The following is a 144,179-nucleotide window of genomic DNA, read 5'->3' as shown; positions in this document are numbered from 1 at the left end:
GGGAGGATCAATCAGAGGCACTCAGCAGTAGCAGCAGGATGCCAGTCATAAACAGATGCAGGGGGAGCAGGAAAGACGGCGCCCCTTCAGCCACAGTGCCTCTCTTCTGCCTTCTGACCATCTTTCCTTCCCCTGATGGCCTGGCCAAACTGTACTCATTCTTCAAGGCCCAGCTTCATCCTACATCTGCAGTGAAGCCCTCCTGGACACCTGCAGCCCAAGCTGGTCCCTCATCGCATTGACCCTTAATGTTGTGTAGCGGGTTCCTGTGCTTCCTCTCTCTCTTTTTCTTTCTCTCCTCTCTTTCTTTCTTTAACTGGCCAAGGAGGAGACTGGATGGAGAAAGGAAGGTTATGATCATGGCAGCTCTACCAATCCACCCCTTGGAGGCAGATGGTGTTGCATGGGGATTGTATGACTACACAGCAATCTTCCAGCCATGAGAGGGGCAATAGTCCCTCCTTCAGCTCCAAAGAAAAGCAATATGGACATGTCAGGGATCTTCAAATGCCTTCTTACCGTGGTTTACAAGAGGTTCAGTAGGACAGGCTATTAGATCGTATCTGGTAAGAGGAATTACACATAAGACAAAGGTAGCAGGGTGAGGGGATTAAGAGCATGGACTCTGGAGCCGAATTGCCAGGGATCAAATCCCAGCTCTACCATTTACTAGCTAAGTGACCTTCAGCAAGGTATTTAACCCCTCTATGCCTCTGTTTGTTAATCTGGAAAACCAGGGTGATAATAATAACATCTATCCCATAAGGTTGCTATGAGCTTTAAATGTACTGATATTCATAAAGCACTTACAACAGTGCCTCATACAAAATGGCACCACACAAGTGTTTGCTACTATTTTTTGTGTCTCTATCCTCTCTTGTAATGTTTTCTTTTCTATTAAAATAGTACTTTCCTTCAGACTGCTTATCTTAGAGTATTGCATATCATGCTTTGGGTCTAACAGGCCTCCTTAATGTATATCAATTATTTTTGCAAAAATGATCTGCAGAAATGCCTTTCAGCCTGGCCTAATGCAAGAGTCTGGCAGACCTGAGTTCAAATGACAGTGCTATTTGCTAGCATTTCTAAGTCTCAATTTCTTTATCTCTAAAAGGGAGCTAATAATATTTTCTTCATATTATTGTTATAAAAATTAGAAATAATTCTGGATAATAATCAATTAGCGTATAGTAGACATTCAATTAATGATGGCAATTTTCATCATCATTGTCATTATCATGAATTGTGTTTCTCTCATGTTCCATAGAGTACTTAGCATACTGCCAGAACTTGTTTTTAAAAGGTAGTTATTACTTATATCCTTGAGGTTTTTAATTTTTCTACAAAAGAATTCTCTTATACAAGCTAACATGGGCTCCGTAAACATATTATCACGTAATTCTAATGCTTCCTACCAATTAACAATGATATGCTAAAGAAATGTAAAAATAATTCTCTAAACCACTTTATTGAGGTATGATTGATATATAAAAAGCTGTATATATTTTAACACATACAAGTCTATGAGTTTGGTAACAGGTATACACCCGTGAAACCATCACTACAATCTATGTCATAAATATATCCACCACCTCCCAAAGTTTCCTCCTGCCTTCTCTAAAAACAATTTTTTGCATCCTGTTTATATTTGAAACAAATCCCCAGGTTTTATTATAATACACGCACTGAAACATGATTGTAGAACTATTTTCAAAAAAGAAAGTCTTGGCTTCAGTACTATCCTAAAAATGGTTATCATATTATAGTCCATGGTAGGCATCACTATTTTTAAGGAGAAACCAAGTCCCAAAGGAATACAGTGGGAGCTTGCTCAGGATCTACATTGCCTACAGAAAACAGTGTGGAGAAATAGCAATTACTCAAAATCTTTTTGAAGCTACAAGGGATTTGTTCCTTTGAAATCACTTTCAGCAATTAAAAAAAATTTTAGAAAAAAAATAATGAAGGGCTTTAGCCTTATTCAGAAGACTCAACAGCATCACGGCATGATAGCGCTATAAGGAATCATCCTAAAGATCATTTTAGGACCGTTGCCCCACTTTACGGATTAGGAACTCAGGCCCAGAGAGGTGATGAAAGTGGCTCAGGACCAGTCATTCTTCACTTCTCTCGCCACTGGTCCACTCTGGGCCAGAGTTCTTACATTTGTACTAAACTCAAGAGCTACTGCATTTCTTCTTTGACTGAAAATTTAGATAAATGTGCGAACTGATAAACATGCACCCAAAGGGAGAGGATTTATGCCTCTCTGTGGGTGTGAGATTAGCAAAAAAATAAATAAACAAATAAGGCAGCATGGTTGAGACATACTCTTTCAACATAATTTTGTTTCACCAATGACTTTGACTATTCCATCCATTGTTTTCAAATTATGATCTAAAAACTATCTACTCAAAAACACATTTTTTGGTGAGGCCTGAAAGGCTTTGATTACTCAAACATACAAACTCACCAGAAGGCACACCCAGAGTATTCACATCAGGTCAGGTGAATTACGAGAAGAACGCCCAGAGAAGAGTTGTATTAGTCACCCTGATATATATGGTTATAATGTATGTCTATGGAAAGCCCCATTGTTCACAGCAACTCAAATAGAGCAAAACCTTCACAGATGCTGAGGTAAAAACTCTGTTCTCAAGCAGACCTATACTGTCCCTCTTGATGCTACTGAGAACTCTGCCTGTCAGAGGAAACCAGACAGCACTCCATGTGGGAAGCTCAAAAATGACTTTGAACAGGTGCTTCCGCAGTCTCTTTTCAATTCCATTTTCTTGGACTTCGTAAAGGGCTATCAGATACCAGGATTAGAGATACAATGCAAATACAAAACCATTTTTCTTTCCCCCATTGTCCTGATGTAACTTTCTTCACTGGAATTCCATCTGTATATGAAAGCGAACTTTACCTCAAGTTACGTAAAAATTATTTGGGGAGGGGAGTTGTCGAGGCTGAAGTTCTTTTATAGGATGGAGAGAGTGACTCAGTAAATTCTTGTTATATTCCTGCTCACACAGCCTCCTAGGTCTTCCAGGCATAGAGAAAGAAAATGCAGATCAGCACCCCCAAGGCACTCCAGCTTCCCCAGTGTATTTTCCTCTGGATTATTTTCTAAGTATATAAATGTAGGTTATTTTGAAATCTTAATTCCTTACTTCTTTTTCTCCTATTAATTAACTTTGTTGTTATTTCAATGCTCTTTAGCACCTCTACTAGAGAACACAGGAAAGAAAAGGAAACTCATCTATAATTAGACAATACTGAGAAAATATTTGATTCAGTCGATACTGGAGGAGAAAGAACTGTAGAACAAAGTGTCTTTAGAGATATCACTTTATAGTAGTTAAGATGCCTCCAGATGCGATTTTGGCTGCAAGAAGGAGAAAACCCGACTTTGTTTAAGAGCTAAATTTGACTTTGTTTAAGAACTAAAGATGTGATTACTTCATATAATAATAAGTCCACGGGTAAGAAGTTCAAAGGTTGGTGAAACGGCTCAGTAGTATGACTAAGGGCCCAGCCTCTTACTGTCTCTAGGCCACACCATCCTCAGAGTGTTGGCTTTTCATCCTCACACTTGTTTAGACGTGGAGGCAAGATGGTCATCACAATTCCAGCTGCTTTCAAGGCAGGAAGCAGTAGGCAGGGAACAGGCTTTCTTCCCCCGTTGCCACCACTTTATCTAGGACAATAATCCTTCCCAAAATCCCTTCTGCAGACTGTCCCTTGGGTCACATGAGCCAGGCCTAGCTGCAAAGGGAGGCTGAGTAAAGTCATATTTCATTTCCAGTCTCTATTCTGTACTGAGAAGTAGGCAGGGAAGAGGGGATTGAAATGACTACAGGATTAGCCAATCAATAGTATCTGCCACTGGTGAAAACTGTCTTCCGTGTCAAATAAGAAAATTGAGGCCAAGAGAATTTAAGGAAGTTACATTTAACGTTTGTCAAGCAACCAGGGTATGCTGGACCCACAACTAGTTGGTGACAAAGCCAAAGCTAACAGCTGGGTCTACCTAACTTCCAGCTCGATGCATGCATTTTAGATCATACTGCAGCCTGTTCAATTGCAGAAGAGAGGAGGGTACACACTGGGGAGAAAAGCAAGCAAGATTTCTGCATTCGATAGATGAAATTACTAGAAAAAAGGGGGAGTATTATTTGATTCTTCTTGAATAGCACAGACACAAACATCTTTCTACTAGATATTAGCACTGGTAAAAAGATGCATCAGGGAGGAAATTTTGAAACTACTGGCTAGTAGTAATATGTAGGCATCTATGATCTAGTGGTCTAATGGTTAAGATTCAGCATTCTCACTACCACTGCCCAGGTTCATTTCCCAGTCAGGGAACCACACCACTCAACTCTCCGTTGTCATACTATGGTGGCTGTGTGTTGCTGAAAGCTATGCCACCAGTATTTCAAATACCAGCAGGGTCACCCATGGTGGACAGGTTTTAGCAGAACTTCCAGACTAAGACGAACTAGGAAGAAGGACCTGGCCACCCACTTCCGAAAACATTGGCCATGAAAACGCTGTGAATAACAGTGGAGCATTGTCTGATAGAGCACCAGGAGGTGACAGAATGACGCAAAAAGATCAGAAAGGGCTCCTCTCTGCTGTACACAGGGTCGCTAGGAGTCAGAATTGACTTGATGGCACTAGCAAATGATCCCTGCACATTAATGACCACTGTCAATGCTGACGCACCCTTGAGATTTGGAGGAATTAGATGTAAATTTCTTCTATATTAGGTACCCACAAGGAATTGAGAATCTACCATGCAAAAGACTAAAAATAGAAATATGAAAAAATTGCACTGTTTTGGAAACTTTTATCATCCCTGAGTTCATGAATGAAGAAACTGAAGCTAAGCAAATTTCAATGACTTGTTAAGTCTCAAGGAGCCTCAATGACAAAGCACAGATCAGTGATCAGTGAAATATTTGTGTGATCTTAGGGAGTAGATCTTAAGCCATACATTTAAGTAGAATAAATATTTTATTTTTCTGAGGTATGTCAGCTCTGTCTAAATTCCCAGACAACTTAGGCAAAGGCAGGGACGTCAACCTCAGTCACCTTTGAAATTCATCCCAAAGTTGACACTATTTCCTGAATGACCTAGATAACCATAGCTATGATCCTATTCCTTATGGTCCTACAAATAACTTTACATAGAGACTTCTAATGACAACCATAAATTGCTTAACTTATAACTTATATATGGAAATGAGAGTTTCAAAATTATACTCGGGTATGAATATTAAGAACCTCACATTACCAACACAAGCTCTGTTCTAAATAAATGCATCAAAGGCACTGACACTGGCCCCTTGGACTATGAGTATCCTTAGATACTCCAGTAGAAGAGTGGGAACGGAATCACCAGGCTGGCTCAGGGGCCGGGAGGTGAAGAGGACCAAGTCTAGGCCAGACCAGGCTGGGGCAGGCGCAAATGGGGGATCACTCCCTCTGCTCAGATCCCAGGAGTTCCCAAGATATCTTGTGTGACTAAAAGCAACCTCATTAGCAAAGGCATTGAGGAATGGCCTTCTACTCTGTAGAAGGTTTGTTCTTACCTTGGGCAGGGCTCAGAGGGAAGGGGGATTTCACTGTTTTCACCCTGTTCCCTGACTAAGGCATGGCTCTGCTCTAAACAAGCCCAGTCCTTTGGAGAAAGACAGAGGCCTCATTGTTAAATTCAGGGGAAATCCACATTAGATTTAGTATGGTGGCTCATGTAACGAATTATGACACCACGTAATTCTTGCATGTGAAGAAGCTGCAGGAAAATATGAATTTTTAACCATGTTCTTGTCCTATTGTATACAAATGTTTTTTGTTTCCTAATTCAGTTTATTTTTGTGACCGCTCTAGAGAGATACTTAATGCTAGAGACAGAAGAGGCTCTAGGGATGATCTGCTTAGACCCCATCCTTTGACAGAACAGAAAAAGATACCCTAACAGTGATAAAAAAAAAAAAAAAAAAAAAAAGCAGCCAAGCCAGAATTATAACCCAGGGCCCCTAACTCTCAGTCCAACCTTCTTTGATTCTCTGATGTAAGAGATAAATTGCTTCCTTCTCTTCTGTGGCTGTATCTTGGACCACCTACAGTGAGGGAATGGGTCCCTTCCCAGACTCCAGAATGTATCTTACTGTGAACAAACAGTTTTATATATAGCAATTGGTAAAGGTGAAATCATACTATACTTCAAGTGCATTGAGGTATTTTGTGGGCTTACCAGGAAACTTAATTATTACTTACTATTGCTATGGAAAAAATATATTTAGGGTTCCAAATAACCAACTTGCACATGCAATTTTGGAATAAAGACAGTTCATAAATAGCCTGAGACTGTGACCCCAGTCGTATAGTTCTTGGAAATTTTTGCATTGTCTCCGTGATCACAGATACCCCATGACTATGAGATGACTGCGGTGGTTGGTACGGAGTTCCCCAAGCATTTTCACTGGGGTCTCTCCCACCTAGGCCCTTCCAAGTATCAGAATGGCTGCATCTCCAACAGCTGAGGCAAGAGGTCCTTCCTGAAGATGGATCTGCGGCACGTCTCCATGTCTATCACAGAGATTCACTGAGATACACACTGCTGGTGTGGTGAACACAGAGATACATCACCCAGGTCCCCTCTCAAAGAGGGACTCACCACCTAGCTGCGAGGAGTGTGACCAATGACAGTCGGCCTCCTTCTGTCAGCTCCTTCAGGGCCAGCCTCAGCCAGAGAAAGCCACTTTACCCAGGACTGTGCCTTCCTGGCATAGTCTGCATCTAGTGACTGAGTGAGGCTGTGGGATAAGGGCCAGAGGCTTTAGTTCAACATGGGAAATGCACACAGGCAATACTCTCTCCAGAGCCCCCCAGGGGGTTGGCCAAGATTCTTTTGGGCTTGCATTGTGGTTCAACATTTTCTTCTGCCCAATTCTGTTACCTCCCTTTCCTTTGACAGGTGTTTGTTTGTTTGTCTTATAAAAGACTTTATTTTTTAGAATAGTTTTTGATGTACAGAAAAATGGAGAAGACAATACAAAGAGCTCCCATATACCTCACACCCAGTTTCCCCATTACTAACATCTTATATTAGTATAATACTTTTGTTACAATTAATGAACCAATATTGATACATTACTATTAACTAAAGTCCATGGTTTATTTAGATTTCCTCATTTTTTACCTAATATCCTTGTTCTGTTTCAGGATCACATCCAGGATACCATATTATATTTAGATGTTATGACTCTTTAGGCTTCTCTCCTTTTACAGGTTTTGGTCTGAATAAACATCTCACATGCCAAATTCGATTTTATCATCTGTTTCCAGAGAACCTAGTCTGTGATAGCTAGTTGCCCATCCAACAGCGATTCTCCCTTCTTGCCAAAAGCATTCCAATTTCTTATGGGCAGCAATGGGCCCAGCCTCAGGACATGAATCACAGTGGGTCTAATCCAATAGGAAATCCAAATCTAGTTTGCTGGTGACTGACCCGGGGTGGGCATGTGACCCAGTCTTGACCAATGAAACACAGGGAGACATCTGCCAAGGGCTTTCTGGGAAGACTCTTTTCCCTGCTAAAAGAAAAATTATCATAAGAGTTCAAGGAGAAAGGGTCCTTTTTTGCCCACTTCCCTCCCTATCTGCTGAAGGCACTGTCCTGTGAAGCCCGGAACTGCAGTGACCTCAGGCAACAAGGCAGCGCAGGAGGGCAAAGGCTCCTGGATCTTTCACGGCATCATGAAGCTGCAGAACCAACCCTGGAACTGGAATTCTTGTAACGTAAATAATAAATGCCCTTAAGTTTAAGACACTGCCAGTTGAGTTTTCTCTTCCTTGCAGCTGAGAGCATTTCTAACATGCACTCCCTCAGGCCGGCACAAGAAAAGGGTTTATTCAAAGGATCCACGTGGCTCACAGGGAGAGAGAATCTCATAACACTTTTATAATAGTTCCAGGCCTCACAGACCCTGAACTGAACAGTTCTAAATCCAAGGCAGGACCCCTCACTTACAATTTTAGTGGTCTTCACTCCAGTGTTTGACTCCATGTATCTTTTCTCTGCCTCACATCTTCTGCTTCCTCACAAATACAGGCCACTTAAGGCATCTGAAGTCTCACTTAATTTGATGACCTTTCAGCTTCAGCTCCTTCTAGAAATTCTGAGTATATCTCTGTTGAAATCCTTCAAGGAGAGAATATAATTGACCCAGCACATCTTTTTCTGCCAGGCCATACCACAGGGCACTGGCCAGTCTACAGATTGTTTTTGGCACAAGTATCCTGTCTTGGTCCAATCAATTATACTCGGAAGAACAAGGTCACATGGTACAAAACCAAGGCACACAGAGCTGCCCGTTCATCAGGACTGTGCCTGGGACAGTGAGTGGGTCAGGCTCAGTGACACATAGTGTCTAGAACAGCAGCAGGTGGGAGCAGAAAGGTGGAGATATCAATGCCCTGCACTCTTTCCCCTCCTCTCTGTTCCTCTCCCACCAAATTAGTCCGGTTCTAAGACTTTTTGTCTGTTTATTACTGGAAACATTCCTGTCTCACACAAATAAAAGACAAGACATCTCCAAACGAACTTTGGTTACTGTTGCTAGAGAGAGAAAGGAAAGAAAGAAGGAACGAAGGAAGGAAAGGAAGAAAGAATGAACAGAGCCAGAGGCTACTGTCTTTGACAGGCACAGACAGGTGTTGATGACAAAGACTTGGCACATTAGCAAGAGAGGGAGACAGAAAGCAAAGCCATGGAGGAGTGAGGTCCAAGCCAGCTCCCAACTCAGCCCAGAACCAATGGGAAACAGAGATGGTTTCATGGAAGACAGAAGTTTTAATGGGTGACATAAACTACACTAATCCAACAGGCTCCTGTGGTACTATCCCGCCCCATGGAAAGCATTCCATGGACTCAGCCATACCCTGGGTCATAACATTCTTCCCACAGAAGTGTCATCTCCTTTCCCTGACTTTGGCATTATGATACATTTTTACTGTGCATCTCATCAGAAAGGCCTAGGTTAATTTTATTTCCAAAACGGCAAAAGTACCTAATTTACCCCTGGGAATAAGACAAGCAATAGGAAAATTAGCCCAATGTATCTAAAAGCAGCAAGCGAAACTATGAAGATGGATTTTACTCCATGACTACCAGAGTTTTCTTGCAAGCATTTGCTTTGCAGAAACCTTGGCTTTCATTCCTCTTTTGATTTCTTTAAGCTGGTCTTTGAACACCACACAGTAGGTAGTTGGCCCTTTTGATGTTTGGCACTGGCATAAAAAGGATGAGTTATTTAATTTTCTGCAAAGGCGACCAAGCCTGTTCTGTATGTAAAAAGGCAAGCCGTTCAGGCATATGTGACTATGCAGGAGTGAAAGCTTTTCTTCTTTGAAGGTTCAAAGGTAACATGACAACTGAATTCCAATGAATTGTGCATCAGACCCTGAAATGTAAAAACTAAGGTAGGCAACTTGAAGTGCAAGGTTAAAGCAATTATCAGGAAAATTACAAGGAACTGAAGGACTGCTCATGGTGAAAAAACATTTTTTTTCTTTTTCCTCTCCAATTACCTAGGTCGGCTGTCTTCTTACCAAATAGAACGTTGGCAATCCAAAGGAAAATGCAAAAGGAACTTCAGTGGACTATGTCCAGAAAAGCAAGATGAATTAGAAATCCGGCTTGATTATGCAGATAGGTTAGAAAACAGGCTAGTAGAAAAGGTTCGTTTAGCCTGAATGGTCCAGATTGGTCACTTGTACGGAATTGAGTCGATGTGTTGTGATAGGAGTTTTTAATTTGTGTATAAACAAGGCCCAGGGGGTATGCAAACAGCACTCAACAGATTAATTGAATGCCTATATGAGCTAGACTGTGTGCTAAAGTGCCAGGGATACAGAAACAAAAAAGATAAACATTTACCAAAACTATTCCATGAAAAAAATCTAAAAAGGATAAAATGGAAGTAAATTAAAATAGATGTCCATAGAGTTTATGGGTTTGGAGGATGATTAAACACTTTGAGTTTCATGAACTTTCCAAAGCCTCCAGCTTACTTGAATCCAATCCAATCTCCTTAACATGGAACTGAAGACCTGCTACAATTTGGCTTCAAATACTTTTCTATTCTTATCCCCTATCAAGCCTCTCCAGCCCCACAACATACACTTTAGGGTCAACTCAACTGTTTTCAAATGTGCCATAACTCTATGGTTTCAGTCAAGCCATTCTCTCAGGCTGGAATATTCTCTTCTCCTGCATGCTTCATATCCCCCATTCTTCCTGCCACCATTCCTTCTGCCCTACCACATCTGACTGTTGAAACCCACTCTCTTTAGCCTAACTAAATGCTAAAGCCTCCATGAAGAACATCACTGATTCCTCTTGGTCACAATTGCCATGCACTCTTCTGAGCTCCTATTACATTTTGTTTGCGCCTCTTGTTTGGTGGACATTGTTTATACTTGGCATTATAGTCAACATGTCTACATCCTCTACTAGATTATTTTTCTGAAGGGAGTCAGGTCTTACTCATTTCCATAGTCCTGATAGATTTACACAGAGTAGGTACTCAACACATGTTCATTAATGTGTTGAACCAAGTTGAAGAAGGACAAGTAAGATGCATGAATGTGTTCTCATTACATAAACATAGCCAATATCTAAAGTTTGGATAGCCTATGAAAATTCACTTATGCTTTTTTTATTATCTTTTGTTTCCTATATCAGCACATTGCTTTTTCCATGGGTTTCCCCTTCAGACTTCTGCAATTCTTGATATTTCTCATTTTTAAAACTTATTTTTGTTCTGAACCACTCTTCCTTTGTATCTCTATCTGTACCAGGAAGTTAGGCCATTTCAGGAAAGCATGGACCAGTACATGCTGACAGAACTTCCTTATCATCAGAACATGCTCCTGCCCAGACACGTCAAGGAAATGTATATTCTGGAGGAACATTCACAACACTGTCAGCTGGAGGAAGTTTCTTTTTTCCAGAGCATGTCAGTCAGTACATGAGGAGAGGCATGTGGACAGACCAACTTCAAATAAGGAGCTTCTCATTTGCAACCAAAATTAATTAGATGCCTGGGCTAACTTTAGCTGATTCTTCCAAAGACTAAAAGAAGAAAACAAAGTCTAGGGAGAGGATTGTTTTATGTCAAGAACTATAAGAATTGAGGACAGACAGAAGAGTAAGGAAAAAGGGCAGCAGGGAAGGTGTCCCTTACATGAATCGAGTTCCTTCTGGCTTCGTGGACTTTTGAGGTTTCGAGGAAAAGAGTGGTCAACATTATTAATGACAGTTCAGAGACAGAGTCACTCACTCAATCAGTCATTTAGTGAATATTTGATGAGTGTCTGCTATGTGACAGGGCTGTTCAGAGGACTGAGCAGGGCAGACATGGTCTCTGCCTTCAAGGAGATTTCAGCCTAGTGAGGAGGGCAGATCTTAAATGAACAACTGCACAATTAATCGTGGGAAGTGTTACTATGGAAAAGTGTATGGTGTTATGAGAATTGTATAATGGGGGTGTGTAATCTAGTCTGGGTGGTCAAGGAAGGCCATTCTGTGGAAACGACATTTAAGGGCCCAGAAAGATAAGTGGATGTCTGCCACGTAACAAAGTGAAGAGAATTTATTTCAGGCAGAGAGAAGGTGAACATAGACACATTCAGGCCTAGAAGTCAAAATAAGAAGGTAGACTTGAGGGACAAGGAAAATGGGGTGTGGATTTATACAAGGGTGGGGACCCATCCCTGACTGCCCCCACTAGCAAGGCCTCCCTATTATGTGTTCTTACAGCACCCTGTCTCTATCCTCCAGAGTTCATAATTGTGTGTTCACACAAGAAAGAGAGATTAATATCAGTCTCCATTACCAAACTGTAAGATCCATGAGGATAAGAACCATTTTATGTTTTATTCACTATTGTAAGCCAAGCACCAGCCACAAACCTAGAGCATCATAAGCACTGAATAAATAGTTGCAAAATTAATGAATGAATGACCAAGTGAATAAATAATTGGTATAGGATTAAAAACACTGCACAGTGTTGGGTTCCAAATCTGGTTTCACCATTAACTCTCTATTGATCTGGGATATTTCATTTAACCTCTTTGGGACCCGTTTTTCTCCATGATCAAAATTAAAATGTTGAACGAGATTATCTCTAAACTCTTTTCCAGTTCAAAATTCAAATGTGTTCTATTCCCACATATTTTTGTTCCGTTTCTTGTTTTCGGGTTTCCCCTGAATAGTGTATTTTCCCCATTGCTTATTATTTGCCTGCAGGTGCTGCCATATAAACTTAGAATTTGCAAGTTTATCAGACCCTGGGGAGTGGAAGCAAATCCTGAAGAGCTGGGCTATCCTCCACCCAAAATCAGGTGGGTTATCAAAAAGACTCATATCAAGCTGATCACTTTACCAAGAGGTTCCCAGCCAAGCAGCCTTCGATTTGCTTTTACTACATACACACTAAGATAAAGCTAGCTAAAAAAAAAAAATTCAAAACTCTTTTCATTTATATTTTTGGCTCTTCCAGTAAAACAGATTATCTCAAACTAATTAACCATCAGAGGGGTACAATTACCCCTTGTACATCTTGCAGTGAAGCACATACTCACACACACACATACATACACAGGAAGGATTTCCAGCAAGATGCATTTTTTCCTGAAAAATTCTTAGAATTAACCTGATGCTATTTCAACGGTTTATTAACATGTGGTCTTTAAAATGCCTGTCTTAAAAACAAACGTGTACAACATATTATTTATTTTTGTATTTGAAAAATATCCCAGTTAATAACATAAAGTATTCCTAATGGCAAGAGTTAAAATAGCTGATGTTTTCACTCTACTGATCATAACAGAAGGAGAAAAAGGAAGTGCCTAGTTGTCATAATATCAAAAATGTAGATTTACACTATTTTAAATACCTAATCAACTCTATCACTCTTTACGTAAATAAAGTTTTCTGCAGCAGGTAACAAAATTATTTTAAAAATTGGTTTGGAGTCCTCTGAAACATTGTTCCTATTTCTCTGAGTGTTTCTACCCATGAAACTCAAGACATAAATCTGTGGCCGGCCTGGTGGCATAGTGGTTAAGTTTGCATGCTCCACTTTTGTGGCCCAGGGTTTGCTGGTTCAGATCCTGGGCACAGACCTACCCACCACTCATCAAGCCATGCTGTGGTGGCATCCCACACAGAAGAACTAGAAGGACTTACAACTAGGATATGCAACTATGCACTGAGGTTTGGGGAGAAAAAAGAAGAAAGGAGGAAGATTGGCAACAGATGTTAGCTCAGGGCCAATCTTCCTTATAAAAAAAAAAAGGATGTAAATCTACTGCAGTTCACACAAAGGACACATAACATCTAATTGTCCACCTGAAGGGGTACAGCCAAAGTCAGGAGCCTGTCAGGAAAGCAGAGGAGAGTATATCAGATCTGATCTTCAAGTCTGCCCCTTACTTTTTCTGCCTCAAGCACTTGTTCTTTATACAAGTAAAACCCACCTTATTTACCTCAGGATGATCATATTATGAATGGAGAAAGTAATGGCTTTTTTGCTATTTGCAAAGACTGAAGACAAGCCTTGGCTGGATATTCAAATAATACAATAAAGGAGAGTGATCAGGTGGGACTCTTACCAATTTTGTGAGAAGTGGTAATGAGCCAAAGCTTAATAACAATGTGCCAAAAAGGATGATGTCTTAGCAAAAATTAATGGCATCCATCCTAGTAGAATTCCTCTGTTTAGTCTAGAGGCAGATTTGTGAAAGCTTGAGCAATTTTCTTCTTGCCAAAAAAACTGGCTTTGCTATCCAATTGTTTTCTCACAAAAAAGGACTTTTATTTTTTATCAAGATAGTTTATTTATATTGATATTTCATATGTTACATACTTCATATATTACATATTTCTCTTTTAATCTTAATTACAGACATATCTTTGTAAAACAGTTTTATTGAGATATAAATCACAAACCATACAATTCACCCACTTAAAATGCACAATTCAATGGCTTTTAGCATATTCCGAGTCTTGCATCAATTACCACAATCAATTTTAGAACACATTTATTACCCCAAAATGAAACCCCCACCCTTTAGCCATCACCCCACAATCTTCCTAACCCCTCGAGCTCTGCGCAACCACCAATCTACTTTCTGTCACTATAGATTTGTCTATTCTGGACATTTCATATAAATGGGATCATACAATCTGCGGTCTTTTGTGACCAGCTTCTTTCACTCAGTATATGTTTTTAAGGATCATCCACATTAGAGCAGGAATCACTACTTTATTTCTTCTTATTGAAGAAAAACATTCCATTGTTGGGATAGACCACATTTTATTTATCCACTTATCTGTTGATAGGCATTTGGGTTGTTTCCATTTTGGTGATATTATGAATAATGTTGCTATGAACATTCATATAGAAGTTTTGGGGAGGACATATGTTTCATTTCTCTTAGATCTGTTTACAGCTAGGAGGGGAATTAGTAGATCATATGGTTACTCTATGTTTAACCATTCGAGAAACTGCCAGACTTTTCACCAAAGCAGCTGCACCATTTTACATTCCCACCAGAAGTGTATGAGAGTTTCAATTTCTCTACATCCTTGCCAATACTTGTTATTATCAGTCTTCTTGATTACAGCCATCACAGTGGGTATGAAGTGGTATCTCATTGTGGTTTTGATTTGCATTTCCCTAATGACTAATTATGTTGAACATCTTTTCATGCACTTATTGGCCATTTGTATATCTTCTTTGGAGAAATATCTATTTAGATCCTTTGCCCACTTTTTAATTAGGTTGTCTTTTTATTATTGAATTGTAATAGATATACAGTTTTTTAATGTAACCTCAATACATAAAAATCACAAACAATTCAATAAATATATATTTATCACCTGCTATGTGTAGTTTAGGGTAGTGTCACGTGCAGAAAGCAAGAAAAAGGTACATCAAGAAGCTTACAATTACTAAGGGGAAGAGTGAGACAAATCCACTACTAGAGGAAAACCATACCAGGTTAGAAAATCAGAAAGGCCTTCATGGGAAAGTTGGTGTTTGTAATGGGTCTTTTAAAAGAGGGAGAATTTCTATAGACAGAGAGACAAGGGAGGGCATTTCAGGCAGAGAGAATAGCATGAGAAGGGGCACAGGGGCACTGGTATTCAAAGCTCGATAGGAGAGCAGCAAGCAGTTGTTTGGCTAGAGAATGGAATGAGTAAAAGGCTAGATGATGAGGCTGGAAGAGGTTAGTTGGGAATATATTTTGGAGGCTTAAATACCAAGTTGAGAAGTCTGTGTTCAAATTTCTAAATCAATGGTTCTCAACTGGGAGCAATTTTGGCCCTTAGGGGATATTTGGCAATGTCTGGAGACATTTTTGGGTGTCACAACTAATGGCAATGTTATTAGCAGATAGAGGCCAGGGATGGTGGTAAATATCGTCCAATGCACTCCAGCTTCCTACAACAAAGAATTACTGGCCCCACTATAATTACCCCAACTTATTGCTTTGAGGATTTTCAAGCTGCAGCACACAGAGAATGACCCAAAGCAGAGCCCAGTGACTCCCCCATCCCCACTGAGTTGAAGAGATGGAGCTGAAACTCTAGGGAGATCAAGACAGCTATATTTCATAATATAAAATGTAGAGAGGAGAGAACTGAACAGAGAGAGCATTCTAGAGATGTGCAGAGGGGCCCCCTTGAGAATTCAGCTGAGTACTGATAAGCAGATGCATGTAAGAAAGCTACCCAAGCTCAAGCCAGGGGAAAAAGCCACCTGAAAGGATTAGAGGGAACAATGCCTAGTGTTCATATAGCGTAGAGATTAGTGCCTGTTACCACCAGCTAGACTGGAAAACCTCATGATTCACACTATTCCTACCCAACAAGGTAAAATCACAATGTCTGGCACCCAGTCAAAAGTTACATGTAAAGAAGCAGAAAAATGCAACCCATGATGAGGAGAAAAAAATCAATCAATTGAAACACAGATGTTGGAATTAGCAGACAACAACATTAAAATAAATATTTTAACTGTTTTCCATATTGCATAAAGTTAAGTAGAGTAACGGAAGATATACATTAAAAGAATAAATAAAGCTTCTAGAGATGAAAACTACAATGTTTCAAATAAAAATGTGTGAAGTGAAAATATACCGGATGGGATTAACAACTGAGTAGACATGACAGAACAAAAGATTAGTCAACTTGAAGACAGCAATAGAAACTACCCAAGATGAAATGCAAAGATAAAAAGAATCCAAAAAGAAAGAAAAGGGAACAAATGAGCTGTGGGACAACTTCAAGGGGCATAATATACATGTAATTGGAATCCCTGAAATGATTTACAGGGATAGAAAAAAAATATTTGAAGAGCTAACAGACAAAATTTTTCTAAATCTGATGAAAAACTTTAAAACCACAGATCCAAGACTCTCAACAAACCCCAAGCACAAGAAACAAACAAAACTATACCAAGTTGTGGTTAGTTGGTATAGTTTTGGTTAGTTGGTATAGATACATGATAATCAAATTGCTCAAAACCAGCGATGAAGAGACAAATCATAAAAGCAGCCAGAGGAAAAAAAAAGACCCATTAGATACAGAGGAGCAAAGATAAGAATGGCAGCAGATTTTTCATTAGAAACAATGCAAGTGAGAAGACAGTGGAGAAACATCTTTAATGAAATGAAACAAAAGACTATCAGCCTAGCATTCTATACCCTGGGAAAATATCTCTCTGAACAAAGGCAAAATAAATTTTTTTTCAAACATAAAAAAGCTGAAAGAATTCATTACCAATTGCCCATGAGGTGTAAAGCGTTATCTGAAAGCGGACTTAGATTAGTTTCAAATGTATATTGCAAACTCAGGGCAACTGCTAAAAAAATTCTTTAAAGAAGTATAATTGATGTGCTTAGAGAGGAGAAGAAATGGAATCATATTAAATGCTGAATTAAAACCAGAGAAGGCAGAAAAAGGGAAAGATAAAGGGGATGGAAAAAGATATACCATACTAATGCTAATCAAAAGAAAACTGGAGTAATTATATTAATTTCAGATAAAGCAGACTGCAGAACAAGGACCAGTTTCAGGAATAAAGAAAGGCACGACACAATAATAAAGGGGTCAATTCTCCAAGGAGATATAAGACTCCTTAATATGTACACATTGAACAGCAGAGCATCACAATACACAAGGCGAAAACTCACAGAACTGCAAGAAGAAATAGACAAATATTATAGTCGGAGACTTCAACACCCGTCTTTCAGTAACTGATAGATAGATCCAGCAGGCAGAAAATCAGTAAGAATATAGTTGAACTAAACAGTACCATCAATCTACTGGATCTAATTAACATTTATAGCAGAATACACATTCTTCTTAAGGTCACATGGAATATTCACAAAGACAGACCATATTCTAGGCCATAACACACACCTAAACAAATTTAAAAGAATAGAAATCATGGGGCTGGCCCCGTGGCCGAGTGGTTAAGTTCGCACGCTCCGCTGCAGGCGGCCCAGTGTTTCGTTGGTTCGAATCCTGGGTGCGGACATGGCACTGCTCATCAGACCACGCTGAGGCAGCGTCCCACATACCACAACTAGAAGAACCCACAACGAAGAATATACAACTATGTACCGGGGGGCTTTGGGGAGAAAAAGGAAATAATAAAATCTTTAAAAAAAAAAAAAAGAATAGAAATCATATAAAGTACGTTCTCAGACCACAATTAAACTAGAAACTAGGAATTAAACTAGAAATTAATAAGAGATAGCTGGAAAATTCTAAAATATTTGGAGATTAAAGAAGATACTTCTAAAAAGACTCATCATTCCAAGCATTTGTGATGTGTAGAACTGGAACTCTCACACGCTACTGAGGGGAATGTAAAATAGTACAGGCACACACATTTAATGATGTTTTTGTCAACAACAGACCATATATATGACAGTAGTCCCCTAAGATTAGTACCACATAGCCTAGGTACGTAGTAGGCTATACCATCTATTTGTGTAAGTACACTCTATGATGTTCACACAATGAGGAAATCTCCTAATGACGAATTTCTCAGAATGTATTCCCGTTGTTAAGCAATGCATGACTGCACAACCACCTTGGAAAATAGTTTCGGTTTCTTAAAAAGCTATATAGACCTACTCCATGATCTAGACATTCCACTCCTAAATATTTACCCAAGTGAAATGAAAGCATATATCTATATAAAGACTTATACATGAATATTCATAGCAGCTTTATTTGTAATTGCCACAAACTAGAAACAATCTGAATATCCTTCAATATGTGTATGGATAAACCATTATAGCATAGCCATACAATGAAACACTCCTCCACAATAAAGAGGAACGAACTACTGATAATGCTATACTCTGGGTGAATTGCAAAGTTAATTCCTGAGTCAAAGAAGCCAGACAAAACAAGAGTACATATTGTATGGTTAGTTTACATAAAATTCTAGACAATGCAAACTAATCTATAGTGACAGAAAGCAAATCAGTAGTTGCCTGGGGATCCTGGCAAAGGTGGAGGGTATTGTTTACATGAGGAAACTTTTGGGAGTAATGAATACGGAATATGTTCATTACCTTGATTGTGGCAGAGATTACATGGATGTATACGTATGTCAAAATTTATCAAATTGTATACTCAAATATGTGTAGTTTATTGTATTAAACAAAGAAAGCTGTTTTTCAGATGTATATAATGCAAAGATTCAGGGAAAATGGAATTTATATAATATAAATATTTCTTTTGCCCTGAACCAGATTAAGGCATTTTCCAATCTAAGGGTCTTTTACTGGTTAGCTCAGTTGGCTACCACAGAGTGATAAACTAAGTTTGTGCAGCCCATGTCATTTTGTTTTGTTCCATGAATTGTTCTTTTGGCAAATATGTGCTTGGTTATGAGGGTAACAAGGTGAGAGTACACAGAGAGAAAAGCCTCAGAATAAAGGATGGTAGGTCAGGAACACTATCTTCTTATGTGAAAGACAGCACACCATATTTCTACAAGAAGGTATTTATATCTACAGTTTTACCAAGCATCTCCTTGCAAATGTCAGCTCCTAGAACAGAACACACATTATTTATGAGCGCATCATAGAGCATCTGGGACTTAGACTATTTGATGAGAATGAGGATGTTCCAGCCAATCTTGATTTTGCTCTAAAAATCTACTTAATTTTGCAGCTGCTTAAAACAAGTGTGGCCTTCTAGGGCTCTAAAAAAGGCAAATGAGCAAATATAACCCATTCTCTTAGACACTGTCTGAATAACATGGGGTTGACTTTGTGTGACTAGGTTTTTAGATTCTGGGCACGTGGACCTTTATTTATTTTCATGGCAAACTTAAGCACCTTTGCGGTTTTCCCTGGCGATCTATTGATGACCTCTTCAGTTACGGGATTCTTAACCAAAGGGCAGTTTACCCAGTGTTTAACTTGCTTTAGCCCATCATCTCTAGATATCATTAACTTAATCATACTTTAAGCCTATTCTACTACATTGAGAAGAAAGAGAGGAAGATTAATACATTTTTTAAATGCTTAGTAAGTTAGGTGAAGATATTAAATGAAGCAATGCTTCTAAAAGTTTTTGTTTTTACAGATAACATGAATAGCTTTTCTCCAATGAACCTGCTTCTTCAGTCACTCTTCCATGAGTTGGTTTTTCTTTCTGGGACCTTCAAAATGAGTGTCCATTGAGAGGTACAATTAGAGCACTGTAGAGCATATGTGTAAGACAGTAAACACTCTTCACTCTGAACATGAATCTAACGTACTGTCGGACCTCTCATATGGACCTTAGCAGAATGTACTCAACATCATTATTTTCTTTCTATGTAGAGATCCTTTCTCCCCGACAAAGGTGTGAGTTAACTGAAGACAAAGATTGTATCTGCCTCTTTGAGTCTCAATATTGAATATATCTAACTTTTAATCATGTTACTTTAAAAAAATCTTCTTCAAAGTCTAAATATAAAAGGGCAGTAGAATTTGAGCAGATTACATCTGAAATCAACATGTATGGAGCGCTACCCTTGATACCTGGTACTGCGCTAGACCTGAGTGAAGTACAAGGATACGTCAAGTCATCACAGAAGTCGAATGAGATCAGACTGAAGAGGACCCCCTGTTCAAGGCCAAGGGGCTTGGACAGGATAAAGAACCATTAAAGGTCTTTAAGCAGAAGGAGGACAAGACGGAAGACAGTTTTTACGAAGATTGGTCTGAAGGAATTACACAAGATGAATAAATTCAGGGCAAACTAAAGGCAAAAAGACTAACCAATAGGGTAGTTATGGACTGAAGTTGTTCAGCTGTGGGAATAAGACTGAAAGGAGTGAAAGCAGTCCCGGGAGAAAGGAAGACAACCACGGGCAGAAGGCTTGATAATGGAACCACAACATCGATTAGATGACTCCTAAGAATTTGTCTCTATTATTTTTATTCTTTGCTTATATATCTCCCTTCTTCCAAAATAGAATTTCAGGGAGTTTACAAAACTTCATACAGGATAACATAAGATTTAAAATAAGCTGATCACAAAATTGGAACAAAGGAATAGCTATGGTTAGAAAATAAGATAAAGCCAAGAGTATGGTTGTCATACAAAATGCATGCTGTGAGGAGAACATGATCTGATACTTGAATCATTGTGTAAATAGGATAAACAACAAACCAATTTCTCAGGATAAGTCCAATAGTCCCTGATACCAAGAACAGAGAGAAATTTCTCTCCATGGTCTGCAGACAAAAGATATTGTACTCTCTGGTGAACAATAACTGTCCTCAACAATATTCTTAGAGTAAATACATCCAGTAATGTAGGCAGTTGGCATAACACCAGGAAAAAAAGTAAAAATTAGTGAGACTAATGGAAATGAGAGGCTCCAAAACAACAGGATCCATTTTTGGCTGGTCCAACTTAATTTGGGGATAGATTTTTTTTTAAATCTCTGGACATTATGGTCCTCAAAATGTGATCTATATACTGTCAATATAAACTAGGGTCGTTCATTAAAATATGTAAATTCCTGGGCCTCCCCCAAGATGTAATGAATCAGAATCTTTGGGGAAGGGGCCTCAGGAATTTAGTTTTATAAAAAGCTTCTCAAGTAATTCTGATGCACACTGATGTTTGAGAAACTTTTACTACAGCCAAGTTTTTCAGGCTATGGGTAGACTCATTATGGGGTATTAAACGAATTCAGTGAGTCAAGATGAGAATTTTTATTTATATACTTATTTTTGCTGAAGAAGGTTAGCCCTGAGCTAGCATCTGTTGCCACTATTCTTCTATTTCACTTGAGGACAATTAGCCCTGAGCTAACATCTATGCCAATCTTTCTTCACTTTATATGTGGGCTGCTGCCACGGCATGGCTGATGAGTGGTATAGGTCCATGACCAGGATCTGAACCCACGAACCCAGGCCACTGAAGTCAAGCGTGCTGAACTTAACCACTACATCACAGGGCCAGCCCCAAGATGAGCATTTTTAAAGATGAAATACAAAACAGAGTATTTCAGAATATATCAGAGTGCCCCAAGTTGTAAGGATATGGAATTAGAGTAAGCATTCTTTAGGGTAAATTTTGTGAATACATGAGTATTATTATATGAAATAGATATAATTTAACATAATAAATTTAAAGATATGTTTGTATGTGTATATATATATATATATATAAAACCTAGTGACTATGATATATATATATGACATCACAATACATAAGCATTTATCTTATGGTCACTGTGTATTTTTTCCCATGAAAACCACTAGCTAGAAAAAGTCTTCAGACATCCTTCCCTTTGGCTGGTTTTCTCCACTCAGTTTTCCTTAAGCTCTGAGCCGCAGTGAGTCTGAACGCATACCCATGAGAAGAACCCTGTAGCCAGCGGCATCTGTCCTAAACTGTCAGCCCAGCGGGGACAGGAGTGAGTTACATTTGTGAGCAGGGGAGAAGTTAGACAAGAACCAGAAATTAAATAGAAGGCCAGACACCTCAAGGAACTCCCTGAAGACCTCCCCAAGAGTGCCCTCAAGACATAATTTGGGGTCTACCTAACACAGATGTGGAGTGAGCAGGGCTGGGTTTATCTCTGCAGCTGAACTGTTCTTTTTCTATCTGACCACTTTCCCTTTCTCTTCCAAAGTACGCCCTCTCCCCTCGACTCGGGAAAGATCTGATCTTTGTGAATCTAGGGCCTTTGAGTTGAGGCATCTGTTCCCTGCCTTCTCCACCTAAGAAATACCCATATTTCAAGACCAAGCTGAAGTTCCACCTTCTTGGTGGAAAGTTTTGAAAACACAGATAAGTACAAAGAAAAAATTTTAACAAAAGCCAAATGAAAATCAGGGTTCCCTTCTCTGAATTTCTACATTTATTTATTCATTATCATGATTTATCTTTTATGACTTCATGCATTCACTCTAAACAAATGTCTATTAAGCACCTATTATGTGTCAGGTTCTGCGATTGTAAGAAATTTATATGGCTTTGAACTCTCCACAGTGCTCAGGCAAATGACTTGTATATATTCAGTACTCAACATACACTGTTGACTAACTGGCTATTAAGATGAATTTTTGCTTCCTACTTAGGTTTTTCTTTTTCCTTTTTCATTTTTTTAATAAAAAACTAAATAATAATAGATGCACAGAAAGAACATGAAAGTTTGCAGCAAACTGAATGGCAGGTAACTTTACTCATTTTCTCACACTTTTACAATACAGGGCTGCTCTTGTGTAGATATGGCCTTCTTAAATCATATTTAACCAAATTAAAACGACTTATCAGGAATGTATCTGAATACATTCCAAGCATCACTTATCCTAAAAAAGCAAGTCAATTGAATGCACAATTAATTCTTTCATTTGTTTCAATATGATCCATCTGAGATACTTAAATGAATACCTATAAACTCACATCTCCCTAGGAATATCTCAAACCAAAAGCTAAGAATGACTTGGTCCTTTCTCAGTTAAACAAGCTTTAGGAGTGAAAATATTGCCTGTACGCATTTTTAAGCAATCAAAATATCTCCATAGATAAAAAAACTTTTACTGAATTTCTGTGGTTGAATAGTTTGAAACTGTTAGGAAGCTGGATCCATTAACACTCCTACAATAATACTTTTGAAATACATAATAATATATACTAACTTCAGAAAATTTTGAAAACATAGATAAGCACAAAGAAAACACTTACAACAACTCATCTGTATCCCCACCACCTATGAATAAGCACTTGGAATGTATCCTCCTAGGTCTGACTTAAGAAGTCTTTCGTTTATTAATTATTTATGTAAAATCTTTGGATTTACTAGCCCTAGGGCTGGGACTTTGTCATCCAGCCTTAGACATAGTAGTAGAATCAGATAGAAGAAAATAATGTGGAACACGCAGTCTTTTCAGAGAAAATTCATTATGCATCTTTCTTAATGCAGCTATTAAAATGAGGGAGGAAAACTTAACAAAAGGTAATTTTATCACCAGGACAAGATATGCTATTATTGCCTTAATAACCAAATTACTCCGAGATATTACTTTCACTCAAGAATGTTATATGCTTAATAAGAAGTGCCAGGACGGGATGTGCTTGGCATTTTCACACTCGTTTATTGCAGTACCTCAGAGCAATACAGAATGTTCAATTGAAGTATAATTTCCCAGCTAAGTTACAGCTCTGCAAAGAGTTAGGAAACTCAAACCCTAGATTTTGTCCCAGAGATTTTGAAGTTTAATGTTATTATGACTATCTCACATGCCAAGGTAAGCCCAACAGTGTTAAATTACACTCATGAGAATAGAGTGAAACTACAATCACTAACTTACAACAAAAAAACCCCACAGATCTAAACTGCTGCTTTAAAAGAGACGTAACTAATGTCAGTATTGGAAAGATGAAGCAACTTGATCCCTACATACTAACGTCAATATGTCAATGCACATTCGACCGTAATGACAATATAAAAAACGGAAGAAGGTCAGAATATCTAAGCGTGATGTCAAAGTCTACACCACATTAAATTTGCTCAAAGACCAAAGACATTGTAACTACCAATCTTAACTGCATTCTGCTAAGTTTAATCACAATTGAACCCATAATTTATTTCTGGGATCTCTAAGACATCCCTGGCTAGTACTCTGGAATTTTTTACCTAACACTTCAGGGATTGAAATATTTTAAGATTCTAAGCCTATAATAGCATATTCATAGATAATTATATGCTGTGGGATGTATAATACGATTCCCTGATCTTTTGATAACACTGGGACCCGTTGAATGAGAGCCTGAGTGAAAGCAGTAATTCAAAATTTCCTTCCTTTGTGATTTTTTGGTCTAAATCTCACCATTACTTTTTCATTGTTTAGACCTTATTGTATTAAAAGGCAGGGCAGGCCCGATAAGAGCAAAGGAAAGGCTTAACACAGTTTGGAGAAGGGAGCATGGATTTCCTCCAGATTCAGCACAGAGACCCACCCTAGGGGCTGGGAACCATGGGAATTTCCTACTGAAGGATGTACCAGTCTACAGCTTAATTTTCCCCATAAGATTAATGGGACCTGGAATACGGAACATTCTCCGAGTCTGGGTAAAATCAAGAAACACAAGCGAGAAGTTTAAGTGAATTTCTCTTTTTTATGAATACCAGTATATTGTCAAGGAGACCCACATATTACACAAAGGGAGAAAAAATGTTTCTCCTGCAACTCCTATGAACTGTGAAGAATTGAAATTATATGCTTGAGGACAGAAACAGCACAAAGCCGCAGAAGAAAAAGAACTTGAAAGCTACTTCTAAAACCAATGAATGTCACATATTATGCTCACAGGATATCCTATCCAAAAGGATTTGCTTCTTTCAACCATCCTGCAACTCACAGCTGTGACTGTCACATTCTTGAGATGAAGCTGTGCTCCATGTCCACTTAAGCCTGATATGCTATGAAAGCTGCCAACCACAAATATGCAGCCACTGGAGCATCCTGCCCTCCCATCACTACCATAGACACTTTGGATACTGCTTGATTTATGAAAGTGATAAGTGATTCTACCAGAGCAGTGGTTCTCAACAGGGGCTGGTTTTACCTCTCAGGGGACATTTGGCAATGTCTGGAAACATTTTTGATGGTCTCAACTCGGAGGGCGGGAGTGGGTGTTGCTACTGGCAGTCCATGGGTAGAGGCCAGAGATGCTGCTAAACATCCTACAGCACACAGAATAGCCCTTCCACAGGAAAGAATCGTCTTGCCCAAAATGTCAATAGAGCCTATGCTGAGATACTCTGAACTTGAATTTTATTTTTTGCACAACTGCTCCATGGAAATGGGCATGGATGTGTAAGGGTGAAATGGGAATGTATTTATTTGTTCCTTTATTTCTCCACCCCTCAAAACCCTCTTCTCTACCTTTATATAACTGGGCACCATTCTGCTTTCACCTAAATCTATGGCTTCTTACTGAAAGACACCAAGGGTCACTTTTAGCACAAAACAAATGTTTCTCTCTTCCAGGAGCCGAATGGTCAGTGCTAACTTTTCAAGTGTCTTCAACTATTTTGATGAATTGAGGTTCTTCTCTAGCTCATGAAGGAAAACAATGCAGATAATGGTCTCTGCAGCTGTTGGTAAGTTTGCATGTTGAGTATTTTTTGTCTAGATTAGCTGCCCTGGCTACATTCATTCATGCACTTGGCCCAGCAAAATGCCTCATTCCTAAAATAGGGTAGTCAAAGAAACCAGATGAACCTGGAAGGAAACATGAAACCATGGGAAAGAAGATAAGGCTGACCACCCAATCATCTCATTTTCAGAAGAATCAAAGTCTTGCAATGCCAAGGCCACCTGCTAAAGTCCAGAAAAAGAAACATTGGAAGAAGACAGAAATGCTGATGAGGATGCAATGATAGGCCAAACTAGAAATAGAGGTTGGGAGGCCAGGGGAGACCATATTTCTATTCCCATAACTACCTCATAACCATCCCCCCAAATAGAGGTATTGCCTGCCTTCTGTTAAAAGCACCAAAGGATAACCCACATCTTCCTTGTTATACATCACAGAGCTCACAGCCTTATTCTAATCAAAAGGAAGACAGCTCTGCTTCCAGGAATGTCTGAGTCTGTAAGCAGAGTGGCCTAAGTGACCTAATAAGCCCTTATCTGCTATTGCCCTTTGACATAGAACACATTTTTATTCCACATGTCTGTGTTACAGAGAATACAATGTGAGGGAAAAGGCCAAGCCTGTTATATATACCCTTATTGTAGGAATGGACTTGAACTTATAATTCAGCAGAGTGACATAAAGGAGGATCCCTTGCTCAAAATAAGTTTTCCACTGTCTACCACAAGGCCTGAAAGTCCACCATTAGCCAGTCATTCCTCTTTGCTGCTTACACTCCAGCTACATGAGAGTGTGGTTTTTCACACTTCAGGATTCTGTTTCCTGTCCCCATTCCCTTTATCATGCTATTCCTCACCCTCAGCCCTACCTTTGTTTTCCCTTTCTTTAAGATTAGGCTCAGGTGTCATTTTTAGAGAACTTCCCTTTTGACCCTACCCTCACCCCTTTTCTGTGCTTCCATAATAACCAGTTCATATCAGCATCACTGTACTTAAGACATTTTCACATCTATTCACATTTCCATTGGATCTCAAATGTTTAGTGAGAAAAATATTCACTTGAGGAATTTGCTAAAAATGCAGAGTCCCTTCCCTGTACAGAGATTTTGAGTCAGTGAGTGTGGAGTAGGCCCAGGAGATTGCGTTTGTAAATAAACCTTCCCTGGTGATCCTGACACTGGTGTCCACCAACAACACTGGAGAACTCGGCCTTGTCTGCACCCAGAGTCCCTTGACACTGGAGGCTAGGAGCCATCTTTAATTCATCTTCATATCTCCAGCCCCAATCCAGGGCCAATCCATAGCACAGGGAAAGTCCAGGCTTGAAAAGAATTGTTGAATAAATGAGTCCTGAAACATCCCTGGTTGAAAAAACAAAGTCTTAATGTGTTGTAGGTGAGAGTGTGAGTTCAGGAAAGGAAATTAGAAGACAGGGGCGATGGAAAATGCCTGAAATCTCATTTCCAGTTGCTTCACACTTTGCCGAGAAACACTATTACAGGTCTTTCCTTCACTTTCAGCATTAGGTGCATTACTGAGCTCTCCTCTACCCACCATGCATGGTGTTACACCAGTCAGCTACCCGTGGACTTTGATATCATCTTCACACTGCATCCCTACCCTTCTAGGATCGCAGTCAGGAAGAGGGCATGCTTTACGTTAAACGCTCTCCTGTACTTTTTCATCACCCAGTCTTAACTGGTAGTGCCCAGCCGAAGACAGAATGTTTTAGAACTCAATTTGAAAGAAAGTCAGGAGAGGGTCTTGTAATATCACAACACTTTTAGCAAATGTAAAGAATATTCTGTACTTGTACAACTAGTAAAATCAGGAAAGGAAAACATATCCTGGTTTGTAAAGCAAAGCCTCGTGTGTGCTCTATTTGGTATAGATGTTAGCCAGATTAGGAAAGAAAAAAGGAGCGTGTGTGCACATAAGTGGGTGTGCAGTTAAAAACGAGCTAGCCAAGAATTTTCTAGTTTCCTATTAGAGCAAAATGGTTTTGATTCTTTGTCCCGGTGTCTCCCATCCTGGTTCAGTGGGAGTTCAAAATACTACTTGTCCAACCCTCAGGGTCAAAGAGTTCCGCGTTATTGGAATGCTATTTTCTTTTCAGGCTGTTTGATGTTAGTGGCTTGATTACCAATATAGTGATGTAGCAAAGAGTTTCATTTCAGGAGGTCTTAGTACCACATGTCAAGAAAAACATGCTTTATGTCTCCAATACACACACACAGACACACACGTGCTACAAACACTGATTTTTCCCTCTCCCCATAACAAACCCCTTTCCAAACATTCCATCTAAAAAGCTTTCCATTTAAATATTTTTTAACAAACTTTTTACTTTGGAATAACCTTAGATTTACAAAGAAGTTGCAAAGAAAGCACAGAGAGTTCTCCTATACACTTAATCAATTTCTCCCTGTTTACATCTTACATAACCTTGGTCCGTTGTCTAAACCAGGGGATGACAAACTACAGCAGCCTACAGACCAAATCTGGCCTCCTGCCTGTTTTTGTAGGGCCTACAATCAAAGAAGGAGTTTTATATGTTTAAATGGTTGAAAAAAATCCAAAGAAGAATAATATTTCATGACACATAAAAAGCATATGAAATTCAAAATTCAGTGTCCATAAACAAAATTTGATAGGAACACAGTCACGCCCATTCCTTTACGTATTGTCTGCCGACCTTTACCACTATTATGGTAGAGCTGAATAGTTGCAACAGAGACCATAGAGTCCACAAAGCCCAAAGTCTTTACTTTTCGGTCTTTAACTGAAAAATTTGCTGACTCCCAGTCCAAAGTAAGAAATTAACATTGTTACATTACTATTTGCTAAGCTACAGACTGTATATCACTAGTTTTTCCACTAATGTTTCACGATGCAATCCAAGATACCACATTGCACTTAGCAAACAGTTTTGTATGGCGAGCATCTGTCTATTTCTCCACCAGGTGCATGATCCAACTTTGGAAAATATTCCTGCCTAACAAATGAATTTCAGCTGGTCACTTGAACAGGATTTGTTTTTGTTGTTTGTATGGGGCTGTTTACATGTTTTACACAATAGCCAGACAGTTTAATACAACATCTGGCCTAGGAATGCCGTGAACTTGAAGATGGAGGAAGAGCTATATTTGTTCAAGCAGTCCACGCGCTGGGCCAAGGCAGGGTACCAACTCAGGCCCTTCAGAAAAGGGGACTCCCGATGTCTCCCATCATACGATGTGAGGCCTTCCCATGGTCCCACGCAATCCCTGCCCCAGCTCCCTGTCCTTTGTTTCCTCTTCCCCTAGCCTGGCCTGTGAACAGCGCGGCTCTCCCTTTCACCCGGCTGCGCGGCTTTCAATGGGCTCGGCAGGCACAGGCGGGCAGCGTCCGGTTGCCGGGCAACGTCCCGAAAGGCAGCACACGTTGCCGCCAGGGCCGAGACACATCCGCACCAGCCCGTCTGCGCCGCGAGCCTACGGCCTGATTTCTCCCCCTCCATTGTTGTAGCTAACACAAAAGGCTACAACTCCAGTGTGGTCACGGGGCCTGCGCTGAATTACGCGCCGGGCCATTCTTTGGGCCAGAGCCTTTGTGGGTTGGGATGCATCCCCTCTCCGTGCCAGAACTCCGGGCTGTCACACGCAGGCTGAAGCGCTTCGCAAGCGTGGGCGAGTTGTCTCCCTCCCTCCCTTCGTTACATCCACCCACCTACCGCCTTTGTTCCTTTCAGCTGGCGGCCAGGCCCTGGTTTGCCTTTTGGCTGGTATGAGATCACCCCGGCGGCGGTCTTGGGCATTCCTCCCCACTCGTTTCCTTCTCTCTCAAGTTGAGCGCCGCATATAAAATCCCAGGCCTATTCGGTCATCTTTTCTTATCTCCTTCTCAACCATCCCCCGCTCTCCCCATCCCTCTCTCTCAAGTTTCTAAGGCTGCTGTTGCCATGGAACTCAAACAATTTAAGAGATGAAGGGAGCTTTTCTATGGTGTCTGCCAAACTCCCCAAACTTCAGAGGCTGAAGTCAGCGCAGAGTCCTTGGGATTTCCCAGGGCCCCCATGTCCTCCAGTCTGAAGAGTATTACGTTTAATTCACCACCCTCTATTCCCTGACCCAGTGTTCAACATCATATTGGGATTCGGGGAAATTCGGTGGTGAATTGGGAAGAGAAATGTTAAACGTTAAGTCATGCTTAGGAGCAGTTACATGTAAAGCTGAAAGGGGTCTCCCTCCAAAGGAAAACATCCTAAGACAAGAGTCTGTTTTTCTTCAACAGTGTTAAATGGACAGTGTAACAATGACTTGCTGAGGGAGACGTGCATGAAGGTAACACTAAGCTGCCTGGCTTTTTTTTTTACTATTATCAATGTGAAATGCCTGTTGTTCAGCTAGAGTTCCCAAGTGTGGGCTCCACCCACAGCGCCATCCGCAGGCCAGGGGTGGAGGCGCAGGCACTTGCCTTAGATCTCAGCGCAGTGCCAGTGTGGGAATCCAGGTGTAGCTTGCACCTGCAGCCTCCTGCCATCTCTGTATTTCTCTCGTTATTTATGCTCCCTTTCCCATAACATTCTGTTAAAACCCAGGCACAATGTAATAAGGTAGGCCATGAGAGGGATTCCAACTATAGTTATAACTTATTTTTAATACAGAACTCATATTATGGAGGTGGAAGGGAGAAAGCAAAAGTCTATATGCCTTTAATCTATTTTAACTTTTTCACTTGGTCAATGTCAAACTCCAGTTACCATAAGTAAATCAAGCAGGGGGTGATGTGTGAATATTTGTCAAGACTATGTAGCACAAACACTGACCCATCAGAACAGATGCCCTAGCAATAAGCATATACCCTGGCCAGTAGCCTGCATGGGTGGGAACCAGCTGATCACTACTGCTGACACCCACTGGGATCACAGCTCCATGCTAGGCAATTGAGTAAAGAGTGGGGGGAGTTCTAAAATGCAAAACATTGTCTTTTCCTCACAGTATTTATTATTTCCTTTTAAAAAAAATGAAACTAGCATATATGAAATGATGCCAGGTGATAGAAGACAATAAAATTAACTATTCCTAGCTTGGAATTTTTCTCAGTAATAATAATAGCTAAACTTTACAAAACCTTATGAAATTATTGGTACAATTATTGTCCTCATTTTACATATATGGAAAGTTAATCATTAGGGACTTCTTCCAGCTTTTATATATGTAGGAGAGACAGAAAAAGAAGAGGGAGGCACTTATTAGTTGCCGGCAGCATTTCATGTATGGTTCCAGGCAGGATAGGTCATGCATACAGATGACCACACTTTAGAAACCTGGATTTAGTAGCTATGTCTAGGGACAAACAGGAGAGAGAAAATGCTTCAGTCAAGGGCACTCAGTAGCAGAAGTTTGGAAGAATCAAGGTCAAAGATTGCAGGAAGGAAACTAGGGTGTTAGTAGTAAAGTAGCTTCAGTTACCTAGCAAACACAGGATAAGTACATTTTGAAGGAAAAGAGAATAGGGATGTCAGGGGTGTGGGGGAGCTCTGGGAGGAAGGGCCCCAAGCCTCAACCATAGGCTAGAGGTCACAGTTGTGTAACAGGGCCTTCAAGACAAAGTAGATGAAGAAAAGAAAGAAGTGATGTAAGAGGGCGCTTGGGAAAGAACCTTAGCCACTGATTTACGTGAGGGAGATGAGACGAAGGAGTGAAAAGTGGTGGAGGTTTCAAATTTGGAGAAGTTTGTTATAATCGATAGCTCTCGAGTGGGCTCCAAGAGTTAACTCAGTAATCGATAGTGCCTAACGCACCCCAAAGTGGTTTACTGACAGAAAATCTGAACCAATAAATAAATATTAAATTACTCTACATTATGTAAAACAGTGCTAGGCTTTAGTAGAAGCTAATTGAATATTTATTGATTGACGGCTTAAATAAATTGAGGAACCAAGATATGTGCAAATCTCAAACTTCTCTTGAATGTGTTTTTGAGTTTCTGTGCCTGTGACTATCTGAAGGCCCCCAAGGCATGGAGGTGCAATGGAAAGGACCAGAAGACAGGCTCTGCCTCTAGCTTGGATGTAACACCTTAAAAAGGTCATTTAGCTCCTCTGTACTTGGCTGTCCTTGCCTGTTAAATGCTGAGATTGAACTAAATAAAGTATAAAAATACAAAATTTACCAATGTATATCCACCCAAAGCATTTGAAGAAAAATAAACGAAGCATTTTGCACTAAGCAGAGCTTGACCGTTTTCTCCAAAGGTAATAGAAATGCATCTCACTGAATGTTAAAGGAGATAATCATGGTATTTCTAGGCTCTTTTCCTATAAGAATCCTGGCAATTTTCACACGGTTAGAGGGACTTTCCCATCACTTTTGATTCCCATGATTTCACACTCATGGAAATTTCCTCAGACCAGCAGTTTCTTTGGCAACTTCATGCTCGCGATCATCTTAGTATCAATAGGAGTTACGCAGACGTGTCAGCAGGAGAATAAGCCTCTTCTGGGCAATGGGAAAAAGGAACTGTCTCCCTTTATTATCAAAAATAAATACAGAAGATGCAAAAGATTTTTACTGCACTTGTCACATATGGTGGAGTAAGTTGAAGATGAAACTAAAATCTCCTCCATAAAATAAAAGTGCTTTGTGTGTGTTTCAAAGGCATTTTATGTTGCATAACATGGAATTAGCTGCAGCCCCAGCCCTTTGAGCTTTGCGCATATATATATGTATGTATGTATAGTCTAAAATGAAAGTATATTGAATTCTTTCGTATACCTACCCCCCCAGGAAAACAAAACACCATTTAAAAAAAAAGAAAAAGAAAAAAAGCTGAAAGGAAACATTGTTTGGGGAGAGCTTTTCTGTAAACAATGAAGTGCCTTAAACACTAAGCAGTTCCAGCAAGTTGTACCAGTGGTCAGACTCACTATGCTTTGGCTTAGTATTTGCTGTACTTCTAAAATCTGGACTTAGCTTTGATTTATTACTGTTTGTTTAGTCCCATTCCCTTCACAATGTGGTTTGTGCATGGGCGGCAACAGCATTACCTGGGAGTTGGGCAGAAATGCCAGGTCTCAAGCCCCACCCAGACCTACTGCACCAGAATCCACATTTCAGTCATACCCCTGGGTGATTCTTATGCACGTCGTCATTAGAGGAGTGCTGCTCTAGTCTACAGCGCCCATCCAGCCCAGATGATATTTAAAAGTGGTTTGCTTATTTTGAAATGGCAGTTTTCTTTTTGGGGAATTAAGTTGTTGAAATTATTGGCTACGTTTGTCAAAAATGGGACTAGCCCCTCCCTAGGGACCGAGAATAATAAAATACAGCCTGCTATCATTAACATAAGAAAATGCCAGCAGAGACCTACTATCAGTGAGGCTTGCAACTGAGGTAATTTGGGGGCTCCTCTATACACACTCTCTTGACACAGCCTTCCTGTGACCAAACACGCACTTTTGAAAGATGACTGAGGTTAAGAGTGCAATCCGGCCACAGAAAGGAGAAAAGCTTGCTGACCCATGCTGGCCTCTGACCTTGACCTCATTAGCTAACCAAATGAGCTAACCAGCCATGGACATCAGGGAGCTTTATGTGTTGATTAAGCCAAAGCATAAGAAGAACCAGCAAAAGATCAGTTATACAAATGTCTCTACCTTGATCACTCGTATTTGTTAACATACTACGAGAAGCACACATACAAATTCTCTTCCATCTTGCAGTGTCTTTTCCCCATTGTATTGCAGATCAGGGACCTGAAGACAACAAAAGATCCATCTCTTTCCTAATTCTCTCCTCTTTGCCGTCAAAGCGCTTACGACAAATTGTAATCATAAGTTTATTTTTGTGTTTATTCTTTTATGATAGCTTCCACCACTAAACTCCTCAAGGGCAGACATCTTCTCCCTTTGGTTCACCCAACACTTGATCCCTGGCACCGAGTAGGAGTTCAAGAAACATTTGCCAAGTGACTAAGTGAATGAATAGCAAACGTGGATCGGCCCTTTGAGCTTTGCACATATATATATATATATATATATGTATGTATGTATGTATGTATAGTCTAAAATGAAAGTATATTGAATTCTTTCGTATACCTACCCCCATACCTATGATCCATATCTCTAAAACCAAACCTACCTAAACTACCTTGTAACATTCAATAAACATTGAATATTCTATTATGCTATGGACTGGATATACAAATTTGCCCTGCCTTTTAGAAACATATTCTGGTAGAAAAGATAGATTTATAATAACATGAATGGCTAACATTTTAGTCAGTGTTCCAAGCATGTGACACTATTAAGTTTTTCATTCCAACTCTAGGAGGTAGATATTATGATTATCTCCATTCCACAGATGTGGAAACTGAGGCTCAGATAAGTTAAGTAACTTGCCCGAGGTCACATATCTAGTACAGGGTGGACCTGTATGGGAACAGAGGCGGTCTATCTCCAGAAGCCATACTCTTAATAAGGCACTTTGGTAACCTGCCTTCTAATAAGCCGTGAGAAGTGATCAGAAAGGTATGCACAGGATCTAAGGAAGCAGAGGAGGGACAACAGGTTCCGAACCCAGCCTGTGCTCTTCCAACAAATAACCTAAAGCCAGCACTTGCTGCGAGTGAAGAATTCTGTGGGAAGGTGCATGTGGCAGATGCAGCGTGCAGCTCAATGCTCCCCAGGAGCTGGAGGCAGCCCAGAGTCAGTCTCATCTTCCCTCAGCTTGCTCCTTTCAGCCTTGGTGGCAACAGAGATCCCAGGCCAATAGAAACATGTATTAACCGACACTGGGAGCTCCACGCAGGAACCGAGCAGTGGCTTCAACAGTTTAATAGATTCAGAGGAAGTTTGAACAGGATATCAATGACATCCAGATTCAGAATTTAGGACACAACAGGATGATCACTTACGCAGGCACAATGCATGTAACTGTTTTCCCTCTTGGTCATCTCTCTACCTTTATTCTCCCTTTCTACCCGCTCTGGAGAGGGACCTATCTCCTCCAGTCTTAACATACATTAGGGTCTTTCAAGTGGAATCACTTCCTTAATTCCTGATAGGTTATGAGTATGACCTCAGGTTCCGCTTCATGTGTTTCAAGCTGAGATACCATCAGAACTCACATTTCCCTTCCAGAGCTCCACAAATTACTCTGGGGTGTAGATTACATAAAAATATAACTCTCAGTTCCTCGAAGTAGTTTAACAGAATTTAAGAGAATGGGGAAATTATGCACTTTGGCGCAATTTTTAAATAACTTGGTTAGACCAGTTCAGTTCTAAAAGGGAAGATGCCATTTAATCCAAGTCTTCTCTGAGGCAGCTATCTACAATTAGTTCCTTGGTCAATGGACCGACAAAGCAGGGACCTTTTTCTAAGGGACAAGTCATAAGAAGTAAAATAAAAGAAGCCTTCCACTACATTAAAGGTTACTTGGTGTAGTCTTTGCACACTTTGCCTCTTTCTACTTCTGCCTCCCTTTTTGGATAGCTGTACCTCTCAGTAAGTGTTCTTTTGTCTCTCTTTTCTTATTCCTTTTATACTTAGAACATACCTCAGAGTTTTATTCAAAAGGAAATCTCTTCTTACAGCGATTTCACTTACTCTTTGGGGTTTGGTTGCACTTCCGTCTTCCCTCGTTTTTTTTACAGGCCCCTCCCAAATTCTTCTCTTTCTCTACTTCTCCCTGTTTGCATGCTTTTCCTACCACCACCATTTATCTTGTTTCTCCCACTCTTAAATACCTGGATGGTGCAAAATCAACAGTACAAAGTGAGGGTATTTTTCTGTGTGCCGTTACATCTATCTATATTCTTTCCTCTCTGTGGATATGTTATCACAGAACTTGGTAGTCCCTTGGAAAACACAACCAATGGCTTGCAAAGCAGTATTAGCAGTCTCCATTGTCCCTATTGTTTTCAAAATATAACCACATCAATTTGCAGCCACATCAAATAGAACCGATGGCCAATGTGAAGTCCACCTGGTGGCCAATGTAGTCTCCTTACTATGCAGCACCTTTCTCTGCGGTGGCCTGGATGAAGGGGGCCAATCAAGTTAGGAGATGCTGAGTGGGAGTGGGTGGGGTCGCGGGGGGGTAAATGTTCTTATTAGAAACCATTCTGTTTCTCTCATTTGCTCTGCATGGCCGGTCAGCAAAACCTGAGAGCTGTATGCTTGACACGAATAACTAACCACTTACCTGTGATTTTCCAGCCATGGCTACTTTCCGTGTACTTGAAATATTTTTCTATTCCTGATTTCAGACAAGCATAACTTTCAGCGTGTTACTGCCTAAGGCACAACAATTGAATATATAAACTCAATGAAATTTGGTAGAAATATAAATGTAGTCATACAATGTTTCATTCTTTACCTTATGCAGCATGGTATGCTTCATGTACTTTTACTATCTGGGTAATGTCTTCCTAAATTTAACTTTTAACTAATGCTTGCTAATAAGAATAATCCTAAACTACCTGAAGTTTTCATTGCCTTTCTAACCAACAGTGTTGTCATGGTTTAACTCTTCAATCCACGGAAGGCATAAACAAGAATATCCAGCAATTTTAGTTTCAGTGTGAAGTACCAATTTCATTTACATCCAGAGAAAGTATGAATGAAATAATAAGTTGAGTTATTAATAATAAGTTAATAAAGTTGAGTGGTTGGACTGAGGTGGTGTAGCACTGACTAATACATCAAATTTTCTGCTAAAGGTATTTCTAAATTTTATTAATATAAAATATAATTGATAATTTCTTATGTGCTGTAACAATAGAAATCAAGTTGGAAGCTCGTTTCTTCCATAGGTCTTCTGCAGCTTCTGCACTGTCACTCTTCAAAACAAGGCCTCTTTCAACAAAATGCCCACATCCGACAAGCGATGTTGAAATGCTGAGTGATTTGTAATTCCTAATAATAAGTTTCATTTTGTTAATCCCTTCCTGCCCTTTAGCATCCTTCAAAGCTTTAACGATCCATATAATTAAATTACAACTCAGAATGAGAACTTTGCAGAAATATAATATATAAGACTAGAAATATAAATTTTGTTTAAAATCAATGCAAAAGCAATGTAATTTAAAGACAAAGGGCTAGGTGTGATTGAAAGAGAGGGAGCCTGGGCTTGAAGCAAGATGTGTTTCTGATAAAGAAGTGAGTTGAAGATACGTGAGAAGACAGAGAACCACACCCCAGAGGCCAAGGTCGAGATTAATTCACTTTCTAACCAAGACAGATGAGAATCATTGCACAGGAGCCCACGGAGATGAGGGCCATGCATCAAGCCCTGATGTCTATGGATCTCAAATGCTACGAATGGCAGCTGAAAACTCATCAATTCCGTTTCGAAGAGGGCAGTCTTAATGAACAGGGAGCAAAGCTCACGCAATCACATAGTTCAGACTTGGGGGACTTTCTGCCCAAAGGGTAAATGGTATCAGATTCCTGCTACAAAGGGAACTACAAGGGAAAAGAAAAAATAAAACTGGTTTTCATCATCATAAAACATGTTGCTATTTTGTCATCTGGAAAGAAAGAACAGCACGACTGCTCTGCTGACACATTTGGATGAGGTCCCACTGTCCTCAGAGAAAAGGGAATGTCCGATTGAAAAGTGTGGCAAGTTTCCATCTGGATTCACCACTTTCATATTTTAGAAAAGGTGAAAAAGGTGAAGGTATGAAGTGAGTGTGAGCACACATGCATGCACCCAGCCTCACAGCTAAATATATTGTGAAGATTCTTATTTCTGGACAAAGCAAATTAGCCATGCTGTTCCAGGGGGTCAGAGGACAAAGGAAGAGCTCATCCTTCCCTCCACCCCCACCCCCTCCTGCAGGCAGGGAGACAATGTCTTCCAGCTATTATAGTGCAGGAGGCACTTCAGAGGATGATTAGCCTAGTCAGGTCCATTCTAGCATGCTATTTTAGTAGAGCACATCTGTTAGAATTTCTAGACTAAGGCTTCAATGTCTGCTCCCCAGACACTTAATTTAAGACACCTACCAGAGATCAGAATCTCTTGATATTATGTGTTATCCACAGATCAAAATATTTGGCCACATATTTTGGCCTGCTCCAGCTCCGTCTAGCAGTTCCCACAATAGCTCAGCTCTAACCCATCATCTGCAATGCCAGGAACTCAGAATTTCTTGGAATTGTAAAGGAATAGCAAAAATTCAGATTAGACAGAGAGTGCCCTTTAGATTTCTCTTTCTACCCCTTAAAGACTTTTATCGTATCTTTTGTACAACCTTTTCATTACTTTTTGAAAATTACAACAGTTCATAGCTCTACAGCATTTTCAAAATACGAAGGAGGAGCTTTTCCTAGACACCTTTGACAAAGGTGGAGAATCCATACAGAGGGGTAAGTAACAATACCCAAAGCACCACCTCAATTTTGTTTGGTTTATGCTCCCTTTGACTATTTAAGCCTTGTGAGGTTATCTCTCTTAGACTTGAAGCCTAATCTGAATTGTTCTGTTTTGCCTTGATAATGACAGTACTAATCACCCAAACCGTCTTCCAAGATGAGTTATATATTGGACTAAGAATTACTGAAAGCCAGGACGCTGGAATTCCAGTCCTGTCTGTTGCCCAACCCTCTGGCGTCCCAACCTTTTCCATGCCCCCTAGATATTCTTCCCTCCCCTCAGTAGGGAGACATTCAAAAAGAAGTGCTGGGAAACAACAGAGGAGAGAGAGAGACAGAGAGAGAGGAAAACCCAGCTGCATGTGCCTGAAGGAGCTGGGAAAAGAAGAAAAATCTTTCTGTGAAGCAGAATGCGAGTAAAGAGCTTGCACTGTGTTTGGAATGCCAAATTAATGGGGTCCCAGGGAGAAGGATTTTTAAAATGGCATTCTTGTATTTATGCAATCACCATGTGATTCTTAAAGTTAGTAGGGGAAAGCCAAGTGGAAGGCAAATATGCCATATATTCCACATACTCCATTTAAATATTCCCACTGTAACTTGTTTGTCCTACATTTTATACACAGGAATTTAGGACAATATAACTCCTTCCTTTAAAAACAAGCATTTTTCCCTTCTGGCCACCACACCATAATACAATTGTAACCCTGGCGTGCGGGATGGGCCCCATGGAGCCTGCAGCCTCCCCTTCCTCACAGCTCTGGGAGCTTCCTCCGTGCACTCTTCGTGCTCTAAGAGTTTGCTTTGACTTTGCCTGTTTATAGCACTGGGGGAGGAAGAAACAAAGCAATTGTGAAGCTTGTTAAGAGGCAGTTCATATGATATTAAAGGTGACCTTGCCACTTCCAGTTCTATTTATTCCACTTCCTTCCAAACCGGGGCAAATCCTTCCTTTCAGGGCAAGAGCACCGCTCTGTGGATGCAGTCTGTGGGAACGGAGAAAAGTTCAAGCCCTCAGCGGTTATTCATTACCGAAGTCTGGAAATACAGTATTTCCCATTTGCTCACATCTTAGGTCTGTAAATCACTGCGACTTGGCAGAGCGAGCGGACCTTTGTTTTGTGAAAAGCAGTTTTGTTGTTGTTTAGTGATAAAAATAGTCCACTTCAGTGAGGCTTAAATTTGCCACACTAGGGAGCTTTAAAAGAAAAAAGTAATGGTCCCCCTCAAAATTATGCATATATATATATATATATATATATATACACACACACACACACACACACATGAATTCATACATACATATATAGTAGAATCCATACTATGTGAATTCTCCATATATATAAGAATTTATTTTGTGAATCTGGCCATAGCACAAGCTGCAAATACTACTCACCCACATACCCAACTCTATCAGAAAGGGAACCACAGTTCACAGTTTGCTGTCAGCTGGCTGCAGTGGTGTTTTGTGTTGTAGGGTCTTGCATCCTTCAGGAAGTAAAGGCATTTCCTGAAGGCCCACAAAAGCCAGCAGGTGTATTGCTAAGTATAATAGGACATGTAGGTATGGGTTGTACCAGGTGGAGACAGAAAATGCCTTAGCAAGCTTAGCAAGTCAACTTAAGCTTGACTATTTTGAACGGCAGTTCTGCTTATTAACTTCCTCACTGATAGCATCAAGGTATTTTCACCATCAACATCAATGACATTTGTGAGTCTGTTGAATCTGGGAATGTATATATAAATCAATGAGCATCATTAAAACTCTTCCAAATTAGTTTTTTTCCCCCACTGAAAACATTTCACTTTTATTTTGCTCCTCAATTATCTGGATAATCCTCATCTTTTCATTTTGTTGACAAATGTGCTGTCTTTGAGACCTGCTGATTTAAACAGATGTTATTGGGATGGTAAAAGAACTGATAACTGACAGAAGTGTTTATTTTCCTTTGCAAAGATCTTCATCAGTTCGCCCCTCTTGCTTAAAATTCTAGTCTACCCTTCTTCCACTAAATGGGGAAGAGGGTGTCTGAGGACAGAGGGGAGACTGCAGGTTGTTCATCATCCTGGTCTTCCCTCTCAGACCATTCCTTCTCAATCCAGGCCTTCGCTATTCTCATCACCATGGCTCAGATCGAAGGTTTCAGACCCCCTGCCACACAAAAGAGAGGCACCAAAGAGCATCTTTAGCACTTATCAAGTTCATCCCACATCTGTGGACAATATTAGAATTTGGCTCCAAATGTACTTCTGCTTTCATTTATTTGCTCATTCATTCATTCAACAACCATACCCAGTATGTTTTACAACTATGAGGGAAATGAAGGGAAGGGAGTTGACCCTGGGTAGAAGGGACTGACTGACCTGAAACACTCAGGAAGATTTTTTTCCAGACCACGGTTCATAGGTTTCTAGGAGAGGGGACCACCACAGCTCCCTTCCTAGCATAATACCTTTAATATTTATTACCCTATGGTTGGACGTTTATTTCTTTACTGATTCTTCCTAATAACAAACAAAACACTGAGGAATATTTTTATACACGAGTATTTGCATATTTCTGTACTATTTCCTTAGAATATATTCCTAGAAGAACTGATGAGCTGTAGGCTACGGATTTTCCTCCAGCTATGGTGAACCAAGGAGCACTCCACAGGTGGAAGGAGGAAGCCTGTTCCTCCCACCCTCCCCAACACTTGGTATCATTTAAAATATTTACCAATTTGGTAGGCCAAAAACAGTTATTGCATTGCTGTTCGAATTTTCATTTCTCTGATTACTAATAAGGCCAAACATTTTTATCAAATATTAGTGGCCATATGTCCAACATATAAAATCCTTTAAATTTGATTTTATTGGTAAGAAGTGAACTAAAAAGAATGCATCAGATTCATTTTCATTTTGCTTCCTGAAATGAGATTGTAAAACTATTGATCTCGAAACTACATCGCTAGGAAAATAAGGGAGGGTGGCCTGATTTTCCCATGGGTTGCACCTACCCTCATCTTCGGTCTTCATTTGACTGGGAACAGCTGGCCTTTGAAAATTGGTCATGCAGTAATGCATCCCAGCAGAACCCCAGTTCTATGCCTTATCTCAGGCTCTTTGAACCTTGACCTCCCTTTCTTCCAGCTCTTTGAAGCCTCATTAAAATTTATTCTTCTCTAAAGGCATGTATCATATTTTGTTTCAAATAGTACTTATCTTTCCCTTGTACTAGGTTATAAGTTTCCTTGAGAGCAGGTTACTTTGTCATAGTCATCTTAGCTCCCGCAATGCCTAAAATGCGCCTCCAGTATTTTTGAATGGAAATAAATGTAACCGTTTAAAAAGTATTTCCTCTTCTTGAAAATAATTCTCTTTTGTTGTCATTAGGATCTCTTATTCTTGGAAAAACTGCCTCACACAAAAACAAAATCTCAAAAAAGATAACCAAATTAAATAGTGCAATGAATTAAATAATGCCTTTAATATGTAAGTAACACATGAAGAGGATATTTTCTCCCTTTTAAGAAACTCTCCCCTTTGTGAGTCCGCTGTCATTGAATCATTAAATCATTTGGTATTCCAGTGGATGCAAATAAGTACCTATTGTTTAAGGTACTTATCTTTTGATTTACAAATAAATTCAGGGGTTTGTTTTACATATTTAAGGAATGTTCATTTAAAACCCCAGATTGAAGTTATTTCTAAACACAATTCATGTCTTATTTCTCCACTGGAAAGATTCACCTCTGTTGACCACAGGGTTTCCAAAACGGAACGTTAATAGCATACTTAGCAAAGGAATAGTTGCCAGCTGACTAGCTATTGATTTAATGTTCCATCACTTCCATGGTTCAATCATGCCTACCATGGTGAATCAGTTGGAGCATCCTCAATGAACCAATAAATGAGCAATTTCCCCCACCAAAGGGATAGGTTTCCTGTGTGGCAAGAGCATACATAACTCATCACAAACGATGTGAGGCTCCAGCTCAGCACTGATTTACCCTGGATCATCTAGCCTTCTGATTCAGTAATGGTTTATCCTTCTAATTGGCACTCACCACACACCAGCTTTTTGTTTAAATGTTTGGGTATGTAATCTATCTCTGCTTGAGGTCAGGGACCATTTCTTAGACACTTCATCATTTTCTATGGCATATATTGGGTGGTCAATAAATATCTGTCAAATGAGAATCATATGTTAACACAGAATAGGGTGAGAGTTTGCCATATGCCTGTAGTTCTCAACCCTAGATGTCTAGAATCACCCAGGGATCTTTTTCAAAAACACCCAGGCCCTTGGGGCCAGCCCTGTGGCTGAGCGGTTAAGTTTGTGCACTCCGCCGTGGCAGCCCAGGGTTTCACTGGTTGGTATCCTGGGCGAGGACCTAGCGCTGCTCATCAAGCCATGCTGACACGGTGTCCCACATAGCAGAACTAGAAGGACCTACAGTTAGAATATACAATTCTGTACTGGGGGGCTTTGGGGAAAAGAAAAAAAAACAAGAAGATTGGCAACAGATGTTAGCTCAGGGCCACTCTTCAAAAAAAATATGCTGTATTTAAGAAAAAAATGCTTTATTAAAAAAAAATACCCAGGTCCCATCCCAGAGCTGTGGATTTATTTGGTTCTAAGATGGGGTCTGATCATCCTACGCAGACCCCATGTCTTAACGATTTCACAGGTAATTCTAATGGACAGCTAGGGCTGATGGACACTGTCATCAGCCATTGTGATACAAGAAGACAGGCAGGCAGATCTGCAAGTGGTCTAATAAGTACTACCATTTTGCTTTCTCTCAGAGCAGTGGTTCTCAGAGCATGTTCTCTGGATCAGCAACATCAGCATCATCCAGCAACTTGTTAGAAATGCAAATTTTCGGCCCCTCCGCAGACTTGGAGAATCAGATGAGTGAGGTCCAGCCCTCCAGGTAAATCTGATGCCTGTTAAAATTTGGAAACCACCACAGCAGAGAAATATGTTGAACTAAAAATGCCATGAATGTCTTACAGAAAGTGATTCCAAGTATATTCAACTCCAAACATATTTCAGGTTATGGTTCATGAAATAACTCTCTGGTCCATAGTCTTTCTTAGTATTATCCTTTTGACACCTAAAAGAAAGTAAATTTCAGCGTATATAAAAAATATTCTGTTAAGACCAGACAGTGCGGACGACTGTAGTCGGGATTCCCCACACAGATATACGTGGCCTGGAGGAGAGAAGCAACGACATCTTATAGACTCCTGTCCCATTGCTCTATGCTTTGTGGTGACCTTTAATGCTTGGGCAAGAGATCAGTTTCCCAACTTCAGTTTCCACTCATTGTAAAATCAAAGGCGGCAGGAACTTCAAACCACTGGCCCAACTTTCTAACCTGGTTTGCAGAGCTACTTAAGAAGGCAGGGTCAGAAGTAGGTGTTCCTTTGCTCCCAGACATGGGATTGTCGATGCAGAATGAGAACCCCTCAACCTGTCATCCAAAACGTGCTCCCTCAATGCTCCACAATGATCTGACTCAGCCTTAGAGGGTGAGGGGCAAGAGGAGTAGTGGCAGTTGGTGGTGGCAAGGGGGAAATGACAAAAGGAAACTTGGGGGTTGGTGGCAACAGCAGAAGTGGTGACTGGCAGCACATGATGTGGTGAGGGGTGATGCTGTGACTGTCACACCCCACCGTGATAGGCGTTTCATTTGCCACACCTTTATCCGGGATCCATGGAAGGGACAGGCAGATTCGGGTTGCCGGTTTAAAAGTGATTAAAGGCCTAACAGAAAGTAAGGTTGGTACTGCAGACCTGTGAGCAAACTTCCCCAAGTGCAAACCCTGTACTGCTCGCGTTGAAATCACCGGGGGCACTTGCTAAAGCTGCAGCTTCCTGGACCCCACCCCAAACCTACTGAATCAGCATTTCTGAGGGTGGCAGGTCCAGAAATCTGCACATTAAACAAGTCCCTCAGATAACTCTGATACACATGGTCCTTAGGATCCTACTTTCACAAAGTTGCCCAAATATAATTTTGTTGATTTGAAATTTGAAGTTACATCACATTCAACATTGTGCAAGGAACTGCAGGGGATAGAGAAAGAAGTCTCAAGATATAGCCCCTTACAAAGAGGAATTAGCCACAATAGTAGTAGTAATAGTAGTAGCAGTAGCAAGGTAGTGATAGATAGACAAATACACATTACACTGTAACAAGGGAGCATGCGGCAGAAAAAGCGGCAAGGAGGGCCTGTGAGCACTCAAATGAGAAAGATTAAAACTTAGGGTTCAGGAAAGGCGTTGAGAAGAAGATGGCATTTCAGGGTTTTTAATATTTCTTTTTCCTAAAACAGGAATTCATATATCACAGTAGTTTGTGTTACTTGTAGACATCTGAGCTCGTTCTTGGAGGAATGGGGAGGATTTCAACAGGGGAAAGAGCGGGATTGCCGGTGGAGAGAACAGCGTAAGCAGCGTCATGTACTGACCAACATTTCTGCCTTCTCCTTCTGTGGAATTTACTCTTAGTAAGAATCCTTGAGGGCCTTGGAGTTAAGAAGCTGGTTCCCTTTCAGGCTGGCTGTTGCTAATTTACATTTATTGTGCCCCGTGATTTTTTTGGTAACTTTTTCTGGTTCCATGATATGTATAAAATTATCAAATAATTAGATGAATAATGATAAAACACAATGCTGCTTTAAGGGAAAGAGTACAAATGTCTGCAGTTCACCATGAAATGCATTCAAATAATAAGGCAGCATGATAGAGGGATGGATGGATACGTGATAAGCTTAATAAAATGCTAACAGTAGAATGTAGGTAACGGGTATACGGGTGTTCCCTGTAAAAATTCTTTCAACTTTGCTGTGTATTTGAAATCTTTCATAATAAAATTGGGGGCAGTGGGGAGTGAGTGTTATGTTCACACAACCTCGAGCAAGTTTCTACTTGTCTGGGTTTCACTTTGCTCAGCTATCAAGGGGGTTGAACTAGTTAATCTCCAAGTTTCCAAATTCCCTCATCCCTCTTCCTTTCTGACAGGGAACACAAGGGTTACTACCACAGCGAGGCGGCGGCTAACCTACTCAACTTCGCTCGGCTGATCAAGGTAGTCAGTCTTCCTCCTAGCAGGGCAGGCATGACCTAACGCGGACTCAGACAGAGTGACACTGCCGTCTGTGGTTCCAGAGCAGGTGCCGCTCGAGTCAGACCTTGAAATTTGTTTTGAAACCAACCACCTGTTACTGTGATTGTGTGGCTGTTTTCCTGGCTTATGGGATTTGACCTCAGCTGTTGTTCTCAGGCGAGAGTTTGTTTCCTCTAGGAATCACTCAGTCCACTTGCCCTAAACTTAGCGTTTGTGTGCTGGGATCTTCCGGAGACTGATTCGACCACGCAACACGAGCAGACTGCCAAAAGTCCTCAAGTCACCCACAGACTTCACTAACAGATTTGCAAGGGGGAAAAGAAGAATCCTCTTTCAAAGCTTTTATTACAGATAATCATCTCTTTGAATTTTGCTTCAGAGAGAAAAGATCAGATTTAGATTTGCTCTTGACTCATTTTTTCCCTGCTAACAGCAGTGTGCTGAGTCAGCACTTCACTGGCATTCATGGCTTTGCTGAAAATTCTTGTGCCTGTCAAATTTTACTGCGAGTTAAAACTTGTCAGACAAAGACACAATTTTTCCTGATAGTTTGAAGGGAATGACACAATTTTGGAACTAGAATGAACCTCAGTGATTTACTAGACCAATCCTTTATTTTAGAACTGAGGCACGTGAAGCTCAGTGACATTATTATAAAGAGACTTGCTTAAGGTTATAAACCTCATTAAGGATGCAGCTAGAAATGGACCTATATTGTGGTGTCCTTGTATAAATGGAAAATAATAAAAAGAAGCTCAAAGAGCTGTGCTTATAAATATTAGGTTATTTTCTTTAAAAAAAAAAAAGTCAAGGTGTTCTAGTTTCCTATTGCTAACAAACCACCAAAACATTCAGTGGCTTCAAAAAACAACTTCTGATTATCTGTGATGGTTCTGTGAGGGGGAATAATACTTGGCTCCTGTAGGTAGTTCTCCCTTGGGGTGTTTCAAGCAGTTGCAATCAGATGGTGGCTGAGGCTGGACATCTTAAGACTTCTTTATTCACACGTCTGGTCCCTGAGCTGGAATGGCTGGAAAAGCTGGGGGCTGGTCAGATGTTTCTTTCTGACCATGTGGTCAGGTTGGGCTTCTCACAACACGGTGGTTCCAAAGGAGTCAGGTTTCTTACATGGCAGCTGGCTTTGCCCATAACAAGTGTTTCAGGTGGACATTGGGAAGCTTCTTATGACTCTGCTTCTGCTACATTATATTGGCTACACAGGACCAGCCTCGATACATGGGAGGGGGACTATAAAGGGCATGAATGCCAGGAGGCAGGGCTCACTGGGGACCATGTGTGGAGATGACCTACTACACATGATAATACCACTACTCTTTAGAGACGAAATGTTTTCATATTTTGCAAACAAAGAGAGAGAAGTCATCCTAAAACCTATGGCTTATGCTAGGGTAACACTGGGGGCCACATGCGAGGGATGGAAGAACATGGAGTTTGGAGTTAGAAAAGCCAAAATCAACTCATTTACTAACTGTGAGACCTCAAGCATGTAATGTAATCGCATCGAGACCACGGTTCGACATGTATATAATTAGAATAACATTTACTTCTAAGTATTATCTGTAAAAATTAGATAAATAACAGGTGTTAAGCTCTTTACACATGATCGTTGCTCAATACATTTTAGCTCCTCTTATTGTCAGCCATCTCTGGAATCCATAAATCTAGCCAGGTGTTCCCTGAACACGTGTATGAGTGTGTCTGATGGACCAGGTTCTGTGCCAGGAGGTGGTGATTCAAACATTAAGAAGACATGTTCCCTTCCTTCAGGGAGCTCATGCTCTGATGAGGGAGAAGAGAGTATAAACACGCATGCAACCTAGTGAGCGAGGCACTATAATGAAGGCAGAGTACATGCTGGTTTGGGAGCACGAAGGAGGGGACAGTCCAGTCTAGAGAGGACTCCTCAGGGAAGGCTTCCCAGAGAAGACAACACTGAGCAGTATCACGAAACACAGGTAGGAGTTGGCCATACATAGGAGGTAGGGAAGGGAAAATCAGTAGAGCAGAAGTAGCATGTGCAAAGGCAGAGAAGCACAAAACATCACTAAGACGTGAAAGCAGGGGCCGGCCCGGTGGCGCAGCGGTTAAGTGCACACGTTCTGCTTTGGCACCCTGGGGTTCACCGGTTCAGATCCCGGGTGCAGACATGGCACCACTTGGCAAACCATGATGTGGTAGGCATCCCATGTGTAAAGCAGAGGAAGATGGGCACGGATGTGAGCTCAGGGTCAGTATTCCTCAGCAAAAAGAGAAGGATTGGCAGCAGATGTTAGCTCAGGGTTAATCTTCCTCAAAAAAAAAAAAGAAGAAGTGAAAGCAGTTTGGTAGTACTGAAGGAAGGAACAGTGGGAAATGAAGTCAGCTAGAAGCATAGATAATGGGGGCCACTTTGGAAGGCACTGTGGTGGCCTAAGTAAGAGATGATGAAGGCCTGAGGTAGAGCTGAGGTGAAGACGAAGAGGAGGAGAGGGATTAGAGAGCGATCTACGAGTAAAATGAAAGGACTGGTTGACTATCTGGAGGGGGAAAGGAAGGAATCCAGAGACAAGGCCTAGCTCTCTGGCTAGGACAATGCAGTAGATGGTATAGTCATTAGCTGATAGAGTGTATGGAAGAGGAAGAATGAGTGGGGTGGTAATGAATTTGGTTTTGGATGCGCCAAGCTCGAGATGTCTGCAGGACATTCAGAAGAGAACTGTTCCAACAGCAGTTGAATTTATGAGTCTGGAGTTTTTGGGAGCTGGTTGGGGAGGACAGAGAGATTTGGGAGTTACATGACAATTTGGAGAAGTCTTTTTAAAAGTTCATCTTTTCCAGGCTAGCCAGGTAAATAAATGATGTCTGAGGTTGTAATGATCGCTTCAACAGCCATAGCTCCTGGCTTGAGAAACTTTTTTCTTTTTTTAAATTTTCTTCTTAATTGGAAGATGTAAGCAAAGGAAAGTAAGCATAGCAGCTGGTAAAGGACCGCAGGAGTACACCAAACAGGTCAAATACCTTACAATCCCGACAGCAGAAAAAAATTTTTTTTAATTCCTGTATCACAAACTAACAAGATCTGCCAAACATTAGCTGATGGTCTGCTTAGCTAATTCCATAATAGTCACAGCTAAATGATATACCAAAAACAGCCCCTTGTCATGCAATTTGATTCTCCCTAGTTCCTAAGTGTAGCAAATAGAGTTAGGGTCTAATAAAAGTGACAGAATTATTGAGACTTTGGTTTAACTGTTTTCACTAAAGATCAGTATCATCTGTACTTATGCTTCTCAAGACCCTGTAAGAGCAGCGCCTTAGGAACAAGGGGCTATGACTTCTAATTCCCATTCCTCTATTCTCTAGCATAATTGGTTCTCAAACTTTGGGGAGCTTCAGAATCTCCTAGGAAGCTTTTTCTTTTTTAAATCCAGACTTCAGAGGCCCCCCAGCCCCAGTGATTCTCATTCAGCAGGTCTGGGGTAGAGTCCGGGTATTGGCAAGTTTAACAAGTATCCCAGGTGATTCTGATAAAACTATGACTCTAGGCAAAACAAATCATTTTCTTGGGCTCAGTTTCTTCATCTATAAAATAGGAATGACACTTGCCTTGCCCACTTCTCAGGTCTACTTTTTGAAGTCAGAACTACAGTGATCCATGTGAAAGGGCTTTGAACACTGGGTTCTTTACACAGGTCAGCTGTTAGTGTTGGAAGGGGCAGTGCGTCAGAATCACCTCGAGGCCTTGTTAAGACAGATTGCTGGACTTAACAATTTATGTTAATGTTAAGTTGCTGAATCAGGGTTTTGGATCCGGTATGTCTGGGGTGGGGCCTGAGAATCTGCCTGTCTATGAAGATCCCAGAGGATGCTGATGCTGCTGGTCTGGGGACCAGGCTTTGAGAACCACTGATCTGGGACTCAAAAGCATTGGTCTTAGGCCAATTAACCGAAAGCTGTTGAGTTGGTTCAGAGGGTTCCTGATCTTAGAATTGTCCAGGCACAGGTTCTCACTGTTCATGATCCTCAAAGCTTTATTCAATCACCCAATAAATATTTACTGAGCACCTTCGATGTGCCAGGCATTTCTTTGGGCACGGGAAATATAACCCTCAACAAAACAGACCCCAAAATGAATTAATAAAATGACTTCCATTAAAAATAAGTGCCATAAAAAATATAAAACGGGGCAATGGGATAGAGAGTGGCTGGATTGGGGGTGATTTTTCACATAGAGCGGTGAGGGAAGCCTCCTCTAAGGAAGTAACATCTGAGCTGACACCGCAGTGAAATAAAGGAGTTAGCCATACTCAGAGGGGTGAGAGCACTCCAGGCAGAGGGAACAGTGAGTGCAAGAGCTTGGAGGCCGAATGAGCAGTAGAGTGCTATGGGATGAGACTGGAGAAGTGGGCAAGGCCAGAGAATGTAGGATCCTGCAGGCCTGGATGGTGTGGATTATAAGTCAGGTTTGTAGTATGGTACAGACCAGCCCTTCCCAAACTTTAATGCACATGCAAGTCACTGAGGATCCCCTTAAATGCAGACTCTGACTCAGTAGTCACAGGGTAGGGCCTGAGGGTTTGCATTTCTACCAAGCTAGATGCTGCTGCTAGTGCTACTGGGATCTAGACCACACTTTGAGCAGCAAGAGTATAGAAGAAAATGTTAGGAAGTAAATAGGTTCTGTCATCCTTTAGGGAAAAGTGGTATTTTCTCTAGAAGTATGGATAAAAAAGGGAACGGTTGAAGCTGGGGAGCTCAGGAAAAATCATGACATTGGGAATTAAAGACACTGAAAATTATTATTCAGGATGATCTGTGGTGTTCCTTTTAGCATACAGATAAAGAAATTAAAAGATTGACACCAAAGTAAAGAATCTAAATAAAATAATTCTCTTGGTAGCTTATTTAGAAGCAGCTGGAATTGATTTCCAGAGTGAGTTTGCTCACAGTTTAGTGCTGCAGCTTCATCCTTGGCCCCCACCAGTCCTGCTTTTCCTCTGCTTGCAAAAGTAATGACTGTTTACACAACCTCTTTAACCTTCTATGGCTCCCTATGGCTACCTCCCACAGCCAGAGCTCAGAGCCGCCTGCCACCACTTCTCTCGCACATTCTCTCCAGCCATGCTCACAGTGTTGCCAGCCCTTCTCCCTCCATCCCCCCTGGTAAGGGCTGGGGACTTGGCTGAAGTGAGAGAAGAAGCAGAGGACTAAGGACAGCAGGGAGAAGAGGGTATTGCAGATGCCTGTTGCCTCTGCAGTGTTGCCTGGAGCGCAGCCTTGAAAACACAGCCAGAATCTGCTCCCCCACCTCTCCACTCCTCCCCCTTCTGGAGACTGCAGACGGGGGTGGGAACTGATTACTTTTATGTTATAAGCTGTATGGCTTTTTCTTTTAAGGAATACTCTTCCTAGAATGCATCCAGACGCGCAGCACAGTCAAAAAAATTTTAAATAAAATCGGATGCCTCTTTGTGTAAACTTCTATACCGCACGATAGATCCCTTGTTATCATAAGCACGTGTTTCCCAAAAGTTTCCTGTTTTTTAGATGATTTGTGAATTGAAAATTTTGTCTGTGGAAGGAAAGCCGCATTATTGAAGCAGTAAACAATAGAATGACTACGGCTTTAATCCTTTGAATAAGGCTTTGTTTCCCATTGACTGAAAACTTCCTAAAGGAAGGAAAGCTAGGAACATTCAGGAAGGATTTGTACTTTACTTTACAACAGCTTTGTGAAGGGGGAAAATCATTGGAAACCTTAGACTCCCTTTCCTGGTTGATGGGCATCACAACACACAGCCGGGCTAGGCTCTGGCTGCAGACAGTGGCTCCCCGCCCACCAAAGACTTCCTGACCCCAGCGCCAGCTTTGTTATTGTCACACTGACACCAACAGACGTTCATCCTGTGCAAGAGTTTCAAATATTCCCGGGACAGGCTAGGAACAGGTGCACCCACCATTCATCTCAATTTATTTACACGGATCAGAAATGTTTCCCTGAAGCAGTCCACAAATCTTACATTGTATACTCCGTAATTCACAAACTATCTATTAATTAAACAGATGTAATAAAAACAATTGCAAAATCAGTCATCGTTCATTGAACTCTTAAATCACTGTAAGTCCCCTCCCCCAGGACTATATTTTCATTTAGTTTATACACCAACAATCATGTTCTTTAAAAATAAAGTGGAATCAATTAGCTGAATCATCCTTACAGTCTGGGGGAGAGGGTCTGTGGATAAGAGAAGCTGACCTGAAATCCCAAAATGCTGATGTGGCCACTTCTGCTTTGTGCGGATTCTGTCCCGCAGGCACAAATGACGGCGCCCAGTGCGTGGGCTGTCGGGCCCCAGTGCAGGAGCCAAAAGGGCCTCTTGGACACCTGCCCCTGTGAGATTCTCAGTGATATCATCCTCATTTATTAATCCCCACTGGCTGAAGAATACCACCCGCCCCTTTATGGCCATCAGGTATGTGTCTGGGGATGTAATTTAGATATTCGTCATCCTGAGAATTATGTTTCAGGTAGCAAACCCTAATTACAGGTCTGTTCCATAAGTGACTTCCTAGGGACAGAAGGTGCAGCTGAGTTTGGGCTTTGGTCTTTGTCAGCTGTAATTAGGGAAGGCAACACCTCTCCATCCACGTGGTCCTGTCTTTACAGCGTTACCTGTACCAGTGGGCACCCTCAGCCTCCCACTCTCTTAGGAAGACCCTGGGGAAAAGAGACTGGGCCTTGGCTGAAAGATGAGATCCACTTCCAGCGCTTTCCAAAGCTGTGCCTGCTTTGTCTTAAGTCAGGGAAGGCCTCCAAGTTACTTTCAGTAGAAGATTTAAAAGGTTGTTTCTATATTAGAGTTTTTTAGTCTTTTGTCTAGGCACAGACCCTTTTGAGAGTCTGTTGATAATTATGAATCATCTCCCCCTAAAAAAACGCACATACATGTGGACACACAAAATGTTGCAGATCATTTCCAGGGGGTCATGGACTCAGGGAAACCACTAAACCTCAGATTAAGAACATGCAATCGAGACTTAGATACTTTTTAAATTTATAGAAGTCAGTTTCATACCACATATCTCTAAAGCATTTAAGGGATGAAAGTAAAAAGGGAAGGGTTTAAAAGATAGTATTTTTCTAAACTAGATTGTGGTGGTTGTCTTTTTCCTGAGCAAACATTCTATAGTATAGCATGAAACACCAGCTCCACGCTTTGCAGCTTATACTCTAAGGCCACATGGTAATTCCTGGTTATACAGGAGTCCAACACATACTGTGCATGTAAATAATAGGTACCCTGATGGTTGCTTGGTACATGAGTCCACAAGCTTTCCCTATAGGACTTATTTATGCCCCACGACAACCACACAAGGTAAATAGCCCTAACTGGTTCTACAGCTAAGGACGTTGAGGTTCAGAGAAGAAAGTACTCTTCCAAAGCCACACAGCAATTAAGCAGCAGAGATGGGGCTCTGACCCCAGGACTGTCTGTCTCCAAAGGCTTTGCTCTGAATACAGCATGAGAATGCCAACCTATCGAATTTTATAATTAGTTTTTTTATTTCCCTCAGAGTTCCTGAGGCAGTTATCAGGCAGATAGGAAGCAGAAGGGCTTTAAGGCTACTTAAAGCAAAATCACACCCCTTTGGAGTGACATCTCTAGAAGGCTGCCTAGGAGGGACCTGCAGGCGGGAGTCTAGTTGGCAAGTGGCACCGGGAGCTTGTCTTAAGGCTGCAACTGCACAACAAGCACAGAGGCTTCTCTCCGCTTTAAGCCCCACTGGCGGAGCTTTGGCCGGCCCTCGCGGCGAACCCTCCTTCAGCCTCACGACTGCTGAGGGACTTTGTGCTGCGCTCCCGCCCGGCTCTCATCCGCGGTCCAGAGCACGTGTAAAGAGCTCAGCCCCACGCCGGCCCCGCCTAGGTCCTCTCGGCCAGCTCTCCTTCTCTGCTCCTCCTCCGGGTCACTGCCTGCCTGTCACTCTGCTGCCCTCTGCGGTGGCCCCACAGGGAGGAAGAACCTGGAGAAACCGGGCAAACGCTCTATCCTACCCCAAACTGTGAATGTAGAAATAGTCAAGCATTTAGACTCTTCTAACATTAGGTTTTTCTAAAGGTAAGTGGTAGCATGGGACACAGCCCAGAACCTTGGACAAATGAGTGAGGCAATCAAAGCCTTAAAGAACTTTCTTAACTAAACTAAGAGGATCAAGTGACATAAGCGAAAGAAACACCACTCACCTCAGTCACTTTAGGATTAACCCGATGAATCTGAGGCATTATTTATGAGAGGCAGTACATCGCAGCGGCTAAGCATGTGGCTCTGTAATCTGATGCTTGGGTTCTGATGGTGATTCCACCACCTGCTGTTGGACTTTATACAAGTTAATTCACCTCTCTGTGCCTTGGTTTTCCCATCGGTAAAAATGAGGATAATAATAATAGCTAGCTCAAAAAGTTGTTCTAGATTAAATATATTAATAAATACATTACACTTAAAACTGTGCCTGGCACCTCACAAGCGTTAAAAAGGTCTTAATAAGTATTATGATTATCATTTGGCCATTTTCAGAATCACTGAAGGGTGAACTATTTTGTCGATGGAGCCTAGAAGGAGATTGTGAAGACCCAGAAAATGTCATACTTCCTTGCAGAGGTCTGAGGGTGGTGAGGCATGCAGCTGAACTTGGTGCAAGGCCTCAAAAACAAGATGAGTGAAGCCGTAGTAGTCCAGTTAGGTATTGCTGCACTGCAAACCATCTCAAAATGTAGTGGCTTAAAACAGCAGCAATTGATTATTCCTCATATTTCTATGGGCTGATCAGGCAGTTCTAGTTCATAGAGTGTCAGCAAGAGTCCTGAGTTGGCTGGAACATCCAAAATGGCCTCTTTCACATCCCAGCTGGGAGCTCAGCTGGGGCTGTTGGCCAATGTCTTTGGTTTTCTTCCATGAGGACTCTTCCTATGGCTTCTTGGGTTTCCTCACAGGATGGCAGCTGGTTCCAAAAAAGAACATTTCAAGACTTGAAGGCAGAAGCTGCAGATTCTTAAGGCCCAATCTTGAAGGTTGCAGAACATCATTTCTGCTGCATCCTGTTGGTCAAACTAGATCACTGGCCAGTCTAGATTGAAAGGGAGTGAAAATAAACTCTACTTCTTGAGGAGGGAGTAGCATGGTCACATTGCAAAAGAACATACAGGATGGGAGATATTGTTGCAGCTGCCTTTAGAAACCTGATCTGCCACAGCTCAGGGAATAGGGAGGGACTAGATTTTCTTAAAAACATTTGGATTGGGTAACTCAATTAGGAAGACCAATCTAAGTTTGGATCACAGAGTTACCTAATAAAATGAAGAGGTAAATGGAATTAAGTGTTTTAATTTAGCATAACCTGTTTATACATGACTTTAGCAGGGTTATTCTTTAGAATATGGAAAATAATTCCTTTGGGTCTAAAGGCATATTCAGGAACATTGAGAATAGATAAAGGACATTAAGTTGGAGAAAATAATTATCAGTGAAGAGCATTTCTAAAAGTAAAAACTTTTTCTTAAAGAAAAGGTAGATGATAAAACCACATTCTCCCTGAATAGTGACAGTGGTGAGCTTAATAGTGAAAAACTGAAGGATATTATGTTAAAGTGAACAAAGCAGAAAACAACAAAAAGGCACCTGAATAATGGATAGGAAAAGTCAGACAACAAGAGGCCCACGGAGTCCTGTAATTATTATTACTGAGATTTTGATTTTCCCCCAGCTCCTGGCTCATGTACAATTCTTTTAAAAGTGGCATATACTTTACATTTGCTTTGTATTTTACATTTCAGTTTATTGCAGGGAGGGCGTTTAAAGGCCTTTATAGAATTTCTGGATATGGCTACGGTCATATATGGAATTACAAAGAGATTGGAGATAATCTAGCAAATGGATTATTATTTACCCTGAACTCTCCAGTTCCACACAATTGTAGAAAGTCTGGTCTTTGAGATAAGTTAGAGATGGATAATGTTAAAAAGGCAATAGCAGAAAGATTTGGGCAGATTTTTCAGTGTTGGGGAGAAGAAAAAGCAGTAAGAAATGACACCAAGATTGGGGCCTAGATGATAAACGAATGGTTATGTTTCCTAGAGTGATTAAGAAGGTAAGTAGAAGGGAAAGCAAACTGTGTACTGCAGGGGAAGATTATAAAAACAAGTTTGTGACTGAAAGAATATTTTAAGGTAAAGTAGCTAGCCAGCATTTTCATCACATACTGATATTCCTGGCTTACCTCTATTTGGGAGAGGGGCCCCACTCACTCTCCTTTTATGAGACTGTAACTTTTTATTATTCATTTTACTGTTTGTCATTTATTGAGTTGTTTCTACCCAGTGTGTTTACAACTCACATAAAATACTGAAGACAATCAAATATACAGAAACAAGTCTTGGAAATGCAACTCACTCAGTGAAAATATCATTAGTTTCTAGTGGCAGCTGCACACTGTAAAACAATTGGAATCTCCTCAGATGGAAGGCAAGTGAAAAACAAGGGAAATGAGTATCTAGACGCCTCGATGGGAAACTTTTTTTTTTAAAATAGAAGGTGGTTTTAAACGAGCCATGAGGGGAAGAGGATAAGTTGTCTAAGTGAGAAACTAGACAATCCATCAAGAACAGAATGTGAAGAGGAGAAAAAGGTAAAGTTCCCATGGGAACAGGATATAGAATTGATGACAATGGGCCTTCTCAGAGGATGAAGAGCAACATAACAATGTGTGCTATGTGTTATTTGCATAAACTCCAAAGAACTTGGCCCCATCTGCATTTTCCACATCACAATCATAAACCAGGAAGGGAGTAAAAGAAGTGTTTCAAGCAGCTGTAATAGGGATTGGAGCATTCCACTTTACTCAGGGGAGTCCCCAGGCCCTCACTTTACAAATAATTCCAATAAACTTGGCTACTGTCTCTTTTTCCAAACCCGACCATTTAAAATGAGACTTAGATTCAACATTTACATGTTACCTACTATAATAATAGTTTACACTTGATGAGCATTAACTATGCACCAAGCACTGTTCTAAATTCTATCTGGATGGACTCATCACCATAGCAACCCAAGAGCTAAGGACTAGGTTATATCCATTTTACGGATGAGGAGACTGAAACACAGAGAGGTTTTAAAAGTCCCAAAATCACACAGCCACTAAGTGGTAGAGCTGGGATATGAACCCAGGCTGCTCAGGTTCCTGCACTTTAAAAACTAGGCCAGCCCTTCTCAGACTTGAATGTGTATCAGCATCATCTAAAGGGCTTGTAAAACACAGGGTGCTGAGCTCCACCCTCAGAGTTTCTGACTCTAGGTCTGGGATGGGGCCAGAGACTCTATACTTCTAACAGGTTCCCAGAAGTACTAGTCTGCTCAGGCAGCCATAAGAGTACCACAGACTGGGGAGCTTAACAGAAATTTATTTTCTCACAGTTCTGGAAGCTTCAAATCTGAGATCAAGGTGTAGGCAGAGTAGGTTTCTGTTGAGGCCTGTCTGCTTGGCTTGCAGAAGGCTGTCTTCTCCCTGTCATCCTTCTGTGTGTGTCTGTGTCCTAATCTCCTCTTCTTAGAAGGACACCAGTCATATTGGATTAGGGCCCACACTACTGACGCCATTTTCATTTAACTACCCCTTTAAAGACCCTATCTCCAAATACAGTCACATTCTGAGGTACCTGGGGTTAGGACTTCAACATACGAATTGTGGGGGAGGAATGAGACAACTCAGCCCATACCACCAGGTGATGCTGATGTCGATACTATTGGTCCAGGGACCACAATTGCAGAACTACTGGAATAGGAAATACTATGTGCCATGGACTGTCCTGGGTGGTTTTATGCATGTTTTCTCATTTCAATTATTATGTCATTTAATCATCACATGAGAAAAATACCATTATCTTCATTTTCTCGAAAAGATTGAGGATCAGAGATGTTTAATGACTTTCCTCAAATCACATAGTGTAGCTGACACTCTGGGCTTCATTATTACTACTATTATCTGTTTCTACTCATAACACTTCTGACACCAAGTGTGATGCGGGGTCGGTGAGCTGAGGAGTCGAAAGAAAGATTTCTTGGACTCTCAAGATCTGGCAGTAGTGCTCTTTTATTTAGACAATAGAATAGCATGGGGACAGGGCCCATGGGCAGGCAGGGCCGCTGCTGCTGCCCCCGCTGGCCTGGAGACAGGACCCATGGGCAGGCAGAGCTGGTGCGTGGGGACAGGACCCACGGGCAGTCAGAGCTCCTGCTGCTGCCCCGAGTTGAGGGTTAGGGCTAAATTTAAGGCATAGGTATATGATTCATCTCTTTACAAGACAAAGGAAAGAACATGAAAAAAAGTTAAAATGGTATCAGTGCAGGTGGGGTCTGGTCATTGGGTGATCCCATGACTTTTAGACAAGAATCAAATCGGATTAAGTAAAGGTTAGAAAGGTTAGACGCCACCACCCTAAACCAGTTATATGAGATTGACAGACAGCAACCAACTTAAGTTCTTGCCTTCCCCATTAAGAGCTTCTAGGGACAAGGTCATCTCTCCTCTTCTTCCTGGTACAGAGAGGGAGGCACCTTTTACAGATAGAGATTTACCTTACAAATGTAAATGTGTCCCAACAAGGGCAAGTTCCATTCCCCAGAGCCTCCTTCCCGCAGTTTATCGAAAGCAATCAGCCCAAAACAATCCTGATGCCAAAGAGACATATCTTCGGGTGGCCAATTTCAGGTCCCGACAAGGTCATCCCCCCTTCCTTCACAAACGCAAATGTCTCTCAAAAGGGTAAGCAAAATTCCAGTCCTCGGAGCCTCCTTCTCATCTGTAGTTTTAAAAGTAACCAGCCTAAAATCCTCATCATAAACCGTTTTAAAATTAAGCAGCCTAAAATTCCTCATCATAAACGTATGGGTTTTCCATACCAAGCAATTCTCCATTTCCCTGAAGACACCAACTGGGTGTCCTGCAAGTCAATTCAATTCCGACACTAACTATCTGGAGTCAGTGCAGACCCAACAAGTTATGGGCTCAGTTCCACAAGACTGCTCCCACTTCAGACACCAGTTAAAAATACTTGGTTCTGTGGGGACCTGGAAATGGCCACCCCAAGATATGTCTCTTTGGCATCAGGATTATTTGAGGCTCATTGCTTTTGATAAACTGGGACAGGCAAGGAGGCTCTGAGGAATGGAACTTGCCCTTTGTTAGGACACATTTACATTTGTAAGGTAAATCTCTATCTGTAAAAGGTGCCTCCCTCTCTGTACCAGGAAGAAGAAAGGAGATGACCTTCTCTCCAAAAACTCTTAATCAATACCAAAGACAAGGACTTAAAATCTGCATTTTATTGTGCTAGTCTGGTAACTTCCTGTAACTGACTTCCCTCCCCCTCCCAACTTTGGCATTTCTTTAAGGATTAAGCATCTTTCCTTAGGCTAGGAACTGATTGCTGCGCTCACCTGTGACCACCCAGCTCCAGACAATCCACTTGCCTCCTGCTGCACCCACCGAGATAGCAGACCACTGCCTGCTGTGTCCATCAAGCACTGTGCCGACAGGGCAATCTTGTGACTATTGTGGGAGGGACATTTCAATCACATGTGAAACACCCCATTTGGGGGTATATAACCACTATGTGCACCCCACTTCTTCGGTGCCCTTCCTTCGGGAAGAAAGGCCCCGGGCCATGGTTCCTCATAAAGCTTTGTTTAATTTTCTCTTGCTATTCTGTCTCATGTGAATTTAATTCGTTCTCCGGCCAGACGAACCCACATTTGGGGAGAGGAAATGTCCTCCTCCCCTACAGTTCCCAGGTTACCCACACTTGGGTCTGACTTGGCTACAAATCAGGGGTTTCCATGACCTCCTCCTCAGTTTTGATAATTTGCTATAATGGCTCACAGAACTCAGGGAAGCATTTTACTTACTATTACTCTTTTATTATAAAGGATACAATTGAACAGCCAGATGAAGAGGTACACAGGGCAAGGTCCAGAAGGATCCTGAGCACAAGGAGCTTCTGTCGCCAGAGTTTGGGTTACATGACCCTCCCGGCACATGGATGTGTTCACCAACCCAGAAGCTGTCTGGACCCCCTCATTTAGGGTCTTTATGGAGGTTCCATTACATAGGTATGATCTATTAGCTCATTGGCCATTGGTGATTAACTCAATCTCCAGCCCATCTTCCCTCCCCAGAGGTCAGGGATGCAGGTGGGGGTGGGGCTGAAAGTTCCAACCCTCTGATCACACTGTTGGTTTCTCTGGCAACCAGTCCACATCCTGGAGTTATCTAGGGGCTTTCAGCCACCAATCATCTCATTAATGTAAACTCAAGTGTGGTTGAAAGGTGCTTGTTATGAATAACAAAAGACACTCCTATCACCTCGGAAATTCCAAGGGTTTTAGAAGTTTTTTTTTCTTTTTTTTTTTGAGTTTTTCAGGAAGATTAGCCCTGAGCTAACATCCCTGCCCATCTTCCTCTACTTTATATGTGGGATGCCTGCCACAGCATGGCTTGCCAAGTGGTGCCATATCCACACCTGGCATCTGAACCCGTGAACCCTGGGCCACCAAAGCGGAACATGCGAACTTAACCGCAGGGCCACCAGGCTGGCCCCTAGAAGTTCTTTGCCAGGAACCAGAGATAAAGACCAAACATATATTTCTTACTATACCACAGTATCACAACTGTCCTACTCAGCATCCATTTTCCCCGTCCTCCTTTCTAACAGAATCTGATTTTATTTAGGTATCCACCTCTCTCCAATGCATCCATGTGCTTCCATGGAGGCAACACTCCCAACTCATCCCAATAACTGGTTCAGGCACAGGCATCTGATCTAATTCTGCCCAATGAGATGTGAAGGAAAGCCTTATGCAGGGATTTTGAGGAAAGGTTTCTGTGTCTAAGAGACAAGAACAAGAAACTAGGGTGTCTCTTTCCTTCCCTGATGTCGTCATGACTGGATGTGATGACTGAATTAGCTGCAGCCATCTTGCTACCAGCCTGAGGATGAAGCCGGCAGAGCTGAGAGAAAGAACTGCTTAGTCTTTGATGACATTGCTGAACAGCTGGATCAACCAAACCTGAACTCTCCCTTTCTCTAAACTCTGTACTATGTGAGCAATATGTTCCTTGACTGTTTAAAACAGTCTGAGTCAGGGTTTCTCTTCCTTGCAGCCAAAGGCATCCTATCTGATTCAGCTGGTAAATAGGGGGTGGTAGATATGAATTACATGCAGGCATGAGGAAGTAATAGCTGAAAGAAAGACAGCTAGAAGAGCCAGAACAAATTTGCAATACAAGAACTCAAAAAGCTTGGCAATTCACAACAGAACGAATACCGTATGATTCCACTTATGTGAAATATCTAGAGTACGCAAAATCATGAAAACAGAGAGCAGAATGATGGTTGTCAGGGGCTGGGGCAGGGAGAAATGGTGAGTTGTTTGATGAGTATAGTTTCAGTTTTGCAAGATGAAAAAGTTCTACAGATCTGTTATGCAACCATGTGAATATAGTTGACACTACTAAACAGTATGCTTTAAAAAGGTTAGGGGGGTAAATTTTATATTATGTAGTTTTCTAAATCACAATTTAAAAAAATAGCTTGGCAAGTTGGACTCATTTAGTCCTACACTTTAGAGGCCCTGAAGACATTACTCTATTATATACAGTGTTGGCCTTGTTCCTCTTACCTTAAAGCCTTTGCACTGGCTTTTCCCCTGCTAGGAATGCCCTTCCTCAGATATACACATGGCCACATCTCTTACTGCTTTCAAATCTTCAAACGTCACTTTCTCAATGAGGCCTACCCTGACCAGCATATTTAATACTGCATCCCACCCCACCCTCCTGCCCTCCCACACTCCCCACTCCCCTTACCTTGCTCTACTTTTTCTTTCTATCACTTTCTAACATGTTACATAATTTACGTATTACATCTATTATTTATCATCTGCCTCCTTCTCTAAAAGATAAGAGCCACAAGAGCTAGGATCTTTATCTACTTTGTTCCCTGATGTATCCCAAATGCCTAGACTAATGCCTGGCACATAGTTGGCACTCACTCAACAAATACTTGTTGACGGGGGCCAGCTCCGTGGCCGAGTGGTTAAGTTCACACGCTCCGCTGCGGCGGCCCAGGGTTCGGATCCTGGGTGCGGACGTGGCACAGCTCATCAGGCGACATTGAGGCGGCGTCCCACATCCCACAACTAGAAGGACCTGCAACTAAGATATACAACTATGTACAGCAGGGATTGGGGAGATAAAGCAGAAAAAAAAAAATTGGCAACAGTTGTTAGCCCAGGCGCCAATCTTTAAAAAAATAAAAATAATAATAATAAAAATAAATAAATAAATAAATAAATACTTGTTGAAAGAATGAATGAGCACTGGTGTTCATCATAGTAAGTACAAGTCACCTGCTAAAAGCCTCGTGTATGCTGACACATATAAAACAAAACATGAAAAGTGACTTCTGTGCTAAGACGGCAGATCCAGTTTTGCTCCTGCCGCTAATCTTAGAAAAACTACAATCAAGAAGATGGGAGAGCAGAAGGGGAAACAACACCCACAAAATGTGGGAAGCTGGAGAGCAGACAGACCAGTGGTAACCAACTTTGCAGATATGAAAAGCTGAATCCTTAGGTAGCAGTCAGGAAAGCTAATTGATCCCATAGAAACCTCAAAAAACTCAAGACAAGCAGCACCAAGTACCTCTGGAAATGGAGGTGTGGAGTGGAAGTTGTAAGAAGGAGTATTTGGGGAAAGCTGCACGAGAAGTCTGTTCTCTGCATCCCTCCCTTCTCCACTCTTTCGACAAGAGTCCTCTCCCATCTGACGCGACACATTCTCTGGAGAAGGTACAAGGAGGGTCCTTGACTTTAGGAACTGGGTACTGTCCCAAAATGAGGGCTAGTCAGTCACCAAAGGTATGTTGAATGCTAAATATTCCCCAAATACTGGCAGGCCTTTACTTTTCAGGCAGGAGACTAGGAGAGTCTCTTCCTGAACAATCTGACCAGCCAGGGGAAAAGATCTAAAGATACTGACACCTGGGGTTGCCCATCAAATGGCCCAAGGAGATCATTGTACAGTAAAACTCAGAATTAACAAACCCCATCCCAGTGCTCAGAGCTTCTAACTAGCTTTTTAGTCCCCACTTTTAACATAAGCAGACAATCGAGGATTCGCCCAAAAAAAGATGTTAAAACAACAATATACAGAAAAAAATAAAATAAATAAGGATTCACCAGACAGCCATGGTGAGTCTCCAACATGGAAGACAGAGACCAAAAACAAACAAAAAGCAACTTGTAAGAAATGGGCTATGCAGAGAGAATATTTTTAAAATTACCACCCCTCCCCCCCAATCACCATATTAACATGCTCAGAAAGATAAGATCTTGCACTCATGTAAAAAGATCAGGATGCTATTCCTTTTTTTTTTTTTTTTTAAAGATTTTATCTTTTCCTTTTTCTCCCCAAAGCCGCCCGGTACATAGTTGTATATTCTTCGTTGTGGGTCCTTCTAGTTGTGGCATGTGGGACGCCGCCTCAGCGTGGTTTGATGAGCAGTGCCATGTCTGCACCCAGGATTCAAACCAACGAAACACTGGGCCGCCTGCAGCAGAGCGTGTGAACTTAACCACTCGGCCATGGGGCCAGCCCCAGGATGCTATTCTTTAAAAGGACCCTTCAGAGAAAACAAAAGTGCTTGGGAAATTATAAACATGATGGCAGAAATGAGAAAATCTCAAACGAAAGATTAGGAGATAAAGCTGAAGAAATCTCCCAAAAGCAGTCCAAAAAGGCAAGGAGATGGAAAATGGAAATGATAAGAAAATTAGAAGACCACCTCAGAAAGGCCAACATTTGAATAGTCAGAATTTAAGTAAGAGAGCAGAGAGAAAATGAAAGGGAGAGAATCATCAAAGAAACTTTTCAAGAAAATGCCCCAGAACAAAGTAACATGAGTGTCTAGCACAATGGTGAATTTAGACTCATAGGATGGTACACATTGTGAAATTCCAGAGCATTAGGAACAAAGAGAAGGACTAGCAGTAACTTACTCAGCAGATAGATATCCTACAACCTTCTTTTTTCCAAGGGAAAAAGAATCACATACAAAGGATCAGGAATCACAACTGTGCTTCAAACCTCTTAACAACAACACCTAGAATAGGTCTATGGGGGCCTTCACATAGTCATTTTCCTGGTCCCTACAGGTACAGTTTGGAATGGACACATTTGGTAGTTGGCAGAATCCCACGCTGGCTCCTGGCCAGACAGGAACACACAAGACAAGCAAGACCAAGGTCAAGCCCGACTGACTCCATCAGTAAAGATATAACAAGCCACTTTTAGATTTAGATGGTTTGTTACTTACTTCAACAATGAAAAGAATAAGCCAAAGGTGCCAGCTCCCCGTGATCCTTGTCCTACACCAAAAAGGACGACACTACAGCAAAAAGGGCCAGATGCCTGCAATGTGAGTTATGGGACCCTTGTTGGTGAGGAGCCACTTCTAGACTCCAGCTACGCAATTTTACATTGTGCAGCTACATTGGTGGGAGGGGGTGGCAGACAGTCCCAGACCTCATCAGACAGCCTCTTGGGGGAGATAAGGAAGAGAGTGGGAGATGGCCTTTCATGCCCTTCTGTTCTAGGAGAATCACAAGGCTTTTTTCCTGGCACAATGGTTGGCATAAAGTAGATGCTTATAATCATTGATCAATTACATGTGGAATAAAATCTTACTCCTTTTCTTCAAACTTTACTCCTCAAATTTCAGCATGACCTATCTCTCTGGATAACCACAATCAACTATTTGAACCTCTGTCCTTTCCTCCATCCTGATTTAAGGATAAATTAATTTGCCCAACGTTGGTTTGACTTTCAAATTACACGTAAAAATTTCCTTCTCATTCACCTGATGTGTATAGCATATGTACGGCTACTCAAGACAGATCTATTTTGGGCTCCCTTCTGCTGAGCAGCATCAGCACCAAAACTTCACACTGAGTGAAGCAACTGTTTGCCTCCATGTGACTGCACCAGACCAGCCATGTGCTACTGGAGGAGTCTCACTTCCATGACCAACTCATGATCCCATACCAACTGGCTCCTTTATGCCCAGAAATAATACCAAATACCACAGCACCTCTAGAACTATTTTAACCTTTTCCATTCTCCTCAATCTCTCTTTTCTCCCTTCCCTCGAACCCCTAACCCCATCATTCATGACTTAGCTGCTTTCTCTGCAGAAAACAGAAGTCATCAAATGGAAGTTCTCTCATTTTCCTGAAACCAAACAACTACAACTGTCCTAGCCTCCTCTCCTCCAGTTGTGATAGAGGAACTCTCCCACTTCCCTTTGTCCAACCTCCTGTTCTTTGAACCTTATCTCTCCCTTATAAAAAAAAAAAAATCTTACACCATCTCTCAATCCTTCTCTGTCTTGCATATTCATCTTCTTTTTCATGATCCTTCCCATCAGTTTTTAAATGCATTCGAGTCTCTCTCTTAAAAGAAGCTTCACTTGACTTATTCCCCATTAGCTACCATCTACATTTTCCCTTCCCCTCACATCCAGTCTTCTCATTGTCTCCTGAAGACAGGAAAGAAAGCAAAGTATAGTAGTTAAGAACATGGATTCTGGCACCACACTACCTGAATTGAAATACATCATTTAATGACTCTGAGACCAAGGGCAAATTACTTCCCCTCTCTATGTACCAATTCCCCCATATGTAAAACAAGATGATAGCATTCTCTCTCTGATAATGCTGGTGTAAGAATTAAACGAGTATATGTAAAACACTGACCACTGCGTTTGGCACACCGTAAGCACTACATAAAGGTTTACTAAAATGACTTTTATTCTCATTTCTTCACTGTCACTCACTTCTCAGCTCATTCTGACTCCCTTACTTTACCATCAACAGGCTTTATAAGAACACCAATGACCTCTATGTTGCCAAATTCAACAAATATGTTTCAGTCATCATCTTACTTGAGGTCTACGCAGCAGCTGACAATGTTAACACTCTCTTCTTGGAACGTTTTCTTCCCTAGTCCAGGGCTTCAATTACCTACCTGTTGGCGTCTTACTCATCTTGACCTGTAACCCAGACCTCTCTTCTATGCTCCAGACCCCACAAGGCCAGTGGTTACCTGGACATCTCCCCTTGAATGTCTCAAATGCATCTCATATGCACTACATTGAAAACTGAACCATGATCTTTCTCTCCCTAACCCCCTCTGCCTGGAATATTCTTTTGGCCCCTCTTCACCTGGCTGACTCCTATTCCTGCTTTAGATTTTAGCTGAAGTATCGCTTCCTCGGGGAAGCCTGAGGTGAATGCCCTCAAAGAAACTTTCATAGCACCCCTGCCTCTACTTCACACACAAGGGCAGGGACCATGTCTTTGTTCTATTTTATCCAAGGACCTGAACGACGTAGCCTCCAGAACCCTTCACCTGCACTGGAGTCTACCTGCACTCCTTAACAAGTATTAACTGTGCCACTTTGTGCCAGGCTAAGACACTACAGAGAGCGTTAAAACTTCATGGAGTGCAAAGAAGTCTAACAGGGAGATAGTATTTAACCAAGCCCCCAAATTACTTTCAACTGCGATGAAAGGCTTATGAATGACATTTTTTTCTTTAAAAAAGCTGCTAACTGAGCTGCTAACCTGGGGAGATTCCTTTGGAGATGGGAGATCCATCGGACAACCAACACCATGCACTGCCTCTACCAAAGCAACAGGTCGAGGCAACCGGTGCAACTGTGTGTGTGTGTGGGGGGGGGGGGGTTGCCATTGTGTTTACACGTCACTTACCACTTGGGTACCGGTACCCAATCCTACCTTAGTACGCCAAATGCCTGTAACCCAGCTCTCCTGTGTCCCAATGCACAGAGCAGCAGGTTGTGAAGAGGTCTCCTATGATCCCAGGCAGCTACACCGCCGCTGGGGAAAGCGAGGGCCGGGAAGCCCAAGGAAGTTTGAAAAGCCGAGGCCTGAGCTTGGGTGGGTGTTTTAGCGAATAGCCTGCGGTTAAAGCCAGGAGGGCTCGATAAACACGAAGAGAGAACAGAGCAGAAGTCCTAGTTGGCATACAGCTAAAAAGCAACGGAGTTCCATCACGCGCCCTCTGGTACACCGGCACCCCCCCCCGCCGCCTCCGCCCCCGCCCCCTTAGAGCCAATCCCAGGAGACTATAACGAAGTCCCGGGGATTCCCTCCAACTCCCGGCGAACAGCACAGAGGCGGGGCAAGCGGAGGAGACGGCGGCGCGCCGCAGTCCTCCTTACACCGCTCCGGGATCTCGAGAGAGCTGCGGTTCTCGCGATCTTTCCAGAGCTGACCCTCCACGCGGAGTCCGAGCGCGTGTGCTGTATCTGGAGTTCCGGGAGGGCGGAGACTGTGCTGGAGGGAGAAGCCCCTTGGGTCTGCCCTACGGAAGCCTGCGAGGGAGGGTGGTGACCGCTGCCCGGTCCAGTTGTCCCGATGCCCAGCGCCGACGCCAGCCGCAAGAGTCAGGAGAAGCCGCGGGAGATCATGGACGCGGCGGAAGTGGGTTTCCTCCTTCCCGGGGCCTGGGAGGACAGACCCCGGGGCCGGACTGCGCTGAGGGAGGGCGTAGGGTGAGCGGGGCCCTGCCTGGGGGTCCCTGTCGGCGCTTGGTCTGCAGGCCGCGGGCCTAGGGTCTGGGCGCCGAGAGCCGTCACCGGGCCTCCAGGGCTCTTGCGCCAGCAACGTGGCCAGACCCACTCCGCGTCGCATTTCTCACGGGGGCGCCTGGGAGGCCTGGCTTTCAAGAAGCGTGTCCCCGGGATGGGGTGGACGTGAAGCGTCAACTGCCCCGAAAGTGGGAGTGGCGGGGTCACACTTAAGCCTCCCTGGGTTAGGCACGTCCCTCACGTAATCCGCCATGCTACCCGGAAAATTTTAGCGTCCACGAGTAATGGATTTTTGCTCAGCCCTCCTGTTCCTATTTGCAAAGAGTGACAGTACTTCGTAAAACGATCTGCTAGTATGTTTCATGATCGTTTTCCATGTGACACCTTTAAAGAACGCTTGTCATTATTTCCTTTCTCTCAGTGACCCAGTGAGGTAGATAGGGAAGTCTGCAGAGGATGCATCTGAGATGAAGTGACCCAAAATCATGTGGGTAATTCATAACACCCACTGGTCCTTCAGTGCTTTTCAGGAAAGAAAGTTTGAAACCATCCTACAAGTTGTGTGCTGTAGTAAAATTGAGCCTTAATCTCTACCGGGCTGTTTTTCTATTGCGGAATTATGAATTTGTGATAGGCTACGTGAGGAATGGGTTATCAGAAGAATATGAGATGGAATAAGGGTTGTTGATACATGATCAGTATTAATAAATGACCCCTTTTTTTTCTGTTCACACAGTGTAACTGCTTATGCTTTCTCATGCTACATTGTGTGACTTACCTTTCTACTAGGGCTGGGGTTATCTTTATCTTTAAGGTGTATTTTTTTTTCATTGGCAAAAAAAACACAAAAAAATAGCTCAGTAAGCACCTTAATGTGTTGTCGGTTATTTTGGTATAAACAAATCAAATCCATATCTAAAGGGGAGGATTCCAAGAGATAGCTGTAGAGTGATAGAAACTAATTGTGTCAAAACACCTTAAAGTTCCTTGGTAAAATCTAAAAAAGTTATCTTTTTTTTTAAAGATTGGCACCTGAGCTAACAACTGTTGCCAATCTTTTTTTTTTTTTTTTTGCTGCTTTTGCTCCCCAAATCCCCCCCAATACATAGTTGTATATTTTAGTTGTGGGTCCTTCCAGTTGTGGCATGTGGGATGCCACCTCACCGTGGCCTGATGAGTGGTGCCATGTCCGTGCCCAGGATCTTAGCCAGCAAAACCCTGGGCCACCGAAGCAGAGCGCACGACCTTAACCACCCGGCCACAGGGCTGGCCCTAAAAAAATTATTTTTATGTATTCTTGATCTGATAAATATATAGCAGTGACCCCTTGCAAATAGCGAAGGTCTAGATACAAGATATCACTTGGGTGTATTAGTACCCAAGTGATAAGTGAGGTGTAAACACAATGGCTAGATATAAGGTAGACATTGTGGCAGTGTTAACGTCACTTTATAGCTAGAAGGTTCATAAGAGATCATTTTAGAGGTAAAGGGAGATTAAAGTAAAAGGCCACTTAGCTATTTAGTAAGTATAGTTTGTTAATAATAGTCTGGACACTAGGTCCCCTCTTTCCTGTTCCAGACTTTAAATCTCTAACAAGAAATTTGATACTGTCAGTGTTGAACCACTTGCAACCTGGTATGCTGAGGCTGGTTTTTAGAGACAGGAAGCTGGTGAATTTTTTTATCGTGTTTTACAAAAGGAAAGTTGTAGTTAGCTTATATCCAACATCTCCAATTTCTAAAAACTGTGAACATCTGGTGCTCAGAAAGCTTACCCAGAAACGTTGCTTCTCTTTGAACATCTCTTCCTGTAATAGGAAGTTAATAAAACTGTGGTACTTCATCTTACTCCCTTCATGGAGGAAATTTATATCCCTGCTTTGAAGTAGTTTAATATCCTTTTTGAAGAAGGTAGTTGAGATGTGTTGTACATGTGCGTTAATTTTTTTCTGAGAGTGCTACTATGTATGGTATATCCGTCCAGGAGTGGTGATCTTCAAAACTAACCAGAAACTGAGTGCTCATCCTTTTTCTACAGAGAACGTGTGTAAATGACAGGACACATTTCCCCACTTTAAAACTACCGTCTTTCTGAGTTAATGACGTGGTCCTGAAAGTTGCAATGAATTCATTTTTATATCTATTACTTGTATTTTTGTGTTTACTGTGCCATTAGTGTTTAAATAAAAAATCATAATGCAAAAACATTTTTTTGCAGGATTTTGCTAAAGAAAGATACGGAGTATCTTCAATGATACAATCACAGGAAAAACCAGGTTAGTAGTTATGTGATAATAAATAAGGTTCTTTTTTCCTTTCTAATTCCAGGAAAACTCTTCATGAAGTTTTAAGCAAGGTTGGCGTAACTAAAGGCATAACTCTGAAAAGCTTAAATGACGTTAATAACCGAAGCAGATGCCATAACTCTAAATAAACATTGTCAGTTTAGGGTCCTTAATCTAGAAAAGGAAGAAGATACGTTAAATAAGTATATTTTAAACGGTAAGTTATGTTAAAAAGATATTCCTATGTGATTAGGTAAAAGATTTAACTAAGATGTTAACTCTGGCCTAGGAGATAAAAGAATGGTTAATAATAACTGCCTTCATCATATGCTACCTTTTTGCATGCTTTATGAAGCTATATCCTTTTCACCCTTGACTTTATTAAATTCCTTCGAAGTTGACTTGTCACATATTAATTATTTCTCTCAAACCTGTAGGTTTTTCTATTTGTAAATATTTGCCATTTATTTCTATTTTTTATGTATAATTTCAACAGATTTATCTTACTCAACTATTTAACAGACATTTTTATTTTGGTGGACACCCTAAATTAGACCTTTAAGTTGAGGTGCATTGGAACTACTAAGTACTTCTAATTTAGAGGCCTGCCTATGAATTTTATGTTTTGGCTATGATAGACCTCCAGGTCCGTTTTATCGTTATTTTGGATTCAATTTATTTCATGATCACAAAATTACTTTTCCTTCTCAACTTTGTTGGAAAAGTGTGAAAAATAAAGACTAAAATAGTTTGCTAAAAATAGACCATTTCCAAAAGATAAAGATGAAGTGAAATAGTTGAGTATAAAATAGGATACAAGCAATATGATATAGAAGATGACATTTCCCTGCCAGGACAAGCAGGAGGGGTCATTTGAGACTTTTTTCCAGCTTAGGTGTCTTCCTGAAGTGTAGTTCCTTGAGCTCTAACACAAAGAAGCTCACTGACGTTTCATTCTCTTACGTACGCCCCAATCACTCACTGCCATAATTACTGTTACCGTTTGGCTGGCAAATCCAGACCACTGTCTTCTATTCACCAGCTCTCCCCACCAGAGGGAAAGATAAACTATGTGTGTACTCTGATTATAGTAACATAACAGTAAAATTCTGCTTTTGGTTTTATTCTGCTAAAATTCTAATGCTTTACTCAACATAAAGTTTCTTTTGCCATCTGCTTCTATTTCTGCAAATTCCTTTATTCTAATGCTAGTGACCTACAAGTGTGGAGGAGACAGTAGTTTCTCGAACTGAAACCCTGCTGCCATTGATCACTGCCTCAGTCAGTCATATTGGTGGGAGTGTGACGCGTGCCCCAAGTACATGTGGATATGTTAAAGGTTGAGAACCTCTATGCTAATTAGAATGCCACCTGAAAGAAGGGCCATTACTCTTTCTTTTCCAAAGTGATAGTAAAATTACCGTTATCATGACATTTATTTATAAGTCTACTCTTAGATTTATGTTCCGTTTCATTTGGTTTTGTGTTTTGATTCCTAGTTAGTAAGTCATTTGCTTTTTCAGTCTTGGCATTTTCAAATCTGTCTTTTAAAATTTTATGCTGCTTTGTCTGTCTTGTCTCTTCACACTTTGTCTTGCCTGAGTTTACACAGCAGACTTGGAAGTTGGCTTAACTCTAAGATCCATTGGCAGTGTTTGGCAGAAATTCTCTTGTGATGCCCATTGGCTTAAAAATCCTTCATTCATTCTCTTTCCTTTTGGCAATGAGAACCATGGTATTTTCCTGTACATCATATTCTCTCTAAGATGCATCTTTGCTTCAAGAGACAAATTATAAATACATTTAGACATAGCAGGTAAAATATAATCTGATTTCATTATAATATCACACTCAAAGGTATTTTTAGTATTGTAGTAACTAGGTTTTGTTGCATGTGATATGGACAGATTTGGTTACAATTAGGCCACATAATCTTTGAGAATAGAGATCTTTCATTACTCTTGATGTTGTGATGTCATGTTTATTACTATGTTTTTAATTAATACTTGTTATTTTCTCTGATATTAAAATTATTGCATATTTAAAATGATAACGAAATGATTTCTGGATCATGAATGCCTCATATCACTACCTTCATATAATAGTTGTTTTGTTACAGTTTTGCTGTTTGGGGGACCCAATATGGATATAATACTTTGTTATTAGTATTGGGGGGAATAATTGTTGGGGCTCACTTACAGCCAAAGGGGAAATTTATTGGCTCATATAACTATAGGAAACAAAGTGTGAAATGGCGTAAGGCATGATTGGATCTAGAGGCTCAAGCAGCATCTTCAGGGCTTTCTGTCTCCACTTCTTGGCTCTGCTTCCTTTAGGTTATTTGCTTCATTCTCTCATCCTACAAACTCAGGTAGTAGGAAAGGTGGTGGCTGTAGCCATGGGCTTACACCATCTCAAGTCAGCAACCCCAGGGAAGAGAGCTTCATTTCTAGTATCTCAATATTATTATGTCCCAGAGGAGGACTTTGATTAGCTCAGTTTGAGTGACATGCCCTTCCCTGGATCAGTCACTTTGTCCTGGGGAATGGAATACTATGACTCTCCAGGCCTAGCAGAGAATCCTACCCTGTGGCTAGCTGACTTACCTACTATGGCAGGCAAGCAAAAATACCATGTCCACTTAGGCAAAGGCAGCTGAAGACAGGCTGTATTTGACCTTATAGGTCATTGAAGTGTTCAGCAGATTTACATTTTGAAACTCTGAGTCCCATGTAGACTGAATTAGGGGATCAGGGGATTGCCAGTTAGAAAGCTATTGCTGTAGTTTAGGCAAGAGATGATAGTACTTTGGTTTGGTATGGTGGCAATGAAGATGAAAGAGAGTTGGATAGATTTTAGAGATACATTTAGAAAGTACAATTCACAAAACTTGAGGCAAATTGCACATGGAGGGTGATAGAAAAGAAGGTATTGTCAGAGACTGAAAATTATTTAAGATAATAGCAAGTACTTATGCTAGCTATCAAACCAAAATAATTATGATCTTTTTGTAAATTATTAGTTACAAAATTTTTCCCTTATTTGCTGCAGATCGAGTTTTGGTTCGAGTTAGCAACTTGACAGTAAAAAAAGCTGATGAAGTTGTTTGGGTGCGTGCAAGAGTTCATACAAGCAGAGCTAAAGGTAGGATTGATTTAATGATTAAAGCCCTTTGGATAAGGACTCTGAAGTTTTTGTTTTGCAGATTCCTCACAGACCAAAGTAAATCTTTAAAAACAAAACAGAAACGCCTGTTTTCTTTCTTAAATCACTGTAAAGTATTAGTCTGTGGTTAATATGGTTTTAGGTTCTTATAAGATATCCTTAAAAATAATTTGACCTTAAAGACTAAGATGCAGTTTAAGACTTTAAGGTACTTTTCTGGTACTTTAAGGTACTTTTTTACATCTCTCAAAAGTTTAGTATTTTGAAAGAATAATGTTTTTGAGAATCTTTTCATTTGTTAATATTCTAATATTTAGATAGAGAGGTGGGAGAGAGAGAAGGCTGTAAGACTGGGTTGTCCAGTACAGCAGCCACTGGCTACATGTAGCTATTAAAATTTAAATTAAAATTGAATAGCTCCGTCCCTAACTGGATTTTGAGAGCTTAATAGCCATAGTGGCTAGCTGCTCCCGTATTGGACAGACAGCACAAATACGGAATCTTTTTATTGTTGTAGAAATTCTATTGGACAGTACTAAGAATTTAGCATTAACAATAGAGAAGAACGATTAGGGTAGTTTAGACAAACCTCAGTTCCTTATGGAAAATTGTCCTTGCCTAGTATTCAGAATTGTCTAAAAATATTAATGACCCTTGTATTCATTTGTAACTTTATACTTTTCGCAAACATTTTCACATTTGATCATTCCTACAAATTTGTGAAGTAGGCAGAACCGACATTGCTGTTCCACTTTATAAATGAGGAGACTGAGGCTCAGAATGGTAAAGCTCCTTGCCCAACTTCTCGTAGTCGTTGGTGGAATACGAACAGAATCCAGAAGCTTTCTAAGACACCGTCTCCCTGGCACAGTTATTGCTTCTATGGTATTTAATACATTCTATGTTGTATCATTTCTTACATTGTGTTTGAAAATACTTATAGAATTATATAGGCCCATTATTTTTAAAATTCCAACGTTTTATACATATCTCTCTCTGGATTACTACTAGTAAGAGTTTGTCTATTCTTCCAATATCCTCCCCCCAAATAGATAAATACTGATGGACTTTGAGGAGAATACTGATAGAGTTTTAACTTTTTTGCCTTCCTGAAAGATTGGGCCATTTATTCTACCAATAGGTAGTCACAACGTATTGTAATCCTTAATTTATTTTTCTTTCTCCCGTTAGACTGGGAGCCTTTGTTCTGTTCAAACTAGGCACTTTGTTTCCTAAACATAGTTATTTAGCAAATTAAAAGATAGAGTGCCTGCTACATGTAAGTCTGAAACAAGAGTACTTCCCTTGACACCCATCCCAAAAATGGAACACCCTGAGTATCAGTAAGGATAACTGCAGTGAATTGAGACGCATCAGATATGTTTAAATCCATAAGTTTATAATAATGGTAAGGCAAACAAATGGAAGACCCAGTTGGTCGCCAATGGGATAAGCTCATTATTTTGAACAAGTAAATGAAAGTATCATTTCTGTATGAATTGTATATCACTGGCTAATCAAATGGTAGATGTGGGGAAGTGTCTCTGGAGAAGTATTCCAGCCAATAAAATCAAAAAGGAATGTTAGAACATCACCATTTTGCCCCTAGGAAGTTATCTAGGCATTGATCATCAGTGATTGCTAACGACACAGTAGAGAGACCATCAAAAATATTTTATGTCTCTTCCTGAAAGAATACCACCCAATAAAATAGTCTTGCCCAAAAAAATTGTACCTGAATCTCATTAAGCCTTTAGATCTAACTACCAAGTTAGAGGAAAAACAGCAGAAAAAGGAGCACGTTATGACAGTGGGGATGCAATCAGTAAAATCTAGATTATAGAAGACTACTGGGCAGAAATAACCTGGTCTCTTCAACAAATAAATTGAAAAGGGAGGGGGAACCTGTAGATTAAAATGGACTTACAGTATCTCTCAACCAGTCACTTATTGGGATCCTAGTTTAAATATACAGAAAAAAAGGGTACACCTGAGACTGTTGGGAATTTAAATATTTACTGGATATTTGATGTTAAAAAATTGTTCATTTCTTTTCATTGAGATAATAGAAATGTAACATTATTTTTAAGAAGATCTTATTTCTTAGGGATCCATACTGAATTATGTACAAATGAAGTAATGTGGCTGGGGTTTGCTTCAAAGTTGTACAGGATTTGAGGGATTAGTGGATTGGGGTAAAGCTAAAACAAGAACAGCAAGAGTTGATAATTATTGAAATACCTGGGGATTATAGGTAGACATTGGTATCATTTATAAGAAAGGATCATTTCGTCCCTTTCTTTCAAATGTTTATCTTACTCCTGATGAGTTATTTTATGACTTTAGGTGTTCTGCATAAAATGTCACTAGACAACAGTGCCAAAATTTAAAAAGTAGATTAAAAGAAGCTTTCTTCTAGTCCAAGTTTTCTGTTACCAAGAATTGATGTTAAATTTTATCAGAGCTTTTTCCAGCAATTTTTTTCCCTCAAAATATAATTGTGTTGAGTGGATTGAGAGGTTCATTATACTATTCTCTCTGCTTTTGTGTTTGTTTGAAATTTTCCATATAATAAAAAACTAAAAATACAGTTGATCCTCATTATTCATGGATTGTATATTTGTAAATTCACCTGGTTGCTAAAATGTATGGGATAGCCTGTTGCTCCTAGGCTACAACCCTGTACAGCATGTTTCTGTACTGAATACTGTGGGCAGTTGTAACACAGTGGTAAGTATTTGTGTGTCTAAACATAGAAAAGGCACGGTAAAAATATGGCATAAAAGAGAAAAAAATGGTACACCTATACAGAGCACTTACCATGAAAGGAGCTTGTAGGACTGGAAGTTGCTCTGGGGGAGTGAGTGGTGAGTGAGTGTGCGGGCCTAGGACATCCCCGTGCACTGCTGTAGACTTTGTAAACACTGTATACTTAGTCTACGCTAAATTTATTTAAAAACAAGTTTTTCTTTCTTCAGTAATAACTGTAGCTAACTGTAACTTTTTTACTTTATAAATTTTTTTAGCTTTTTGACTATTTGGTAATAACACTTAGCTTAAAATACACAGTGTACAGCTGTACAAAAATATTTTCTTTCATTATTCTATAAGCTTTTTTCTACTTTTAAAATTTTTAAATTTTTTTTACTTTTTAAACTTTTTTTTTTTTTAAGCTAAGACACACACACACACACATTAGCCCAGGCCTGCACAGGGTCAGGATCATCAATATCACTGTCTTCCACCTCCACATCTTGTCCCACTGAAAGGTCTTCAGGAGCAGGAACACGCATGAAACTGTCATCTGTGATAGCAATGCCTTCTTCTGGAATACCTCCTGAAGGACCCTGCCTGAGGCTCTCGTGGGGGTGTCACTCTTTTCAGAAATATGTCCATGGTGGTTTGCTTGGTTTGTTTCTTTTTTTTATCATGGATTCGCTTGTAAGCAGATGCACCATGAACATTCCTATTAATGAAAATCTTTTGATATTGTGATCCATGTTTTTAAACTTTTTAAAGAGCTTGTTGGGGTCTGCAAAAGCTTCTGCTAAACCCTTCACTGTGAATTTTCTTGGGGGTTCTTCTTCGTTTTTTTCTCCTGCAGTTTCCTTTTCTCTTGCGACAGTGTCACTAGGCGATAGGAATTTTTTGGCTCCATTATAATCTTATGGACCACCATTATATATGCAGTTTTGTTGACTGAAACATTATGCGGCACACGACTGTACTTGTACTTTCACTGTCATTCAGACATACCAGACATATGCGTGTGCAGAGTAGCAAAAAGTTTGAGTTGCCCAATGCACACATTCCCAGCTGAGGTCAAACACAGCAAAGCTCTGCCATCTTGTATTAGCTCTTATAAACAAATATCCTTTTCACAATCTGTTTAATGCCGTGTTCTTCACAGTTTTGTGCTTTTTGTTGGTGATTTGGCTGTTTAAAATGTCTTCCAGGCACAGAGCTGAGGTGTTTTCTAGTGTTCCTAAGTGCAAGAAAACTATAATATGCCTTAAAGAGAAAATATGTGTGTTGGATAAGCTTTGTTCAAGCATGAGTTATACTGCTGTTGGCCATGAGTTCAATGTTAATGAATCAACAATGTATATTAAATAAGTTGCCTTTAAACAGAAACACACACAAAGCAAGGTTATATATTGATGGACTAATGAAAATATTGTGACCAGAGGCTCACAGGAACCTAACCCTGCATTTTTCCCAGGAGCACTGGTATAATATTAGCTAATTCATTGTTGCTGGTGACTTTATAGAATATAACACAAATAACAAAAATCAACTATGTGTAATTGTAATGATTTACAATAATGGATTTCTTAATGTTGAGCCATTTTTGGGTTCTTGGAATAAACTGAATTTGGCAAAGGTATGGGTGCTATTCTTTTAGTGTAGGACTAGGTTAAGTTTCAATAGTATGTTTTTTGGAATTTTGCATTAATTTGGTTTTCATAATTTTTAATTGGAAAATCCTATTTTGTTTTTAAGATTATGTGTGTGTGTTTAAGCTGTAAGTTACCCAAGTAATCTATTAATATTTTCACATGAATTTTTCAAAGAATACAGAAATAGTATTCCCTTTTTTCTTCTCTACTGCCTGTTCTCTGCCCCAATCTTTGATATTAATGCTTAATAATTTGTGCAGTCTTTCCAAAAATTTCTTTAAATGCACATATGCAACACACACACACATATGTACATACAGTTTTTTGTTTTATGTGTGTAAGTTTTAATTTGTCTTATTTTCTATAGATAAAATATTTTACATGTTCAATAACTTTTTTATTTTCAGTTAACAGTGTTTCATGCAGATCCTTCCATGATACTAGTTATAGATCTACATAAGGCAGTATATCCAAGATAGATATCTAAAAGTGACATTGCTGGCTTGGAGGGTATGCAAATATTTAATAGATTCAGATACCAGAGAACCCTCCCAAAAAGCTGTACTCAGTTATACTCCCACAAATATGTGACAGTGCCACTTTGTCCATATCCTTGCCAGTAAGGATTGTCAGTGTTTTTGATTTCTGCCGAAGTAGATTACAAAAAAGTTAATGAAATCTTGTGCTTTGAATTTGCAAAACCCTGATTGCTGCTACTCCTTTCTTCCTATGTCTTACATAGGAAAAATTAGGTCAATAAATGTGACTTATTTGGAATCGTTCATGGACTTCAACTCCAGAAGTAGTGACACTTTAAAACTGGACTTGGAAAAACAACCCACGCTAGCAATTTCAAGTAGAGCAAAACTCTGCAAAAACATGCATAAGGAAATGGAAGTGTCGAAATCGTAGTGTCAAAAGTATGACAACTAGAATCCTGTTATGCAAAAAAAAAAAGGCTGTATAGCAAATATCTGTGTACTTTTTCCTTAAATTAAGGACAGTGTCTGAGACATTTTTAAAAATTAAGATCAGGTTTCTTATAGTAGGTTTATGTATGACATCCCTAAATCAAGTGTTTTATATAGGAGTAAGGAGAAATTTTTAACTCTTAATGATATGCTTATGATTAGTGTCTTTTGATTGTGAAACCTTATGAGCTAAGTCTGCATATTGAAAGAGTAATTGAAATATGTGTGGTTCCTTTCAAATTTTATACATACTACATGGAAGTCATTGGCACAAAATAATTTCCTTTCCATGCTATTCTTCCTAAATTCTTATACTTCCAAAATAGCTAGTTTATTTTAAAGTCAAATAGTTTAGGATTTTTAATACCAAAGGTCAGAACTTCAGCGTATACCCATGCAAAAATATTTCAGGAGAAATAAATGGAAAGTACTTCAAAACCTTTAGATCTTTGCTGTTTTAGTCCCTAATAGATTAACATAAATGCTGAAGGAAAATGTTAATGTTGGTTACTAGGAAGTTGGGGTACATTATCTAAATAATGAATTCAGGAGCTTGGCAAGCCAAAAGAGAGTAGGAAGAGATGAAAACATAAGATTGCCTCACATCTTTGATAACCTAGTTCTCCCACAAAAGCCCCCTTCATCACTGAGCCATCAACATAAGGACATGAGAGTAAAAAAACCTTTTGTCCTGACTACCTACCATGTTTGTTCTTCAGCTTGGAAATAAAAATTGCACCTGGTGCTATAAAAGAAAGTTTCCAACTTTACATTTTTCTAAAACAGTACTCTTGTGTAAATTTAAGAAAGAAACCACTTCTAAAAAGTTAAGAAACAAAATGCAACACAAACTTTTAACTGTTAAGGACTTAAATTTCAAATAGCTAAAAATAGTGAATTCATTCATTTTTTGTTTTGAACACTGACTTTCTTTTCCTTTCTATAAACTGTCTCCTGGTTGGAGAGTTCCAAGAAGAAAGATGAGTAATATTTAGCAGTTGATTAATCTGTCCTATAAATTTCCTATACCAGCTTATGCACTGAGGACTTTTTGCTAAACTGAGAAATTACATATTTTCTTCTTAGAATAAAAAATAACATATGGATATAGCAAAAATAAGAATTCCAGTAGTACAGAAAGATGTAAAATGAAAAATAGAAGTCTCAAAATTCTAGCCCCTCTATGCCCTCATGGTCTCTTCCCCCCAAAATAACCACTGTTGTTTCTTGTGTATTTTTACAGGGAAAAAAATGCGTTTACAAGCATGTGTATGTCCTTTGTTTTTTAAATTTATGTAAAAGGGGTCATACACACTGCTCCTTGTTATCACTCACCAGTGTCTGTAAGCTAGTGCCTTGCAAAACACTGAAGCAAGCAGATCATGCAGCGCAGTGTGTCACCAACCAGAGCCGAAGAAAGAAGAGTTTTGTTTACTAACACCTGGCAAGAACATGGTCTCAAAAGTACTTGTTAGGGGTCTGAGCGGACAGTTCTATTACCAGGAAACCACTACCAATTACCAATTGTGTTTTGTTTTGTTTTTTGTCTTTTAAAACTCTTTTTGAGTGAACCATCAAGGGTCTAGTGTTCGAAAGTGCTTTGAACACAGAAAACTTGAGAACTATAGCATTAGAGTCCCAGGTAGACCTGTTCCACTAGGGAAGACGACATAAGTATGAAGTGAGTGACAAGAGAACTTCAGTTCTTGTAGGTGATTGATACTGTTGTGAACGTCTTTGTCACTAAGACTTCTTCCATACTTAATTTCCATAACATAAATTGTAAGAAATGTATTTAAGTCAAAGAGAACATTTTTAAGCCTTTTAATGCCCATTGCTAAATTGTTCTCTAAAAGCATGTGCAAGTTTACCTTACCATCAGCAAGTTAATAGAGGAACATTTTTCACTTAATTCTCCCAAGCGTTGGATAATAGTATATATTTTTAAATCTTTGGTACTTTAAGATGTAAACAATGTGTCATTGTTTGCTTTAACTTGCGTTACTTTCGTTTCCAGTAACATTTTTTTCCTTACTAGTGTCTTTTTCTTTTTCTTTCAAGTTATCTATTCTGGTCCATTGCCCATTTATCTATTGTGATCTCAGTGTTCTTTACTCATAAACCTTTAAGATCTTTATGCATTAAAGATATTAACTCATATAGGTTATATGTCATTCAGCAAATATTTTTTCCCAGTGTTTTCTTTTAATTTTTTGTATATAGACGTTCTGTATTTTTTAAACTTAGAAAGGTCTCACCTCCTCTATTCTGTAGTTTAATATTGTTTCATTTTTTACTCAGTTTTTTATTTTGGGTTTTTTTTTAAATCTCTTGAATTCCATCTAGAATTAGAATCTCTTTTCTCCAATAGAGTCTGTTCTCAGTTCTTATACTTCATTGATTTGTTTTTGTGCTGGTATATTTTTACTTACTGTAGGTTTATAACATAGTATGCTCATGGTACTTGTCTCACTAATTCATTCCCTTCCTCCCATCTGTTAGCTTTTTTTTTATGATGAGGAAGATTGGCCCTGAGCTAACATCTGTTGCCATTCTTCCTCTGTTTTGTATGTGGGATGCTGCCACAGCATGGCTTGATGAACAGTATGTAGGTCCGTGCCCAGGGTTCAAACCTATGAACCCAGGGCCACTGAAGCAGAGTGGGCAAACTTAACCACTATGCCACCAGGTGGCCCCTCTGTTGACTTTTTTAAAATAAGAGGTTTAATTTTTAGAATTACGTACAATAAACACATTAAACATTAAAAGAGAATAGTCAACATTCTTCATGTCAACCATGACCATCAATTTCATGATTTCTTTTCCCTAGCAGGCATGTCAAATCTTAGGGAGTGCATTTGCTTCTATATTTCGCCTCTCAGAACTTCCCAGGTTCTACTTACTGCTTGTGTTGAATCTTGAACATGGCCAGGACTTCCTTTTAATCCTTACCCTTCTTCTACAACTACCTCTCTGACTGTATTGTTCTCTTAAAAATTATTTTTTCTGATTAGCAAAGTAGTACATGCTTATTGTAGAAAGTTCAGAAAATACAGGAAAATACGAAGAACAGAATAATTTCCTATAATTTCACCATCTGTTAATGGCCACATTATGGTGTTTTTTTCCTATACAATCAGTTTCACCTTTTGGTGGGTTTTTTCCTACACAATCAATTTTAATATACTTCTTACACAAACAAAATTGGGTTTATACAATATATATGGTTTTATCACTTTTTTTCATGTAATAGTCTATCATGAGTGCCTAACAAATATTTACTCTGTGTTCTTAGCACCCAGCATAGTTTTTGCACAAAGTAATACAGCTGTGAAATAGGAATGGTAATCAATCCTCAAATAAGTATCCAGTGGCAGTGGTGCTATTAATGATAATAATTAACATTAATTAATAACATTAATTCATAGTTAACATTAATTGATTGTCACAACTGTAAACATGTTACTTATGTAATCCTTGAGATTATAGCAGAAAACCCCATAGTAATATACTGTTATTTTCTCCACTTTACAGATGAAGAACTGAGGCATTAAGTAGTTTACTAATTTTCCCTCAGGCTGCTTCACAGGAAGTGATAGGATATGATCCTAGGTCTTTTTGATTTCAAAGCTTTTACTCTTGACCAAACCCTTACACTAACGTTAGCCCCTAGTGCCGATCCAGAGACGTTTTCCTGTGCTCGCCCTTGGTAAGTCCTCTAAATTCTCCATTCTCTCTGAGTTGTCTGTATAGCGTTGGAGTTCGTCACAGGATGGCTTTGTAGTGCAGCTAGGTCTCTGCCTCTGTCTGCACTTTCAGAGCAGCTAAAGTACTCAACTAAACCCTGCACGTTACCTTCCATGTCACACTAACATTCTGTTCTAAGTCAGTTAATAATCTGGCTGTGGTTTCAGTAGTTCCTGGGATAATGTCATTTGGATCCATCTGCAGATTTCTCTATCATAACAATCGTTGTCCTTTCAGTATCTTAAAATTCCTTTGAATTTGTTCAGTACATCTAACTTTCTTTTTTAAGATTTTACTTTGTGACTGGCTCATACTCCAAAGGAAAGAGAAAATGTCTATTTAGTGGTAAAAGTACATCAATCATATATGACTTGGGAGTCCATAGATTATGTCTGTGTTTTTTTAACTCATGATTGCTGTACGACTTGCACTTAAAAGAGTGTATGTTGAAAGTAATAACTATAAGTCTGCTTGCCTTTTTGTTTGACTAATTCTCAGTATAAAAGATAATTCTCAAAACCAAAATCTTCTTTTGATGTTTTGCAAGATAGTCTGATGAGAAAAGTGGTCTTGAAAAGATTTCACTTGTTTTATGAGGAAATAGTTTCCCAAAACTTGATCTGGGACTTTGAAAGGATCTAGTTTGGAGGAAAGGGATGTCACAAGGATACATAGTGACTGAAATCTGTTATGAATAATATTTTTCAAAAAGTTAAGAGTAAGGAATGACAGTTCCTTATGAAAAGAGGGGAAATCAAGAGGCCCAGAATATGTAAAAATAAAACTGGTTATAGGGCATAAAGAGAATGATCTTTTATAGACAAAGTCAGTCACTTGAAGTGAAAAAAAAAAAGTGGAACTGTTATAAAGGATGAAGGATTATTAGAAAGATGATAAAGGAAAAATGAGGAAAATAGAACATGAAAGAAACTAGCCTGTCATTCTAAATGCTCTTTAAAATGTACTTTGCTAGGAGGTAAAATGGACCGTCCCCATAGAATGCTTGTGTTCTTGTTACTAAGCACTCTATTAGTACTTTTGTGATGGTATCATTGAAGCTCCCACGGTGGTTAGCACAGTGCCTTTGCCTGTAGGATGTATTAGCTGTTGAATAAACGTTGAAATTGATCTGAAGTTACTTGAAATTTGTTTAATAAATCAATGCAATGACAATAATTTTCTTGATTTATAATATTTTTTTCAAATTAGTGATTTGCCTATGTTCTCATAACAAACATGTTAAAAGCATTTTTTGTTACTCATAGTAGGAAGGTGAATCTCTTTAAAGCTTGTCATTTGAGTAGTTTGAGTGTTTTGGCTGTAGAAACCAGATACACGTGTGTATAGTATACACTGATGAGTATAGTAAATTTTGGCCCAATTTTAAAGTAGAGAAGCATTTTCCTTCTTCGTAAGATGTGAAGTAACATGTCCTTAGTACGCTTGTGTTCTTTCTGTCTTATTCAGGAAAGCAGTGTTTCTTAGTCCTACGTCAGCAGCAGTTTAATGTCCAGGCTCTTGTGGCAGTGGGAGACCATGCGAGCAAGCAGATGGTTAAATTTGCTGCCAAGTAAGTAAGCAATTATATCCTGTTGTCAGAATAAACAATGGTGGGAACCAGGACTCCCAGGGGTTTGGACCATTTTCATACATTAACATCAATGCTTCGTTTGTTCAAAAATGTAGTTATTTAAATTGTCAGTTCAGTGTTACTGAATACATTAAACTTACAAAAGAGAAAATATGGAACACAGGCTTGAAATTCATTTGGAACTGCTGAAGCAGCACTCTTTACAGACAAGTCACATTTACTTCCAAGTAGAGTAACAAAAAGCCTGGCAGCCTCAACATAGCAGAGCAACTTTATTTTGTTGTGTTTGTTGAGCTTCGTTTCCTCCCTCCCTCAGTTTGAGATTTGCATATTAAGCAACAAGTTTTCTAACTGAATAATTAAAGACTATAAAAGGAATGTAGTTTTGTAAATGATTCCCTCCTGAAGGAAGTAAAAAAAATGTTATAACATGTTACAGCTTTTAACTTTGACACCAAAAGAGTTTACAAAAAAGTAAAAATTGCTTTCTTCTCCCCACAAAAGTGTTGCTGTCTAGCTCGAGTTCTGTAGAAGTGCATTGTTTTGTTCAGTTTGCAGGAGGCAGGATATAGAGATAGCATAGTGGTTGTGCATGCTGTAGCTCTAAGGTAATAGTAGTTGATATTGTGGCTAGTTTTGTTTATATGTTTTTCTCAATCGAAATTTTATTTCCATGATAACAAAGAAGACTTGGGAAAATGGACCATCTTTACATTTTAAGTAAGAGAGTACTTCATAGGTGTAAGTGTTTTTTAAAAGAAAGAAATTCAATCTAGAGTAAATGTTATAAATATTTTTTCTGTTGATTTTTATCTCTGTTCTTTAAATGTATGCTTTTAAAGATGAGCTAGTATAGATAGAATTATCAATTTTAGAACTATAAGGAAACTAAAAATGATCTAATTTTACATTCTGATTTATGTTTGGGCCCTCCCTGACTCCCTCAGCACAGTGTTTTACATATAGTAGATGCTTAGCAACTGGTTTTGGTTGATTTGTTTATCAAATTTAGTTTTATTGTATCATAGCAATACCTGTGCTCTGGTTTAAAAACTCCAGTGCCATTAATTACATCGATTCACTGATGAACTCCATAGTGTTAGTACTGCTAGTACAGTAGCCTCACCTCTCCCTGTCTCCCAGTCCTGGTGCCCAGAGACTGTCACTTTCATCTCCTCTACCTGTATCTTTTGATAATTAGGTTTTCTATTTTCATCTCATAGTCTGTAAGAGTGTGTGCTTGTGGGGTGTGTTTGTCATCTAGTCTTTTAATGTCAATCTGTGTCCTATGAGGTGGGACATAAATAAACTTGGTCCCTAGAAATAAACTTTATCTACACAGAGAGCCTTCTATTAAAAGAGGCCATGGAAACCACAGACGTTTATGCTAAATTATATTTAATATACTGAAAAATACTGGGAAAAAGTCAACTTCAAATCAACAAACAACCTTTAAACTTTTGTCTTTCATGTATTAAATTGGTTCTGAAAACTAATATGCAAAGCTGGCAGTTTTATATAGAATATATTTTTCCATTAAACTGCATTATAACCTCAATGTTACATTCCTAAACAAAAAATTCTAGTCTAAAAATCTTTTGAAAATCCCACTTACCCTTAATATTCAGTAAGAGGCACTCTACTGACAAGAGGACAGTCAATTCATTTGATGTCTTTAGAAGTAGACACATTAAAGTAGCCCACAAATAGTTGTTTGTTCTCTTGGTTCTCCTCAGAAACTCCCCGGAGTTGACTAACAGCAATTGACCGGATCAGATGTCAAACAGAGCTTACCAGCTAGAAGAGTTACTTGCAAATGGTCTCCCAAACAGAACAGTCCATTAATACCCTTATAATATATAAAGAAAGGCTTTCATCTAAATGGGATAGTGTAAGGGTGATCTTTCTTTTAGAGAAGGGAAAAATTTAGATAACTTAGCCTGGATTTCATAATCCTGAGATGGAACTCAGTCAAGATCTAGATACAATTCAGGCTTAACAATTAAGTTGTGACTTGGATTTTTTCTTTAAGGCAAAAAACATGTAGCTATTTTTAGTCCCTTTAAAAAAAATTGGACTTTATTTAATTAGTAATGTATGAGAAAAGATGGTTTCATAATAGAGCTGTTGCAAATTATAAAGCCTCTGAGTGGTTATGTACAAGTGAATGGAGCCAATTTTATACAATAGATTTAACATGTGGTACTTAGGTTATAATTAATAAACTTTTGGCACTACTCATATGTTAAGGTATCTAGCCTAAATAATTAGGAGTAACTATTTTAATAGCTTTTGCTACCTTGTGGAAAAGGAAAATGATCATGCATAAGACTGGTGAAAAATGAGTTTTTAATTTTCGTGGTTGGTTGATAAGATAACTTTCTTCAGAACATGATTTCCTGCTCTTGATAGGTCAGTCAGCTGGTCTTTTTAATGTGATTTTAGGCTGTAATTCTGAGGCAGTTCAGAAATCCTGATCCTTCTTGGTAATAGAAGACTAAGGCACATACCCCTTCCGACAGAAAGCCAGTAGTATGATCTTATATTCAAAGTATTGAGTTTTAAAGAGTAAAATCAAAAACAGAAAAAATTTTACTTTGAAAATTACGTGCTCTTTTCATGAATAATAATAAATCAAGTGAAGTAGTAATGTAAAGTCTGAGGAGCTTTCAGAACTTATTTAAGGAAAAGATTTGTTGTTTTTTTTCTTCATTCTTCAGAATTGTTTTCTTAAAAATTATCTTTGCTGGCTAGGCTTAACATAAACAGTATGTTTTATTTAAAATGAGTGTGGAAACAAAGATTAAGATCGCTTTCATACATTTATCTTTGAGATCTTTGCTCTGGTAGTGCTGTTTGGTGAGCTGGCACTTCTGTAAAACAAGAATCTAAGGTGTAACGTTATTATTAAATCCTAAATAAGAATAAAAAGGAATTCCTCTATTTGATATTAACAGATGAAAACTCAGAATTTTATAACCTGCTGTGGTCTAACTGTTCACTTATTATTGTTAGACCATACTGCTGAAACCTTAAGTTCACATGGACTTTCGTTGTTTTTAAGCGTGAAAGATAATCCAGTTTTCAGATATGCAACCAGAATGAAAGTAATGTTATAATTATTTACTAAAATGTTGAAAAACATTTGAGAATAAAGTCTTCTATTTGTCTCTCCAAATGAGTTTTTTGAGGTATTTGGCTTCAAAAATTTTTTCGCTTTTTAGTGTTGTTTTTTATAATTTCTACCGCATGTTAGTTGGGTTAGAACAAAATAGTCCAATCATCTATTAAACTAATCTTTATTGAGAGAGACAGACTCTTTCTGCTTCCTCCTTAAGTCCATACTTGCCAAAAGTTTCTTTTTAAGTGTTATTTTGATCTAAAATCTTTAATAGCTTCCTATTTCCAACCATGTCGAATATTAATTCTGCCTGCTAGTTCCCTCGCTGCAATATTATTTACCACTACTTCCCAACATACACTCTTCAGATGGGACCACCTCTCCGTATTTGCAATGACCTCTCTTCTTACTTTACCTCTGATTTTAAAGGCTTTGGCTTTATTCATTAAATCCTCATTCTTTGTCTCTTAGCTTAAGCCCCTGTCCTTCATAATCCTCATTGATTGGTTTCTCTTTTCATTTCTTTGGAGTCCACAGATATGTTCTTAGGAGACTGGATGAGTACTGGATGAGACTGGATGAGACTGGAGTATTCTATGTTTTTTTTAAATTTTAGTGTATATTTTGATAAATAAAGTTATATAAGAGTATTGTTCCATATCATTTTAAAGGTTAACTTATAACAGAGATCTTCTGTGTGAATTCACTACTTCCATTTAGCATTTACTGGCATATTTACAATTGTGTTCATGCCACCTGAAGCCAAATGATACCCATGTTCTGTACAAATGAAGGTTTCACTGTAGTTTGAATAGTGTCACAATCTGAACGAGCTGGGTTGCTAGGTAGTACTTGATAGTACTTGATAGGCATCCTGAACTTTTAAAAGCCTATGCCATTCAAGGGGCTGGCCCGGTGGCCTAGTGGTTAAGATCACGTGCTCTGCTTCAGTGGCCCGGGGTTTGCGGGTTCAGATCCCAGGCATGGACCTACACACAGCTCATCAAGCCATACTGTGGTAGCATCCCACATACAAAATGGAGGAAGACTGCCACAGATGTTAGCTCAGGGACAGTCTTCCTCAAGCAAGAAGATTGGCAACAGATGTTAGCCCAGGGCCACTCTTCATCACCGAAAAAAAAACAATAAACAAACCTTGCCATTCAAGCAGATTTATTGAATCCTGTTTTTGCCTGTATGAGGGCTGCAGGTCACTAATAGTATAATACTTTCCATGCAAAGAAAAATGTTTCTATTTCCAGTTCCAATAGTTATCAGATACCCATTAGATTCAAATTTCAATTAACAATTCTGCATTATTAATTTTCATATGACAAGATAGTTTTATAAAATTATCGGCTGATACTTTATTTAAATTGTCATTCTTGGATTGCTCTTTGCAAAATTTTGGTTAATTATGAGGCCTTGTATCCTGAACCAACTCAAAGTTGATGTTTTCTGTAATTGTGAACAGGCATTCTTCACATTACTAGTATTAAAGTAAAAATGCAGAAACAGATCAAATATAGAACTGGATCTGAGGCTACAGCTTTATAAGTAAGTGAACTGTCAGGAATTTAATTCTAGTGAATTTTAAATTACTACTGTTAATTTACATTTTTTGGTTTTAATAATTGTTTTTATTTTCCTTAAAATTTTGCTTTGATTAAAAGTTAAGAGCTATAAGCATAAGGCATTTATGCTAGTTTTATATTTGTAGGTATTTAAGTAACGTGATAAAACTAATTTAAATGCTCACTGAGGAGGGTTCCTGGTGTTTTTGTTCTGCTGAAGAGAGCCTGTGTAGTAGTTTGAGGACCACTGGTCTGTGCCATATTGAGTAGTGCTTTATTCTTACCAAGCTTGTTTTGAACTTAAAATTCTTGGGGTTTTGGTGAAGAAAAATGAGTTCACAAAATAAGTCATCAGGGGCTGGCCCGGTGGCCCAGTGGTTAAGTTCCCGCGCTCCACTGCAGGTGGCCCAGTGTTTCGTTGGTTCGAATCCTGGGCATGGACATGGCACTGCTCATCAAACCACGCTGAGGTAGCATCCCACATGCCACAACTAGAAGGACCCACAACGAAGAATATACAACTATGTACCAGGGGGCTTTGTGGAGAAAAAGAAAAAAAATAAAATTAAAAAAAAAAAAAAAAAGTTTCTTGAGATTTCCTTTAAAAAAAAAAAAAGCAAGTCATCATAGAACTGCTAAGTTAAACCTTTAATTCTTACAAAGCACCGATGGGCAGCTGGGTGTAATAGAGGGCCAGAGACTCCAGAGACTTGGCTCCCCACTAGCTAGCAGCATGACTTCATAAATTGTTTACTGTATGCTAGTCTTACTTAGTTCTTTAGAGCTAAAACCCTTCTTTAAACATCTTTATTTCTGTTTGCCTGGGAATATAGAAGTCTGAGATTGAGTATCATACTAATTCACTGCAATTGAAAGAAGTTACTTGACGTGTAATCCAAGGTTGTACCTGGCTTAGAATTGGAATATAGGTTTTTATTATCAAAAGCTGGTTTCCTATTTTTAAAAATACTTACATAATTTGTGTCTTTGGGATGCTGTTTGATTTAACTGGCAAATATATAGTTTTTCGTGTTTGGGCATTTTGAATTCTTTGCCTCAGTGAATCGTACATTTAATTTACATCATTGAAGCATTTTTTGTTGGTGCAATATTCGGAAACCTAGTGTGTGGCAACTTTATAGCCTGTCCTCTTTTCTAACTAATCTAATACACCTTTCCCAGGATTTGAAAATTAGTTTGAATGGGAGTGGTTGTGTACATCTGTGGAGCACGTTTCTCATTGGGTATAATAAGATTCAACAGATTATTTCTGACAACAAGAAAGCTAACAAATTTTTGCCAGTTTTGCTGAAAACCTGTAATACTCAAGTTTCTATAAGTGTTAAAATTTTAATAATTACTTTTGTTGTAAATATATGTATATGTTTATGTAAATATATGTAAATATGCAGAAAGAAAAGCTCAGTGTAGTGTCTTTTTCACCATTATTTATCTTTTTGGTGTAGAAGGAGTTAAATAGGAATACAATGGGAATAGTTTTAAAAAATATGAACTGATGACTACCTAAATTATAATTTGGGTCATCACCTACCTTTCACCAACTCCCAAGTTTATTCCTACTATTAACAAGTAACAATCAACATATATCAAAATAATAGGATTTCTTACATATTTTAGGCCTTTACTGTGACGATCTAACATAATAAAGCACTTAGAGGAGCTTAGATCTGTGGTACCTAAGATAATGTGAAATAAAAGGTAGGGGCCAGCCCAGTGGCGTAGTGGTTAAGTTCGTGTGCTCCACTTTGGCAGCCCCAGGTTCATGGGTTCAGATCCCAGGCACAGACCTATATACGACTCATCAAGCCATGCTGTGGCAGTATCCCACATACAAAATAGAGGAAGATTGCCACAGTGTTAGCTCAGGGACAATCTTCCTCAAGCAAAAAGAGGAAGATTGGCAACAGATGTTAGCTCAGGGCTAATCTCCTCACCAAAAAAAGGTAAAAACCACTATTCATACAAAGGTTATGCTGCTAACCTTCCGTTATCTTGAGTATTTTGGGTGGATTATGTGAATAATGATGGGATATTCTTCAGTGACCTCTGTAACAGGTGCCATGTATATTTTAGATGAAAGGCCATGGGAAAAAGCCCCCTCAACACACACACCTAGACTTGTATTGCATGTGAAATATTGTTTTTAATATTTAAGAAATTTAATCTACAATTATAATTCAGTATAATGATATTCTTGCTTTGTCTTGCCAAGCTTTCCATTGTCTAGCATGAATTTTTCACTTTTTTGGGATGCAGTGGTCACCAGCAGCTTCCCTATCTGATATACAGGGGGAATGACAAAACAGCAGGTTTGCTTATGATGAAACAGTAGCAGCAGTAGCTAACTTACTGTACGCTAAATATGGACCTGCAAAGTGCCATACTTGCGTTTTCCCCCTTGATGCTCACAGCAGCACTATGAGGTATAGATAGTATTTTATCCTTTTGTTTGCCTGTTTTTGGATTTTTTGGTCTGTTTTTACAGATGAGGAACTCGAGATTTAAAATACAGAGTGTTTTGACTAAGGCCTCTTTGACTCTAGGGCTTACACTCCTCTAGTCTGTATTATCCTGCCTCTCTGAGATGGTATAATGATATTAGTTCAAAGCCCTCCACATTATAGCTCACTTAGAATATAACCTCAATGTCATTAAAATATGTTGGTAACTGAGAAATGGAAGCCCCATTGCTTTCTGCCTCAAAAGTATCTTTTCTAGAGTGTGCTGTTTATTCTGGTATATACCCTCAAGGAGTAGATAGCTATTTTGTTTCTTGAGGGTGATAATGACTTTGAGATACTGCCCCCGAGTTACTAGGAACCAGAACTGATGAAAAATAATAATTTTGGTTTAAAAAGTGTAACTGATTATAAAGTAATAAGGAAGATTTTTTTGTTGTTGTAAATTGATGCTAAAAACAGTTTATCAAAGGAGGAATTAAAAAGTTTTCTAACCATTAGTAATACTAATGAACTTGTCTCCTCTGCTATAGAGTAGTAGTTGCCTTCCTAAGGAATCACCCCATTGTTTAAAAGCATGCTATAAAAACAGTGGGGGCAAGCAGGGGCTGGCCCTGTGGCCCAGGGGTTAAAGTTCCACCCGCTCCACTTTGGTGGCCTGGGTTCACGGTTCGTATCCCAGGTGCAGATACTCCACTCATCAGCTATCCCACATACAAAATAGAGGAGGATTGGCACAGATTTTAGCTCAGGGCTGTTCTTCTTCAAGCAAAAAAGTAAGATTGGCCACAGATGTTAGCTCAGGGCGAATCTTCCTCACCAAAAAAAACCCCAGTGGTTGGAAAGGTAGTTAGAAAATAGAGAGTTTCATGTTTGCAAAGATAGTTATTTTTCTTGAATAATTTCAATATAATTGATAGCTATAATTATAAACATGAAATCCAAAATTTACTAGGCAAATTTAATAATTGCACCTACTTTTGCTCAGTCTTTTGCCGTTTTTTCTTGTCATCATCAGCACTGCCACACGGTGCATCTTACACATTCTTATCACTCCGTTGTGAGAAGTAAAGCATAAAGTCACTCAACAAAGCAGCTGCATGGTGTATGCAACTGATGTAGAAAATAGGCCACAGGCTCAGAGTTTAAAATAAGAAGTTATCCTTTACTAAGATTCTGGATGCAGGAAAGAAATGAGAGTTTGCCTGGGTAACTGATGCTGTTCCTTAACACATCAGGCTCTCATTATACACTTGTACAAACTAAAATCCTATCCTAGAATTGCTCTATTGCAGGCAAGGGAGGAGATCTTGGGGCATTCAGGTATGAGTGTCCTTTTGGTTAACTTTTTGTAGAGTGGTGCTCATGTTTAGTCAATTCTGCTGTATTGTAACACATACATTCTTAAAAATCACTGCACTATGCAAAATTATGCAATAAAAACCTCAAGGTTTATGTAGAAAATAGGTTAATAGCACAATAGTCAAAAACTTCATCAGCAACATAGTTTTATAAAAAGAACCTAATTTTTTTAAAAAACAGAGGGGCTGGCCCCATGGTGTGGTGGTTAAGTGCAGCACACTCAACTTTGGCAGCCCAGGTTCATGAGTTTGGATCCTGGGCACAGACCTACACCACTCATTAGCTGTGTTGTGGCAGCAACCCATGTATAAAGTGGAGGAAGACTGGAACAGATGTTAGGTCAGGACTAATCTTCCTCAAGCAAAAAAAAAGGAAGATTGGCAACATGTTAGCTCAGGGCTAATCTTCCTCAGGAAAAAAAAAAGTAGATAGAATAGTTTTATACATGTTGAATGGTTGAGAAATACATAAACACTACAATAAATATCACACTTTTAGATAAAAAGACATGCTGTTTCCTTATGGAAGTGGGTGTCAAAAGAGTTGCAGCTTGTAAATTATTGTGAGATGGTGGAAGGAAGGCTGTCTGAAATGAGAAGGAAAGTTGGACCACCAGATGTGGTTGGATGTGGCTTATAACACAGGTAGATGTTTGAGGTGTGTGTTTTATGTATTCTTGTGGCTGAGTTCACCTGAGTACAGTTGTCTGCATTGATGTAGTGTTTCTCACTGATGAAATCTGGCATAGGCAAACCACAAAATTCTCATTATGCTCAGATTGATCCCTAATATATCAATTGTGTTGGAATTAATTCACATTTTCAAAACAAGTGTTATAGCAAAGCTGACTATACTCTTGAAAGAGAACATTGCCCAGTGAGTGGGTAAAAATATGAGTCTTATCTTTTGCTGACCTCATATGTGTGGGAGTGAGGAAAAGAAAGAAGTGAAAAACGATTTTAAACTTCCTAGTTTGAGAAACTATGTGGAAATTATATCATCAATCTGGAGTAAATTCCCAGGATGGCCTGGGACTAAACACAGCCTACTCTTTCGAGCGAGGTTGGGCTCACCTTCTCTTAGAGCACTTGGCCAGACGAAGAGTGGATGCTGAGCAGGGATGGGGCTCTGTAGCAATAAAGAAAGGGAGAGTGGGTTTGGATAGGCAGCTGGCAGTGTCTCCTAAGCTTATCTGTGTAAAGTAAATTGGAGAGAAGTTCCAGCCTTTTGAGTTTATGAAAAGCCCAAAGACTAAAATAAGTTGTTTTACTGAAAACCATTTTATTTTTCTGGCTGATAGTATTCTGCTCCCCCCTTTCCAAGTCATCCTCTCATTCTAAATGTTTTCAAGTGTCCATATGGAACACCTTAGCCTTGAAATTCTTACTTTCCTTCCACTATCATCACCATTACTTCATTTTAACGACTGACTCCTGAGGCCGCAGCATGGATTTTGCCCTTCGGACTTCATTTTAAACTCCAGTGGCCATTCTCAATACCTGCTACCTTTCTGCCTCTCCCGTGCCTCCAGTCTTCTCTTGGACCTCACCAAGACGTCTAGTCTTTTTATCAGTCTCTCCACTTTCTCCTAGTTTTTTTGTCCCCTTTTACGCTCACACAACCCCAGTTCCATTCGTAGAACTACTCTCACTGCATCTTGTTCACTGTTGCCCAACTCTTTCTCTTGCCCTACAGATGCCCCACAAACTCTCTGCCCCATAGACTCCTGATCTCATAATCTAACACCAGCGTTAAAGAGTGTGTTGTGTATTTGTGACACAACAATTGTTTTTTATTTTTCAGCTGGGCCCAGTAGCATATATTCTACTTTACAATGAAAATAGAGGTTTATAGGCTGCCTGTAGTTTCATTGTTTCACTAAACTCTTCGGGATCTCATTCCTCTTTATCCCTTAGTTTCTAAGTATAATTACAATTAGAAAAGAAAAATTTGGAAAATACTATGAGTTCCATTGCTTAATATGTTATCAACCTTCTATTAAGACTAAAAATAGCGCATGAACAACAACACATAAATTCTGAGGGATTTTGTTATTTAAATAAGGCAAAAATCCTTACTTACAGATATTTTTAGCTTACTTTAGAAATTTGAGGACCAGTGAAGCATGAGGTAATTCAAATGAATATTTAGTAACACATTCACTTTGGGAAGCTAGCAGCTTAGTGAGCCAACTAACCGTTCTCGTAGAATCTTTGGTTTGGAAAATAGCATAGGTAGAAATAGGTTGATGAGAAAAAGACCATTTCTAGTCCTCATTTAATTTTCATTCTGTCTTAGGTCAATTTTTATATATGAAATGCTTGTAATTATCTTTAGTACTAGGGGAGTGCCTAAGAACTGTTTGTTTGTTCTCAAGGTGTTTCTAGTTTGGATAGTGCTTCCCTAAGAGACTGGACATTGAAAATGTGAACTCCTGTGCAACGAAGTCGGACAAATAATGGTATTTATATGTTAATTCCACGAGGCCCTACATTTAAGTCTATTCCCTCTGGCCATATACCAGGTGGAAAAAAGCAAGGACTCCACTATTAAAAATATCAAATCAGATAGTTCCAGCTGGGGTTTCCTAATCATTTAAAAGGCAAAATATGAGGTCATCTTTAATATCCTAAGTAGATAACTATCTTAGCATTTACTTTAGATATTGAATCTGAGATCTTATCTTTGCCTTACTGACTAGATTGTACTGCTGGCAGTTTCTAGCTTTTGAGTATTTTCCTTCAGAGAAACATTGGTGCTTAATATGGGGTCAGTGGTTTTCCCCGAATTATCTTCCCTAGGAATATCCAATTCATCAATATACTAATCCGAAAAGTTGACTCACTAATTGGATTGAAGTGCCATAGGACTCTTCAACACATTATTTTAATCAATTTGTTGGAAAGATCAATTTTCTCATGGTTGAATGCATATAAAAATGAAGCAACTAAATGAGTTACCTAGGAAGGATGGCACATCTCATTCCCTAGAGATCTTTAAGAACGGGATCTTAATTGTGTATCCGAAATGGTTTGAGGTCCTTAAATGAAATCTGTCTGGAAGCAGGAAGATGGGATAGCTATCCAGGCCTGTGTTTCTGGATCCCCATCTTATGTTGACATTAATGTTCTAACATTTGTAAGCTGATATTTGAATTGAGGCAAGAAGTCATCCTTTTTTTTTCTTTTTAAAATTATTTTTTATTTAGTCCCATTTTAAAGTAATGAACAGAGTAGTCTGTGTTAGTTATGGTTGAGTTGAGTCTTGTAAAGACAAATTTTTTTAAAAGCAGCCCTGGAGGCCTTTTTGTACTGACTGCTATTAAGGACTACAGTGAATGTAAATGCCAGTTTTTAAAGTTTAAAGCTAAAATTATAGCGACTACTATAAACGGCTACAGTTAATTTGAATAGCAGTTGTTAAAAATTGTGTTTTGCTATTTGTTCTTATGTAACACCCCTGCCCCCCACAGCATAGAGATGTTTGGATTCTGAAAAAAAGGCTTATTCAGACTGTTATTTGAAGACATAGGTATTTTATTTTCTTTTTCTTCGTATTAGTCATTGTGGTTAAGTGATTTATTGGTAGCTGGTGAGTCACAAGTATGTTTCTCATTCTCTAATGAGTCACCTAGCTGCATACAAGTTTGTTTACTTATTTTCTTTCCTTTCTAGATCTTTCACCTAAAAATAGGTATTTTACTTAGTTGGTAGGTTAAAATTTCAGTTTGCTACATTAACTTTTAGAACTGTAAATTATCAAAATAATACTCAGAAGTAGTCTCATTGATTTAGAAAACTTTTATTTAGCACCTGCTCTGGTCCATGCACTTTGCTGGGCTTGGGTATACAATGACGCATATATCTTATAAGGATCTTAATTTGGGGAGAGGGCAAAAATAGATAAACAGCTGCATGCAGAGACATGTTACAGGTGCTCTGGTAGAAGTATATGTATGTGTCATCTACAGTTGAGGCCCAGAGGGAGGTGGGCATGTGGGTACCCCTTTAGCATCATGTGAATAAGTTGGTGAACATAAGCTGGATCATTACACTCTTAGAGATTGCAACTCTTTGAACAACTCTGTCTAGATGGTTTATACCTGCTTGCTGGAATGACGTACTTATCTGTCGGAGGAGAAGCAGAACTTCTGTATTTGGCCTTGTCCAGTTCAATATTTGTATTGAAAACTTTGATAAAGATCTGCTTTAAAAGTAGGTCTAAAATTTGATGTCAGAAATTCCCAGTTTATTGGATTAATTCTTCTGAGTTAAATATAACTTTAAGTAATAACTTCATTTTGTTTTATACAAAGATTCTGATGAATTTCTCTTGAGGCTGGCAGCAACAGCAGGACATCAAGTTGGATCAGTGTTACCGGAGAAGGTAACACGATTCTTGGGCATTTTGAAAACTGTTTGTGAAGGGCTTATTATTTCTGGTTTCTTTCATGTAAACTATGAGGGAATCTGGCAGCTCGTGAGCTTCTAAGAATGAGACTGTTTTATTTTAAAGTGAGCTGACGATGCATTCTGGAGTCCTTAAAATTTGGTGCTAATTTGTGATTCGGTAACAGAATTGTTTAGTGCAATAATCAGTACATGATCTTACTAAGTGTGATCTTAGGCTACTTACGTGACCTGTTAGAGTCTCAAGTTTTCTCAGCTGTAAAATGATATTAATACCTAACCTTGTAGGCCTTTATGATGTTTAAGTGAGACGGTATATGTGTAAAGCACTTCACACAGGAACTGGAACGTAAAAGGAAATTTCTAAGTGATATGGGAATAATAATACTTTAGGTGTTTATATATATTAAGATCAGTTTCATTTGAGCTGTAAAAATAAAACTGCTTCAACATTAAAATAATACAGAGAAAATGAACAAAACTACTGTAGAAGGATGACACAAAATTTATGAAGCAGTCCATATTTTTTGGAAATGAGAAAAATTGTGGAGGAGTATAGACCAAAGAGTAAACAGGGATTATATGAAGAGGGGGTTGGGTATATGATAGGCGCCTTAAACTTCTAAATTTACATGTTTATTTAACATTGGAATTCTTAATAAATAAGGATATTCTTTTATAGTAAAAAAAATGTTTTTGAAACATTGTTTCAAAAATAACTTAAAAACGTAAGAGCAGGGCCAGCCCCAGTGGCCTAGTGGTTAAGTTCAGCACAGTCCACTTAAGTGGCCTGGATTCAGTTCCCAGGCATGGACCTACACCACTCATCTGTCAGTGGCCATGTTATAGTGGTGGCTCACATACAAAAAGAGGAAGATTGGCAACAGATGTTAGCTCAGGGTGAATCTTCCTCAGCAAAAACAAACAAACAAACAAATGTAAGAGCAAGCTCTGCCATTTCCCATCCCTCACTGGTGAAGGGCAGCGTGAATTGGAGGTGATTCTTCGTTATTCAAGATGACTTTCCACAGTCAGCAACCTCACACTGGGACCCAGTGACAAGAGATGGATGAAGTACTTCTTTCCCAGATCTATTTCTCTACCATTTATATGCAAGATGGTGATCTCTTTGACTAGTCATGTGTTGTTACATATTTTTTCAGCTATCTTCTATACAGAAATGATACTTTCAGCAATGACCTACAAATCACCTTCTCCAGCAGGCTTTTCTCAGTCTTGATGATTCTTGTGTTCTACCCAGTCGTCTCCAAAGTGTGATTTACCCATTGAAGAAAAGAAAATAATTAAACTTATATTTCTTTTCCTTTCTTCCTTTTTTATCTAAAAGAGTAAGAAAGAATTGAGTTTTCCTGACAGTTAATTTATGGATAAGCACTGGGCCTGTTACTTGGACCGTATCTCCGAAGGTCAGATATCACCTATGGTATGTGAGGTCTCTGAAAGTCTGTGGAATTCCAGTAAAGCAAAGGAGCTAACATGGTGCCCTAACTCTGGTTCACTTGCAGCGTATTATACCCAGGTGCAGGTTACTGTACCCGTTAACTGGTTTTGAGGGATTATATTTATTAAAATAATAAGCTGACCCTCAGAAAAACGGATAGGTGGCTTGAAAGGATTTCTACTAAGAGACCATAGCTTGAGGATAAAACTTAAAATGTAAGCACAAATGAGAAAATGTTAATGCTGGCGCTTCTACTCGTAGCATGAGACCTTTGTATCAGCCACATTCTGAAGCTTATTTTTTTTAAATGATAATCTAATCAGATCTGACAAGATGTTAGTACTCCTCTAATTAGAAATTATTAAGAAGACTGTGAAGTGTGGATTTGCATTCACTAATGCTAATTATGAAACTCACCCCAAGTTTATATTTGTCTAAAAGTAATACTTACATTTAGTATTACATGTGTATGATTTAAAAATAAATAAAATATATATATATTGGGGTACATACCTCCAATTGTTTTACTGGAGACAGCTACTCAACCCTCTAGTTGGTGTATTAACTATCTACATCTATATTAACCCTACATATAAGATTAATATCTATTTATATTAACCCGATATTTGATAGATTAACTATTCTCTCTCTTTTGAAACACGTAACTTGTTTGCATCTCTAATGCCATTCTCTTTTGATTTTTTTTTTAATTGTCTCCTCCCCCACCCAGAGTTCTATCATGGTCTTCAGCATTTCTAAAGGATAGTAAATAATAGATGTAAATGAGATTGACACCGCCCCCCCCCCCCAAAAACTGATTTTGTGGTAAAACCAAGAGGTCATTCCAGATAAGTCATTTTAAGGCAGTGCTGATTTTGAAATGTGTTTATAGCCCCTCCCTCCTTCCGCTAAGCAGTCACTTTGAAAAGGACAGTATTCACTTGAATGGATAAATTCTGCTGTGTTTGATAAGAAATCAACCCTAATGTTTCATAGTCAAATTTTGTATATCTGGTTTTTTAAAATCTCTTTACAATGCATAGGACACACTGTAGGTTTACAGTGTCTAAGTGATGAAGTACAAATAAACTTTCACTTATTTCAGAGTTCTTTATTATGATCAGATCATAATAGCTTTGAATTCAAGGATTTTTTTTTAATTTCATAACTTTATTAAGCTTAAGATTGTATTAATCAGCTGTTACAAAAATACTAGTGTGTAACAAACCACCTCAGAACTTAGTAGCATGGCAGTACTACTCAAAGCAATCTACAGATTCAGTACAGTCTCTGTCAAAATCCCAATGGCTTTTTTTTTTTTTTTTTTTTGAGGAAGACTAGCCCTGAGCTAACATCCATGCCCATATTCCTCTACTTTATACATGCGACGCCTACCACAGCATGGCGTGCCAAGCAGTGCCATGTCCAATGGCGGTTTTTTTTGCGGAAACAGAAAAATCCATCCTGAAGTTCATATGGAATTTCAAGGGGCCCCGGATAGCCAAAACAATCTTGAAAAAGAAGAACAAAGTTAGAGGACCCACACGTCCTGATTTCAAAACTAACTACAAAGCTACAGTAACCAAAATAATGTTGTACTAGCATAAGAATAGACATAAAGGAGCCAGCCCCATGGCAGAATGGTGAAAGTTGCATATGCTCTGCTTTGGCGCCCCGGGTTCACAGGTTCAGATCCCAGTGCAGACGTACTCCACTCATCAGCCATGCTGTGGAGGCATCCAACATGCAAAAAGTGGAGGGAGATTGGCATGGATGTTAGCTCTGGGCTGATCTTCCTCAAGCAAAAAAAACGAAGAAGATTGGCAATGGATGTTGGCTCAGGGCAAATCTTCCTCACCAAAAAAAAAAAAAAAAAGACATAAAGACCAATGGAATAGAATAGAGAGCTCAGAAATAAACCCTAGCATATGTGACTAATTCATTTTCAACAAGGGTGCCAAGACTATTCAGTGGGGAAAGGACAGTCTTTTCAACAAATGATGCTGGGAAAACTGTATATCCATATGCCAAAGACTTTACCTTACACCATATATAAAAATTAACTCAAAATGGATGAATGACCTAAATATGAGAGCTAAGAATATAAAACTCTTAGAAGAAAGCTTAGGCCAAAAGCTTCATGACATTGCATTTAGCGGTGATTTCATGGATATAATACCAAAAGCACAGGTGAGAAAAGAAAAACTAATTAGTTGGACTTCATCAAAATTAGAAACTTTTTTGCCTCAAAGGACACTATCAAGAGAGTGAAAAAACAACCCACAGAATGGGAGAAAATATTTGCAAATCATATATCTGATAAAGGATTAATATCTAGAATAGATAAAGAACTCCTATAACTCATAATAGCAACAACTCACAAAAACCCAATTCCAAAATGGGCAAAGGACTTAAGTAGACATTTTTCCAAAGAAGAAATACAAATGGCCAATAAGCACATGAAAATACATTCAATATCACTAGTCATTAGGGAAATGCAAGTCAAACCACAGTAAGATACCACTTTATACCCATTAGGATGACTGTTATAAAAAATAATAATAATAAGGAAAAATAACTAGTGTTGGTGAGGTTGTGGAGAAATTGGAACCCTCATCCATTGCTGGTGGGAATGTAGAATGCTACAGCTACTGTGGAAAACAATATGCAGTTCCTCAAAAAGTTAAACAGAATTATCTATGACCTAGCAGTTGTACTTCTAGATACCCCAAAGAATTAAAAGTAAGGACTCAAACAGATACTTGTATGTTATTGTTCCTAGCAGCATTATTCATGATAACCAAAAGGTGTAAACAATTCAGATGTCCATCAGCAGATGAATGGATAAACAAAATGTTGTATGTACATATAATGGAATATTATATCGCTTTTAAAAAGGAATGAAATTCTGATATGTGCTATAACATGGATGAAAAAAAATTATGCTAAATGAAATGTCAGACACAAAAGGACAAATAACTGTGATTCCACTTACATGACTTACCCAGAATAGTTAAATTCATAGAGACCGCAAGTAGTTAGAGGTTACCAGAACCTGGGGTTGGGGGGATTGGGGAGTTAATTATTTAATGGGTACAAAGTTTCTGCTTGGGATAATGAAAAAGTTCTGGAAATGGGTAATGGTGACAGTTGCACAACATTGTAAATGCCACTGAATTGTACACTGAACAGTGGTTAAAATTGTAAGTTTTATATATGGTATATTTTACCACAATAGAAAAAAACAACTTTAAAAAAAACTCGGCTGCATACAAATAAACCTTGATTTCTTGCTTACACATCTGTGGGTCAGCCAGAGTTCGGCTCATCCTAGGCTTATTTTGAAGCTGTGGTTTGGGTCCTGGTCTGCTTTTGTTTCTCCACTTCCTAGGACCAGCGGCTACCTGAGGCATCATCTTCTCATGGAGAAAAGCAGGATTGCTGAAGGGCAAGTTCAGCTGCTCACACACATTTCCAGCCTTTGCTGGCATTGCAGCTGCTGACATCTCATTGATAAAGCAAGTCATATGGTCACACCCAAAGTGAAGAGGCAGAGAAGTACTTTCTGTCTACCTTGAAGCCATGGCAGAAGTATGGATGAATACTACTATCATAGAGGAATGAAGACTTGAGACCAATAATTCAGTGTACCATGGAGATATGCTAAGAACTTCAAAGTTTTTTTGGCAACATTAAAGAATAAGTTTGGCAACAGTAAAGAATTACTCATTAGTACATTATTTTAGACTAATGAAGCTTACTTCCTTCAAGTATTGAAACTTGACAGTTTTAACAGAATCCTTTAAGTCTATTTTATACATTCTTCCTTCGTACCTTTTTCTTAATGACAGAGGGCCACTATTGTGAACATCTATTGCTGTGCTAGTTTACAATGCAGTTCTTTGCCACTTCCCTGTTTTCGTTTGTTTTGCTTTTTAATATATACTCTTCAGCAATCAAAACTGTTAGTACAACGGTTATGCCTACTTCTAATAGTTCCACCAGACTTCTGTTTTTCAGTTTGTTGCTTCTTATGTAATGTAGACATGAAAACTTAGAATCAAGATTGACAGAACTACAGATAAAGTAGTAACCTGTGTGGCACTCGTGTTGGAATGATGGGATTTTGCTCCTTCAGATAACTGAGTTCTGTGTGTTTTTCTCCCAAGTTGCATGTTTTATAATTGAGTTATTCATACATTATATCATTTGCTTAAAAATAATTGGTAGCCAACTCAAAATGTTTTTATATTTTATATAAAGAATGGTGCATTTTACAATTTTGTTTTCTAAGGACGGTGTTAAATTAGAAGTTAACTATTAAATTGATGGTTGACAGTTCCTAATGGATGACATCCAGTCTGTTGTGTCTCTTAAGGCATGTTTAATATCAAAGCTACACTAATTCATCTTATTTGTAGAGTGATGAATTATATGTAGGATCAGAAGGTGGTTGGAGAATGCAAGAGGTATAAGACACAATGCAGTGATAGTGTGTTTGGGAGGTGGTAGTAATAATAAAAATAGCTGACTTAGCTCTTGAAAAGATGTGTTTAATTTACTTCATTCATTTCTCCTACAATAAAATAGTTCCCAGGAGTTCCTCTGCTTTCCACCATGGATTTTTTTTTCCCTACCATATCCTCTGTAAAAACCTAAGGCTTTTAATTGCCTGTTAGACATAACCCTCTTTCAGAATACCAACATAGTGGCATATTAGTTAACAAAATGTAAAACTGAAACCATAGTAGGGTCTCTTTATGGTAGCAGTCAAGCTACAATACATATACTATAAAGTGTTAAGCCATCAACAAACAACATCAGTTAAAATCATATTAATTAGATTTTTCTACAAACTGGAATTTTATCCTACTGGCAGGAGGTTATTCAGGTATTCCTGTCCATCTTGTATTGACTCTAATTATGCACACAGACACATGAAACCCTCATATGACCTTTTACTAGTTCTAACTAGCGAGTTCTAATCCGACTCTTTTTCACAAATTTGGCTCATTTTTTTGTTTTGTTTTAATGTTTTTTCTTCTGAATTCATTTATATCTAAAAATAAATAGGGATAGGTATATTGATATAGCTATGGATGTAGATGTAGATAAAAGACATTAGAGCTAAATTACATAAGGTTTAAAAAATCATGGAATGCTTTTACTAATATCTAAATAGGCTATTTTAACAGCATATAGCTGCTAGGTACAAGAAGGGGAAATAGATTGCAATGGCAGAAAGAATGGATTATAAGCATCCTCTGTATCTGGTTAATTCTGCCTTCTGGTTGGTTCAGTAGACCAATTTGTGATAGCAGAAGTTTAGCTTTGGCCCTAACTTAAGAAACAGGTCAGGTTTTCAGAAGTGCTATTTGTGAGTTGTTTAGTATGGGAAACTATGTTAAAAATGGTGGTGGTTTTCTAGTCTCGCTGATCAAGTGTTTTAGCAGACAATACTACTGAGTTAAAGTACTAGAGATAGACTTAGTTCCAAGTTTCAGGTCCTGGATAAAAGGAGTCATCTGGTACTTTTGAGGGAGGAAGAGGAGAAAATTTTGTTTTCTTTAATTGGAGCTTTAGCTAGCCTTGGGCAGAGTGTCTTTGACCACATTCCAGCTTCTTTCTGGAAGGATACTAGCTTAGAGCAGATGTGTGTAACTTGAAGAAGACTGTCTGATAATGGAAGGCCGCCTACTAGGGAGTCAAATGGGGTGAGGTAAGACAACCAAGAGGGCCCGGGACATAGTGGGAATGCCGCAGGGTGGAGCTCTAGTTGGGGCAGGTCAGGTTACTCAGTGAAGCAATACACTGATCAGTAAGGAAGAGAAACTGTCCTCGTGGAAACGTGTGAGATAAGCACCAGAAGCCTCACAAGGCCTGAATCATACTGGTAGGTGGCAGTCACATTGAAGAAAGATTCAGTGACACTAGATTGCCAGTATTAGAAAGCCCTTGGAATACTAAACTGAAGCCCCTTCACTGCAGGTCTCAGAGGAGCCTTATCTTATTCACCAACTACCTCTCTTACCTTAATAAATTCTGAGTTTTTCAATACACAAGAATTTAACTAAGTATTAGGTGATCACTCAGGTGCAGGAGACTTCTGAGAGTGCAGGAGATGTGTGTACTGTTGTGGGTTTTTTGAAGGTAGGTGGTAACAGACAGAATTCTAGGCAGTCTAGCAAAGTGAAGTGAAAATTTTTTTCTTTCTTTCTTCACCACTTTTCACCTATCATCCTCATTTTTGATCCTTTTCCAATCCTGAGCAAATGTTTATTGAAGTGGATTGTGGTGTTCCCTTTTATAAAATAAGCATTGTTGGATATCTGGAATCTTGTCCAAAAGCACCACCACTACTAAGGACCCAATTCCTCATCAGAATGAATAGAATTTTTCCTTTGAAAATTAAATCTTGTTGTTTTGTTTTGTTTAGATTCTGGCCGTTGATTTTGCAGGATTCTGGATAGGGACTTGAGCCATGAGAGCTTAATACAAAAGTTAACTGGGGCTTATGACATACTGGATAAACAGAGTCTGGGACAGATTTTCCTAATACATGTTTGCCCTTTCTATTACACCAGCTGCCCCGGGAACTCCACTCTCTCCTGGTTGTCGCTCTTGCATGTTTCTTCCTTCTTCTCTTTTCACCTCACTTCTGCAGCTGCAGTTACCACCTGAGAGTTTTAATTGACAGTTTTACATAGAAACCTCCCTTTGGCCAGTTGAGCCGCCATGATGCTGACATCACTCTCCAAGATCTGGAAGTTAAATCTTATCCTTTTCCACAAATATATTGACACATTCCATCAGTACAGGAATATACACAAAAGTAAAACTGGTGCATTTTGTATGGGAACCACCATTTTGGATTACACCATTTCTCCCTGGGTTATGTACTGGAGATCAAAAAACAATCAAATGGTGAGTTTAATATGCTACTTCATAAATCTTGTGTTTCAGAATTTGAGTGTCTTGTGTTCAAAATTCAAGCTTGTTAGAGAATTAAACTGCCCAAGAGATGCATTTACTTTACTCTTAGTATATATTAAGTTTCATATAGATATTCTTAACTGGGATTACACAATCCAGTAGGCTGTCTGTCATAAATCCAAAGATAGTGTGTACTCAGAAGCCATAGACAATGAGGATTTAATTCCAGCACCCCACTGCCCTCTTATTACCTTGATATCTTTTCAGTTGACCTTCTTCTATTATTTAATTCCATTACACACCAGTAATTGCATTTATTGAAGCCAGTGTTTCTCGTTATAGGAAATGCTGATCGTAGTAAATTTCAACCATAGGGAGGGAAATGTCCTTTAATAAATAATTGAAAGACTTTTTCCTACTTTTCACAACTCAGTGCTACTCCTACTGCCTTTTTGTCCAGAGTATTTTATAAATGGTAACTAAATTACGGCATCTAAAAAATCATCTCTTCAAGGAATCTCACAAGGTGTGCTACATAATAGCTTATTGCAACTAGGTTAAAAAGACCAGCTTTATCTCAAGAGGCTGACTGTGTTAAAGAAGAGTTTAATATATTCAGCTTTACTGTTGAGACGCCAAATGAGTTCTGACACCTCTGACGAGATGATTAAAGTTGGGATTTTTTCTTTTGACAGCATCAACAAAGAGAGCATCGTAGATGTAGAAGGTGTTGTGAGAAAAGTGAATCAGAAAATTGGAAGCTGTACACAGCAAGATGTGGAGTTACATGTTCAAAAGGTAACTTCTTTCAAAATACAACATTGTGTACGGAAGTAGATTTGAGTAGTTCTTGTAACTATTCATATCAAACCTATATGTTCTTAATAATTAGAGTTCATGTAAAATACTGAGATTTATAAATTGATTACTGAATCAATTCACTTTTGTTACATAACCAACCATCCCAATACTTAGTGACTTAAAAAACAAACATTTATTTGCCCACAATTCTGTGCATCAGGCAGTTAGAGTTGGCCCATCTGGGATGGCTTATCTGTTCCCTGTGACATCGGGCTCACTGATGTTTCTGGGACATCTCTCCCTCTGGCCTGTCCTCCTCCAGCAGCCTAGCCCAGGCTTGCTGTCATGGTGCCAGAAGGGTTAGGAAAGCAGCAAAAGAGGGAAGCCCTAAGTGCATGCACTTTTCAAGCTTCTGCTTGTGTCACCTTTGCTAAATATTCCTTTGGTCAAAGCAGGTCACATGGCAAAACTCAGATTTAAGGGATGGAGAAATAGATTCTACCCCTTGATAGGAAGAGGGCAACATCATTGAAAAAGAACCTATATACAGGAGCAGGAGGAATTATTGCAGCCGTTTTTTTAAACAATCTACCATAGTCACATAGGGAAAAATATAAAACACATCTAAAAAGTTTTGTTCACTATTATGAACCTGTTTTGCTGTGAACTCTCCTCTGATGATGTACTTCTAAGGATTGATGAATTATACTAATTCTTAATCATTACATTTCCTTATAATCATATTTCTGATACTTTACGGTATTGAGAAGTCAAAAGAAACAACACTGTATTGGTGTTACATTCCAGCAATAATTTATTTTTGTATAAGATTTTTTTCTTCTTAGACATAAAAACTAGAAGTGCTCATTATCATTTACCATTAAAATACTCTAAGTGAATCAACACATATTTAGTACTGTTGAAATAACTGCAGTTTTGAACCTGCAGTTCTCAGATCCAGACCTAGTCTGTATTCACAATACGCATCATTCAGTTTCTCTTAAAGAGTAGTCCTTTCCCACCCTTAGCCTCGTGCATGTGTGTGTACAATAGAGCAGACAGATGCAGAAAGATAGACTCATACATAGACACTAATTTGGGAGTAAAGTTGTATTTAACTGGATCTGATTGTCATGGAACTCTTCAACACTTAGAAAATCTTGTATTTTTTACTGACCGAACTTGCCAATTATTTTGTTCTCTTTTTGTATCTCTCATTTCAAACCAACTCCAACAGGAAGTCTGTAACCTAGTAAAAGCAAACCAACCTAAGGGTATGCTGACCAAGAAAAAACAACCCCCTATTTTCCAAGTAACATATCTTTTTCAATACTTTAATAAATAAAATTTTAGTGACTAGAGCAAGTGAGTGTACTTCTAAAATATTCTAATTATGTAGCATTCAGTACAACCTTAACAAATGTTAATAATAAATATAAAGCCTAAAGAGCTTACAGACGAATTTTGCCTTAATAAAATAATTGTAAAATATCTCAAAAAGCATAAAGTATACTAAATAGAATCTTAGAATAAGCAGTGATTCTCTCTTCTCGTTTCCTTATTACTTGCCCAGCAGTGACTGAGTATATACTTTGCGCCCAAGCACTATGTAAGGTTCTGGGGATGGAAGTGCTTACAACCTAGCGAAAGAGATGGTGAACTTCTACTAGTTATAAAAATAGAAGAGGCAGCTGTCCGGTTCTCCAACTCCGCATTGGAGGTCAAAGGGAAGTCTACAACAGATAGAGGATGGTGACAGAGAATTCTCTTTTACTATGAGGAGGACTGGAGTATCTTCCCAACACTTTGTCTCGGAAGGTCTGAGCTGAATGCTACATGTGATGTACCAATTGGAAGAATACCATTTCCTTTCCTGAATTAACTAAATAAGATCTATTTCCCTTTTGTGCAGGTTTTCCAGGTATAGTTGGGAATAACTAATAAGGTAACATGTTTTTTAAGGATAGTCAAAAAACCCTACTCATTCTTTATGACCTACCTGCCTTTTAGCACTAAAATGTGCAATTAGGGTGAGTGAATATTGAGGGATTTTAACACATAAAGGAACACCCTCTATGGCAGCTCCCAACCAGGAGAGCAGCAGGAAATGAGAGATAACATGTTTGATGAAAGAAGGCAGTGAAGGGCTATTGGATGAAGAACGAGCAAAGGAAGGAGAAGTACAGCAGAGTTCGGCTGACTTTGGTCCTAGTGGTAGAAATGGCTAAATGCTGTTAACAATAAATAACAACTCATTTGTGAGTGGCCCCTTCACGTGAGCAAGCAAAGTGTTTTCGCATTTGTTACTCCTTTTGATTCTTACCACAGACTTTACAGCGTAGAATATTGAAGCTCTGAGGTTAAGCGATTTGCCTAACAACAGCTTTTATGTAACAAAGTAAGGCCTTAAGCCCAGACCCCTCAACTCCAGTTATTACTTATTTATCACATTGGTATGCACCTTAGAGTTTACAAAATATTTGTATATATGCTATCTCATTTGACTGTTCCAACAGCCCACGTAGATAGGCAAGAAATATTATTATCCCCATTTTATAGGTAAAAAAAATGTGCCATCTTGTTTAATTTTAGCAAGTAGTTTCAGTTAAAGATGTATGCAAACATTGCTTCATGTTTAAGTCAACTGCAGATTGTTTTTTTAAGCAAAAGATAACAGATTTTGTGTGCTTCATGATATTTTTGGTAATCTCTCACTTTCAGATTTATGTGATCAGTTTAGCTGAACCCCGCTTGCCCCTGCAGCTGGATGATGCTGTTCGGCCTGAGGTGGAAGGAGAAGAGGTAGAAATTACACTTTTGAAATACTGTGCTTCCTCTCTATGCTTAGTTTGCAAAACTTTGACGCCCTACTTTTGTATGAAGGACATGATTTGTGAATTGATGTGAGCTTTATTTTTATTTAAATTTACTCTTATATCAACAATTCTCAAACTTTTTGGTCTCAGGATCCCTTTATACTCTTAAGAATAATTGACCCTACAGGCTTTTGTTTTCGTAGTAGGTCTATCAATCAATATTTACAGTATTAGAAGTAAAACAGAATATTTTAATATTTATTAATTTATTTAAAATAATATAAATATATTATGTGCTTTATATTCTTATATCAATAATAAAAATAATAAATAACATTTTATGAAAAATATTTTCAAAAACAAAAAATAATTTAGTGTCAGGAGTAACACTATTACATCTACAAATCTTTGTAATGTCCAGCTTAGTAGACCACATTTAGATTCTCATATCTGCCTCTGCATTCATTCTGTGTGATAGCACACATCAGGAAGCCTTTGGAAAACTCCTCAGTACAGTCAGGAGAAAATGAAAGTGAAAAGATTTTATTATAAAAAATAGGTTTCACTTCATGGACTCCTTGAAAGGGTCTCGGGGACCTTCAGTGGTGCCCAGAATGTACTTTGAGAACCACTACTCCATGTCAGCTTTTATCTGTTCCTTCAATCTTTAGCAGGTAAAATCAGGAATCTGTGAACGTACAGGTGGTTAATTCTTCTGATGTCCCAATAATGAGGCAAACTTTTTGGGGGTGGGAGATGGAAAGAAAGCATTAACTTCTGTTCATTCTCATTTCTCTTTTTTCTGCCTCTCTCTTTAACAGTAACTTCTCTCTGCCTGCTGCTTGTCTCTTGGATCCCTGATTTTGGGGCATAATATTAACACACATAAACACACCATTCTCACTTAAAAGTAAACATGGCTTCTAAAAGTGTTTTTTATGTTCTTAAAAAAATTGGTAATCTTTGTTTTCATCTTTTTTTTAGGAAGGAAGAGCTACTGTGAACCAGGATACAAGATTAGACAACAGAGTCATTGATCTTAGGGTATGCCTCATTTATTTAAGTGATGCGATTGTGCCAAAATCAAGGCAGGCAGAGATACAATACCGGTCTCAGGCTTACAAAACTAACTGGCATCTGTCTCTATGTAACTATGCTGATACAAGAAACAGTTTCTCTTTCTGACTGACCCCTCCCCTAAAAAGAATTGCAGGCAACAAGGACAGTGTAATAATAGTTCACAAGATACTGACTTGGTTGGTTTTAAAATGACAAAGGATCATAAAGCCAATAAATGGGCTTGCTTCCAGGTGACACTCGTTTTAGACAAGTTAGTCAGCAAGTGGAAGCATATCCATTAATATCACTACAAAATTGTGAAAGAAATTATGTGCACATGTTAGAATGACTAGGTGGAGATAGTAATTAATGCCTCAATCCTTTGAATTTGATCTGAGCGCAGAATTAACAAAGAAGGAGTTGGCCTTGGTGGTTTACATAGTAATCTCATAGGTCTTCTGTTTCCCTTTCTGGTTTGGTTGCAAGTGAAAGAGTTCAGTGGTTTCATCATTGTAGTAAAACCAGTGTCATCTTTCTTTCTTAATGTTCTTACCACATCTTCCTCCGTTTCCCCTGATTATTTGCTTTATGTCTGCTTTTACCTTTTCCATTTTAATTTGCAGCATATAGAAAAGGCTAACAGTCATCAAAAGTCCTCTTAATACTGCCTAGAAACCTCAGGTTTTTCATAATTTTGTCCTCAGTTGTTAGACATCATACTGTATTTGCCCATGCTGTTTGTTCACACAGGTTGTTGGTTGTGCCTCTAGAATTTGGCCCAAAGAGTATTTTTCTTTGGCCCACATCATTTTTTCTTTTAATTTAAATTCATTGCCACTATTGAAAAATTGGGGTTTTCACATTAAATCTAGAGATGGCTTTTCTTAAAAAGTTGAAGGTGAATCCGGCAATACTGGACCCACATGGCAACAACAGTCAGCACTCTAGATGGGGCATTGTGTCCTCTACTATGCCCTGTACCACCCAGGAAGTATCATTTATTTATTTCATTTATGTTATTTCTCTGGCCCTTGTAAGCATTCACATTTTTTTTTAAAGATTTTATTTTTCCTTTTTCTCCCCAAAGCCCCCCAGTACATAGTTGTATATTTTTAGTTGTGGGTCCTTCTAGTTTTGGCACGTGGGACACCACCTCAGCATGGGTTGATGAGCGGTGCCATGTCTGCACCTAGGATCCGAACCAGCGAAACCCTGGGCCGCCGAAGTGGAGTGTAGGAACTTAACCACTCAGCCACGGGGCTGGCCCTGCGTTCACATTTTTAACCCCTACTTTGACTTTACATTTTGGGAAGCATTGTGTACATTAGTAACGTGAAATCTTTTTAGCACCTTAGCTTATGTCTGAACTACTATCTAATTTAAAGCCAGTTCTTTCATAGACTCTCAGCTTAATAAAGGCAGGAGTTGGAGAGGTTGGAGATAAATGGCAAAATTGCCCTTCTCCGTCTATAATGTGGAAAATTCTAAGATATATCCTTACACTAATTGTCATGTAGCCTAACTTTTCTCTTATATAATGAATTATGTTCTCTATGAACTTTCCAGGCAGGTGGACTGATTAGAAAATACTCCACTTCAGTTAATGTATCAAATTGACTTAATTAGATTTTATTATTGTCTTATAGACATCAACTAGTCAGGCGGTCTTCCGTCTCCAGTCTGGCATCTGCCATCTTTTCCGAGAAACTTTAATTAACAAGGGTTTTGTGGAGATCCAAACTCCTAAAATTATCTCAGGTATGCTTTAAGATATTTCTCTTAATATTTAAAAATAGATTTGCTTTTCCTCAAGTTGCCTAATATTAGTTTTTTAAACTTTAGAATCCCAAGTGTCACTTAAGAGTAATTGGCATGAGACTATTTATTTCGAAAACTCTGCTATATTGCAGCAGTCACATATCGCTAACATCAGTAATACTAAATCCCCTTATTTCAGGAATCCTTATGCAACAATGATTATAAAATGAGTCTAACACGAAGCAAGATTGTTGTTAGTTAAGTTGTACCAGACACTACTTTCATTATGTAGGTTTCTTTCTAAATTGGTATTGCAATTTTGCTTTGTATAAACTGCATTGTAAAATTACTAAATACTATAGATGGAAAAATCTCATTACTTATTATTATATGAGAACCTTATCTTAATCGTTTTACCCTTTTTAGAGTTGCTTAAATAACACTAAACAACATGTTATGAATGGCATTTAGTTATAAATAAGAAATTGAATATTGCATTCTTGATAATTAGACACATTACTAAGTACATATTTTTTCGTTTTTAAAAAAAATTTTACAATCGCAAGTTAGCTTTAATAGATTTGAAATTGATGCAGAAGGGTAGCATATGTATCCAAAGAAGTAAAATGAAGGTATAGACAAAGAAGCAAATCTGCCCTAAATATAAATTATTTAGAATCAGGTATAAGACTATCAGGTACAGACTGTGGTTTCTCTGCAATTCTTGATTTTTCTGTTTTTCTTTTTTAAGTGAAGTACTTGAATCAAAAGTATAAATGTTTTTACTAGAAGTTTGCATTGATAAGCTTATAATTGATAATAACATAAATGTTTACATTTCAGCCGCCAGTGAAGGAGGAGCCAATGTATTTACTGTGTCATATTTTAAAAATAATGCATACCTGGCTCAGTCCCCACAGCTGTACAAACAAATGTGTATTTGTGCTGATTTTGAGAAGGTTTTCTGCATTGGACCAGGTAAGGTTTTAGCAATTATGGTTTTCTCAAGATTCATTAATTGTACCATAGTTGTGGATTTAGAAACACATTTTACATACAGACATTTTGAAAGCTTAAATCCGTTTATATGCGGACTACATAAACACCAGACCTTGAGGTAAAAATGACAGTGTGCTTGGGTAGACATTTCCAAAAAAAGAAAATTGTCTGCTCAATAGTTCTTTAAACAGTTGAGCATCATTCATGTGAATAGAATCATAAGCATTGTATATTCCTACAGAAGAAGGCTGAAGAAAATTTTTATGTTGGGAGCATCTCATTTTAAAAATGTGTGCTTTGAAAATATACACCCTCTGAAATATATTTAAGTATGTTATTTATTATTCTTAAGTGTGATTAGAACAGAATTAGCTATCATTTGGACTGTCATTTTAAGAGAACATGTCATGTTCTCTGTAAACACTAAACACTAAAGAACAAGTGGTTACAATCTTCCAAATAATATATTTTGTTCTCCTATTTTAAGTTTACCAAGGTACCTCTGTATACTGTGCTACCAATTTTATTCCAAACCTGTTGTTTTATTATTTCTATTTGTGCTGTCCTTAGTATTGATAATACGCTAAAGTCTGTTAGAAATTACTAACAAATGTCTGATATTTAATAGATTGTGTTAGCGTGGTTTTTAAGATGTATTTGCTAAGTTAATCACAAACTCATCATGTGGCAAAATTTTTCATGAGGCTAATTATAAGCAAAAACCAGCTTATAGTTCATTATGTAAAACTTACCAAGTTATTTTATATAAGTTTTTTGATAGCTTAATAAAATTAAATACCCGCTAATAGAGAAACTGGCAAGATCCTTAAGTGTCTTGATTTTCAACCAATTATTTGTTGAACACCTGCTGCATATATAGCCTTGCACTAGGTACCATGTACATAGAAGAATCAACCAGCACTTCTCAAATGTTAACGTGCACACAAATCACCTGGGGTCTTGTTAAAGTGCAGATTCTGACCAGTACATATAAGGTGAGGCTTGAGATTCTGCAGTTCTCACAAGCTCCCAGGTACTGCTGATGCTGCTAATTTGCAGACCATGCTTTGAGTAACAAGGGAATAAACATTGTCCCTGATCCCAGAAGAGAATAAGACATGCATACCTATAGCAGTCACAGGGACTAATCGACTGATTTTCACAATAAATAACCAGATTGTGCTGTACAATCAGCAGGTTGGTGTTAATTATGTAGTATAGATAGTGTAAAAACAAGAGTTTGCTGGAGTCACCATATAAGAAAACTCAAACTGAAAGGGGCTTTAAGGACAGAGTGGGAGATATAGACAATGGAGGTGGCATTCTAGTCAGAGGAAGCAGGATAAGTAAATGGCATGGAGAAAATAAAAATAAGACTAGTTAGTGTTAAGAAGAAATGGGAAATGTAGGGTAGGATTAAATTATGGAAGCAATAAAGGTTTTAGACTTTTGTCATTTTATGTCTTATTACAGTAGTCATTTGGGAACCATTGTAAGTTAGTGAGCAAGGATGTGTTATAAGAATATTACTCTTGCAGTGGTGTGAAAGATGGAGCAGAGCTAGTGTCAGGAAGACTGGAAAGGAGGAAAGTGCAGTGAGAATAATAAGAGCTGGACTGAGGTGATGGCTGGTTTATGTATAATGTTACTTCATTTGTACAGATTTCATTTAGCTTGAGTCAAGTTTTAATAAAATTGAGAGGAACTCACTATATTGAATCTATTTTTAATTATTGAGAAGGCACTTCGGGATCTTGAATTCCCTTGGGGTTCTTGTGAGCCTCGTGTATTAATTTACATTTGTTACAGCTTTTACTACATGACTATAGGAGTTTGCTGTCCAAGAGAATGTTGAAACAGATGGCTTATCAAAGGTCTTTCCAACCCATTAATGGTAATGAAAATAGTACCATTTGAGTACTAGTAAATGGAATTTTGTATTTAAATCCCAATTTCTCCAAAATTTAAAACACCATTTACTATGTATTTCTTTTATTAATGTTACAGTATTCAGAGCTGAAGACTCTAATACCCACAGACATCTAACTGAATTTGTTGGTTTGGACATTGAAATGGCTTTCAGTTACCATTACCATGAAGTTGTGGAAGAAATTGCTGACACTTTAGTACAAATATTCAAAGGACTTCAAGAAAGGTAAAAAAAAATATTTTATATACCTAGTTTCAAATCAGTTTGGGCACTTCAAAATAAAGCAATTCTTGAAATGTAAAACTAGTTTTTATTGAATATATGTATGTCTATTGAATACATGTGTGTGTATATATATGTATGTGTGTGTGTATATATATATATATATATATATAAAGACTTGCCAGTTAAATTATCAGTCACTTAGTGAAAAAATCCACACGTAAAATAGTACTTCTGGATTCAAGTCAATTGGGGTTTCAGCTAGGGAAGTTTACCAGATTGTGAACAACCTAACCATATTTGTTTTTCCTTTATACTGACAACCTGAACATCTCAAGAAATAGTGCCTATGTTATTTTTATAACAATTAATTATTTAGGAGGTAGTATGGGGTAGTGGTTAAGAGCTTGGATTCAGCTAGATCCAGGTAGCCTGAGTTCAAATCCCACCTCTGCTACATATCTGTGTGGGCCTTCTGCGAGTTATTTAACTCTGTGCCTCAAATTTCTTCAGCTATAGTAAGTGAAGACAATATACCTCAGAAGTTAAAAGTCCCTTCAGTCTACTAGTTTCTAATCTTACTGAATTTCTCTGTGTAAACTAAGCCTGTGTCAGGAATGGTTAATTCTTACATCAGTTTTTATTTACACTGAGTGCCCAGTAAAGGCTCGAAACTAGTACACTGAAGTGACTTTTGACTTATATGGGCTTGGTAAATTGACATCATTTACAGAAAATTATTAGACATGTTTTGGATGGTCAGAAAATTGAATTATGTAAAATGTTCACTTTAGGTACACCCTCTAAACTGGCAAACAGCTTCTCCCTTAAGGGTCATTGAAGTTTACTTGTGACGATGTTTAATATAGAGAAAATAGGGAAAGAAAATGGAAAGCAAGTTTAGTAGAATCAAGAGAGGCTTTTTTTCCCTTTCTCCATTCTTATGACAGTACTTCAAGTAGTAAGTAGGCTATAATAGACTTAACTATTAATTGACGTATTTGGATATGCTTCATTGATACATAAAGAGTTCAGAAATATTAATCTTATTTACTTCATTGCAAGTTTAATGAGTAATTTCAAGAACACAGAAATTAATCATTGATCTTATAAAGATAAGATATTTTCCAGGCATTCTCTGCATTGCATTGTACCTTTAATACCAGTTAATTTGATAACTTGTTAATTGACAGCCTTTTTTTTTAAACTTTTGTCCTCTGAAACATTTCAATACAGTTTTAATTTTAAACAACTTTCATTCAGATAGTATATGTAACAGTTAATGTTTCCTTATAAAACAGAATATCCTTTGAAACTACAATGAAGGAACAGAACTTTTCTCATTTCCTTTTCACATTTATAATTAAAGAAAATTTCTGAAACCCATTTATTTTAGATACTGATATCTTGTCTTTTTAATACTGGAATGTGAAATTTTCACTTTGGTCTTGGTAACAACAGACCAATCATGAATCGGGCCCTTGGGATTAATCAGATCTCTCCTTAGCAAATTAGAGACCCAGACACTATTATCACTGGACCTTTTAAAGCCTTCTTTCTATACTCTATGAGTCACTTCAGTTGTAAATTGGGTTCCCTGGCTTATGTCATATCCCTCTCACGTTATCATTAGTACTTATCTCTCATAGAAGAAAAATACACAAACATATTTTAAAATATTGATAGTCATATTTTGGTATTACCATTGATAGACATGAATGGAGGTTAATATCCAAAGCAAAGAAAAGCAATTTAAAAATCAATTATTTGGGGGCCAGCCCTGAAGCCGAGTGGTTAAGTTCATGCGCTACGCTTCGGTGGCCCTGGGTTTCGCCCCTTTGGATCCTGGGCACAGACATGGCACCGCTCATCAAGCCTTGCTGGGGCAGCGTCCCACATAGCAGAGCTAGAAGGACCTACAACTGGAATATATACAACTGTGTACTGGGGGGTGCTTTGGAGAGAAGAAAGAAGAAGAAAAAAAAAAGATTGGCAACAGATGTTAGCTCAGGTGCCAATCTTTAAAAGGAAAAAAAATCAATTATTGAGGTCTTCTTAACCCTTCTTATGTGAATATTTGAATAAATCAATGGCTTAGCTTTATTGCTCCCATGAAAGTCTTTAAGACTAAACAGGAAGTGATATTGTTTTAATTTCTACTGTTTTCATAGAATATAAACATACTTTTTTCAATGCTATTAATAATGGAAAGTTTCAAAACACATACAAAAGTAGGGAGATTAGCCTAATGAACTCTTATGTACTCATCACCCAGTTTCAGTCAGACAAAACCCATGGCCAGTTTTGTTTTACCCATTTCTCCCACCCCCTTATTATTTTGAAGCAAATTCCAGCTATGATTTCATCCATAAATACTTTAGCAAAAATATTCTTTTTTAATCTTCATAAAATATCATCCTCCATAGCAACAGTTCAGTGCAGTAAACATTTATCTTGTGCCTACTGTTGAGAGGTTAGACACTATACTGTAGTGATTATTAAAATGGGAAAGAAATTGGTACTCTCCTAAACAACCTTACAGTATAATGAGAATGGGGAAAGATAAGTATTCATTCATTTGGTCTTCATTGATGATAGATAAGTGTTGTTAAAGGGTTAAAAAGTCAATTTTTTTTTTTTTTTTTTTTTGCTGAGGAAGATTCACCCTGAGCTAACATCTTTTGCCAACCTTGCTTTCTTTTTTTTTTCCCCTCCCTAAAGCCCCAGTACAAAGTTGTATATTCTAGTTGTAAGTCCTTCTAGTTCTTCTATGTGAGCCACCACCACAGCTTGGCTATTGACAGATGAGTGGTGTGGTTCCACACCCAGGAACAGAACCTGGGCTGCCAAAGCAGAGCGCACCAAACTTTAACCAGTAGGCCATCAGGGCTGGCTCCAAATTTTTTCTAATGCCTCATAAAATGGGTCTTTTATGTTTCTAACAATGTTAGCTCCTATGAGTTACAAAGTTTTTAATCCTTTAATACCACAGTGGTGACTAACAACAGGAGACTGAGAAGTGGTGTTTAATATTTTAAGTATTTAAATTCTTTAACTAAATTTCTTGATAATACTTTGTCCTGGTTCCTGGTACATACACTAATTCAAAGAATGATTTTCTGTGCCATAGATAGGTACTTTTTCTTTGCTGTTGGTAATACTACTGAAGAGCCAAAACGGCCCTGAGGCAATTTCTGCACTGAGGCTGATTTTACACAAAAGAGCTTTATTCTAAAAGCATTTCCTTTTGAGTTATCTCTGAATTTCAAATTGTATTCAGTGGAACACCTAGAACTGATAGTATATACAGTTGACTCTTGGGTCCGTTTCAGCCAGCCACGTGGGAACAGGCTCCCGAGACAGCTGGGAGGGTCTGTGGGGCTGCGTTGTTCAGCTGGAGAGGGCACTTAGCTAACCGTTGAGCTTTCACGCCTGAACCTCTTCATCATTACACATATAGTGACTCCTGTGAAATGTTAAAGATGTTTTCTTTGTTAAAAAAAAAAAGTGTATCAAGTGTGTGGGAGAATAAAGCTGTATGCTCCTTATTTCACCAGTTTTAATAGAATTTTTTTTTAAAATTGGTTTTTATACATTGCTACAGTGACCTCTTGTGGGGAAAACATTTATCTCACACATTTTTATTAACTGAATCATTGTACAAATAGGTTTCAAACTGAAATTCAGACGGTGAATAAACAATTCCCATGTGAGCCCTTCAAATTTTTGGAGCCAACTTTAAGACTAGAGTACTGCGAAGCACTGGCTATGCTGAGGGAAGCTGGGATCGAAATGGGAGATGAAGAAGATCTGAGGTTTGTCTTTGTGATTTTTAAAACTTGAGTGATTATGTTTCAGGTATGAAAGATTGAATATGTTAATGAATGGTGATTTTTTTTACCCAGTTGATAGACTTCGGTTTATTAACTTTGCATATAGTATGCTGCTGTTTTGTTTAATGTGTGATCTGAAATAAAATGTTGGGTTTAATGCAGTTCGCCTAAGCTTCAATAGTTTTATTTATAAACACCATTTTTTGTTTTCCCCCCCTCATATTTGTAATACTTTAAAGAACATAGGGACTTTTGTCTGTGATTTTATCATCTCATGTGTAACCTCTATTTCTAAATCAGTGTGTTAGACAGGATAGATAGCAGTCTAAATCCATCCCCACATAGAATTAGGGCATACAATGGTTAAGATCGCCAAAAGTTCTGTAAATCACTGTTCTTTATTTGATATCCAGTATTATCTAAATTCAGATCATACAACTTATAATTTTGAAACAAATTACTATGTAGTTTAATAAAGATTGGAAATTACTATCTACTTACATGTTATTGAAAGGTTCTTAAATTAAGATATTTAAGTTATCACAGTAATTCACATGAATGTAGGAGGGAACGGATGATTATTGTCATTTCCTAGGTTTTATTTTTTTAAACATATTTTACTCAAAACGCTTTATTTTTGTGTAACAAAAATATATAGATACATGTATATGGTTTTAAACATCCCCTGCATTGCTAGATGACATTTTAAGGCAAATTGTAAATTCTTTGGACAATATTTTCTTAAGTATTTTGGAAATTGTTCTTAAATAGGATAGTAGCTAAAGTAGCAACCTCTTAGGTATAGAAATTTAATTGGTTTATATAAACACTTGTATTTAAAGACTTGGAAATACTGATTTTTGTTTTTATAAACCTTTGATAAAAATTAAAAAAGAGAGACCATTTTGAAGCAGAACCATTTAATGGCAAGAATAGCCTATGTTGGTATGGTGAACTTTTATTGTATGTAATTTAGGAAATTATTTCATCCGTATCATTTCTGAATCATTGAATTGCTAAATTGTGTTTTTGGTTTTATTTATATATTGTTGAGCAGCATCTACTAAATGCTAAGTCGCTGTACCAGGTGCATTCATAAGTGGTTCCCAGTAGTGTTTACCTTTTAAAAAAGCAGCAGGATAGATAACTGTATTTTGGCCAAATTTTTTATCCTTTGAGAACTTCAAATAGAAAAGGTGCCTTATTAACTTATAACTCTTTTAAGTTACTATTTGATCTTCAAACACCTGATTTCATGTTTCTTTTTCAGTACACCAAATGAAAAACTGTTGGGTCGTTTGGTAAAGGAAAAGGTAGGATTCTTCTACATGCTGCATTTCTTTTTCTAAATCTGAAACATATCCTGGTACTAAAGAACAGTTGCAGAGGGCACTAATCTTCCTAGAATGGTATGATTCCAGAATAAATAAAAACCAAGGGGGGCAGTTTTTTTAATTTTTGGAAAAATAAAAAATCTCCAGACAGGCTTTGCCCAGATGGCTTGATTAGCTCAATATTTGATTTTTGTATGGTTATATCACTAAAAGTGGTATGTATGTCAGATTGTCAGATTAGTTGGAAAAGACCTCATGATGTTTTGAAATTATTTAGAAATGGTCTTCCCTGAGTGCCCCTGCTGATTCATGGGACTGGAAGGTAATGAGTTTCCTTTCCACCTCTTAGGTAAAAGCTACTTTCCTATCTCATTTTCTAAAACTCCAGATAAGATAAAAGCTAAACTTAGTGTTGTCTTTAAAGAAATTAAGAGAATTCTGTTATGAAATGAAAACAGACCCTGAGCTCCTCCTGCTGGTTGCACTCAAAAGTGTTAAACTGACTGGGGAACTATTTCTGAAACTGCACTGAGTTTATACCTTTAAAATGCTGTTTCAGCAGAGCCAATTCCAGTTTGTCAGCTCTGTTGACATTCCCTCTGCACTCTAGTTTTAGCAAAAATGTTTAACGTCAAAACAGTTGAAATGTGATTGGTTTCTTTTTAATTAAATCCATAGTAAATACTCTTTCTAACAAAAATTTGTAATTGCATGTTAATGTTATTTCTTTCGAGTGTAGTTTTCATTTGAAGAAAACTACCAAATTTCTTTTAGATATTTAAATGGAGTTTTAAATTATTGGGAAAAGAATCAAGATTTTTTTGAAGATCAATATTGTAGAAGATGTCAGTTTTTTCCAAAATAATTTATAGATTTAATAATTTATAGATTTTGTAAAACCCAAAGAGGTTTGGGATAATTTAACAAAAACAATTATAAAATGGATCTGAAAGCCTAAATGAGCTAAAATAGCAAAAGGAAAAAAAAATGAAAATCAAATAAGTTTACCGCAGTCTTATTTTTGATGAGGGAGAAATTGGAAAGAAAGCACATGTTCATAAAATGAATGAATATTTGAACTATGATTGCATAGTCAGCAGGTTCCAAAAATTAAGTATTGGAAGAATTTATAACATCATGGCAAAATACTACAGGATACAGATGTTACTTGAAAGAAGAATACTTACTGTATATTCAGTGTAATTACAGTAATTTTGAAGAACAAAACATAAAAAATAAGACAGTTAATTAAAAAGAAGGCTAACATTTTGGTACTTTTATTAAATTTCTTAAAACTCTATTTTAATGATATTTATTCTTTTTATAGTATGATACAGATTTTTATATTCTTGATAAATATCCATTGGCTGTAAGACCTTTCTATACCATGCCTGACCCAAGGAATCCTGTAAGTAATTTGATTTTAAATAACCTGTTTTGGGGAAGAAGGAAAACTTTATTGTCACTGTGTCAAATTGTACAATGGGAATAATGGTTTCATTAGTAATTTCCAGTTTTGATGGACACATTGTTATATTTATTACTAACTGGTTTCTGCCAATTCAGGTCAAAATGATACTGTGAAATTTGAATATTCTAGCAAATTAGTCCCAATATTAAAAATCATTATCAGTTGCCATTTTTTAAAGATTTATAAGGAAGAAATACCATATAAATATAATAAATAGTACTACTAGCTTTGCAGACTTCAGCAAATCATCTTCTCATTGACCTGGAACTAATAATTCACATTCTGTCTTGAGTTAATGGAAATAATGTCTTGTGGGCTGTTACCGGTTTCCGTTGCATGGTTCCCAGACTCCAGTGTGCATGACAATCACTTGGAGAACTCCTTAGAACAGATCCCTGGGCCCCATCACCACACATTCTGATTAGTTGGTATGGGGTGGGGCTTCATAATTTGCATTTCTCACGAGTTACCCAGTATACTGAGGCTACTGGTCCAGGAATCACACTGTGAGAACCATTTAATTTAGGGAAAGTAAGTTAAAACCTAATAGGGAATAGGTTAAGCTATGATAAGTTGATGTGCAATTAACTTTCCTTAAAATAAAAAAGGAATTTTAAAAATTAAAAAGACTAACACCTGTTGATAATCTGAAGTTCCAAAAGTGACCCCCAAATCATATCACACTTAAAAACATTTCATATGATAAAGGAAATAACAGTCCATACTACATCTTAAAAGTTGGATATGGTGCTCTGCTTTGTTATTGAAAGGGATGGGAGAAAATCTGATAGAGGCAAATAAAAAGTTATTATTCAACCCTCACTAGTTTAATTCTGCTTTAGAGAAACAAATTAAGTTCACTGGAGCAGGTTGCAACATTAATTATAGGAAAAAATGGACTTGGTCTTCATGCAACAGAGATTTTTTTTCCCCACAAAAGTGTAGTGGAAATAGTATGATAGCCACTTGAAGAGTGGTATTTTCTTGTTTGTTTTTCTTGCAGAAACAGTCTAACTCTTATGATATGTTTATGAGAGGAGAAGAAATACTGTCAGGAGCTCAAAGAATACATGATCCTCAGCTGCTAACAGAGAGAGCCTTACATCATGGAATTGGTAAACAACTTAAATATGTTTAGGAGGGTAATGAATATTCTGAAAACAGTACATTTTAAATAGTTTAAAGACGTCTCAGAAACACAGTCATTTGTTTTAATATTCATTGAACAATAATTGCTTTCCTACTTTTTTTAAGCTAAATAAGGTAATAAATTGTTTGTTTTTTTGTAGATCTGGAGAAAATTAAGGCATACATTGATTCCTTCCGCTTTGGAGCCCCTCCTCATGCTGGTGGAGGCATTGGTAATATTCCTTTAATATTATGACAATAATATTTCCAACCCAGATTTCGTTTGGCAAAGTGTTCATTCAATTTTAAGTAAATTTCCTCAGCATTAGACTCCAAAAAGTAAATTGTGTTCATTGTTATTGCTTACAAATAAGTCCGTAAGTGCTAAGTGTAATACAAATTTGAATTATAAGAATTTTTTTTTTTTTTTTTTTTTAAAGATTTTTATTTTTTTTTCCTTTTTCTCCCCAAAGCCCCCCGGTACATAGTTGTATATTCTTCGTTGTGGGTTCTTCTGGTTGTGGTATGTGGGACGCTGCCTCAGCGTGGTTTGATGAGCAGTGCCATGTCCATGCCCAGGATTCGAACCAACGAAACACTGGGCCGCCTGCAGCGGAGCGCGCGAACTTAACCACTCGGCCACGGGGCCAGCCCCGAATTATAAGAATTTTTTAAAGTGAGATTTGATTTCCAAGGAAGAAAATGAAGAGCTAACTTGTGTGTTCTGAAATATTTTAGTAAAGTTCTAGCTATTCTTTTTCTCCTAAGAGTTTAGAAGCAAAATGTCTCATATATTAAGTATCCTGTTTTCTCTTGCATCCACAAGTTCATTCAGATTAGCCCAAATTAATGCTTTCCCTTGAGTCAGCACAGACTGCTGCTCAATGTTTTTGTTGAAATGTAACATTTCATTGACTTTTAGGGTGATTTCTCAAGTATATGTAAGATACTGCTTTGTGATTTAAAATGAGTAAATGTTTAACTGACTCAGCTTTTGGATGTCCATATCAAAGACTCTTAAAAAAAATTCTGAGGGGCTGGCTCCGTGGCCGAGGGAGTTCACGCACTCCGCTGCGGCGGCCCAGGGTTCGGATCCTGGGCGCGGACATGGCACCGCTCGTCAGGCCACGTTGAGGCGGCGTCCCACATCCCACAACTAGAAGGACCTGCAACTAAGATATACAGCTATGTGGCTGGGTGAGGGGAGGGTGGTTGGGGAGATAAAGCAGGAAAAAAAAAAAAAGATTGGCAACAGTTGTTAGCCCATGTGCCAATCTTAAAAAAAAAAAAAAAAGAATTCTGAATGTAAAGGTTTGTTGAAGCTTTTGTTTGGAGCTTTTTTTGTGAATAGGTAGTATACTTAGAAAATTTTCAAAATGAAAGGGTAGGGGCTGGCCCCATGGCCAAGTGGTTAAGTTCACACGCTCTGCTGCAGGCGGCCCAGTGTTTCGTTGGTTTGAATCCTGGGCATGGACATGGCACTGCTCATCAGACCATGCTGAGGCAGCGTCCCACATGTCACAACTAGAAGGACCCACAACGAAGAATATACAACTATGTACTGGGGGGCTTTGGGGAGAAAAAAGGAAAAAAATTTAAAAATCTTTAAAAAAAAAAAAAATGAAAGGGTATAGAGGAGTGTACATTCACTTCCTTACAGGAAAGTATTGTTTCTAGTTTTCTGTTTACCTTTGCAGGTAATCTTTGCATATGCAAAAATACATGCATTTTAAAATACATTTTTACACAATTGTAGCATACTATATCAACCGTGTAATACCTCACATTTTTCACTTATATTTTGTAACTCATTCTTTATCAATACTTAAAGAACTTTTTCATTCTTTTTTTATCACTACATAAAATCCATTGAAAGGGTACACTGTAATCTTGTTAACCAGCTTCCTGTAAATAGACATGTAGGTTGTTACCAGCTTTTTGTTATTACAAACAATGCTACATTGACTATATAGTTTGTTTTAATGGGAAATTTACAGCTATTTTCTCTTATTCAGTAATGTGTATTTTGTATAATATTTTACAAATTTTTGTGACTGATAATGTAAATTTTAATCTTGTGAAGAAGGACACTTGAATGGTTATCAAAATACCACCTGTTTTTTGACAATTAACGTTTGAGAGGAAGATGGGATGTGGTATGGTTTTTTTTTTTTGATTAGTGTTAGATTACTATAATACAAGGTTCAAATTTACATCTGCAGATGCTTTTTAGTAAGGAATAGCAATAAAAATGTTAATTCTCTCATTTATATTTTTGTTTTAGAAGTTAAATATATTCCTCTTAGTCCTCTACAACATTAGTGAAATAAATTGCACACAAAAAATTTCCTTTGCTAGTTCTGCTCTGTTTGTTAGTCTTAATTCTTGTCAGTACTATAATATTTAAGTCCCATGTCAAAATCAGTCTCTTCTTCACTCAAAACATTTAGTACATGTACTCTAGAGTCTTTTATACTAGGAACTACCTTGTTGCATGTCTATTGAATTACAGTAAATTTCTGGTACTTCCATTGATAAATTTCCATGAACAAGTTTATGGCTCTCATCTTATACTGATAGCCTGGGCCGCATAATTAAAATCTGGTCTCATTTGAAAACATATAGGCTTATAAAATGTTTTGTTTGTTTATATCATAAATTTCAGATGTTCATATAGATTTTTGTAGATCATATTTCACAGAATCCATACAACTTAAAGATATCTCATTTAGTCCCTCCCACATCAGCATCGTCTCTATTCTGAATTAGACCCAAATCATTCAATTTTAAATAAACTCAAAATAAGAGAAGTCATTTTCCTTCCTAACAAGGAAGAGTATTTTTCTGATCAGTGATATTATGTTGGTAGTTTTCCATAAGTAAGACTCTGAGAGGTTTTCAGAAAAAGAATTAATTTTTTTTTTTCGTTTTCCCCAGGGTTGGAACGAGTGACTATGCTGTTTTTGGGATTGCACAATGTCCGACAGACCTCAATGTTCCCCCGTGATCCCAAACGACTCACTCCTTAAAGAAAGCCGTACTTTTTATTCTTTCCAGTAACCTGCTATTGATCAGGCTGTACCTTAGGTACTTAAAATATGCAATAGAATAAATGTCTTATCTGAAGTGCCACAATTACTTTTGGATTAATTTAGTATAGGTTACTTTAAAAAAGATTTTTATAACTTTGGACATGCTTCATAGAAAATGGTTGAACATTTTAATGAAAAATTCATATGGTTACATTAAAAATTCATTTTGCATTACTACAATAAATGTTAACAACTTTAAACAGTTAAGATTGTGTAAATTTTTTTCTTTTCTATATTACAGTGGCTACAATATTAATGTCTTAAATTTTGAATATTTGAGCTTATTTTTTTAAATTCTTACATTGAGATAAGAACAATGTAGGGAAGTATCTGAGATTTTAATGAATGTATAATTGGCATATCATGGAAAATTAGGCAGAAAGTATCAATTCTTAAAAGTTGTGCTGCCCAGAAATCATGTAAAGCAGGTGAGAATACTGGTTAGAAAGTATTCAATATAATATTGTATTAAATTGTTAAATTATAAAGCTGGATTTCAATAAAATTTTAAAACTAATTATAGTTGTCTTTGTGTTACTTCATGGCAGTCTGATTTTTTAACTAATTCTTGGCAGTTAGAATTTAGGAAAAGAAAAAATATACAACTGGTTTATGTAAATGCATAAAAACGAAACATTATTCATAACATGTATTCATATCAAGTGTAAGGATATGAGCTCTTAAAGCTGAAAGGTTGGGTTACTTAACAGTTTATTTCACATAGATTAAAAAATATTTCAGAATTTTGTTTCATTTTTAACTGGTACTGGTATTTAGTGAATGTCGCTAAAATATACTCCCATTTTCTCTACCAAAAACAAATTTCTATGTAAGAATTACAATTTGAAACACCTTCTCTCTAGATTATTAAATATGTTGATGCTAATGTTAATTTTACAGTGAGCCACACGTAATGAGCACGAACAAAATAATGTAATGCAGATATTTTCCTACAGGAAAAGAAAAAGTAATACAGAAAAATAGAAGGGGCAGAAAGGTAGGAGATTACCCCTGGACCATAGACATCTGCCCATTATTTTTGAAGGTTAATTTATTTCACCATCTAGATTATAAACTCTTTGAAAGTAGAGACTCAAGTTTTATATCTTTCTTCATATCCTACCAGAGTATCTTGAGTATAGTAGGCACCTCAAAAGTGTCTAATAAATTTAAACCACACCAAAAATAAAATGGACTGCTATCCATCTTTTTCTGTAGTGTGTAATCTCCAGGCCCTAAAGTAGTATGATAATAATGGCCCCAGAGCTGGTCTTCTCAAGTTCATAGAATTATAGCTTCTTTCAAAATAAATGGTTTGTAAAGTCTTAGAATGATATAATCTTTTTTGTTTAATTCTTTTTATTATGAAGTATTTCAAACATGCCAACCAGATGACAGCAGGATAAAAAGGACACCCCTATACTCACCACTCAGCTTTATCAAATCTTAACATTGTCATATTTGCTTCAAATAGGGGAAAAGAAATTGTGGATACAGTTAAGGCCTCCTGTATACCCACCCTGATCCTATTCCTCCCTACCCTAGTGGTAACTACTATATGAATTCAGTGTTTTTTAATTCTTTTCCATGTTTTTATATTTTAACTAAATATTTATGTTTCTGTAAACATTAGTATTGTTTTACAGATTTATTTGATATGTATATTCTGGGGGATTTTGATTGGCATTACCTTGAATTTAAATAATTTAGAAAGGCTTGGAATTTCTATCTCTTTAGTATTCTAATGAGTGATCATGGTATGTCCCTTCATTTTTTGGTATTTTTTTTCTTTAGTCATGGTAAAATATATTGATATTTTTTAATATCTCAAAATTTTTTTAATTTTTAGTTTATGCTAGCATACTTTACAGTTTGCTTTTCAATTGGGAATGGGATCCTTTTTTTCTGTTATTTTTAAATTGTTAGTAAGGCATAAGAACACTATCAATTATCAGTTTTTATGTGTTGCTTTTTTTATGTAGCAACATTCCTGAACTCTTCTTCATTCTAATAGTTTATATTGAGTGTCTTGTATTTTCCAAGTAGACAGATGTGAGGACAGATAGCATAGTAGTAAAAAGTGGATCCTGTGGCTACACTGGCCTGGATTCAAATCCTGAATTTGCTGTTTACTAACTGTATAACCTTGGGTAACTTGCTTATCCTCAACCCTCCTCATTTGCATAATCCTATCTCATGGGACTATTGTGGGGATTAAAAACTGTAAAACACTCAGAACAGCACCTGGTACATAGAAGAGTGTCTGGCAAATAAGGAGAGTTTTCTCTCTTCCTCATTATACATACTTATTGCATTTAGCTTAGCCTCCAGTAAAATGTTGAATAAAAGCAGTGATGGGGGCATGCTTTTCTTGTTGTTGATTAATTTTAAATACTTCTAAAGTCTCAAGATTGTGTAATATTTTCTCTAGGTTTTTAATAGATGCCCTTTATCAAGTTAATGAATATTCTATATGTTGAGTTTCTGTAATGAATGACTATTTAATTTGTCCAATACTTTTTCTATATTTGCTGCAATTATTTTTTTCTTTTAGTTTTGAATATGGTAGATTATGTTATTAGAAATTCCTGCTATTTTTCTGGAAGTAATACTTTTTGATCAGTAGGTAATATTTTGTGTACATACTACTGAATTCAACTTGCTAATATATACAACAAAATTAACTCATCTTAAGCCTGTAGTTCGATGAATTTTGGTAATTTTATAGTCAGGTATCCGCCACCATAATCAAACTACAGAATATTTCCATTGCCCCCGAAAGTTCCATTTTTATAGTCAGTCCCCCCACCTCTGGCAACTAAAGATCTACTTTTGTCACTATTGTTTTGCCTTTTCTAGAGTTTCATATAAATGGAACAATAGCATCTGATTTCTTTCTTTCAGCACAGTGTTTTTGAAATTGATCCATGTTGTTGCATGTGTTAACAGTGTATTTTTTTTTTTATTGATGAGTAGTACTCCATAGAATGGATATGCTATAATTTGCTTATCCATTCACCAGTCGATGGTCATAGAAGTAGCATCCGCTTTTTAATCTACAATGAATAATGCTGCTGTGAAGATTTCTTTGCAAGCCTTTGTGTAGACATGCTCCCTGCTACTAGCTCATCACCTGCCATGTGCCAGGGCTGAGCATGTGCTTCACCCAAATATCCTCACAGCATCCTACAAGGTCAGTCTTATTGGCCCCATTTCATTTCTACTAGATAGATACTTAGGAGTGAAATTTCTGGGTTATATGAGAAGAGTATGTTTAACTTTGTAAGATTCTGCCATACTGTTTTCCAAGGTAGCTGTACCATTTTGCATTTCCACCAGCAGTGAATGACAGTTTAAGCTGCTCCACATCATCACCAACACTTAGAAATGTCAGTCTTTTTAATTTTAGCTATTCTAGTGGTTGTGTAGTAGTACCTCATTGTGGCTTTAATTTGCATTTCCCTAGTAAGTAATGATGTTGAGCATCTTTTCATGTGCTTTTTGACCATTTGAATATCTTCTTTGGTGAAGTGTCTTTATATCTTTTATTAGGTTGATTGTCTTCTACTTGAGTTATGAGAGCTCTTTATATATTCTGAATAGGAGCACTTTGTCAGATGTATGTTTGGCAACTAGTTTCTCCCTGCGTGTGGCTTGCATTTTCTTTTTTTTCCTTAACTGCCTTTCAAAGAGCAAAAATTTTTAACTTTATAGTTGTGCTTGTTGTAATCTGTTTAAGAAATCTCTGCCTAACCCAGTGTCACAAATATTTTCTCTTATGTTTTCTTCTATAATTTTAATCATTTGAGCTCTTATATTTAGGTCTATGATCCATATTGAGTTAATTTTTGTCTGTCGTATTTGTAAGGGTCAAGGTTTTTTCTTTTTGTTCCCCATATAGATACTAAGTTGATTGAGCACCATTTGTTGAAAAGGCTATCCTTTCCCTGTTGAATTACCTAGGGACCTTTGTGGAAAAGAGTTGACCATTATGTATGGGTCTATTTTTAAGCTGTTCTATTTGAATCATTGACCTATATATCTGTTCTGTCGCCAATACCAAAATGTCTTGATTTTTGCAGTTTAAAGTAAATCTTGAAATCAGGGAGTTTAAATCCTCCAACCTTGTTCCTCTTTTTCAGGATTATTTTAACTATTGTAAGTCCTATGCCTTTCCATTTAAATTTTTTTTTTTTTTTAAAGATTGGCACCTGAGCTAACAACTGTTGCCAATCTTTTTTTTTTTTTATTCTTCTCCCCAGAGCCCCCAATACATAGTTATGTATTCTAGTTGTGAGTGCCTCTGGTTGTGCTGTGTGGGACGCCGCCTCAGCGTGACCTGATGAGCGATGCCACGTCCACGCCCAGGATCTGAACCGGTGAAACCCTGGGCCACTGAAGCAGAGAGCACGGACTTAACCACTAGGCCACGGGGCTGGCCCCCTCTATTTACATTTTTATATCATCTCATCTGTTTCCTCAATAAAGTCTGCTAGGATTTTGATTGAGACTGCATTGACTCTATAGATCAATTTGGGGAGAATTGCCATCTTAACAGTATTGAGTCTTCCAATCCATGAATATGAAATACTCCTTTTTTTTTTAGGTCTTCTTTCATTTCTCTTTGCAATATTTTGTACTTTTCAGTGTTCTGTGTACTAGTTCATCACATCTCTTTGTAAATCTAACTGTGTGCTTTTGGAAAGAACGTGTATTCTGTCCTTGTTGAGTATAGTAATAGAAATAGTGTTGATGGTGTTGTTCAGAACGTTGTCTTTGCTGGGTTTTTTTGTCTAGTTCTAGCAATTGTAGAAATTGGACAGATGATTTTGGAATTGTCTATTTTCCCCTTTAATTCTGTAAATTTTTGATTCATTTATTTTGAAGCTTTGTATTAGGCATATAAACTGTATGATTGTTATAGCTTCCTGATGATTCGGCTCTGTTATCTGATGAAATGCCCCTTTATAACTCTGGTAATGCTCTCTCTTGAAATCTGTTTTATCTAATCTTAATATAGCCATTCTCATCTTCTTGTGCTTATTGTTTGGCATGGTATATCTTTTTCCATCATTTACCCTCAGCCCGCCTGTGTCTTTATATGTAGTGGGTTTCTTATAGACAGCATATACTTGCGTCTTGTTTATCCGTTCTGACAAGCTCTACATTTTCATTGGAGAATTCCTCCCAAAAGATTTAATGTAATTATTTATTTATATGGTTAGATTTGTATCATTTTATTGTTTTGTACTTGCCTCCTCTGTTCTTTGTTCCTCTATTTTCCCTTTCCTGTCTTTTTTTTTTAATGGCTATTTAAATATATTTTTGAATTTCATTTTAGTTTTCCTTTGGCATTTTTAACTCAACTTCTTTGTATTGTTTTTTTAGTGATTGCTCTAGAGATTATAATATACATTCTTAACTTTTACAGTCTGCTTATAGTTGCTAATTTTATGTTTGAGGATTTTATATCTATGTTTATAGCCATTATTTGCTTTTTTATATTGGTCTCCTCCAGTTTGGCTATCTATGGCATCATCAGCCTGTTTTTTCAAACTGTTTGAGACAAAGTTTTATATTTAATGAGATAATGATCATAGTAGTCTCTAATGGTTTTAAAAAAGATTTAACCTTATCTTTTTGTGCCTTTTTTACTTTTGTAAATGATTAATGTCTTAATAGACATTTACCTATGTTTTAAATCTCTTCAGCTAACATTTTTAGCTTTTGATCTTATTGATCCTCTCTATTCTTTGTTTTTTAATTCATTAATTTCTGCTCTTGTATCATTTTCATTCCTTCTGCTTTCCTTAAGGTTTTTTCCCCATAGTTTGCTAAGTTTATTTTTTGTAGTCAGTAGTTAATATACTGATTTATTTTTATCAAGTTTTCTGCTCACTATTTCTTATATTTGTATATTTCGTCTGGGTTCACTTTTCTTCTTACTAAAGTGTACCTCCTTTAATATTTCTTTTAGTATCTGTTAATTATAAACTCAAAGTGTCCTGTGCTCTTCGATACATTTAGCTCAGTATAAAGTTCTAGGTTAACAGTTATTTTCCCTTAGCACTTGGAAATACAGTAGTCCCCCCTTATCCTTGGTTTCGCTTTCTGTAGTTTCAGCTACCTGTGGTCAACTAAAGTCAAAGATATTAAATGGAAAATTCCAGAAATAAACAACTCATAAGCTTTAAGTTGCACACTGTTTTGAGTAGCATAATGAAATCTCGAGCTGTCCTACTCCATCCTGCCTGGGACATGAATCATCCCTTTGTCTAGCCTATCCATGCTATATACACTACTTGCCCATAGTCACTTAAGCTGTCTTGGTTATCAGATTGACTGTCATAGTATCACAGTGCTTGTGTTCAACTAACCCTTATTTGACTTAATAATGGCCCCAAAGCACAAGCATAGTGATGCTGACAATTCTGATATGCCAAAGAGAAGCTGTAAAGTGCTTCCTTTAAGTGAAGAGAACATAGTATGTATAGGGGTCAGTACTATCTGCAGTTTTAGGCATCCACTGGGGGTCTTGAAATGTATCCCCCAAAAATAAGAGGGGACTACTGTATTACATCATTAAATTCTTGTGTTGCCTATGAGCAGTTTGCTGTCAGTTTAATTATTTTTCCTTTGTAGATAATCTGGCCTCTTTTCTTGATAGCTTTTAAGTTGCCTCTTTATCTTTGATATTCTACCAATGCCTTGTGATCTGTGTGACTGTTCCTCATCTTGTTCAGTATTCAGTGTGCTTTTTGTCTAGGATCCACATCTGTTTTCAGTTATGGAAAATTCTCAGCAAGTATTTCTTCAAATATTGCTTCTTTACATATTCTCAATTGTTAATTTTTTTGAAACTCCAATTAGCTAAATTTGGGCCACTAACTTTTCTGTGTCATATTTTTCATCTTCTGTGTCTGTGCTGTGTTCTGGATGAGTTCCTCAATGTTGTCTTCTAATTATTTAATTATGCAAATCTGCCTAGTCTAAAATTAACCCCATTTGTTGCATTTTTTTATTTCATTGACTATATTTTTCATTTCTAAAATTTCTAATTCTTATCTCATTTATGACTGTTTTTGTGCATACATTCTTTGGTGGCAGTTATGTCATCATTTATGTCTTTCAATAAATTCTTTATCATATTGTCCTAGAAAATATTTTCACCTATGTCTTATTTTGGTTTTGCATGTTCTCGACGTATGTTCACATAGAAGGGGTTATCGCATGTAAACTCATTGGATCATCTTGAGGAAGATGATTGTAATTAATGGAAGAAGAAAATAATATTTAAACAATGAGTAGATGCTATCTCCTAGCACAATAGTTTTCATACTCAGTTGTTGCTCAGTTGACGTTTGCAGTGCTGAGGGCAGCAGGCCTCACAGGAAGTTCTCTCTTTGGCCGTTGCAGGGAGCAACAAAGGGTTCTGCTAGGGTAGAGTCAAATTTGTATTGAGGCTTTTGTCATGGACCGCTTCTTGTACTACATAACTTCCTGCATTTCAGAGTTTTTCCTTTTCTCTTTAACTTATTTATAGTAAGAACACTTTCTGAAGTAAAACTTTGTTAAGTCAAGCTGAAACATGTTTAAGACTTAAACAAAATATATTTCCTGTAAGTGAATGTTTATATATAGTATTACTATATAGATGGGTCACATAAGAATATATTTTTCAGCAAACAAGCTCCCGCAAGCTCTGGAAGGGTTTTTTGTTGTTATTGTTTTTATTTTTTTCAGCTTTATTTAGATATAATTGATATATCTGGAAGTATTGAGATACTATGGTACTTAATCATTAAGTATCATTAAGATTGCCCATGGGTCAGCCTGATTTTTTTTTTGGCTGCAGTTATAGACTCCTAGGTGACACTGGCTTTGGCACTAACTAGAGAAAATACAACATTCTCCTAGTTTCTGTATTAATTCACTCTGCTCTTGCTTGAGCATTTCTCTAGATTTTGAGTTGTATTTGTTACCTGGTGCTTCAGTTTCTCAAAAGTTAGGCAGACCCAAATTAAAACAACCATTTTCATTTTGCTACTTTCTTGTAAATGTCAACACCCAGCACAAAGCACTATGGTTAATTCGCCGTCAGAGTGGCCCTTCGTTCCACTGTGTGCTGTCTTACGTTACCTCATCAGTACAGCAGAACACACACCACCCGCCCCTTGCTGTTCTGACCCTTCTGCCGCTGTCAGTCCTTCCCTTTGCTCAGCCATAAAAGGTTGTCCTTCTATCTCATGGGACCCTGGCAAAGCTGCTTCAACCCTCCCCTTCCCAGGTCTGCTTCTATCTCCCAAGTTCCCACACACTCACAAGAATGACTCTCCTGTTCCCAAGGCTGCTTAGGATCTTCTAAATATCGATCCGTCCAACTGACTATGCCCCAAGCTATTCAACCCATAGAAAACTATACCATCGTACTATCAAGACCACATGGTTTTGCACCTAATTTTTCTCTAAAATTCCTGTTACTCTCATTCCTGTTGTTTCTTCAACTGATTTTTTAAACAATTTGATGTAGCAATGTGAAATCCGAAAACTTTGAGTTCAGCTCTTGACCTGACAATAGGTATGTAATTCTGAGTCTCAGATCTCTTCATCTGTATAGTGGTGTTAATGCCTACCTTGCAGGGTTGTGAGGATTAAATGAGACACGTAGGTAAAAGCTCTTTCAGAGTTCCTAGCATATAAAATATATTCACTAAACAGACACTGTTGTTAATGCTAAGAGCAGGGGCCACATCTTCAACTTTTTGTAGCCCCATATTCATAGCATAATGATAAATACATGGGATGTGCCTGATATTACTGGTAAATTGATTGGTTAATTTTTGGAGTTCAGGGATGAAGCTGTTAATAATAAGCCCAGGATAAAATGTTCTTACACAGAAGTTTTATTTTTTACATTCACATCTGACACTGTATTGTGTTCATTTAAATCTGACAACGTGTATATATTTAGTTGAAAGACCAAAGTATGACCCATAGGCCTTCTTTAAAAACAAGCCATCTGGCTAAGAGTGGTAGCCAACAGTTTGCAAAGTCTTAATCACTTTTCTGTACACTCCTTAAAATCATTGTTTGTTTGTACCTTGCTTAATTAAAATGAGCCACCATACTCCTAATTGCTGCCCAGGAAGTTGGACTGCTGGCTGCTGCTCATGGATCAAGATGTCATCATGTCCCTAGAGGAAGTAAATGCTCTGTCTTCTTTCAGCATCAGTAATCTGTAGAGAACTTTTCCATATAACTTTTTAAAACTTTCTCTCTTAAAGATGTTCAACTTCCTTGGCAATCAAATTGAAACATCAGTGAGATGTCAAACTGGCCATGATAAAGCATGCTTATTATTTGCAACAGGATGGAGAATTGGGAACTTTGAGGCCCTGTTGGTGGAGTGTAAACTGGCTCTCAGCCTGCCCTTCCAGAAGGCAGTTTAGCAGTATATATCAAAATGTGTATGTGCATAGCCTTTGACCCCATAAACCCTCACTCTTAGAATTTATCCTAAGAATACAGGTGCACAAAAAAGATGTTATTAAGTATATTTATTGCAACATTGACTATACCAGTGAAAAAATTGCAAACAACCTAAATTTCCATTAACGGGTTATTAAATAATGCTTTATCCATACTATAGAATGTTAGTCAGGCACAATACAGGCAGTCCGTGCTTTGCACAGTTGTATAGGATCCTAAAAATGACCATGCAAAGCAATGTTAATAATCAAAGGGGAAAAGTATGATTGTGCTGTGAACTTTAAAATTTGTCAAACATTAAAAATTCTCTTACTGTTGGTTATAAGTGCATAGGGAAATAAAAAGTAGTAAACCCAATATTTATTTAGTACCTTATAATTTAAGACATAAGAAACATTGAGAAAGTGCTTCATTCCTTTGTGGGAAAAAAAAAAAAAACTTATCAAGGGAAGTTGCTACTCACTCCAGCCATGCTGGGGATCGCATCTCCTCTACCATTAAAGACTCTATGTGGCTCTGCTGCCTATTGTATTGAGTTGTGACCTGTACCAATCGCAAGAGTCATAGTAAGGACCCCAGGGGGCCCAGGAAACCTAGAAATGACTGACATCAGCATCATGGTAGAGTGAGCTCCTCCCTTAGACTCTCCAAGCTCAGCTACAATGAAAAGGACATTCATATACCAACAAAGGACATTCACACAACACAAAAGATGTCTGATAGGCCCATGCAGCCATATGTCTAAAGGTGAAGGTGCTGGAATCCCAAAGAAAGTGGAAGGAGGAAAGGAGATGGCCTCTCCATCCCCTAGTAGCAGTGAACCAGGATGCAGGACCACACATGGCTCTGAGAGGAGAGGGGGAGTGGGGTGGCCCTCCATGGGAACACTTTTGCTCTCCAAGTGTCTTCACAGCCCATGGGAAAGACCCACACAGAGGTGGCTAAGCTATTTCAGGGATGTCTTCTTCAAGCCAGCACTCCAGAAGAGCAGATAGCAAGGGCAGAGTGAGACCATCCCCAGGATCATGCAGGTGAAAGAAAATGCGCCTCCCTCTGCCCGGCACTCCAGCTCAGCCAGCTGGCCAGAGAGCCCATGCATATTATAGAAAAGCAGCAGCTGTGAGCAAGCAAGCTGGAGTTGCGCTGGGCTCAGAATACACAGCTCTTGACCCCCACCCAGTGGCAGCAGGTGGAAGCTGCAACCAGATACTAATATCGTGCAGAGGCACAAATCCACACCATCAAACAGTATGAAAAAATATACTAATACTCTAGATCAGAAGGAAAATGACAAGCACCCAGAAATCAATCCTGAAGGCACAGAAATTTATAATCTAAATGACAGAGAATTCAAAATAGCTATTATAAAAAAACTCAACGAGTTTCAAGAAAAATCAGATAGTTCAATGAAATCAGGAACTTCTTCACATAAGAGATTGAAAGCACAAAGAAAAAACAATCAGAAATGTTGGAGATGGAAAACACAATGGGTGAGATGAAGAAAAATCTGGACTCCTGAATAATAGAGCTGATATTACAGAGGAAAGAATCAGCAGTCTGGAGGAAAGAAATATAGAAATGCTTCGAATGGAGGAGGAGAGAGAACTAAGGCTAAAAAGAAATGAAGAAATTCTCCAAGAAATATTTGACTCAATTAGGAAATGCAATATAAGGATTATAGATATTCCAGAGGGAGAGGAGAGGGAGAATGGATCAGAGAGCTTGTCCAAAGAAATAATAGCTGAGAACTTCACAAGCTTGAGGAAGGAGCTGGAAATACAAGAGAAGAAGCTAATAGATCTCTTAATTATATCAATGTAAAAAGACTTTCTCTAAGGCATATAGTAGTAAAGCTGGCAAAAATCAATGACAAAGAAAAAATATTAAAGGCAGCAAGGCAGAAGAAAATAACTTATAAAGGAACCCCTATCAGGCTTTCAGTGGATTTCTCAGCAGAAACCTTACAGGCTAGGAGAGAGTGGAATGATAATATTAAAAATTCTGAAAGACAAAAACTTTCAGCCAAGAGTACTCTATCTAGCAAAAATATCCTTCAGATATCATGGAGAAATAAAAACTTTCCCAGATAAACAGAAGCTAAGGGAGTTCATTGCCCCAAGACTCCCCCTTACAAGAAATGCTCAAGAAGGCCCTCATACCTGAAGAAAAGAAAGATTTTACAAAGGCTTGAGGAGGAGATAAACAGGTAGACAAAATCAGAAAATTGCAGCTCTCTATAAGAACATGTTATAACTTAATTATAACATTAAAGATAAGGGGAAGGAAAACATCAAAAACAAATATAATCTCATCATTTTAACCTCAAACTCACAATACAAGATAAAAGAAGTTGTGGCAATAATAACTTAGAAGGGGAAGAGGGGGGGGACGGAGTCTGCTTTAGTCTAAGGAAATAAGAGGCGATCAGAAAATGGACCATCTCATCTATGAGATTTTTTTATACAAACCTCATGGTAACCACTAAACAAATAATCAGAACAGAGACACAACTGATAAATAAAGAGAAAACTAAGAAAACCATCATAGAGAACTACCAAACTGAATTGGTAGTCTGAAATACACGGGATGAGAAATAAGGAAAATGCAGAAGCAGAAAACGAGTGATAAAACGGTAGCATTAAGCCCTCATTTATCAATAATCACTCTAAACGTAAATGAATTGTATTCTTCAATCAAAAGACACAGTGTGGTGGGATGGATTAAAAAACAAGACACAATAATATGCTGCCTCCAGGAAACACATTTCAGCTCTAAAGACAAACACAGGCTCAGAGTGAAGGGACGGAAGACGATACTCCAAGCAAATGGCAAACAAAAGAAAGCAGGTGTTGCCATACTTATATTAGACAAAGTGAGACCTCAAGACAAAACAGGTAATGAGAAACAAAGAGGGTCAGTATATAACGATAAAAGGGACACTCAACCAAGAAGACATGAAACTTGTAAATATATATGCACCCAACACAAGAGCACCAAAGTACATAAAGCAACTATTAACAAACCTAAAAGGAGATATTAACAACACCGTAATAGTAGGGGACCTTACTACCTCACTTATGTCAATGGATAGATCATCCAGACAGAAAGTCAACAAGGAAATAGTGGATTTAAACAAAAAACTAGACCAGATGGATTTAATAGATATATATAGAACACTCCATCCAAAACAACAGAATAGACATTCTTCTCAAGTGCATATGGAACATTCTCAAGGAAAGACCATATGTTGGGAAACAGGTGAGCCTCAATAAATTTAAGAAGACTGAAATCATATCAAGTACCTTTTCCAACCATAATGTTATGAAACTGGAAATCAACTACAAGAAAAAAGCTGCACAAGGGACAAAGATTTGGAGACTAAACAACATGGTACTGAACAACCAAGGGATCACTGAAGAAATTAAAGGAGAAATAAAAAAATATGTGAAGACAAATGAGAATGAAAATACACCATAACAACCCATATGGGATACAGCAAAAGCAGTCCTAAGAAGCAAATTCATAGCAATACAGGCCCACATTAACAAAGGAGAAAATTCTCAAACAAGCAATCTTAAACTATACCTAACAGAATTAGAAAAAGAAGAACAAATAAAGCCCAAAGTTAGCAGGAGGGAAATAATAAAAATTAGAGCAGAAATAAATGAAATTGAAAAAAAAAAAGTAGAAAGGATCAATGAAACAAAGAGCTGTTTCTTTGAGAAGATAAACAAAATTGACAAACCCTTATCCAGACTCACTAAGAAAAAAAGAGAGTAGGCTCAAATATATAAAATTATATATGAAACAGGAGAAATTACAACAAATTTCATAGAAATACAAAGGATTAGAAAACTATGAAGAACTATATGCCAACAAATTGGACAATCTAGAAGAAATGGATAAATTCTTAGACTCATACAACCTCCCAAAACTGAACCAAGAAGATATAGAGAATCTAAATAGACAAATCTCAAGCAAAGAGATTGAAACAGTAATTAAAAACCTCCCAAAAAGTAAAAGTCCAGGACCAGATGGCTTCTCTGTAGAATTCTATCAAACATTCAAAGATTTAATACCCATCCTTCTCAAACTATTCCAAAAAATTGAGGAAGACACAACACTTCCTAACAATCTGTGAGGCCAACATCACCCTGATAAGGACAACACAAAGCCAGACAAGGACAACACAAAGAAAGAAAATTACAGGCCAGTATCAATAATGAACATAGATGCAAAAATCCTCAACAAAATATTGGCAAACTGAATACAGCAATACATTAAAAAGATCATACACCATGATCAAGTGAGATTTATACCAGGGACACAGGGATGGCTCAACATCCACAAATCAATAAATGTGATACACCACATTAACAAAATGAGGAATAAAAACCATATAATCATCTCAATAGACACAGAGAAAGCATTTGATGGGATCCAACATCCATTTATGATAAAAACTCAAGAAAATGGGTATAGAAGGAAAGTACCTCAACATAGTAAAGGCCATACATGACAAACCCACAGCCAACATCATACTCAATGGTGAAAAACTGAAAGCCATCCTTCTGAGAACAGGAACGAAACAAGGATGCCCACTCTCACTACTCTTATTCAACACACTACTGGAGGTGTTGGCCAGAGCAATTAGGCAAGAAAAAGAAATAAAAGGAATCCAAATAGGCAAAGAAGAAATGAAACTCTCACTGTTTGCAGACAACATGATCTTATATATAGAAAACCTTAAAGAATCCATCCAGAAACTATTAGAAATAAAGAAGAATTAAAGCAAAGTAGCAGGGTACAAATCAACTTACAAAAATCAGTTGCATTTCTATATTCTAATAACAAACTGAAAGGAAGAGAACTCAAGAAGACAATCCCATTTACAATAGCAACAGAAAGAATAAAATATCTAGGAATAAGTTTAAGCAAGGAGGTGAAAGACCTATACAATGAAAACTATAAGACATAATTGGAAGAAATTGATGATGACATAAAGAAATGGAAAGATATTCCATGCACATGGATTGGAAGAATAAATATGGTTAAAATGTCCACACTACCTAAAGGAATCTAAAGACTCAATGCAATCCCAATCAGAATCCCAATGACATTCTTCATGGAAATAAAACAAAGAATTCTAAAATTCATATGGGGCAACAGAAGGCCCCAAACAGTTAAAGCAATCCTGAGAAAAAAGAACAAAGCTGGAGGCCTCACAATCCCTGACTTCAAAATATACTACAAAGCTACTGTAATCAAAACAGCATGGTACTGGTACAAAAACAGACACACACATCAATGGAACAGAATTGAAAGCCCAGAAATAAAACATTTATGGACAGCTAATCTTCAACAAAGAACATACAATGGAGAAAGGAAACTCTCTTTAATAAATGGTGTTGGGAAAACTGGACAGCCACATGCAAAAGAATGAAAGTAGACCATTCCCTTTTGCCATACACAAAAATTAACTCAAAATGGATCAAAGACTTGAAGGTAAGACCTGAAACCATAAAACTCCTAGAAGAAAATGTAGGCAATACACTCTTTGACATCGGTTTTAGAAAGATCTCTTCAAATACCATGTCTACTCAGACAAGGGAAACAAAAGAAAAAATAAACAAGTGGGACTTCATTAGACTAAAGAGTTTATGCAAGGCAAAGGAAACCAGGAACAAAACTAAAAGACAACCCACCAACTGGGAAAAGATATTTGCAAATCACATATCCGACAAGGGGTTAATCTCCAAAATATATAAAGAACTCACACAACTGAACAGAAAAACAAACAACCCGATCAAAAAATGGACAGAGGATATGAACATTTTTCCAAAGAAGATACACAGATGGCCAATAGGCACATGAAAAAAGGTTCAATATCACTAATTATCAGGGAAATGCAACTCAAAACTACACTAAGATACCACCTTACACCTGTTAGAATGGCTATAATCACCAAGACAAAAAATAACAAATGTTGGACAGGATGTGGAGAAAATGGAACCCTCATACACTGCTGGTGGGAATGCAAACTAGTACAGCCACTATGGAAAACAGTATGGAGATTTCTCAAAAAATTAAAAATAGAAATACCTAGCTATCCCACTACTGGGTATTTATCCCAAGAACTTGAAATCAACAATTCAAAGAGTCTTACGCACCCCTATGTTCACTGCAGCGTCATTCACAATAGCCAAGACGTGGAAGCAACCCCAGTGCCCATCAACTGATGATTGGATAAAGAAGATGTGGTGTATATATATATATATATATATATATATATATAATGGAATACTACTCAGCCATAAAAATGACAAAATTGTCCCATTCCCAAGAACATGAATAGACCTTGAGGGTATTATGTTAAGCGAAATAAGCCAGACAGAGAAAGACAAACACCATATGATTTCACTCATATGTGGAAGATAAACTAACACATGGACAAAGAGAACAGATTAGTGGTTACCAGAGGGGAACGGGCTTGGAGGGTGGACACAAGGGGTGAAGGGGCACATTTATATGGTGACTGACTAATAATAATATACAACTGAAATTTCACAATGTTATAAACTATTATGACCTCAATAAAAAAAGCTTATCAAGAGTAACTTGAACAGTGCTGCCCTTCTTCTCATGGTATAACTTTCAGTATGGAGAGACCATCTCTCCTATGCTTTGGTGAATTATCATACTTTCCTAAGTTCAGATAAGCTTCAAACACTTTATCCTTTGCACTTTCAACATCAAGAAATATCTCCAAGAGTTCCTTCAGGGTGAAGTTTTTTACTGTTGTCACCTCCTCTGAGATATCTTCATCTTTTCCATCACAACCACTTTCCTTGTTTACGTCAGTAAGTTCATCTTCACTAAGTTTCTCTGGCTACATATCTGGAGTTTCTCAAACAGTGGCAGTGTCAACACCACCAGGGTCAGCTATTTCTTCTATAACTCCATTTACATTCCATTCAAATTTCACTTATGGAGTTATCACTTTCCTTGATGTACTTTCACCTTTGTTGGCCAATTCCCTCTTTTAATTACCTATTTTTGTAAAATGTCTCATGGGTTCAACAGTGGGAGGCAAGGAGGCAACACAACTACATGCTTTGCTGTCTGTATGAACTGAATACCTGAATAACATGCAGTGACAATCACTGACAGACTTTGACAGACTGAAAGACACGATCGGATGCTGATTATGATGAACATCTGTTATTTACAGAGTGATCTGTGGACTGAAGAGCTAGCAGTGAAGTCTGTATTTTATGCAGTTACTCAATATATCATGGTAACTGAAATCTGAACCATGTTGTTAGAGGACTGACGTAATTTAACAAAATGGTGGTAACTCAGAACCACGCACAGCTAGGACTACATATATGCATACATAGGACTACAAATATTTATTGTCTCTAAAAACTCTTCACGTGAGCTGGACAGTCTCTATTTGCTCCCTTCCCCGCCACACTTACTGCCTTTTATACTCTGCTGTGTGCCCTGGGAGGCCAACTTCTGTGGACTCTATCAACCAGTACCCTTCCCGATGGCCTCTAATTGGGTTTAGTCAAAGGAGGCACCAACAGGAGATCAGATGGAGGACGAAGAGAAAGGTGAGGATATTTACTTTCCTTTTTCTCCGCTGGGCCACATTTTGACCATGGCTGCTCTCCCCTCCTGAAGGCTACGGCTTCCACTGAGCAGAAGGTCACAGCTCCCTCTCTACAGCCACAGCTTCTTCTCAGGTCCCAGCTGCTGCTCCCTCTCGTTGCCCCTTCAGGCCTAGAGGTGGTAATAGCTCTCTGGAATTGCTAGCTCTGGGGTACTTCACCATCCCTTTCTGGTTTCCTTTAAAGCTTCCCAAACCTTCGTTTTTGGCCTCTTCACAAAACTCTCTTTAAGCATACTTATCCTCCTGGGTGTGCCATATGTTTTCCACCAGGACCCTAACCTACACACCATATCACACTGTTTATGGGAAATTATATGTACATATCCAAATATGTACATGCACTCAGAAAGAGGTTGGAAAGGATATAAACAGTAACATTATTTTTAACCCTTTGCCCTTTTCCTATCTGCTTTCAAAAGTAAGATTACATATAGTGATGGATTATTTGAGCTTCAAAATATTCATTTTTTTAAATTTAGTTAAATATTTATGGAAGTTTCCAAATTAACTACTCTACTTTTTAACATATTCAGTCAGACTTATCTTTGTGTGAGTGTTCTTTAAAGCTGTTCTGACAAAGAAGAGTTGATCGTGCAGCAATTCACATCAAGGAATTGCTGGATAGAGACAAGTTTCAGGAATTAAATGAGATTAGCTGTTGTCTGCTTTCTTAAATAGAGTAACTCAGAACATGCTTTATGCCCTAACACACTCCTGCATCTGGGCTGTCACTGACTTCAATTTGGGATAGCTTACGTTTCCAATTTGCAGGAAAACCACTGACATACACACATAGCTTTATTGCTGCTCTGACTGGTTATTAGTCACAGCATCCACACATCCAACTTAATATTTCCTTCAGAACCAGACCTAATTGAATTTTCTACTTGTGAGAGGCATTAAAATGCTAATTCCAAAATTCTTCTGTTTTCTTATTGCTGTCACCAGAATATTTAACAAGGCAAGCAGACATGGTGGGTCTAAACATATACAAAATAGATTTCGAAAATGTCATGTGACTTTATCATTGAAATGCTGAAGGTTCTGTTTCCTATTTTTTATTTTTATTTTAAAGCGATAGGAAAGTAAAACATTTCTTGAATGTTTTTAAAGAAACCTATCAGAAGAGCATCCTAAGAGAAGACCTGTTCATTGGAATTCCTCACCTTTGCCCTGACAGTTTCTACAGCAGTACTTGCAGAAGACACTGTGCTGGTTTTATGATTGTGGATTAAAGAAAGATTTCCTCCATAACATTTTTACAGTTGCCCCACTTTTTATAAGACATTCAAAAAGTATAACAATAACAATAATAATATCCTAGTTTCTTCCTACTTTCCAAGTCTAGAATACATGGAACTAATAACTAGTGAACAGAATACTTCACAGAATACTATTCTGACCCACCTACATGGGATGCTGTGAGGTCTGAATGGTGCCTAGAACGGGAGAGGGCTCTTAAGCAGGTCCAGGCTGTGGTTCAAGAAGCAGAACTTATGGTTCTATGGTATCAGTGATGGGAAAAGGTACCATGTGGAGTTTATGGGAGGCCCCAATAGAAGAATCACAACATAGACCTCTTAGCTTCTGGAGCAGGCCTATGCCATCTGCAGCAAAGAACTATACACCATTCAACAGCCCCTGGCTTGCTACAGGGCTCTGATGGAGATAGAGCACCTGATTATAGGATATCAAGTTATCATGTGACCAGAACACATGTGCTGAGTTCCATTAGATCCACAAAATTATAAGGGTCAAAAGCAATCCATCATAAGATAGTGGCTGGTACACCTGGGACTGGGCATGAATAGAAAAAGGCCTCGGTAAGCTGGATACTCAGGATTCTGAGTCCCTTGTCATCACCACTGTTGCTTCAGTGCTTCTCCCCAGCTCAAACTTATGGCCATGTACGAGATAAGGGGAGACAAAGGAGACTCCCTTAAGACCAGCTGGCAGAGGAGGAAAAGGGCCACGTTTGGTTCATGGTCGGGCTGACTTGGCAAGTGGCTGCTGCTATTGCACTACTACCACTCAAGGGTGGCCTTGAAAGACTTAAAGTCTTCCCCATGGGCGGTGCCTCTGGCTGTCTTTCCACATTTTGTATGGAAAGAGAAGTGGTCCAGGGTGAGACTA

The 144,179-nt window shown here is 38.3% G+C and overlaps 1 protein-coding gene across 1 annotated transcript; it reads left to right on the top strand.

The window, feature by feature from the left end:
• Positions 1 to 66,604: 66,604 nt before the first annotated feature.
• Positions 66,605 to 125,396, top strand: LOC124233812 (aspartate--tRNA ligase, cytoplasmic). The gene is made up of 16 exons (XM_046651032.1): positions 66,605 to 66,827; positions 69,155 to 69,212; positions 72,273 to 72,365; positions 82,972 to 83,074; positions 105,132 to 105,234; positions 107,959 to 108,039; positions 109,038 to 109,097; positions 110,759 to 110,870; positions 111,714 to 111,848; positions 113,877 to 114,024; positions 117,690 to 117,836; positions 119,125 to 119,167; positions 120,516 to 120,596; positions 121,663 to 121,774; positions 121,949 to 122,020; positions 124,725 to 125,396. Exons 1-16 carry the CDS (start codon positions 66,762 to 66,764, stop codon positions 124,814 to 124,816), a joined length of 1,506 nt encoding a protein of 501 aa, XP_046506988.1. The 5' UTR covers positions 66,605 to 66,761; the 3' UTR covers positions 124,817 to 125,396.
• Positions 125,397 to 144,179: the final 18,783 nt, after the last annotated feature.

The sequence above is a fragment of the Equus quagga genome, unplaced genomic scaffold (genome assembly GCF_021613505.1).
Source record: "Equus quagga isolate Etosha38 unplaced genomic scaffold, UCLA_HA_Equagga_1.0 251_RagTag, whole genome shotgun sequence".
In the NCBI taxonomy this organism is placed as follows: domain Eukaryota; kingdom Metazoa; phylum Chordata; class Mammalia; order Perissodactyla; family Equidae; genus Equus; species Equus quagga.
This window is presented reverse-complemented; position numbering and strand designations above follow the sequence as displayed.

Coding starts and splice junctions, on each gene's coding strand:
- LOC124233812 (XM_046651032.1), top strand. CDS start 66,762: ATGCCCAGCGCCGACGCCAGCCGCAAGAGTCAGGAGAAGCCGCGGGAG. Junction 114,025..117,689: donor TTCAAAGGACTTCAAGAAAG/GTAAAAAAAAAT, acceptor TTGTACAAATAG/GTTTCAAACTGAAATTCAGA. Junction 121,775..121,948: donor AGCCTTACATCATGGAATTG/GTAAACAACTTA, acceptor GTTTTTTTGTAG/ATCTGGAGAAAATTAAGGCA.